Source organism: Cyanistes caeruleus, chromosome 8 (assembly GCF_971803275.1).
Source record: "Cyanistes caeruleus chromosome 8, bCyaCae1.hap1.1, whole genome shotgun sequence".
NCBI lineage: Eukaryota > Metazoa > Chordata > Aves > Passeriformes > Paridae > Cyanistes > Cyanistes caeruleus.
Window position 1 is genome coordinate 5,143,688 of NC_141708.1, and position 118,485 is coordinate 5,262,172.

The following is a 118,485-nucleotide window of genomic DNA, read 5'->3' on the forward strand; positions in this document are numbered from 1 at the left end:
CTGTCCGGGTTCTGTCCGGGTGCTGTCCGGGTGCTGTCCGGGTTCTGTCCGGGTTCTGTCCGGATGCTGTCCGGGTGCTGTCCGGGTTCTGTCCGGGTGCTGTCCGGGTGCTGTCCGGGTTCTGTCCGGGTTCTGTCCGGATGCTGTCCGGGTGCTGTCCGGGTTCTGTCCGGGTGCTGTCCGGGTTCTGTCCGGGTGCTGTCCGGGTGCTGTCCGGGTGCTGTCCGGATGCTGTCCGGGTGCTGTCCGGGTTCTGTCCGGGTTCTGTCCGGGTTCTGTCCGGATGCTGTCCGGGTGCTGTCCGGGTGCTGTCCGGGTTCTGTCCGGATGCTGTCCGGGTTCTGTCCGGATGCTGTCCGGGTTCTGTCCGGATGCTGTCCGGGTGCTGTCCGGGTTCTGTCCGGGTTCTGTCCCGGTGCTGTCCGGGTGCTGTCCGGGTTCTGTCCGGGTTCTGTCCGGATTCTGTCCGGGTGCTGTCCGGGTTCTGTCCGGGTGCTGTCCGGGTTCTGTCCGGGTTCTGTCCGGGTTCTGTCCGGGTGCTGTCCGGGTGCTGTCCGGGTGCTGTCCGGATGCTGTCCGGATGCTGTCCGGATGCTGTCCGGGTTCTGTCCGGGTGCTGTCCGGATGCTGTCCGGATGCTGTCCGGATGCTGTCCGGATGCTGTCCGGGTGCTGTCCGGGTTCTGTCCGGGTTCTGTCCCAGTGCTGTCCGGGTGCTGTCCGGGTGCTGTCCGGATGCTGTCCGGGTGCTGTCCGGGTTCTGTCCGGGTTCTGTCCCGGTGCTGTCCGGATGCTGTCCGGATGCTGTCCGGGTTCTGTCCGGATGCTGTCCGGGTTCTGTCCGGGTTCTGTCCGGGTTCTGTCCGGGTGCTGTCCGGGTTCTGTCCGGGTGCTGTCCGGGTGCTGTCCGGATGCTGTCCGGGTTCTGTCCGGATGCTGTCCGGGTTCTGTCCGGGTTCTGTCCGGGTTCTGTCCGGGTGCTGTCCGGGTGCTGTCCGGATGCTGTCCGGGTGCTGTCCCCGCCTAACGCGGGGAAGGGGCGCCATGTGAGAGCTTTGTCTGCCCCAAGCAGCGCTCCCCATCCTTCTCTGGAGGGCCGTGAACCCATCGGTGCGAGGGGCTGACATCCCAGGGCACCCCCGCTGGCTTGCGGCTCCGACCGTGGGCTGGCGCTCCGGTGTTCATCTCTGGCTCCTAATGAAGCCCCGCGCTTCGAAAAGATGGAGAAAAAAAAAAACCAAAAATAATAATAGATGGGGCCGGCGGGAGAGAGCATCACCTCCGCACACACAACAAATAACATCGGGTGTTCACAAGGCACTGAACCTCCGGCACGGTGTGCGGAGGGAACCACGCACCAGACTGCCCGTGCTGCCGCTGGGCTTGGCCCATTCTCCTCGTCTTTGCATAAAGGATTAACAGCGTTTGAACACGTTCTGCTGGATGTATTTAAGGCTTTTCACCTGTTCACACATCCATTTTAAACCCTTGTTAATGCAGATAACCCAGGGTGTTACTCCGGTATCCCTTGGCCAGATGCTGCATAATATGTGATATTATAGCCTAATGATGCCATTAGTTCAGTGCCTGCTCATTCCCAGAGATGAGTTTAGCTAAACATGCAGAGGTTGTGGTTATATGGGACCCCAAATTGCTGGGATGGGAGAAAGGCAGCAAAACAACCAATGACTTGGTTTACTCCTGTGATTCCTCCAATCCATCCACCATTCCTCTCAATGGCATTCTCTGAGCTGCCCAAATCCTTGTAATGTCTTACTCTACTTTTGCACAGAGTTCATTTAACTTCCTCCTGCTTTAACTTGCTAAGTATGGAGAGACTCCTGGACATCTTTAGTGTAAGGGAGTTTCAGCCTTAAGTCATGGAATGCAGCAAATTAATTCACATTTAAATGTATTTAATTATCTGCTTTCTTGGGGCGCTTGAAGGGGTATGTCCTTCAGGAAAGTGTTCATAACTATTAATGCTGCACATAGCTGCAAAACAGCCATCAGGACTGCAGCTGGAATCCAATCCACTTTAGTACATGATTATTGCTGGAGAATTAATGCCATAGAGGCTTTGTTAAACCTATCTGCCTAATATATGCACTGTGCATTAAAGGGAAGCCTTGAACTCTGAATTAACTACTAAGTAGTAAAACTTTTACCGACTGTGTTTTTGGAAGAACAGACACGTAAGATTCCGTACCAAACTCATCTACAGAGAAGTACACCAGTGCTAGATTTGTTGCAAGGAGAATGAGTGAAACCCAGAGAACTGGGGTGTGTGACTGGCACTGGAGAGAGCACTAAAAACGTTATTTGAAGGAGATCTTTCTCCCTTGCACATCTCATTTTGTTAATTTTCGGACAAACCTCAGTCAACTACTTCTAGTCTGGATTTTAAAAAATGTGGTTTGCTCTCAGGAAGCAAAGCTAAATTGTGAAACCTCCATATTAAACTGGTGGTGGTGGTAACCCTGGTGGATGTCACCTGCCTCTGAGGGCACTCAGTTGGTCTCCTGCTGTCAAATACTCGTACTTCCTCTGGTTTCTGCCCCCAGTGACTGAATGTGTACCTCCACTCCTGATAGGTGTGCACAGGAATAATCTTTGTTTTTATTAACAGGCAGAAATAGCTTCATATGTTATGTGAATCAAGCCAGCCATAAAACAAGGAGTTCTAGTTACAAATGAAACAAGATTTGCAGTGTTCTGGCTCTCCAAGATGTATCAGCTGAGGGTGATTTATGAAGCATAAATACTTCAGACTGATTTTTTTTTAAAACTAGACCCAGCTTGCAGCTGGCTGCTGAACAAAAACTTGCTTTGATTTTTAAACTGAATATGAGCTGTAGTGGTAAATAGCAAGAAAAAGATTTTAGGCTGCATTGTGGAATTAAGCTACAAGCCAGCAGCAGGTACAGCACAGCCACTACACCTCAGCACATTCTGACCCTGGGAACATCCCAGTTTTTTATTCATCCCATCCCTACATCAGGCACAGCAGGTGCCCTCAATGCTATTTATGTTTTTAAGAGTGACTGGAGAGGGGAGAGAACTGATCCCACCCCGATGGAGGCAGCTGTCGATCCTGTTAGGTGGCAAACTCGGGTTCTCAGTACTTTTCTCACAAAGATTTCTCTTTGAGCCACCTGCAGCCAACTTTCAGTCCTCAAAGAGATGTTCACAGCCAGAAAGAGCAGCACAGCTGACCTGGCTTTTCTGGAGATTACAGCCTTTTGCCAGGATGGGTGCATGCTTCTTACCCGCCTTGGGGTAAAATCTTGCAGCTCATGGTAAGGAGAGCTTAAAACAAACTTGATTTTCTATCAAAGCAGGTAAACTTCATCCTGCCAAAAGGCTGTGGAAAATAGCAAGCTTGCAGCAGAAGGGACGTGACCAAAAACAGGTGGTAGTAGCACCTGAAACTCTGAAACCAAGCAAGAGTCTCAACACATCACATAAAAGTAGAATAATTTTGTATGTTTTAAGAAGGATTCAAAGGATGTTGAGTAAAGTTTCTGTACATTTCATAGTTCTGACACAAAATCAGGAGCAGCTTGGCAGACAACTTTCATTTTGGAGTGATTTGTACTCAGATTTTTCACAGGACATAAAACTGGTGTGGGTTCAGATCTACTGAGATCAAATACAAACATGTCTGGATGAACAACATTTCCAGTTTTCCATTGCCTGAGTCCATAGACAATCAGATGCTTAGGCAAAAACTTCTGGCCAAAGAAACACTAAAATCCATCCTGCCATGACACCAGGGTAGCTTATTATTCTTTAGCAATTACAGTCCACTAAACAACCTACTTACTCTTTCAAAGTTATAAATGAAGGGCTATTTTAGCTCTTTCTTACATTGTCTTTATTTCTGTCAATATTTTTTATTTTCTTTTTACTTTTTACCTCTTCTTTTCCTCTCTGAGTATTTAGGTCACAATGGGGAAAAGCCCTTTTTTCCCTTCCTTTCCTGCATGCACATTCCCTGTGCTGCACACCCAGGTGCAGTGCACAGCCCTTGGCTGTAGATTCAGCTCTAGAGGAACCCCAGAGTCATGGAGGGTTTTGTTAAAAGAAAACAGAGTCAAAACTGAGATGATTTTATTTATTCTGTACATTTCCACACAGATGCATATGGAAATGGGAATTTCCCACTATTGATTTGGCTGCTATTCCACACACATTGCTGCTGGTCTCTTCCCTATTGGTTCTCTGATGGACAACAGAAACTTCAGGCAATAAAACTCCAAAGGAATTTAAAACCTCAATCAGTATGATGCAGCCATGCACATCTTAATTGCCCTGGATATCATATTTAAACCATTTATAAAAGCAAATCCTTAATGTTTCTGTTTAGTTACTGTGCTTGTGCCTGCAATTGGCTCCTGATTGTGCCTAATTAAACAGTTCTAAACATTAATGCATCAGTGAGTTTCATGGAGTGGTGTCAAATATTTCATCTGGGAGTTTTTTGGGGGTGAATGTATGTGCTTGGGGCCATCTGGTGGAGCAGAACTACAATGCACTGAAGGTGCTGCTGCCATCCCGGGGCAGACTCACCTGGCCATTCCTGGCATCCCAGACATCCCTGGCATCCCATCCCTGCAGAACAGCCAGCCCTGGGCTCTCCTCTCTCTGCTGCCCGTGGAATTTCTCTGCTGAGCCCTGACTTGTCTCCAAATGTGTCCTTTACAACTCTTCTAGACCAAGAATTGACATCTTTTCAGCCAGCACACCACTGCCTGTAATAATCAGTATCTTGGGGAAATTTGATTAGTCTAAACAATTAAATTCATGTATACATGAAACTGAGATAAATTATTTATGAGCCAATTGACATTTGCAGCACTGGTGCTGTTAGTACTCGATATACATTGTTATGGGGTTACAGTTGTAAAAGTATTCATGCTCCCATAATAAACTTGTGATAAATCCAAGTCTTTAACCTTTACAATATTTAATGCTCTTGTGCAGTGTTTAACAGGAGACTGTGACTTAAAGCAGACATCTGCTGTCTTTAATCTTGAGTAACGCTTCATGCCAAGATTGGCCTTATTGACTTCAATGAAATAGTTGTGTAATTACTTATTTTCTCTTTTTCTTTTTTCTTTTTTTTTTATTTTTTTTGTCTTCTAAATGTAGTAGAAACTTGCCAACCATTGCTGCAGCCATTTCAAATTGTTCTTGACTTGAAAGGGAGCATAATGATGCAGGATAATTAAACAGAAGAGGTAAAGGGAAGGACAAGCTCTACATGAGTGGAGGAAAACAAAATAAAATGGCCAATTGTTTTGGACAGGAGTGAGCTGCAAAACAAACAGTCCAGAGTTTGAACATGGCCTCATGGTTTAGGGCTGGTAACAATAAAGGACTGTTTGTTCATGTTTCCCTTGGATTCTTGGAAACCACTCGCCATTTCTCCTGGATTCTGTGCAATAAACAAACCAGAATTTTGAAGCTGCTCACAGCAGGAATTCATTCTAACCCAAATTTACTGGAAATAGCCCCAGGAAGGGTAAAGGAGGGGGAGACAGTGTATTAATACAATTTCAGGCTGCATTCCCCTTCAAGCATGCCATTTGTTGCTCTGCCCCAGGAATCTCACACGGTGACTGTGCAGGATGTGCGTCCCCAGCCCTGCAAGAACACTGAATTCTGGGGCTGTGCTCACTGCAGTGCTACCTGAGGGCTCTGAGAGCAATGTGCCAGGGCTTTCCCAGCAGGAATCACATCTTGTTGCTTTTCTGGGGGCTTCCTCAGCCACTCATCATGTCAGTGATTTGTAGGAGGAGAAAAACAGGATTTTCTGCTCGATGAGAATGAGAAAAGTTTCTAAGCTGTAGCTCTGAGCGACTGCAAAAGCGATTTTCTAACCCAGGAAACAACACCAGGGACCTAATTCCTCTCTAAGTTCTGATGCTGTGAGATTGGGTGCATTGTGGTAAAAGGAGCATTTTCCTTTTTTCCTCACATCAATTGCTGGCTGAAGTGCCTGGTCAATAACTGCAGAAGTGGAAGCACCCTTAGTTCCGTGGTTAATTGGGATACATTGATGATGTTTTGTCAGACCCATAGCACAGGTCAGAGGAGAGCTGAAATGTCCTGATTGGGAACAAATTTCCATGAATGCCACTGAAGGCAAATTAAAATTAGGCATGAACCCTGCTTGCTGTTTGGAACTGGGGTGGAAAAACTTTGTTTCCCAACTTGAACCCTGGAATTCATTCTCAGCTCTTACCAAGTCATAATTTATGTGCTTATTTAAATACCAAAGTAATTTCTGTCTGGCCCATCTAGCATGATGTGGGCTACTGTCAAATGAAGATACTTGGTTTAATTTGTGTCATTTTCAATATACAACAGAGGATATATTTTAGCAGTGCTCAAGAAGATGAAGGACAGAGAAAGCATTGAGGAGTATTAACTTCTGGATGCCTGGAAAATGCATTCACATTTTCATTACTTGCTGAAAGATAGGCTTGGTGCTTATTTTTGCACTGTGACAGCCTCATTTTCTTTGCCTTCTATATTATCTATATTTAAAAAATCAGCAGCTCTGCAACTTGAGTAGGCTAAGGAGCTGATTGAGTCTGTGTGTGTGTGTGTGTCACTGCTAATTTTGCATATTTTGCTGCAGCTCCTCAAAGTAAAGACTACTAATTAATTAGAGGGTGATTGAACCCCAGCTTACACCACCAAGCAGTCAGTGTTCCAAGCCAGTTTTATCATTAATGTTGCCTAGCAGGGGGAGTGTGCAGCATTCCTGCCATAATCCTACAATTTTGGACACCAGCAGCTCCCTGAGGTGACAAATCCAAATGCATTTCTCTAGGTGAGCCAGAGATTGCTGACCATATCTAAGTGGGAAATGATAACAGCTGTTGATAATGGTGAAATCCAATCTCAGGCAGCTGATTTAGATTAATTCCCCTGAGCTTGGTGCCATCAGCCTGGATGCTGGTCACTGGTTATGTCACCGATATTTAGGTTTCATTTTATGAGGCAACTTTGTCTTCTCTCAGAAGCAGAAATAAGGAATTTCTGTTACTGGGCAACTTCCCCTCAGAAAGCCAAAGGCAAATATTAAATATTTATTTGACTTTTTAAACACATTATGCAACTTTATGCGTTGATTTATAAATAGAGATAATTGAACAAACTCGAGCAAAATCAGCTCATGCATATTTTACTTTTTAAAACTGCAGACAGATTTTAATCAACTGGTTTTAAATAATGAGCTTTTATGCTGTTTGGGGATAGAAGGAAGCTGTTTAACATCACACTGCACCAACACTGCTGTGTGTAAATATTGAACTGCAAAACTACTTTTGGCAAAATTATGCTTTTCTGCTGGGCAAGTACCCACAAAAGGATCCTGTTGTGGGTTCAGCCACAAATGACATGGTTTTAAAAAGGATATCAACTCAAACTAAATGAAATTGTGCAATTCCTATAGAATTCCTTACTGACCAAAACTAGTTCTGTGCATTTATCAATGTGGGGTCACAAGGGCAATCATGATTAGCTAATTATTGTTGGGGTTTAGGGAAGAACTGAATAATAAAACAGACTTTCAGCCCTCAAATAAAACAGACTTTCTGTTGGAATTTCCTTTTAGTGGAAGGTTTGACATGTTCTGTGCCCTAATTTGTTCCAGAGGGAATATTTAACTCAACCTCAGTGGCAGTGGGCTACAAGAAAGCAGTAGGTTCTTACCAGAGTTGAGTTCAAGTCTCTTTAACTGGGTTGGCACTGAAATTACAAAGATATACATGAGCTAAAATGCTTTAAAATCTTCAGGAAGGCATTTAGTTAAGCACACTGAAAAGTAGGGAATAAAGCTCTTTTTTTAATTTCTATTTGGTTGACTTCCCTGATTATTCAGAGGTATACTTTTTTCCCATTTCCTACTGAATTTTTTATTTAAAAGAATAGTACAAATAAAAGAGAATTGCTACTTTTAGAGAAAGATGTGAGAAAACACAATATCTTCAACTGTCTATTTATACATTTTTTTTCTTGAATAATTCATCCTTCTTTGGTCCCCAGTGTAGTTAATGATAATTTTTAAATGTGGTGAGTAATCAGTTTTGCTAGATTTGTGTTGGATATGACAAAAAAGGCAAAATAAGAAATATATTAACACATCTGATTACTTTCTAAGTATTAAATTTTTTTAAATAATTATTTTTTAGGATCCTCAGTCTTCTAATTTTGTTTTCCAGTCTTGTAATTTTTGACTCTTAGAATTCATATCCTCATTCTTATTTTCTGCTAGTAAAAAATACTGAGTATTTTCTAAATAGTGGACATGAACTATTCATTATTTGTATATACCAAAATGGAAGGTTAACTTTAGGAAAATAATGAAAAAAATAACTTTCCTTTTTTAGGTGGTTCCAAAATTGTGGATCCCCATTTTTCCTGACAATCATTAAATGTGGACATGTTTTTTTTGGGAACTGGCATTCCATCCAAGTTTCCTCCACTCAGGTGGAATAAATTGAATTAATGCATCCTTGGAGCCAAATAAAAAGTTCATTTATGCTTAGTTTTCACCCTCTGTCAATTTTTTAAATCTCTTTTTTCATGTTTCTTCTGATTTTCCCCTTCTTCCTCAATCTACTTTGCTTTGTTTCTTCTTTCAAAGAGTCAATACCTTTCCCCAGCCCCATTTTCTTGCAGTGGATAATCAAAATGTATTTACTGGACTGCAGTTCAGGTCTTGTGGAGAAAGGGGATAAATTGCCAGCTGATGTTTCAATGCTGCTGTTAACATAGTTAATAGGAGTCATCCTCTTCATGCTCAAGCACTGGAATGGAGACAAGTTTACATTTACAGTGGTACAAAAATATCAAAGCAGTCTCCCATCAATACAATCCCAAAATAACCTCAATTTCTCATTACTTCTGAAGGAACTATGACTTGCCCTCATTTGTAATTTTCTGCAACTGTAGAGAGCATTTGAAAGGCTCTGCCTCTAATTCCTGCTAGAGGCAGGGAAAAAAGGAGTCCTTTAGATTTAGAGTTGCAAACAAAGGTTTTAGCAGTGGAGTGGAGAGGGCCACTTTTGAATAAGGGAATAATTTTTGATTTGTTTTAAAGCTGCTTTCAATCCATGGATTTGTGTTGAAAATTCCCATGAATACTTTCATCATCAGGTCCTTTAGATGCTGGCCCAGAAAAATTGTTTGGGTTTATGATTTCCTTGCTTTTGAAGGAAGCATCTGGGTATATCAGGAGGAAAACATCACGTGGTAAATTTGTTATGATGTGAGGGTATAGATATTTATTTTTAATGAAAAGCTGCAGTTTTTAACTGCAGTTTGACAAGCTGCTCATGGCACACCACTGAGTCATCAGTGGACTCTGAAATATCAAAATGTTTCCACCCATTAGTGCAGTTTTATGACACAACAATTGGAAATTTTAATTAGTGACTTTTTGAGAAGGGCACTAAGATCTGGGTTTACAAGGTTCAAATTTAAATGTACATAGATGGAGAGATAAAAGAAGCATGATCTCGTCTGACTTTAAACTGTGAAAATACAATGATGGAACTTTAAATATAGTGATGGAAAGATTTAACAAATATTGTAGAACAGGTACATCATTTTATAGCTATAAAAGGTACATTTTTTTTCATCTGTGAGTACTCACAGGTCAGGAGCACTGGATATTTGCTCAGAATTTTCCTTCCAGTAAATGAGGGCACAGTAGTTTTCTGCAATTGTATGAATTTCACAGACCTGGCAGAAAGAGAGGTTTGTAACTTTGGTTTACCAGGGATAATTTGAAGGGGAAGTTCTGTGCTGGAGGACTTAAATCTTCCAAAAAATTAAGAGTGTGCTGCCTGTTGTGGTAATGGTGATCCAAAACCATGGAGTCACAGAATCATTTAGGCTGGAAAAGATCAATGAGCCCAAAAATTAACCCAGCACTGCCAGGCCCACTCTTCACCCCTGTCTCAGTCTCAGGATGGAAAGGAGTCCAAGCACAAGTTCCTGCAGGGGAGAAATCCATATTTCCCAATTGTGGCACAGAGTTGCATCTCCTTTTGAATTTTCTGTGCCTTTCAAGGCAGCCAAAGAATCAGAGCAATATTAAACTTCTGTCAAGAGAATGGAAAAGTAAGGCCAAAGCTTCAGGAGTTTTCCTTCTTGACAATAAACGTATTACAGCAACTTATTTTGTATCTAGAGACGGCACATAAGGCTCAGGAAATGTATGAGCAGCCAGTCTGGTTGTTTAAAGTGTCTGAATCACTCTCTGAAGTGTAAAGTGCCTTGAATAAAGAAATGCCAACAGAAAAATACAAAGGAATCAAAATCAGGTATTTCTTCAAAAATCGTAGCTCTGTAGAGATGATAACGATACATGCAGATAAAAATGAGAGTGAGAGAGTGAAAAAGGCTTAAGTTCAGCTCCTGAGCTGTAACTGGATGTTTCCATTATGCTTTATAACTTTAATTGTGTCATCCAGCTCTGTTATGAAGCCCCTTCTGCATCAGTCTGATACTTTTGATGTTCAGGAGATTAAACAGAGACAAAACCAGTCCTGTGCACAGTGGGCAGCTGTGTTACCAACACCTTGCAGTATTTACATCTGTATTTTAAAATTTAGAATGCTTTCTTTACTCAAAATTGTTTTGTTTTTTTTCAAAACAGCTACAAGATGAAAGGTACAAAAAACCCCCAAAAAAAACTCTTTTCCCTTTGAAGAAAATATTGATTTCAAAGGCACAGAAATCACAGTCTAAACTGAGATGAAGATAACAACTCCTAACCAAAGCACCATGGCCTAACAACAGGAGTTCTTAGGAATCATTAAAAAATTGCATAAATATTAAAGAACATTAATATTACAGAATGTATCATATGCACTCCTTTGCATATATATTTATTGTGAAAATATTATCTCAAATTGTTGAATGAATCAAACCTTGTCATGTCATATGGGAAAGCTACAAATTATTTCATTTACTGTTATTTCCTGCAAGATATCTGTACTAAAATAACTGCCAGAGCAAACATTGTAATATGTGCTCTCAAAAACTTGCATTTCATATCACCCCTACTGGAACAAAGGCAGCAATGACATTCAGTGCTATTTCAAACCATAATTAAAATCATTTCAAATTAAAATTCTGTAATATAGGAAAAAAATCTGGGTTCTCTCCCCAATAACTGATGTGTCTTCAGAGTAAATTAAGTACCTTTAGTGGGAGTTGGGGGTAGTTCCAGACTTTGTCTAGGCTGGTTCTCTGGACTAAATGTCTGGGAGAGCACTCATTGGGTGAGATTTTAATTTAAAAGAAAAAGATCAATAGATGAGTATCCAGTTTATGGATTATTTGGGTTTTCCTGCCAGTTTCATCCAAATAAAACTCAGTTTCTGACACAATGACAGCATCAAAATGTGGCAAAGGGGAGGGAGCTGGAGGTTCTCTCACAAAGCTGGGTGTTAACCCAGCTTCAGGCACTGAGCAGTAAAACGTTCTGTGCCCACTCAGGCTCTTGGTTTGCCAAACCCCAGGGCAATTCATTGCTCCCCCAGGCTGCCCAGCAGATTTTCACTGCCTGGGCACATTTCACACCCTGGTGCTTTGCTGATTCCATCCACTTTTCCCACAAAAAGCAGGCAAGGGACCAGAGGTGATGGACAGTCCAACAGAGCTTGTTCATCTACTTCTACAATCTTCATCTACAACCATCTACTCCTCTAAATCCCTTTTCCTGTATTTATCTGTTGACCAAATGAGAGTATAAATGCTAAAATAGATGTCTGAGACAGCTGGAGTGATGATTTGAAGACTGTGGAGAACAAATGTTTTTCCTCATTTATATTTGGGCTTCCTATGCTTTGTTTTTAGAGTGCTTCAATTCTGAGAGCAGAACCCTTTACTAGTGGAGAGGAGCCAAGAAGCAGACCAGAAAATTGGGTATTTCAGTGTTTTATACAGGTTAATACCTATTTTCCACCTTACCTTAGGCAAACATCTTGGTTAGTCTGGCATTGTATCTGCACCAAAAACAGAATAACAAAAGAGGAAGGGGTTCTGAAGGATTTGTACAGATCCTGTTGATCATCTAGTTATTAAAACAAAAAATCCAAAATACCCCAGGAATGTTGGGCCAGAGACCTGTTTGAGAATGGCATAAACACCATCATTATCTCTTCTGCAAAAGGGAAAATCACACTTAAGTGCAGAGAGAGGTTAAAGTGACAGGTCAGAAGTGGCTCAGGAGACAAGAGGGAATCTTTCAGAGAGGTTTAGCTAAAGCCCTGGGATTTAGGGTCCAAATCCCTGGAAGAGGATGAGAGCAAATGCTGCTCTAATGAGCTCTAATGCCAATTATAAATGGCATCCTCTGCCTGGTCATGAAACTACATGTGGCAGGTGCAAGCATCACATGGGCTTTTTAAATCATCTGGATTTCTTCCACAGAGGGAAAAAAATACATCCCTATTACTTCTTTTTATGAGATCCACCTCTGGTGCCTTCTGCTTAATGATCAGTGAAGTATAGAACATCAGTCAGTGCAACAAAAAGGAGCACAAACAAGCCATGTTCCTTGGCTGATTTATTTCCTGTGTGGCTGCAGGAGGGAATGTAGGAAATGCCTCTTCCTTGCCCTGCTAGAAGCTGCAGATTACAGTAAACCCATTTTCAATATTTACTCAGTGCCTCCTGGCTCAGGGCTGTTGGTGTTTTCAGAGAAAAGCCTCTTGCATGTATTCATAACTTAATTCCTTACTGAGACCCCTCAGATCTGTGTCAATTAATGGGTTTTTAAGAGACTGATACAATTTTGAAACGATCTATTTGACTTTTCAAATAGGATTTTTTTTTAATACATTGAAAAATGTTTTCATTTCACATTCATGGGACTCAGGGAAAGCGAAGGAGAAAAGTTATGTAGGCTTTTTCTCCTCAGTGTTTCCATCTTTTAACATGTTTGAGAATGCACCAGCAAACAAAACAACCTACCTAAAGTGCTTTAACAGCTGCTAAAACTGTTCTTTGTCCTTTCCTGCACAAACTCGCACTCGTTTTGGAGATCTTTGTGAAAAAGCTCACATTTAACAGAAATTATGTCCCTTTCATGCTCTTTTACAAGTTGGATTTCAAAGGAAATTCTGTGGAGTCTCTTCCCATAGCAACTTCTGCTGCTTTATTAATTATATTTGGCCAAACTTACTCCATTCTTGTGCTACAGAAGTCCAGAGTAAAACCAGTCTTAAACCTTTATTCAGTTTGGGTTTTTTTGGTTTTTTTTTGCATTTCCATCCTGCAGCAGATCAGAGACTGTACAGCAGTTAATAAGCTAATAAATACAACATGAAAATTTGCCATGCACTCTATTTACCACTATTTATAAACCCTGTGACAAACAGCACTTAGAGAATAAAAATTAAATCAGTTGTTTTGTCTTATTTGGTGCTGACATGAAAAGGAACAGAACTGGTCCAGAAATTTTATGTCTATATTGGCAGCTCAGAGAAGAAATAGTGAAGAAATAATGGAGGAGGTCAGGTATAAAAAGAGCCTTTCTGAAAGGAATTCTTCATTTAAGCCCAGCTGACTTTCCTAGAAACTGGGACCTTAAACAAACCCTAGCCCTGAACATTTACCCACAAACCTGAATTCATCATGGTATTCATTTCACCTTAATTTTGCATTTCATATGTTGTGTAATTGAAGAGGTTCATTTGCACTCCCTTTGCAGTCAGTGTAGAAGAGCAACATCTTCAGAGAGGTGCAATCCTATCTTGGTCTATTCAGATTTTATGATGGGATCAATCTCTTTATCAGGTGTCCATATGTGGTGATATGGCTGAGTGTAATGCTATTCAGGAATACAAAAATACACCCAGATGAACAAAAGTTAATTAAAATATATTAAAACTTTAGTTCCCATGAGAATTAAAATACTTCCAAATTTTGTACTATTATTATTATTATTATTATTATTATTATTATTATTATTATTATTATTATTATTATTATTATTTCTCCTTTGCCTTCTTTTAAGCTAGTCTGACAACAATCATTAGGCTTAAAAATAATGCCTTTGTGAAACACATTTAAAAATATGCAGGTATTTTATTCAATCACCCACTTACATGTCTGTTTGATGCCACCCAGGCTCATGATCTTGGCACTGAGAGTGATGTTGCTTTTTCAAGAGGTACTTGAAACTGATTTACAATATCTTGATAGAGGATGCAGTCAAGCCTAGAGAATTGTGCTTTGTCACAGATTTTAGCAGATCCCAGATATTTTAAGCATACAGAGTTTAGTTCACAAATCACTGGGAATGATTCAATGTTACTGTAAAAGGAGGCAGAATTCCAAAAGAGAGCTAAAATTCCTTTTGAAGATTGCCATTTTTAACATCAGCCAATCTCTCCCGTGGCAGGGACACCATTTCAGTTTTAAATCTTAGGCAATCACTGCTCCTCATGAGTTGTTGCTCAGTTCACAGCCCTGATTTCTCACCAGGACCCCCAGCTTGGCCCAAATCAGGATAAACCTCTTCCTTTCAAAATCAATGCACCAGGCAGACTCTTCTTTGTTCCTCAATTGGAAGGGGTTATTTTGTGATCTTTAGTTAGGAAGGGAAAAAGAAATAAATATATGAGACTGCCCATCTCCTTGTCCCCTTCTCCAAGAGTTTCAACTCCCACTCTGTAATGCTCTGTAAATGATTCTTACGTTCTGAGTGGCAGTCATGCTGTCTTCAGAGGTTCCATTCTCCTCTGCCAAAGGCTAAAAATATGTCTGGCCACCAGTGCATCCAAGGTGATCCCATTCATATGTTGATGGTCCTTGAAAAGCCCTTCATTCCAACCTGGCCGTGCCTAAGAGTTACCTAATTCCTTTGGATTCTGCTTTTCCAGAATAGAATTTTTCCCTTAGTGCTGACAGCCTCAAAGCAAAAAGGTAAAATGAGTAAAATGAGCCAATGTTCAGAAAGATGAATGGGAAGGATGAACCATATCCATCTTTCATGAGAGTAATGCTAAAATTCACCCTCCTGGCCCACAGGATTATGTCCCACAAATTATGCTGCTGGTTTAAAAATAATGTTTTTGGGGTTTTTTTAACACAGAAGTTTGGATTCTTATGTTTTCACCACAGGCACCTTTTCTCACAAGTAGGGGTTATAGACCCTGCCCTGGAGTGCAGTGAGGGGTAGGGAAGCAAGAGAAAAGTAATTTATTTGGCTCGTGGAATATAAATTCCTGCAGCTTAATTCTCAGTATTTGACTTTTAACTAAAAGAGGGAATTTTCTGGTGAAATGTGAGAGGCTGCTGAGCATCCCCCCTCTGAAGGGGAGGCTCAGGGCCAGCTCCAGCACTGCCCAGTGGAGAGATGGCCCTTCCCACTGGGAGAGCTCCCAGCCCCTGCTGCAAACAGTCCCTGCACTTGGGAGCTCCCTGCTGCTCTGGCCTGCCTTGATCTCCAGCACTGCTGCTCCACAGCCACCCTCTCCCACCCTGACAAGCTTTTCATGCAGAAAACATCAGCTCCCCTGACCAAACACAAGAGCAGATCGTGTAGAAACGCAATTAAGGATAGAGCTCTGAAGATGCACTACGCCCATGACCAGCTACAGCCTCCCAGCTCTGATAAATCAGTGCAGAAACTGGAGCTAAAAAACTCTATAATGTTACCAGAATTACATATTGAACTGTCTGAGGGCTCCAAATGGGTTTTTGTCCTGCTCCTCACATATTGGCTTCCCCAGTAGCAGCTCAGATCTGCAATGTTGCGAAAATTGATAATTTTCCATACGTGAACTTCTGTTCATCCTTCCCCTGCCAGGGTGAGATTCTCTCAGAAAACACTGGGATCCCAGAAAAATGAAGGCAGGTCATGAATTATTGAAAACAAGTATTAATATCTACAGAATTAATAATACATGTTGAGGCAAAGTCTCATTACTTTTCAAACCTCTTTTTTTGTAACTTTGCTCATTGCATGCAAAATTATACCCACAGAAGATATTATCAACTAAATGTTATTATCAACTAAAGGTTGTTTCTTTCCATAAATCTAAATATTAACTGGCTTATTTATTTATTTATTTGTTTGTTTGTTCTCAGATACTTCAGATTGGATCCATGAGTTTCAATATTTGGCATGGATACCAGGAGAGGAATTTTGCTAAGGCATTAAATGATGCAGGTTTGGGTCAGCAGACAAAGAAACACGTATTTAGAACCATATATGCTGGCAGAGGAGAGCAGGGAAGAAGTTGCAATACATGAAAATGCATTTGGATCAGACTTTTCCCCTTCAAATTGCATCATAACCTCTGTTTTCAAGAACGTGCACAGCCTGGGAATTCTAAATTGCTCTTTCATACTCAGGTCCAAAGAAGGCCCCATGATGTGACCACCCCAGATCTGTGAGCCACAAGAAGACATTTTTAAAGCAAAGGCTCAAAAACCATCTCAGAAGACACCAAGGAGCCAATCCAAGCCTGCTCCGTTCCCAGAAGGGCCCATCCCATCCTTCCCCTTGATCCTGCTCCCATGCCTGGAGGTGTGGAACCACCCTGGAGTTATTACTGGTGGCTTGGAGCTTCATTTCACTATTCCAATGAAATCAAACCACCTCTGGAGGGTCCATTTCTGCTTTGATGGTTTGTGCAGAACTGTGTGGGTGCTGATGTTCTCTCAAAGAAGCAGGAGGGAAGCCTCAGCTGGAGAAGGTCAAGCAAGAAAACCCCTTGAGACAGATGAAACTGCGCCCTGAGAGTCCCAAAAATGCCTTTATTTGCAGAAGTAAAGCTTTGAAATGTTGTGCATGGCAATCTCATATGCACAGAAAATGTCAAACTAAATAATTTCTAAAGAACAAGAGGTTTTAACACAGAGATTAAAACATGATATCCTTCACTAAAGGAGTGGTCAAATACTCTGACCTGGATCACCTCACATCAGAGCCAGGTGTAAAACTCACAGCTGCATATGCAAATTCAGGAAGTATTTAAATTTTTATGTAGCTTGATTGCTGTTAAAAAATGTTATGAAAATGGGTAATATTTGATGGACATAAACTGAATTTGTTTGTGTAAACTCCTTGCAGAATAATCAAAATAAACAAATGCAAGGACCAATATCATTTCCTGAAATGCAGTGAAAAAATATAAATTATATTTCAAAGAAAATCTTTGCTTCCCAGCCTTAACTGTGCTGTGGACAGAGAAAAATACAATTCTTGCTGCAGCATGCTTGAAATTTCTGCAGTCTGAGAAAAGCTTTGAAATATCACTTTTGTGCTATCAAACAAAATGTTTAAAGTAAGCTTTCCTTGTTATTGTAAGCTCAAAATGCTTTGGTCCCTGTATGTCAGAACAAGCCAGCTTTGAGTTTACTTGATGGGGTTTTTTTTCAGTAGCTAAATTATAAATTGATAAAATCATTAAATTGTTTTCTGAGGTGTAATGGTGAACCTCAAAGAATAAATTCAGCACCGTGAAGTTCTAGGCTGCTCCACCTTTCTGTTGTTCAAATGAAAAAACATAAATTTATGGAGCCAGCTTAGCCCTCATTAACACCATCAGGGAGATACAAACAGTGCTTTAGGATAATACTAAAAATTAATTTAGAATAATACTAAATATTAATAATAATACTAAAAGTTAATCCCACAGCCAAAGATCACTGGTCAAATTCCAGGAGAATATTCTCTATTCTGCATATGGAGACACACAGGAGTAGAACCAGATATAATTTAACATAAATAAAGCAACTGGAGTTGTTTTTTTTTTAATTAACAAACTGCAGTTTAATAAAGATGTATAAAAGGCCTTATAACTTATAATTTGTATGTACAAATTAATATGGAATGTGGAATGCAGATTTAATCTGTTGCAATCAAAGAGCACAAAGCAATAAATGAGACCCAAAATCAGAAGGGACGAAATTTATTATTGAGATCAAATTGAAAGCATAACCCAACAAATCTGGCTACAGCTTTTCTGTATTGCCACACAACGTGTGCAGCACCCACAGAAAATGTATTTTTTAAGGTCATTTTAAAATAAAACCCTTTTGATTTCTTCAGCTGGGAACTCATTGACTGTTTTAACAGAGAGATGAAGAACTCCAGCATTATGTTTAGAGTAAACCAGGTCCTTGAAATGCATGACCTCTGATAATCTTGCCAGTATTTGCCTGTTCCTATTTTGAAAAACCTCTCTGTACCTTCTGATATAATTTTTCTTTGGTTCCAATTATTGATCCAGCTCTACAAAGATTTTCCTGTAACATACACTTGCACAATGGCTACAGATCTCCCTGAATCAAGATAAATGTTTTATAGAATCTGTTTCCAAGCTGAAAAGTCTTTTGAGAATTGGCAGAGTCTGGGACTTCATAGCAGGTAAGCAGGGCAGGAAAATCTCCAGCCACTGAAATCAGATTTGCATGTCTGGATTCTGCAGAATAAAAGCAAAGCACCTTAGAAAAGACAGCAAGTCCAGAGGTGCTACGATGTCTGTCTCCCATACAGGGATAATCTCAATAAAGATGGCTCATTTGAATTATTTTCTGCTTGGAATGACTGGCTGTAATTCGAGATCAGGTGTGCTGGACTCCAGGGGACAGTGATATATTGTATGCCTGTGAAGAGGGAGACAAACCTCTGTCCCTTCCCATCATACTCAGTTTCAGGTCTGCATATAAAGAGGGCAATAAATAAACAAAGCAGCCAGGAAAGAAGGGGCCACTTTACTGATATGCACAGCAGCTTTTCAGCATGGTGCCAGCAGGATAAATGCAAATTCTTGGGGTTTATTTCATGGGAATTAGGGGAATAGTTTCCCTCCAAGACAATATTTTGACAAGGCTCAGAATTCCCTTAGGATGATCCTTCAGGATCATTATCAGCAGGATTTGTGATTGTGTCCCCTGGTGATCTGTGCCTTCATGTCTGCAGGATCCCCAGGAATTGGGTGCCATCCCTGGGAGCTGAGCTGGTTCTATTGATCAGCTCAGTTATTTCCTCAGACCTCCCTGGCAATTCCTTCAGCTCTGCAGTTCCACTTTCCAAGCACCTTTGCCCCTTTGGGTCCCATCTAGTTCAGAGTTTATTGATTTGCTTTGTTTGGACTTAGCTCCTCACAGAGCAGACCAGATGTTCAAAAACCTCTCTTGATTTCCTGCTGACAAACACATGACTTCTTCCAGCCCAAATTTTCATTAATCTGGCAGTTCTTCTTGCCAGTTCTTCCTCTTCTTCACTTCAAGGACTCTCCATGTACTCCCTGCTTTTCTTCACAAACTGTCTAAGCATGATTTAATTTGAGGTTTGAGGGGAGTTTGTTTGGCACTTTTGATTTGATGATTCTAATATTTTTATCTGCAGTTTTGTCTTATCCCAGGCCCTTTTAGACATATTCCCACCCACAATGTGAATTTTAAGATTGGATTTTACTGCTGACTGTCCCATTTTCATCTCATTGTCTTCAACTTCATCCTTATGCTCTGCAACTCAGTAGAATCCTATGTTTAAATATGTGTCTTAATGCCCTTTGACACCTTGGGTAAATTTTACCACCTTTTTTTTCTTTTTTTTTTTTTTGTACTTCTCTTTTTTTGACTGGCTTGTCAGTACCACTACAGAGGCTGTCAGGACCCACACAAAGCATGTGCATTTTGTGAATTAATATTTATAAAGACAGGCAGTGGGATGTGATTTTCATGAGAAAGGTTTCATGCTAAACACAAAGTGTTTTTGTGTTAAATTGTTCATCAACAAAGAGCTAATGCATCAAGGAATGACCTTTACTTGTTCATCTATGCCATCAGTCTTAATTTAGCAACCCAGCAATGCCCTTAAACAGGATAATTATGAAGTTAAGCTCACACATAAATCTTCAGTGGAAAAATTAGGCATATGGGCTGAGGGATATTTTAGCTTTCAGTTTTCATTCCATGGCATTTTGTTAGCCTAGCAAGAAGAAACTGAGGAGCAGCTTTGTAAATTCAGGGGGCGTCATCCTGAGTCCTTCCTTGAATTCAAACCAAGGCCAAGAAATCTGGGACAGAAATACCTCACGTTATTTCCTTAATTTTGCAAAGATCTGAGTGCAGGTTTGGTGAGGTCTCATTGTCTGTTCTTGTGCTGTGGAGAGCCTGGCTCTGCAGAGTCACAGCAGGGTTTGAGTGACCTCAGCTCCCGTTTCCCAGCGCCTCCCTGGGATTCCTGCATCCATCCCTAATGAGAAAACTGATTTTGCTTCCCTACAGAAACACACCTGCCTGAGAAAGGGGGTCTAGAAGCAAATGAGGCTTCTTAAATGGCATATAAATGTTGTATGATTTGATGTTTCCTGCCCTGCAAGGATGAGACTGTCGCTTGGGAAGCAGCTCCTTGAATACACATTACACCTAAAAATGCACTCCACCAAGGGCATTGAGGATGGGTCAGAGCACAGGCCAGTGTCCAGGGAATCACTGCAAATGCAAACACTCTCAGCTGAGGAACTTGCACTCCCTCAATCCTTCTCAATTTCTCAGTATTTATTCAGTTCAGTGATTGCCATTCCCCTGTCTGTGCCTTTTCTTCTTGTCCAGCAGGATCAGCTCACCCTTTTGTGACCAGATTCAGTAAAACATTCCAGAGGTGGGGTTTCAATTACAGGTGCAGTATTTCTACACATGGATATTGCTGTAGCTCCTTTTTTCAGCTCCCTTTTCAGTGAGCTTGAAGAAGTTGGTTCTTAACTTTTAAACTCTGAGTTGGTTACAGAGCACTGGGGCAAGTGATTGTTTCAGAGTGACTCTGAGCTGATGCCTGCAAAATTGCTTTTCACAGCAGAAACTTTCTGTTTTCATCCCAGAAAAAGTGATACCCCCCCTTCCCCAGCTGAACCAGTAACACCAGTACAATCACCCTTCCACTGATTGCTGTGTTCCTGTAATCCTGTAAGGAACCACAAACACAAGAACCATTAACTCAGCCGTGCAAATTCCATCAGATTCTACAGAGAGCTTGTGCTCCATCTGCAAATGCAGCTGATTGTGCTGTCCTGCACAGATCTCCCCCTTTCAGACACCAGATTTAATCAGCAAAACTAAATTGCTCAGGAATTAGCTCTGCAGGGAAAGCTGGCTCAAAAATGGATCCATTCTATTGTTTCAGAGAGTTCATAAGAGTACAATTTTTCCCATCTCTCAGAGAGATATTAACTGTAATGGAACAGGCTCAGTCATTCATTTCTTTATAAGATGGGCAGGTTTATCACCAGGTGGGGTGGGTAAAGCAGGTGAGCTGTGCAATCTGTGAAGGGTCATCTATCAGAATGTGCTGGGTAACCTTCACAAGCGTGCTTAAATGCCTTTGATTAAGGGCTTTTCTTCTGTGGCTTGTGATAAATGCTGGAATATTGATTTCCATAAGCTTCTTGCTGAAGAGAACATATTCCTAAATGGGAATTGAGCAGTTGCTAAACAGAGAAAACTTCAAGCTTTCAGGAAAAAAAAAATTAAAAATTGCCCACAAGAGAGAAGCAAAGAGAATTAGTCGTAGCAATGTCATTGCTACAATGTCACAAGAAGGTTGTAAATGCCCTGAAGGAAAAAGGTATTTTTATTTTAAGATTACTAAATTAAGCAAAGGATGTAAGAGGAAAATGTCTTTAGTATTGAAGTCTGTGGCTTTCCTACAGCCCATAATATAAATAGGGACTCAGCCTGCTAAAAAAAGTTATCTGCTACAAGCATGACATTTCTTCCCTGTGATTTTGTGCAGCAAGTGTCTGTAGCATCATTTAATACATTAACAAGTTGTTTGCTGAAGATTCATACTCTTTAAAAGAGACCCCTCTAGGCATGTTTGGGAAAGTGCCACAATCTGATTGCTGCTTTCTCCTTTTACTCCAGAAACAGAGGGATCCTGAGTGCTGACAATCATTGCATTCAGAAGATAAACTGATTTAGTGAAACACAACAAAACACAGAGACACACTGAGATTGCAGAAAAACAAGGTACTGGGACCTGAAATAATGATTTAAAAATATCTACAAGACTTATATTCCCTTTCTTTGCTCAAACATCTGCATGTTGCTTTGATCTTTCTAATAGAAAACAGGGAATAAGTATTGATAGAAACACCAATATTTGCCATGAATCTAAATTTCAAAAGCAGACAGAAGAATTCTGTCATTATTTTCCATGCTCATGTTTATACTTAAGAGGTCTCAGTTACCCAGTTAGATATCAGAAGGAATAAGATGAAATTTAAGTGATCAATTCTCCACCAAAACCAAGGTTGGAGGAGTTTCAGAACCACTGCTGCTCTCCCAGCTGTGCAAAACCTTTTATTACTATTCCAACAGGTACACTTGGCTTAACTTCTCCTGTGTCATCCAGAAAACCAAGGTGAGATCTCACATGACACCAATCCCAAAATCAGAGTTTTGTTAAAGCCTCGTGCAGAGCCTGATCACACCAATGGAAAGATTTCTTTTGATTTTGATAAGTTTTGTATTTCATCTCCTGTGTATCCATACAGACATCTTGTCTTCCTCTTCTGGCAGGTGCTGGCTCAAGAAACAGCTTCAACATCACCACTCTTTAAATATCAGAGATATTATAATTGCTTTTCACAGTAAAAATTTTCTCTTTTCCCATTCCCACACAAGTTCCAAAATTTCAGGGTTATTCATTCCAAATAAACTCTTGACTGGATCTTTCTAGTACCAATTCCATTAAATCTCTCATTTCTTGTCATTACAATGCCTTTCTTTTTTATTCTCTGTTCATTATGTATATATTGTTTACAGGATAACACTTTAATCTTTCCTCCATTTTTAACAGCTCAGTCATGCTTATCCAGTACAAACTTGATTTAATTTCTTAGCAAGGTCCACAGGGAAATTGAAGAGGTGCTGTTCATTATCCTGTCTTGTAATTATGTTTCTAACTCTGCTTTCTAAAATAGCTCTGGTGGCCTCTGGATGCCTCTGGTTCTGGGACTGGTTTAAATCTGATCAGTGTCTCATTATCTGACATGTTTTAAACTGCTGAAAGAGATAAACTAACCTAACTTGGGCACTTCTCACTGTGTGTCCAGTAATTTGAAGTAGGAAAAGGTGTGAGGCAACACATTCAATGATGTATGAATTCCAGGCTGGATTTGGTTCCTTTGAACTTTGTGATATTATTGCTAGCTCTGAACAATCCCTGCAGGTTCATCCACTTTTAATAACACTGCTTAACTCCATGGCATCCATCACAAGGACAGTGTACCCTTGATTATATGGGTAAGGAATGAATTTTCTAATAACATTTGGAAGAGCTGATGACTGCCTGGCTAATTTTGTGGCATACGAGGGAGAGCGAGGTAATTTAGGTATTTTTTAAGGTATTTTAAGGTATTTTTATTTTTAGGTATTTTAAAGTATTTTTCTTTAAATGGTACAGATTTCCAGTCTTCCCTTTGAACATAACCCCTGGAAAAGGATTCTATTCCCCACTGAGGAGCAAATCCAACTTAGAAGAGTGCACCAGGGCACAATTTCCTGAAATCTGTAGAGCTGCATAAGGAGATGACAAGCATTAGAAATAAAACCCCTTTGCTGTAAGGAAGAGTTCATTGCTGCCCAGAGGACTTCAAACTACAGAAAAGGGATAAGAAAACTCTCAAGAGAAAGAAAATCTGTGACCTCCTGATCTTCTTTCTCCTGGGCTGATGCAGAATCCTCCTGGTCAATGCCACGAGGGCACTGAGAAATATTTCAGCCTGGCATCCCTCAAGCCTCCCCTTGTCATGACACAGAATAGATCACTGTCAATCTTTCTGTTCTTAAAAGAATTGTCTTTGCTCTCTAGATCTGGACAACCTGAGCAATGCTAAAAATGAGGCAGGAGGTAGGGGTTGGTCAGTCCTCACATTTGTCTTGAAGCAGTCATCAAAATTGGCATTTATTTGTCTCCCTTTGTGCTACTTGCTGTAATGGCAGATCCTCAGCCATCAGAAACTGGGCTGAAAACAATATTACATTCTGCCTCCAGGTAAATTTGTCCAGTTAATGCCACCTAGAAAAGAAATAGTGGCTCCTTAAATTACTGACTCCAGGCTTTGTACAAAATGCAGCTCCACAAGTAAACCTGAGTTTTGGTGCCTGCCAGGATTTGCAAAGACTGTCTTTGCAACAGGTAAGTGCTATCATCTCACTTATGTTTTCTCCTCTACCTCATCTGACCCAAACTCTCTGACATCAAGAAATTGTGGGTTGAAGACAAGAGTGAATTAGACATATTACAATTTTATTTTTTTTTTCCTACTGGAGCAATTCCACTGCATACCTGATTCAATCTGAATCTGAATTCAATCATCTATCTTTGAGATGCATCTCAGACTCAGATCTCTGCCTTGCCCTGAGAGCACTCCAACCTGTAGGCAGCAATATTAATTGTGGAAATCTTCATTTCATTCCAAATCAGTGAGTACTTAATTAAATTTACAAACCCCTGCAGTTATTTCAAAGTTCTCTGCAGTGATTTCCTATAACCCTCTGAGAGCATTCCCTGCAGTACCAGGAATGTGGTTTAAACCCTTTTTCACAGGAATTAGAGGAAGACTTTCTCTCATACCTCAAAGAAGTATTTTAAGAAACATGCCTCATAAAGCAAAGGCCCCTTTACACACTTTAATGAGTAAACTACACAGAAAAAAAAAATCCTTAAGCATTCACAATCATGAATGCTAAAAAAAATGAATGTTTACCACAGAAAACAATTCATTAAAAGCAAAGCATGACAAAGAGTAAAACACTAGGATGGAAGCAACAGAAATAAGGTGAAAATCCTGTCCAATCCCTCAAAACTTCTTGCCTGTGACTAGGGCTCACCAGATTTTTTTTCCCCTGGGACTGTCCTTATTCTCCTGTTCTTGGCAAAATCTACACTTATAATTTTGTCCTGATGTTATATATTTTAATTTAAAGCTAAGAGCACTACAGTGTGATAATATGATCCATTACTCAAGCACTTTTGGAAGGGTATAGTTACAAATCTACCAGCAGCAGTAGCTGCAATTTTTTCGTGTACAGTTTTGAGAGAACAATGAAGAATCTGCATGAACAGCTTCAAGGTGAAACAGTTCACCATCCTCGCTAGATTTTCACCTGTTACAGTTCAAAAGATTCTTGAAATTGAGAGAATTAAAAACTCATCCATCTGCCTATGAAAGGCTGACAGGAAATGATATTCTTCTAATTAAATAATTTTCATTCTGTATTAGAAGGCACCGTGCTATGCTAAGAACCACTCTCTAACCACTAAAAACAGAGGGTTTCTCCCCAAGTTTGAGCAGGAGTTTTTCCCCTTCCATGTGGAGTAAAGGGGTGCCAGGATGAGGTGCCTTAATAATTAATAATTAATTAATAAATAATAAAATAATAATTAATTAATAATTTCCACCCTGAGCAATGAAACCCCTTCATCAGAACTCCTGGCTTTGGGCAACACAGGGAGGAATCTGCTGACATTTGGAGAACAGCAAGAATTTCCTTTAACATTTTATATGTTTGTCAAACAAGTAATTAAGCTGGTTTGTAAATGTGCTGTAATAACAATAAATACTCAGTGGAAGGACTCAGGTAATGAGTGTTGGGCATTGCTGGGAATGGGCTGACTTGGTAAAACACAGTAATTTGTAGATTAAGTCTCTGGAATTCTCTCAGTGTTAAAGGACTGGCAGCTCTGGAATTTATTACCTCTCCTGAGAAAATGGAACAGTAGTCTTTATTCTCCTTTCACAGCACATTCCTGTGCTTCCTAGAAGGTAATCTAAATATTTCCATATACTCTAGGTAGTTCCTGTTGATTTATTGGGAGGTTAACACCTTTGATTGTGTTCTCAGAGATACATTCCTGAATATCTGATATGCTTGAATGCAACTTTAATTCACAGCTACATACATTTTGAAGAGAGACATTTTCAAAACAAGGGTCTAACTAACAAAGCTTGTTTGAGAAAACAGGGCAGGAGCCTGTGGCCTTTGCAGTCAGGGATTCAGAGCTGAATGAATGTAGATGCCTCTCTAAATAAAAGTGAATTTATCAAAACAAAACTATGGATAAAGCCCCTGAATAATTCTTGGTGTCTGGAAGAAAATCCAGCCTGGATATGATTTAGCAGACAGGGAAGAAAAGGGCTTCCTTTGAAACCAGTTGATTAAAAGCCTTTCATAACACGATAGAGAACTGAATTAATGAAATAATGCCTAAAGTGTGAGAGCTGTTAATGTTACTTTAAACAAAACCATCACATAAAATATTCATCAGCACACAGAAAATTAAAAGATAGCATCTAATTAATCTGTTTAGCCTCTAAATGACTAATTAATCTCATTAATATAGTCAACATTTTATGTTAGATAAGGGAAATTAATGGCAGTTGTGTCCCCTTCTGTGTTTAGGGACAGCTGTGAAGTCACAGGAAACAGATATTTTAAAATATCATCGTTTCCCTGTGTTTGGATATTTCTGAGATGTCTTCATGAAGAAGAAACCAAGAGCAGCAGTTGCCTGGAATTACAGGGAGTGAGCAGAGCTGCAGGACAGCACAGCTGTAACAAGCTCACTTTTCATATGGATTTATTACCTTATTATTGAGAGCTCTGCAGCCAAAGATACAGCTCAGAGCTTATAAAAGCAAACTGCTTTTCATACTTCCCTTCTCCTATATATTTAGCACTGATTCCTGACCTATTTTTCTGTCTGAACTTCAGCTGTGCTATGATTCCAAATGATTGAAGTCTTTCTGTATAGTCCAGTCAGGAAGGAGACCTGAGTTAGGGCTTAACAGTCCCCACAATGATGTAGGTTAGACTTGTTCCTGCTGCTGTTTCATGCTGATTAGAAGGGGAAAAAAAAATAGATCAGAGCTCCATTTGAAAATATTAAAATATTTTTTTAAAATATTTAAAATATTTTAAAATATTTAAATTCAATAAATTAATTTATTTAAAAAATTAAATTTATATTTAAAATATTCAAAATATTTAAAAATATTTTTTGGTAAGGAATTTAAAAGTCAGCCATAAAATGCAGAGGGTAGTGAAGCAATACATCATAAATCAGCTTAATGAGGTGCCAAAAATATGTATGTACCTTGTAAAGACAGCTACACCCAATGATTTCCTCTTTCAAAAGCAGCTGTGTACTGATATCATGGAAGAGAAGCTGTTGAATGTAAGGATGATGTGAAAACTGAATGCAGTATCAAACTTTAAATGCATTTTTACACATTAGCATTTTCACAAACTTTATTCCAGTTTCCCAGACACTGTGTCATTACAAGAGAAGGACTGCCTTGGGCAAGGAACTTCAGAGTTTTCATGATTTTTCAACATTTTTGAACTCCTGAAAGATGCTGATTTGGCAAAACAGAAAAGAAACGAAAAATTTCACAACTCAAAATACTTTGTTATTATTCTTGCCTTATAATTAACCCTGAAACTGCTTGGTGTTCACTATATGCCTTAAAAGAGCCCTTGTTTAAAGTTCAGATACTTTTTAATTCTGAGGAGATGGAAAAGAAGACAATTCTCTTAGGTGGAATCCAAAATTAATGCCAAAATTCGCCCTCCTTTACTATGGTTTAAATACACTCAGTCATTTCCTTCTCTCCAGAGATGTAAGGAATCCCCAACTTTGCCCTGGCTGGAATTCATCCCCACACAGCCTGGGAAGTGGTTTGGGTTCTTTGAATGTGCTACACCAGGAAAAAAAGCAAAAAGCAGAAATGTTGTTGTGTCCCTAAGAGTTAGAGGCTCAGGAAATAATCAATTTCCACCAAAATTGTGTTATTCTGCTTCAAAAATAAATATCTGTACAATTAAGGTGAGACATAACAACCCTTTCAATAAAAACAAAATTCCAAGCAAGAAATATTATCACTGTATTCAGTGGAGATATTAACTGACTGAATTAATCTATGAGTTAATGTGCTTTTTTTGGATCAAAGCCTTAGAAATTTTGACTGTCTCTTGTAGGAAGAAAACCTGGGTTAGCTAATGTACCATTGTTCTATTAAAAATACAGCCATTAAGACATTTAAATTAAATATGATTAGTCAGCTCTGATTTAAACCTCAGCATCTGTAGAGTTTTAATTGGAGTACAGTAAGTGAAACTCACATGAAACTTTTGTTAATGCTGCAGGGCTCAGTGGCCATAAGTGCCAAAACCCATGAAATCTCTCTCCATGTGCCAATTCTCCAGGAAACTAACCCAGGAACAAATTAAACAAATGAAATTGTCTCATTATTGATTTGTTACGTAGTTAAAATAAAATGGAACCCCTGTCATACCAGCAAATCTCTTCTCCTTTCCCCAGTAAGGGAATATTTTCTGCCTCTCTAAAATTGCTTCCATTCCAAAGGCTGAACTCAGGAAACTCTAACAAGGCCTAAAGAATCAAAGATGAAATATTTCTTAGAAAGCTCCATCTGTTATCAGTCTACAAGAGGACTTGTAATTTGTGAAAAGCACACAAGTGCTGTCTGGAGGGGGCTGCTCAAGCTCATCTGCTCCGTGTTTCCAAACACTCCCTGAAGGCTGAATTTCACTTTAATCTGGGAAGCAATCACTAAAGTATTCTTGGCTGCCCTTTAAAAGCAGTGATGCAGCAAGCTTGTGACAGAGAAAAACAGAGATTTATCTATTAACTACTCCTTGCAACCTGGCAGCTGCAGAGAGAAAAAAACACATGAGACAGAGCAACTAAGATATGTTATTTCTAGTGAGAGATTTTAAAGGAAAAAAAAGAGTTAATTTTTCAGATGGCATCAGATTTTCTGATGCCAACCAAGAACTTCCCAAGACAGGTGTCGTCAAAAGGAGAACAAATATTTTGAGGCAGTGGACTGAGATGGGCCAGGGTGGCAATAAATGAGTGGAATTAACTGATAAGGAAAAAAAATCCATGAAAACTTATAGAAAAATACTAAGAATTAGGGAGACAATTAGAACAAGGGCAACTTTTAAATAACTTTTCTCCTTGTGCAATGAGGCAGTGGCTAAACTAACTTGTTTTAAAGAAATTTTTTTTTCAAGACATCTTAAGCAGCAACTTCCCCAAGTTCCTAAAAGCAGGAATGTCTCAATGCTCATGAATACTCACAAATAATAGGAGCAGCCTAATACCATTGGGTTCATTGGTTTGGCAGATGAGAGAGAAAACACATTATCCAATGTAAACTTGTGTGAAACACAATTATTCAACTCTGACCAGGGAGGGGCTATTACAATAAAGCTTTTTAGCAGGGGTCTAAAACTGCAGCCAGAGCTAAAATCACTGTGCCACATCTGTCCCCCCAGGGATATCTATAAGTCTTACACTGACATTTACAATTTCATTAGCTTCACTGGCACAGATTAAGGTGGAAGAAAGGTTTCTTGGCATTTGGGCATAAAAAACACCGCACTGGAAACATCTCTGTGCAACTCTTAAATATTTCACTGCATCTATAAACACCTGAGAATGTTATAATCCTCCTGGCCGTGAACTAGGAGTGATTTAAACTTGACAGCACGAGCTGGTATCTCCTGTGTCCTTGTGTCCTGCCCAGCCCTTCTGGTGCCCAAGTGCAGCCAACAAAACCACTGTGGAACACTGAGATATTTGGGTTTTACTGCTTCCTCACCACTATAATAATGCTGACATTCATGTAATTACCTCTGTTTTCCTCTGGTGCAAGGGTACAGAACTGTGTGGAACAGACAGATAGGAAACCTCCAAATCAGGACACAATCCTTTCAAATTGAGGAGAAGTCTCACCATACACATTTTACCATGCACACTTTAGCAGCACCTTATAAATATTTATTGAGTTCATTAATGGACATAAAATATTTGAGCTTTAATTGTTTAAGGACATTAAAGCTTAATTTTAATAGAGGTCATATAACTTCTGAATTCCTAGTGTACGAGATTCAGACCTTTAAAACTTAATGGCAATGATGGGTTTTCCATCACGGGGTCAGAGGTGCTAACAAATGTAATTTTCCAGACCCATCTAAAATATCATTAATTCTGTCCTGTGCATATAAAACAATCTGAGTTGTCAGAGTCATGGTTTCTCTAACACAGGGCAAATCCTAGAGACTTTTATCTTCTGTTCCTCAAATAAACTCCTCAAGTTGACAAAAGCAATTAAACTGGAACAACATGAAGTCACATTGGGAAACTGTTGAAAATCACAAATGAGGTTAAATATTCCATCCTAGTAATGGTTTCACTAAACTCCCCTAAGCACTGTTCTGTTTTATTGTGCACCTTGGGGGACTCTGCCACTTTCCAAACCAAAAGCTATTTTGCCAAGTGTGTCATTTTGCATTTACAGAACTCCACTACTTGATTTAGCTGCAGTTTCTGCTCTTGAAAGTCATGGATTCTCTTCAATTTTTCCTGGGAAAATAGGTTTGCTGTGGTTTATTTCTTCAGCTGGAGTAGGTGGAAGAAATTCTGATGCATTTGCTCTATTTCATTTCTGCCACCAGTTGAAGGAACACATTCTCTGGCCACTTTGGAAAGCTTTTATTGCAGCTGGTTTGAGAAGTTTTACAGGTGCTGTTGCTTCAAGGATGTAGCTCCCACAAGAGTAAAACAATATATAGTTCTTTCTTCCTTTTGCAGTGCAAAGAGGGATGAAATTTAGCAAGCTCTTATTTTAGTCAAGAGTTTCATAAAGAAATCCTCCCAAAGGGATTCTCTCAACTTTAAAAGAAACCAACACGTCCATCATGTGATAGCTGTTTCCCACATTCTGCAGAATTCTGCAAACCCCTACTTTGACAGCCACATTTCCAAGATCACTTTGTGCTGTTATTGGAAAGCAGAGCTTGGTCTTCTTTCTAAGACAGATCCATTCATGTTCTTAGTGGCATTTTTACTGGAAAAATTCTTACTGAAATAAACTGTATCTTCTCAAAACCTTTCAAGATCTGTGGGTCTTTAAATAAACCCATGAAAATCTGAAAATTTAAATTGGTGATAAGAGAGATGGCTGTAATTGAAATTCAGCTGTGATAGAAATAGAGTTGGCACTAAGATTTATAATTCTGAAGGATGGCTATATATTAACACACTAATGTTAATTAGTCCATTACCAACTAAGTAATATACTGACATTAAAATAAAATTAGTAAAATAAATAGTGTCTGAATAAATGGAGGTGGTGGAGAAAACTCATGATCAGGCAGTATAATGCAAAGTCTGGCAGAGACCAGCTCTCTGGGGAAGGTTTCAGTGGAATGAAATGCACTGATCAGCAAAATATGGATTAGAAAGAATCCATGAAGAGCATCTGCTCCAACATTCCAGTAGAAATGGGGTTGTTGCAAAGAACAGGTGATGTTTGCAGTGGGATTGTCAATCCAGATCTTAAAAATCTCCATGGATGGGAGATTCCACAACACTCTTTGAAAATTTTTGTTTGGTACGTCAATGCCTCACTAGTGAAAGGGTTTTTGCGACATGCCCATTCTGAGCATCCCAAATTGCAGTTCAGGGCTGTTCTCCTGTGCTGTTCAACCACCCCAGGAGAGTTTGGCTCCATGGCCTCTGGCACTCCCTGTCAGGCACCTGAAGGTTGTTCTCAGCTCACAAAATCCCCTCCTCAGGTTCAGTGCTCAGCCTGCAGCCCTCAGCCGCACCCTCCCTGTTTTCCAGCAGGGCTCTATCGATGCTAAAGCTTCCTCACCCTACATTTTTGGTTCATCTCCACAAGGTCCTCATTGTCCCAGTCCTCAAGACCTCTCTGAATTTCCTCCCAGCCATTTGGCAATTATTCCTCCTGCTTTTTTCTATCTGTGACTCCCTGAACATAGAGCAATGCCTGGTTCTGCCCTCTGCACATCATTTCCCCTCGTCACCACTACAGGGAATTGTCTGGAGTCAGACTCCAAGTCCCATCTGCCAGGATGATCACAGCTGAGCCAAGGTTCCCTCTCTGCACCCAGCCTACAGGCACAGTAAATGCTGAGCCCAGGGACAGACAGCACTGAGTGACAGTTTCAGAACATTTTGTTAAAAGTTTTTTAGTACTAAAGGTAGATACTGCATAATTAAAAGTGATGTTGAATTTTCAGGGAATTCTTTCCTTTTCTTCATATAACTAATTTAAATTGCAATCAAACTTTAAAAACCATAAGATCTCAGTTTCAGTGTTTTCTAGGTGAATCAATTTAATTTTCAGTTTAAAGCCTATGTTATATTCTAGAAACTGACAAAACAAAGAGTCAAAATATAGATGTGTCTGTTTAGTTTAAAATCTATTTCTTGCTTTTTTAAAGGAAAACTATTATCCCCAAACTGGTGATCCCACTACACATATAAATGCAGCCCTGACCCAGAATTGAAAGCCTATCAGGGTACACTTCAAGATTCTAGGAGATGTCTAAGACACTACAGAAGTCTTTTGTAACCACCCTCCTCTGCCTCTTGTTCCATCCTCTTTCTGTGTGTGTGATTTCTGCACGTCTGAAAGAGGCTGATACAAGTCAGTGGTGTGATGGAGATTGTTCCTCTTAGCTGTAACAACCTCTCTCTCTGTTTTCAAAAGGTTTCCTGAATGTTTTAACTGGTCCTGTAGAGATTTTTGCATTTGTGTCCATCTCACACACTGCACAAGGATTCCAGGGCAGTTAACCCTTGGGAGGACACGAATCCTCAGGGAGGTGAAAAAGCAAAAGCAGTGGCTGAGCTGAGGCACTGGAGCTGCCAGACCCCAGATTCCACAGATAAACATTTTTATTTCTGCACACAGTTGTGCCACAACTGTGCCTGTTTTAGAACAAGGTAAATCTCATCCCCCTTGCAGATGGCCCTGCAGCAGCTTTGCCTTCCACACTGAAGGGCCAGTGTAATTCAGAGTGAAGCCTGGCTGACAGATAAGAAATAAAGCAAGACAGATACCATCCTGAAAAGTAACAACCATGATTACTTTAATGGAGCATTTAAAATGAAAATAAATAAAAAAAAAGTCTTCAGTCTTTACTATAATTGAGCTACTTCAGTAAATGTATTCAGGGGTTGAATTTAATTTAACTCTTAAGATTTGGCTGCATTTGGAAGTTTACCAAAATATCCAGTCAAGAATAATTACCAGGCTAGGCTCTCTAATTGAGATTTAAAATGTCTTTTTCCTATTTAGTATAACCTATGCTGGAATTATGCCTGAAGAGCTGTTTTGGAAGGATTCTGAGAGTAGATAAATCTTTACAATTATGAAAGAGCCACATAATGTAATATGCAAGGACCAGGCAAAGATCATCCATCCCAAAAAAGAAATTTCAAAGTTCTGCTAGAGTCAAATATGATTTGTGATTTAAAAGAAAAAACTGAGATGTGGCATCTCACATGTCTCTGGTCTCTAAAGAAGCTCTTAAAGCCTATCAGTTTTTATTTAACTAAATTCACAAGATTTTACTAATACTTGGTAAATGCCTTAAGATGACTGGGCTTTCACTTTGTCTGCAATTGCAGTCATTGAATTTGGCTGCTAAAGTTTATCTCTTGGAATGTGTTAAATACCTTAAAATATTACTATGTTTTATACTGAGAACACACATCCGTGTGACATTTATAGACCATTTTTCCATGACTAGGGCAGTGCTGTGTCAGTGGAAAAAAAAAAATTAAGATAAAGTAGAACCTATCCCTCAAAATCTCCTGGAGACAGAATATCAGTGCAGGAGAAGCAAGTGCAGGACCCAGAAAATAATGCTAAATATCTAAATAATGGCTAAATATTGGCAAAGCAACTGAGGGGAGCAGTTTGGGAGCATTTTAGACCTGTATTACTCATACAGATCTTCTGTTCTTGCCTGAGAACACCAAGGGAAAGTGAGAAACAACAACAGCAGAATGGGAGAGCCAAAACACTGGGAACAGTCCTCCACACCAGTGGATTTAACAGGAACCCAGGTGCTGTTTTAGGAAAGAAGGGTGTAATCTGTAAATCTGTAAATATTTTGATTGCTCTGTCACTCCTGCTAATTTGATTGACATTTTAGTGGGTTTGGGGAGTTCTATAAAACAGGGAGGAGGTGTAGCAGGATTACATCTGCATGGTCACTCCATCAGCTTAGGGCAGTGACCTGTGCCAGTTTTAGCAAATTGTGTCCTCTCAAATACACTTTACATCCCACTGTACACACAGCTGAGTTTGGGGCTCTGCAGGAGACTGACCCAGCCTTACAGGAAGGCAACCAGGAGGAATTCTGGGTGCACATGTCCCTTTTTATGGATAATTCAAGACTGAAGGAGTTTAATGTATAAAAGGTCTATCTTGGAAAGAGGAGTGACACTAACAAAGGCCAAGAAGGTGCTGCCACTTTCTTCTTGCAGGCCTCTAAAGCTCTGAAGTAAAAAGCACCCCATTTCCTTATTATTCTACATATGTTTTCCTTTTCCCTCTGGGGAAATCAAGCCCTGGTGAACAGCCAGAATGAGAAACAGAAGTTTTCTAGAAACTGTGGGACTAATTTCCTGCAGCTGGGTTTCTGCTAAAAATTACCAACCCCAAAATGCTGCCCCATCTACAAACTGGATGTGAGCAGCTCAGTTCATCCCAAAACACATTGCATTACTGCACTGCTACATCTCTGACACATCTCTAGCTCTAGATAAGCCTTGGCTGCCTATTTATTTATTTTATTTTTGTCATACTTCAATGAAACTATGCAGGAGCAATCCCAACCACGCAAAGGAATATTCTCAGCTCGTATAAATCAGGGTTATTTCACAAAAGGCAATGAACTGAAGCTGGTTTATGTCTCTTGCAGCTGTAGATCAAAACAGTATTAGCGTGAAACCTGCTGCATGGAGCTATTTAGAATTATTTGTGAAGTGCCTAATCCCCAGAAGCTCCTTTTCTGGTTATTAATCACAATGTACTCGTTATCCTGATCTGCTAATAGAGCTGCTGGGTAAAGATGGCAATCCTAGTACAGAATTCTGCCTTGTCTTTTCATGTTGTATATTGTTTTATTAGTTAGCTTCATGGCAATTTTAGTGAAGTCAAGCAAACCCCACCTTAATGTTGTATCAACACAGGAAGTGTTGGAAATCCTGTGACCCATGAGATTTTAATAAACCATTGCTTGCATATCTGAAATGTGTGACTGGAGACTTTTCACTGATCACCACTTGTTTTGGCCACTCTAACATTCACTCAAGAAAGTTCACTCGAGAAAGTTCAAGTTTTTTCAGCTTTCCCCTTTTTAAAAATCTAGATAGTCTTGGGAATGAGATCAGAAAATTCTGGTTGTTCTTGGAGTTAATCCAAGATATAAAATAAAGATATAAAATTCCAGATCACCACAAACTGCAGTGATGGTTATGGCAGCTGATTGAGAAATAATCAGAAGAAGTAACTTTGCAGACTACATTGCTGACAGAACTTGACCCTTGAATTTCAGTGTCAGCACAAGATTTTGTGAGTGCAATCACTGCCAGGCAAAGCCACTCTCAGTGCTGGAAAAGGACATTTATTCTCTGGCTCATGAAGACATTTCTGTGTGAAGTCCCAACATCTTTTATCTTTCTCCCACAATGAGAGTTGGAATATTTGAAATGTCTTCCCTCTAAATGGGGTGTTCCTTTCAAGTAACCTGGACTTGTATTTCTTTGCCTGTTTCATCTTTCCTTACAGGCCAACAAGGAATTTATTAGCCTATTTCCATCTCTTCTGCCAGAATCCTAAAAACATTTATTGAGGAGATAAACTGATCATCTTGTTCAGTCCTTTTCTTTCCAGCACTGCCTGTTCCTGGTTCCTCACAGCCACTTGGGACTTTATAAAATGTGTACTACATCCTATTGCACACAAGTTACAGCACAGTTTCACAAATGATACCGCATCAACTGCTACAGCAAAAAAATAAAGTTCCATTTACTACAATTCCTTCAATTTTTTTATTATCAACATTGATATCAAGTAAAAAATGAGATGATTCTAACCATTGACTTTTTGCAGCCTTATCTAACATCTTTCTCTCCCATTTTACATCTCTACTTGAGCCATTTCTCTTCTACAAATCTGTTTCCAAATATTCTTTTTCCATCTAATTCAAACCAAATGACTGTTTTGGGCCTAATCACTTCTCCCTCAATTTCTTTAATAATGTTTGGACTTCATTTTGTTTTTTTAAGCTTCCTGTTTCAATATGCACTCCTAAGCATAATAAAGAAGCGTAATAAAATATTTTCTCTTCTTAATTCAAAGTCCTGCTCCAGGCTCCTAATTTCAGAATATTAGGATGGAAAATATCCAGAACTCCTGCTTCTCTGCAAGTAAACAGAAATTTCTAGAGCCTGAGGGTAGCCAAAGTGATACAATTTTGTTTATACAGTCTCAATTACCCTTAAATCTACATCTTGCATCTTATTTCTTTTTTCTTTTGAATCTTCTATTTGATCAAACACTTGATTATTTTTGATGGATACTGTAAATAGTTTCATGACATCAGATGAAGATGTGATTGATACCGCCAGCATGAGATGAATCATCACAGACTGAATTTCATGACTTTTTAGTGAAAATAAACTATTTTTACCTTATTCCCTCAACAAGTAAGGCATAACAAGTGCAGTTGTGTTATTATTATAATTTAGAAAAAAGCCTGATTAAAAGAAAGCTTGTGTTCTTGTTAGCAAGATGAATATTGAAAAACCACAGTGCAAGTTGCAGGGATCTCCCTCTATTTTGTGTGAGGACAGGTCAGTGAGGTGTTGAACTAAAACCTATTAATCCATCTGTAGTTCATATTTTTTTCATCCCTCTATTTTATTTAGCCTGGTTATATATCAATATATTTATATAAATATGTATAAAAATCAGAATGAGCTGGGATCTTCCTTAATATAAGTGATTTTGGGGACTGTACTCAAATCTGATTGGAGTGAGTTCTTCATAATTTATTTTCCCCAGGATATTTTCTGATTATTTCCTTCTCCCCATGTGCTCAATGCCATTAAAACCTCACAGTCACCAGCCCTACAGAGCTTTAAGGCCCCTGACACATCTGTATATGGCCCAAAAATCTGAATTGAAAATGAGCCTACACAATACCCAAATACATCCTATTTGTTGAAAAAATATTCTATTCTTCTCTCATAGCCTCCAGTCTTGACTATGGATTAAGTGACATAGAGGAATGTTTCATATACACCACATTTTTTGGATGCATGTGAAGGGGATTAACCAGAGGAAGCATTATTGTGAACCCAACTCATTTAAGGCAAGGTTAAATGTATTTGTTTCCATCTGCTTTGCTGGCAGAAAGGCTTCATGGCAGCTAAGCCAGGAAAAGTCACAGAGCAATCATCATAAAAATCTCACTGGTACTAACAAGGGTGAGGAGTTTCACTGGACTGAAAATATTCTGGTACCTTTCACACTATATAATGCCACTGCTTCAACAAAGAATCAAGGGGTGGGGTTTTTTTGTTTTTATTTTCCCAAAATAAATACCTTAATTGCCTTAATTTATTTTAGAAATGAAAAACATGCATCTGAACAGTCCCATTTGCAACATCCAGTACTCAATTTAAATTACTTTTCAAGGATGAAGCTTTCCATTTTATGCATGCCAAGAGACACCATTAAAATCACAGGAGCTGCCTACGTTCATGGGGAGCTGTAGGAGTCCAGCACAGAATATTTTTGTCTCATTTGCTGGCCCCCAGGAAGGTGATTAGCTCTGAGAACAAGCACAGTGTAACTGCAAAAGTGCATTTCTTTATTCCCTGGTCTTCACCATCCTGCCTGTCATGGAAATGCCTTGGCAGTGATTGTCACTCAGGCTGGGCTGTGCAGTCAGAAGGGACCCCAGAAAAGGTCAAAGCTTTGACCTTGGCACCACAGTCTGAGAGAATTATTAGGAAAAAAATCCATCTGCTGATCACTAATTAACTTGGAGTGACTGCTGCTGTCCTCACTTCTGCACGCAGCCAGCGTGCTCGATATTTAAATGCATTTTCCTGGAAATATCATTTATCTGTTGTCTGTGACACCAGGCTGGATCACATCCTAAAGGATCTGACAGCTGCGAGGCAGAAACTCCAGAAATGCAGTGTAAGGGCTGTGAATGAGAGTCTGAGAAAGAAAAACCATGTTAACTGCAGAGTTTGGCTGCTAAAATCTGTGTCAGAACTTCCAGATTCCTGTACTGAACACACTCAGAACTCACTGGTGCTTCTCATTCCTCAGACAACAAGAATTTGGTTCACTGCTGCTTTGCCCTGGGGGTTCTGTTCCCTGGGGCATTCACAATTGTCTCAGCACTCACAGCATTTTCACTAGGTTTTTTTTTCTCTTTTGTGTGAAAACCAATAAAAATGAGATATTTCATGAACAATTATTTTAAAAATTCTCTTTCCTGGGAAATCAGGTGCCTTCCTAATTGCAAGCAAGTTTTTTACAGGACAAAAAGAAGTGTTAAGCAGCTCTAAGGGAGGTGCTTTCTCACAGTAACATATCCCCATCTGCTTATTTCACATCATTTGGTGTCTGTTTAGCCATGGCACAATTTAAGAGGCCTTATTGTCCTATTCTCAATTGGTTTGCTGGCCAATAAACCCAAAATGCCAAAAAACATCTTGGAATCTGGCAGTGCTTATCAGTTTATGTTTGAATTTTACAACTGAAAAACTGAAATAAATTACCTGATCATCTGAGCCCACTATTTCAGTGCTAATGTCAAGAGAGATGGCAAAAATGGGCCAATAACTCATTTTTAAGGTGTTGAAGTTTCAAGAACAAAAAAAAATTCCTCCAGATCTGTGACTTCTTACAGACCTTTGTAATATTCACAATGTAATCAAACTGAAAAGCAGAATGTTATAAACACTGTGCCATATTTTGAGTTTTCAAGGCTGTGCACCCATCCTGTCTTTTATAAAGTACATTTCTTCCCACATCTACCACACTTACTGATTTTACAGCCATGTCCACAAGCCCCCATCTAGAAAGAGCTGGATAACGACCCAGTTCTGCTCTTGACTGAAACTTTAAAGCTGGTCCTTTTTTGGTTATTTCTGAGTTTCTGTTTGATGTTGTCAGCTCCTATTTGAGGTTTTGTTTGATGTTATTGGGTTAGTTTGAGTGTGTTGTAAGTAAATTTTGCTGGGTGGCACAATCTGCCCTAGAAATATCAATAATGTAATAGCTGCAGCGAAAATCAGCACGTTATTCTTGCAGTACTTATAAAGTAGAAACAAGTGATTTTTGTGTGCTTTGGCTAAATGTAAATTAAAGAGAAAAGCACCCTTTTATTTACAATAACATGTAAAAGAACAGACCACGTGCTGAGAAGTTCAGCTGTAGAAAGGGATGTGCACATATGCAAAAACCTAGGCAGGGACATTGAGTGTTTTTCTGACTGGATGTATTCCCTAGGAAATAGATATATCTAATTTTTGTTATTATTATTATTTTTTTGGGGTGGGATGGTTAATATTGGCATTAAATTTAAATACTGTTTAACCTCACGGGGTGCCTTTGCTTGGCTCTGTGCCCTTCCACAGCAGGAGATCAACCTCACTGCAATAAATATTTATCATTTCCAGTCAAACTGAGGAATTCCAGCCACAGAGCTGTGCAAAGCACTGTAGGGACAAAGAGAGACAGTCCTAGGTAATACTGTAAGCAAACAGGTAAAAAGTGGGAGTAGGAACAGTGTAAAAGATCTAAAATGATTTATCCATTATGCAGAAAGTTAAGGAACTCTGCTGAGTAAGATGCAGATTGTCTGACTCTCATTTTTGGCCTCTGACAACCACCTGCTGCTTTTCCCAAAGCCACAATCTCTCTGCTTGTTCACCAGTTTAACTTCACATCCATGGATTACAGAAACTCCATCTCCCTTCTGTGGAACCATGCACTGCTACACTTCAGAGATGTGAAAATAACTGCAGCAAATAGAAAGTTAAATCACTTCTAAGAACAGGCCTGTCTGAGATTCTGAGGACATAATGGAGTCCCCCCAGATTTATGCCAGCTGAGGGTGTTACCACACAGCGTTTCAGATGTTGAAATTGTGTATAATGCCAGATCATTTGAACAAAGAATTCACAAGTTTAACTTTCATGCACTTTAGCTACCAGAAAGTCACAATTCCCTCATCATTCTATTGCTGAATTTCACTTGCCTTAGATATAGAAAATCTTCCTAATCTCTATCACTGTTCAGACGTGACATAGAAAATGTGAAATTAGAGTTTTCATTTTCCCTGTAGGATGTGAGATCCCAGAAATCTTAGAGTAAGAGATGAAGATGATGGCATCCTTAAGCTGCTAAGACAGACTTTGCTCACATCAGTCCCTTAAGGACTCTAACCTGATATGTGGGTCAGAGGAAATAAATTTTTTACATCTCTCATTTGCACAGAAAATATTTATACCAGTAAATAATTAATTGCGTGCGATCCTCCTGGCAATTTTCATTATTAAATTAGTTATTAAATTATATCCCATGTCTTGGCAAATAGCAAACAATTAACCAAGGGAAAGTCAAATTTCAGTCTGAAGAACTTGGGGTTTTTTTAAGTCACCACCAGAAGAGCTCCAAAGTAACAGAACCCATCAAAACCCATCAAAACATAGTCAGAACCCATCAAAATAGTTTTGTTGGAGGAAGGTGTCTCCAGGTAGTCCCAATTTGGCTGCACATCTCACTGCTGCTGGTACCAACATTATCTCTGCTGTTATACTAACTATCAGCTTTGTTATGCTAAACAATCACTTTATTTTGGTAATGCAGGCATAATTATGGATTAATTAGCTCAGACTTAATTGCACCTCAGGGAAAAACAAACCGAGAGCACACTGACAAACAAGCATGATTGAAACTGGAGAGTTACAGGAATTTGCTAATAATTGCACAGATTGACTTCCACGACTGCTGATGTTTTTACATTAAAAAAGCAATTTTCTGCCATTTCTTCTGATTTCCTGTGTCTGTCTTTCTGAGAGGAAGAGTAAGGAATTTAAGGAATCCTTAAAAAATGATAAATTCTTGTGAGTTGCTATATTTGATTCAAACCTAAGAAGAGGGTCTAGCTGTGGATCTGAACCCAGGTTTCAGTTCTAGAGACTGGTTCCAGTTTATCTCTCTGCACACTAGTTTGGTAGATATCAACTTATTCTAAGAATCACCTATTACAAAATCCACCTCTGAGCTGCTTCCTGTTGCTAACAAGTGGCAAAACTTTTCTCAGTGAAAGAATTCTGTCACATTTTGAAGCTTGTTACAACTCAGTGCAGTCCCTCCTTCCTGCCCCACCTGCTTCCTTCTTCCCCTCCACAGACTTTAAGCCAATGCTTAATTCTTTAAGGTAAACTTTCAAACAAGCAAAAGGAAAATAAATTACCTGCTATGAATACACTGAGACTTTTCAGTGCTTTTTATTTTGTTGGGTTTTTTTTTACCACAACATAAACTAATTGCTCCACAGCCCAATTGCCCAGAGCCTTCCACCTTGTGAAAACTCAGTTATTAAGTGATTCAGTTGTCAGAAGGATTTAATCTCTAATCAGTCTTTGCAATCAGATCCTGCAGGCTGCCAGACAAAGGCTGGGGTTTAATTCACTGCATCTGGCCTTGCTGTGTGTGTGCAGCAGATGCAGCACACGGGGAGAGAACAAAGCTCCATCTGGGACACCCTCCTGCACCCCCAGCTCTGCTGCTGCTCCCTGAGCAAACCCCAGCTTGGTCTCATTCTGCTCTCCCAAATGCTGCTCCCACTGTTGCCCTAATTAGTAGATGGGCTTGTTATTAACTTAGATTTCATATGATTTTAACTCTTCTGGACACCTATACAAAGGAATTGTGTAATTTTTCCAGCCAAAGTATAACATTCTATTTGAAAAGCCTTTAACTTTTCATTTATGCTGCCTCTATGTTTTCAGTATTGGTCACTACCTGTCAGTAAACATCATCATATCCCCCCACACACACATTTTATAACATGGACAGGACTATTTCAGCACCCAGCTCTGGGCATTCTGACTTGTCTGCCGTTATGAAGTTCATAAGAAAGCATTTTAAATCAAGAACACATGCTTTACCCTGGCTCTAATATGAATTGGTGTTTCTTCTTCACATTCTTCAATTCAATTGGCCTATATCAATTAAATTTCTCTCTCCTGATCCTACAGCTTGCTCTTGAAGTTAATCCCTTAAATCCCTTTCTTTGAATAGTAGAACATCTGAGTCCACAAAAGAATCTGAAGGCAAACATGGAGCTGAAACCAAAGAACTTGCACGGCTCTGTGCCACATTTCCTTAGCTCAGATATTCTTAGAAATGGGTCAGGGTGCAAACATTATGAAGAGCATTCTTTGGAATGCAGTCATATGAAGGGTTTAGATTTTATGTAAAACTGGTTTTAGCTTATTTAAACTAAAAAAAAAAAAATAGAAAACAAAAGTCAATAATAGTACAAACAAACTAAAGAAACCAACCAAAAAAATAGCGCTGAATATGCAGAGAACCTGAGGAGATCAGAAGTATAAATTGTCTTTGCATCAGATTTATCAAAATTGCTGCTTCTCCAAGACCAGAGGCATCCATAAGGTGGGTGTGATTCTACTGGCAATTTATTGTTCCTTTCACTTTGAATTGTTTTAATATAACCTATAGCCCTAATTCAGATGCAGTTCGTAGTCACCATGATGATGATGAACTGTACAAGTGTCAAGCTACTTTAAAAACTGAATCTGGTTTAGTTTCAATGAGTAGGATATCTGTTCTGTTCCTAAATCAGATTCAGTTTTGCATGAGGTGGTTGCCTATTATCAAGGTTTGAGATATATATATATAAAAAATATATATTTCCAACTCAGTGTCTATACTCAAAATTCAAGCAAAACTATATATTTGGTTTTTGACTTATTTCTACAAAAATGTGTTTACATCTTTGCAATAAGAGCAACTTCAGGAACACCCATGATTTACTACGCTGTGAGAAAAAAACAGACAAAAAATATTGCGTCAGAAAATCAAAAAATAGCTGAAAAAGTTTAAATCAGGGGAAAACAGATCAAAAAGACTATACCAGCTGTTTTAAAAGAGAACAGCTAAAAGTGCTTTAAAACCTAAAGGTTTCACTGCGATTTAGCATCTGTTTGAAATTCACTGTAAAAAGCAGTGAAACTTCCACAAATTTTACTCAACATCAGATACAAGTACACAAGGACATGTAATTGCAACCACAGCTGATGGTCTGTAGAAATGAAAGGAACAAATCATGTACCTCATCTCCTCAGAGACACTGAGAAAATAAAGTACTTTTGCTCCCAGACTTCAGGGTTAGCTATGATCTACTTGCCCATCCTAAAGGATATCTGGCACTCTCTCCTCACAGGTGAAGCTCTTTTCTACAGAGAGAAAAACATTTGTTGAAATTTCCATTATTTCTGCTGATTGAACTTATGTCAGGACAAAGGAAATTAATTTAATCTTTGATTTGAAATTAATTTAGTACTTTCAGATTTAGAGGAAAGAGATCCATAAGGCTGTAAGTGGCAATTCATGCTGTTTCCTTGTGCTTTCTCACACCTCTGCTACAGCTTAATCTGAGCTTCTCTCTGAGGTTTCTCTTCTTTAATAAGCATCCTTGACATCCAATCTGGTCTGGGGTGTGATTTGAATAACAACCTTCAGGATGGGCACCTATGGCCCCACTGAGCTGTGAAATGAATCAGACACAGGTAACAGCTTTCCTGTCATCCTGGCATGAATCAAAAACCGAGCCCCAGCTGCTGACAGACATAATTTATCCTTGAGGATTTGGAGGAAGAATGCTGGTGAGCACCCAGCTTTCCCTCAGGAACCACAGCTGTGCTGCCTCAGATATCAAACTTCCCTTCCAGGAGGCTGCTGCAGGAAAGGAGGGAAGGGATGTTGGTGTTTAAACTTCTGGGAGGTGGGAAAATTTGCTGCTCATTATAACAACTGCTGGCAAGAGGTAGATTTCTGTCTGGATTGGAATGGCTGGGTGCCAAATGTTGTGATGGTGATTCCTGCAGCCTGATGGGCTGGGATTCACTCGGGCATTAGGAACAACAAACTGGCAGAGTTACAGAGAATAAGCTCAAAACCACATCCACATGAACAGCAAAGCCTCAAGAACTCTTGCCTGCTGCTTAACCCTGTGCTTCCTTAATTCTAACTTTTCAAAAAAGCAAATTTGAAGGATTCCCCAAAGCTTACACCTTTATTGCCTGTGGATGGATCATTTTCCTCTGGCTTGCCTCTTCTTCACCCATTTTTTTCCTAAATCTTTTGAATCCTCATGCTTTGAGTCACTATGAGATGAAGAATAAAATTGTTTCAGAGAGAATAGAGAGCAAGGTGAGAAAAAAGGTGGGCTGCATGGTGCATTTATGGACCCATGGAAACGTGAAATGAGTCACTGTTCATGGAACTGAGTGATCATAAAGGGCTGAAATAAAATGAAGAGGAGGAAAAGCAGTTGAAAACATTAGTGTGTTAACTGAAATCTGTTAAAAAGCTACTTTAAAGTAATTAACAATGACTACAGGACCAGTAACACTGTGTCATACTGTAACTTTTGAAAATTTCCCCCCACATGAGTACAGTCATTATATGATCATAATCTTGTAAGGAAATCACCACCAGCAAAATTCCCAGAGGAACCTAAAATCACTGCCAGCTAACAGCATTCAGGCTGCTGTTGGCAAAAGTATAAATTGGATGCAGGGAATGAGGATGATTTCAGCTTCACCTTTCAACAAGTTCACGGTGATCCCTTACATTGTCTCAATTTCTGTTTATGAATGTTTGCTGCTGTTCTTTAATAATCTCCAACATACACTGCTTTGGGGTTTTTGAGCAATTTCCAGAGCTCAGTTATATTTACAGGCTGCATTTACACAGCTCTGGGGGACAAAACTCAAGCATTAATCGTTTTTAATCTTTGAAATCTCCTCCTTCAGGAATTTTGACTAATGCATTTCATGCAAACTGTTCCTTGCTTAACCAGCTTCAGATGTTAACTTCTTTTTTTTAATAAAGAGGGACTTCAATAACACCCACTGAAAGCACAACATTCCCCACTTTTGTCTGTAAGGATGTGGACTCTGCTGAGGAAGGAGCTGGCACAGAGAATCACTGGGTCAGGAATAATGAGTATCTAACCTTGTGAATGTCAGCAGAAACCATCAGAAGAAAAATTGTAACCTTTAGACTGAATTTAGATTTCTAGAACAATTTAGGGGGAAAGAAAGCCAATTTGTTTTAGTTTTGTTTTAAATAATAGACAACCAGGACTGGACAGATTCAATATGGTGATTTAGCTCCAATTTTCTTAATTAAAAAGTCATTAATGGACACTAATCCTGTACCACTCATCTCCCCACAGCTGGGCTCTGAGACACAGGGATTTAAATACTCAAATCATGGTAAATTTGCTGTATCTGGAGAGAACCTAGAACACACTGAGCTGCTGGGAAATCCTTTGTGTTTTCCTGGGTAAAAATCACTTTATTTTTCACTTGCAGAAAAAATTTAAAGCCTTGAAACTCAGTCCCAGCAGTGCAGGTCATTCCAGATTTTAAAAGCCTCCAACACTTTTGCAAGGCATCTCCTGTATTATTAATGCCATCCATCTTTCAGATATTCATGGCTACAGTGGCAGTTTCTTTCCATGACACTTTTTTATATCCTATACATTTTATATATCCCATACATTTTATGTATCCTCTCATTCTACATGAGAGATAAGGAGCTGCAACTCAGCTGGGTGTTTATACAGAATATATAAGATATTTAGGATATTCAGATCACCTTTTTTTCCCTAATGCTGATGAACCAGGAGGACCAAAGGGTTCAGTGGGGTTTTTAAGGCTCCTGCATTCAACCCACACTCACACAGGCAAGGAAGAAGTTTGATCCAAGCTTCCAAATGGGTCAGCAAGGCCACAGGGAGAAGTGATCTGTGCTCAGTGAAACACCAGTGGATGGCTCATGACATGGAATGAGAAGGGAATCAGGCATCACATTGGTACATTTATGGAATAGGAAGGGAATCAGACATGCCCCTGATATTTTTGTTGAATATTTAGGAAATCAGAGACCCCCCTGACATTTCTGTGTCATCCTGGGGTAATGTAGCCCTAAGGACATGCCCCCAATCCACTAAACAGCTGTGCCAGACTAAATGGTTGTAATTTGCTTTGATCTTTCCAGCTCATTGATATCCAAAAACTTCAAGGATGACAGAATTAAGGTGAATTCTTTTGCACTTGTTCCATGAGAGTCTGAGGCAGAGCATCCCTCCTTCCACGCAGCTCACCAGGCAGATAACAAATCAAGTTATGTCCCTTAGACTTGAACACAGAAGAGCACACAGAGCACATGGAGCAGGCAAAAACAGAGTTTTGACACTTCTGCCTCCCAAACAGAACCATTTAAAACTTCCAAAACAGCCAGACAAAAGACATGGAAGCAGCAATTACAATTAGTGTTAACCTCCATCCATCAGTCACTTCCTGTCCTGACTTGACTTCCCATGGGCATAAGTAGTAAAGTCCATTTCTCCAGAAAGAAAAAAAATCTAGAAAATAGGAGGACAAAGATGAAATCTTATATATAGCTGGCTCAAATCCATCAAGATACTTAATGAGACTTTTTTTATATTCTTTGACTCCCCCATCCTTACAATGAACTGCTTAATAAAGCACCTGGGATCAGCTTCCAGGCACAATCTGTACTCAGATTTTATCCAGATTGATGTGTTTACTCAGCACACTGAGCTAATTAGAACTTAACTTGCCTAATTTCCTCTTCAGAAGCAAATCTGACTTCTTGAAAGGCATTTTAGAGCCTAGTAAAGATTTTCAGTATTTTAGTTGGTTAAAAAAAGCAACTGTCCTATGTAAATGATGTTCCTCTGTGATACATAATGAATACAGTGGTGTTCCCTGTAATAAACCACCCAGGTCTATAAACTGAATGTTGCTGAAATGAATTATTTTCTAATTTCAAATTCTTAAATCAAACTCTAGTATGTCTCCAAACACAGGCTGTCTTATACAGATTTTAGCATACATCAGTATATTTAAATATCAGAGCAAGTCCTGTTACAAATGCCTTTCCATCTGTCATGGTTTCTGCTGAAAGGTGGAATATTAATAAATGACAAACCAACCTCAAAAATGTTTCTAAAACACACAACATCTCAAAAGGGCATTATCAGGATTTATTTAGAGATTCAGTGACAAGACAAAGCAGGAACTCACTGTGTTTCCTAAGCACTGAGTTTTATTTCCCCTGGGGATGCTTGGGAATGGCTTCAGTGTTCCAAGCCTGGTAAAAACCTCAGGATATTCTGCATTTCCACCCTGCATGGGCAGTGCTTTGTGAGCTGCCAATAACAGCTACAGGGACTCAAACTCCAAGTTCTTTGGTCTCTGGTGTGTCCCAGGCTCAGTGGCACTCGGGTGCCCAGCACACCTATTGCCCAAATCCTACTTCCTGCAGCAAATTTACTGTGCTAACAAAGGAATGTGCCAAGAAACACCAGGAAAAGATGAGCTGAGGTTCTTAATCCCAAAGTCCATTAGTGTTCCAGTCCAAGGATCAGCATCAACATTAACCCCTCTCGCAGCTGGGCATCAGATGTTGAGCAATTCAGAAATGCTCCACTACCCCACACCCATATTTCACTTTCTTAAACTGATAGAGAAGTGCATTTAAGGCAGTATCTATGATTTTTATCCCCAAGGGTTTTGCATTTTTTTTTTATTCCAAAGAATTTTACATGAGAATTTTCATTTTTCATCTGTAGCTTTGTAAAGCTGACATTCTGGAGATGTTTGCAAAATAGCTACTTGAAAGCCACTCAAAACTCACACTGTCATATACTTTCTGACATTAATCTCATTTAAAAGGGAAAAAAAATCCATTTCAACTTCAAAAAACTCTTTTCATGTGGGAAATATGCAGGGTTTGGGAATATTTTGTGGCTCACAAGGCCCAATCCTAAGCTCCTAATGAAATATAGAGAGAGCTTGAGCCATTCTTCATTCCTTTTGGAAAGTTTTCCTCATATGCACTGATTTAGAAGGTGAGTCACCAGCTAAACTCCCTAGCAGAGCTAAATTTCCTTGATTCCTCACACCTGCAAAGGCTGTGTTTGTCCATGTGCATGAGCCCTGTCCAAACATCTTTATCTCACCTGGCCCTCTCCTCATGCAGACAAGGGATTAAACCCTTCCCCAGGGGACTCAGTGGTGCTCAGACACATTTCTGTGTCTCACACACATCCAGCATTTATTCTGCTTTTATTCTGAGCATGGACAGACTGGGCACCAGTACCTGCTGCTAAAACTCACTCATCTCATGCCAAGAGATTTGACAGCTTTTGGTGCTGCTTTTCCTTCATGTTTTCAGGTATGGTTCAGCCAAGTCTCAGAGCATTTGTTAAATCAAGCATTTACTCCCATTCAGGCTCTCTCCCTGCTTATCTTCAGTAGTTTTCTACTATGGTGTTGCAGATCTTCTCAGTTCTTTATTCACAGCCCCACAGAACAACAAAACAGATATTGACAGAAATCTCTACTGCTGACATATGTGTTTTCCACTTTGCTAATTGCAAAAAAGCAGCATTTTAGCTCTGCAGAGCTGAAGTGGTGCTTTAGCTATTGATTTCTATCCAAAACACTCCCCTGGATTTCTCACCAGAGCCCAATCTTCCCAAACAACATGTAATTACGTGTTGCAGACAACACCCCTCCAGTATGGCTCCAAGTGAAATCTGGTTTTGTGAGAAATCCCATACAAAATCCTATCTCTGAATTAAAAAAAAATAAAATAGATAATTTCACACATAACCATCTTTTTCTAAGCATTCCCATATTTATTCAAACTCCCTGTATTTGCCTGTTACTTTGAAAAAGAAAAGTACATGAAGGGATGCAGCAAAAGCATTGGCCTAATTTGATTTCTTGGTTTAGACCAGAGAAATGTTACAGAGTTCAGTGGAATTGATTTTAAAGAATGTCACTATAGGAAGAAAGCACAGGTATGTTTTATTAGAGCCTCTGAGCTCCTAGACACACAGCAGTATTAATAACAGGGTAAAGTGATCTGTGAGATTAATTTGCAGGAGAAATTTGAAGAAAATCTATGGGAAGTGTACAACCAAGTCCACACGCTAAAAACAGTCATGATTTTCAAGCTGGGAAGTTAAGGACGCTTCAAGAGCTTGTTTTTAGGGAATGGCATAATAACTTCATAAATAACCAAGAGAATATACATTACTACTGTGATTTTTATTCTCAATAAGTGCAAAGATAAAACCAAACTGCAAGAGGCCAGAAGTAAGGTAACAGACATCAGGAAACTGCTTAAAACCCTTAAAACTTTCTGAAACTAGATATGCACTGTTGGATAAAACTCAGTACTGTTTAGGGGTAAAAGAAATAAAAAGGAATTAACTTGTTTGGGGAACAAGAACACATCTTTTAGCTGGATTTAGCATGGCAGATCTGAAATAAACTTCTAGATGTGCCCTGATGAACAACTACAAGGGCACAGGAAAAATGTGCTTTACCTGCTCATTGCAAAGACACTGCCTTTAAAAACATGGCCCAAACTTCTTCTCTCAAAGTTGTTGTAGCAGTTCAAGACAGAGCTGAAAACAGATGATAAAGAGCACGTTGGCACTGCAGAAGAGTAACAAACCCACAAACTGCAGGAACATTATTTTGACTATATACTGCCAAAAGTTCACTGGCTTTCTGCTGTCAAGAAGTGTTGTAATGATTCCATTTTCACTTTATCCTTGTCTCATTAAAATGAATACTGAAAAGACTCACTGCCTAAACTCCCCTGGATCTTGGTCACTCTCTCTATTGTTGCTACCCACTAAATGTACAAATTCATTAGCATCATTTCAGCAATAAATAACAGAATCACCACAGAATCCCAGAATGGTTTGGGCTGGAAGGGACCTTAAAGCCCACCTAGTGCCACCCCAACCATGGCAGGGACACCTTCCCCTGCCCCAGGCTGCTCTCACCCCTGTCCAACCCAGCCTTGGGCACTGCCAGGGATCCAGGGGCAGCCCCAGCTGCTCTGGGCACCTGTGCCAGGGCCTGCCCACCCTCACAGGAAACAATTCCTGCCCAATATCCCATCTAACCCTTCATGTCTATCATCCAGTCCAAGGTCCTGGTCATTTTCCAGGGACTTCACACACCTGCACTCCAGGAACTTGTCCCTAGAAGATTCCAGCACGTTATGATCTCTTTGCTGCTTAGCTGTTGCACACTGAGCTTTTCCCTGTTGCAGAGCTGACAGGGAGTATTCAGTGCCAAAGATGTCCCATAAATAAGATGGACTGTGTGAGTGCCATCAGTGCATCCTGCAGGCATAGTCAGCACGGCTGCTGCACACAGGCTCACACACAAGAGGCTCTCCAGGTAGATTTTACTGCTGTTAGGTGTGACAAATGCTCCAGCCCTGAGCAGGAGGTGCTTACCAGCCTGACACTATCAGGAGAGCCCTGGATCACATTCAGCACTCAATTCTATATTTCATGATAAACTGTTTTTCTTTCATTTTCTGGCTTAACATTACTGGCAATGGTTCAAATACAAAAATATTCTCAGAAACTCCAACAAACATAATTTTAACAGAATAAATACAATGATCATCTTTGTTAATGACTGTTTTTCTCTGACTCCAAAGATTCAAATGTGATCTGCTATTGAAACAGTTTTTTGCTCTGCCAGCACAGCTTTTGTTTCATCTTCCTGGCTCCAAAAACTCCAAGGTTCATTGCAACACAAATCTTCTCACAGGCAGAGCTTGAGAGGTCCCCTCAAGATTTTCTGGCTGGCAGAGCCACAGCATTTGCCAGGATGCTCAGGGCTGCCTCCCAGCCTCCTTTTTATTTACAAGGGATTCCTCTCTTTCAATATAGTTGTTCTGTGTTTCATTTGCTTCAGCTCTCATCTCTCCCCCAAAACTCTTCAAAAACAAATTTATACATGCATGTGTATGTATTTTCTTGTGTAAGGCTTATATATGAACAGGCTTTGAGCAGCCTCGTCTGGTGGAAGGTTCCTTGGCCATGGCAGAAGGGTTGGAACTCAGGGGATTTAAGGTTCATTCCAGCCCAAACCACACAGTATTTCCATGATAGATGTGTGAACATTACATAGCATATTATATAATGCCAGAATGCAGAGGTACATAAACCTGACATGACCAAATTTCAACACCAAAACATACCTAGGCCTGTGTATGTTGCTGCACAGGATTTCTATACCAAATTCTACCAATCATTTTTTGGTCTTTTCAATCACTTTTGCTAAAATATTGCCTTAAGGAAGAAAACTTTCAAGCATATTTTTTTTTGCCATATGAATTGTCCTCGAGCCCATTTGCTCTTCTTTCAAATCTGCCCACTCTCCCAGTATAAAAAAGAATAGCACTGGCATTTAGGATTTATTTCACAGTGAGCTCCCTGACTTTCCTGCTCAGGGAAGGTGCAGCCTTTCACAAAAATCTTCTGGAATTCTGCATCTAGGTCCCAGCACCAGTTTCAAGGTGTAAAGGAAGTCCTTATTCATCAGTCCTGAACAGTTTAGACATGCATACACTTAGACAGCAGTGTGTAGAAGTAAAGAAGTAAAAGTATAACAGAAAGGAAAAAAAAAAAAAAAGTGCAAACTAAATTTGGAAACCAAAAGCTTTTTTGGAAATTTTGGAAAATAAAATCCAGACTAGTCAGGAGCTCAGATATGTGCACCAGCAGAATATGCAACAGGCCAGTGTGGGTTCAAACAGGTGTGTGACAGAGGCAGATTTATTTCCTCCCCTGTAAACCCACAGTTTCTCTGAAAGAAAATAAGATCTTGGGTTTTTTTTCCTCTGAAAAAAAAAAAAAAATCTGTAGATAGGGATCTACATATTATGGAGCAAACTAGGATTAAAATCTCTGTTTGAAACAGTCTTTCTGAACCAATTCTCTCTTTCAGTATCTCTTTCAGTGACAGAAAGTGTTTAAATTATTATGATAGTAAAGCAATGCTAGACAGAAGAAACATCTGCTCCTGTTGGCACACTTCACTGCAAGTGCGCTCTGGGATGAGTTTTTGGCACTGGGGATAGAGAGGAGCATTTGTCTTTTCAGTGAGTAGAAGCTGGCCATTTTCTGCCACTTTTCACAACACTGTTAGTCCTGTACTGCTGCATTTCCTTTCTTCCCACTGGCAAATAAACCAGGGAATTGCTTACTCACGGGCAGTGGGGTAAGGGTTGGCTTCATTAATGCGCCAAGGGTACAGGTGGATTTCACACATGATGAAAACCAGGGGATCTTCAGCTCTTTCCTGCTCCTTTATTCATAAGGATTATAGACAGCAAAGCAGCAGCATGCTGCAGTTAGCAGGAAAGCTTCATTCCTGCAGACACACACAGTTCTGAGACAGAGCAGCAGCGGGGCTCTGTAGTCTGCTCCCACTGCAAAGTGGAAAGTAAATTAAAAGCTTGAGTACTCTTCTTCCCCAAGGCATTCCCTGCAGCTGAGAACAAAAGAAAATCTCATCTTTCTTGACATGAGGTAGAACCTTTTTTTAAAAAGAGAAAAAGATCTTATTTTACTCCACCTTTCCCCTCAGTGGACTTTGCTGTCTTGGACATTAAACACAGCTCTGACTCGCAGCCTCCCTGCCCAGCTCGCCATGGGCTGCTGCTGTGCACACAAGGAGGGAAGAGAGGGAACAGAGGTGAGAAAACCTCTGTGCTTCAGTCAGCAGAGCTGGTGCTGTTCTGTAGTGCCCGAGGGAGAGCCTGGAGTGAGCCAGAGCTGAGACTTGCAGGGTTCACGGCTCAGCCTGAACACGAGTCTCATCCGCGCCTGCTGTGAAATGTTACCGAGACTCAGCACGATCATCTCCTCACTTTGGGGTTTTTGGGTCAGAGTTGAAACGTTTCTCATTTGATGACTTCTGAAACTGGAATCCTGCTTTCTATGTGAATGTCTGTTGAAATTCCTGTCTCAGCTGAGGTCTGGGTAACTTTTTGGTGCCTACGTGAACAGTGTTCCCAAAGTGATGTTACCGATTTGCAGACATTTCACTATCCAGGTTTTCATTTAATCCTTGAGACTGAAACAATTGGCCTCAACCCATCAATCCAGCCTGTCCAGATCCCTCTGCAGAGCCTTCCTGCCCTCCAGCAGATCCACCCACCTTGGTGCTGTCTGTGAACATCCCAACCCTGAGTGCAAAAGCAGGGAGCAACAGGTGGGAATCGGTTCAGGAAAAGCTGACCAGCCTGATATTTTTCACCAAGGAATGTGATGGAATAAGATGATCCTCTGTGTAGGACAAAATTTCCAGTGGAGGGCATTTGAGGATAAATATGCTGTGAAAAACACCAGGGCCTGTTTGGCTGGGGGTGGGAAGGCTAATGGGGTACAGCTGCTCAGCACAGATCTCTCACCTTACTCGAGAGACAACTTTGTGCCTTCAGAGGGGAGCAAAGAGAATTTCTTGCTTCTTAAATTCTCTGAGCAATACTTAAAGGACAGAATATACAGAACATTGCTGAGCCTAGGGAACGACTTAGGTCACTTGAAATTTAGAGCTTCTGAAGTGTGCTAAGTTATAGCAGCTGCTGCAGAGCCTTTTTCTCAGCAAAGAATGCCCAAGTGCCTGGTATTCCTCATCCACTGGTACCTGTTCTGCACTTCTTTCTTCCCTTTCTATTCCTCATCCTCTCTCCTCTTCTCCTTGTTGTCCTGGAGATTCTGGATGTCCCTGTGCAGGGATCTGGCAGGAGCCATTGTAGAAGCAAAGAATGCCCCAGGGCCCTGATGTGCTGGGAGTTTCAGATTAGAATTTTGGGATAAGATGCAGCCCCCTTGCCACAAGGGACTCTGTCTCATCCTAACCACTCAATGCAGTGATTCCTCCCAGGCAAAGGATCTGTTGCAGTTCTGTTCTCTGAATATGTATTTCTGAAAAATCCTGTCATAGCCAGAGCTCGGTGTGTTTGCTGAGTGTTTCCTCTGCTGTAAAACACTTATTTGCACATTTCATGGGTTAGGTCTAGAACAAACACCTTGAGAGATGAAAGAGCATCACCAGAACAATATACTTGCTGCCACCTACAGAAAGCAAGCTGAGACTAACAATGAGACTGGAAGCACTGAGACAGAAAATAACTCAGGGCTAAGGACAGAAACCTTCAGAACACTGGCAATATCAGAGGCCAACTTGGATAAAATATTAAGAAATAAGTGATTGGCTTGAGATTAAAAAAAACCAACAAAACTCACAGTAGCCCAGGTCTAAAGAGTTATGAAAATTCATAGGATGGAGCTGGCCACACTGTAAGATGTTTCCTTTGTAAAGAGCAGCTGTATCATACTGGGAAGGAATTTTCAGTAATGAAATCCTCATGGCTGCTTCAAAGGACGTTAAAAGTTATTTTAAACCACATAGAGATGTTTGTTCATTTAAACACAGCTTGGTTTCCTAAATTCAGATGGATTTGCAAGATACATATTGTGTATTCAATGCAGCACAGCGCTGTTAAGGATCTTTGAGAAAAATGGGAGATTAGCAGCAGCTTTTCAGTGGAGAAAAAAATAGGCACTACAAAAACGTCCATAAAATCAAATAAACAGCAGAAGATTTTAAAATACAGAGCACATACACTTATGTGTTTACAGGAGATACAGCTCGAAAGAAAACACTGAAGAGGCGTGAGGAGTCAAAAAACAAGCAAGTGAAGATGAAGTATGATGTCTCTCTGATTTTTATAAATATCTGCAAGACATCAGTACAGACAATGATGGACAAAGAATCCAAAAGGAATTTTTACAAACAACTCACTCTGAAACATGAGGAAATTTGAAGTCACATTAACGGACTTGAGCTGATCAAAACCAAACAGAAATTGGAATAAAGGTCCAAGGAGAAAATATCAACAGAAATTTCAAATGAAACAGTGAAGTAAATTTGAAGTTATTTATAATGGGTCGTAAGAACAGTGGTGGACAGGGACACATGTTAGATTTGACACATGTCAAAGAGGAAATGTGGATTTTTTTCCTAGGTGTTCAGCTATGAGTTTTGTGCAGAACATCCATCATTCATCTCACAAACAGTTTAGATCCTATATTTTTTCTAGAGCTGACAGAAACTTTTCCAATAAGTGATTTTCTCACCAAAATATCATTTTTTTTAATGCAGCATGAGTGTTATACAAATACTGAAACCACAACATATTTTTGTTGATCAGAAAAATCCTCAGGAGGATTTTTCTGATCTAAGATAGAATTTCCTATCAGAACAAGCTGTGAATAAAAATAGTTCCATAGTAAATTTTAGAAAAGAAACACCTTGCTGAGTGTTTTGGATAAACAGCACTTTAAATGAAAAATGGGGGATATTAATTATAATTACCAGTGAATAAGAAAACTCCTCATTATCTACTGATAAGAAATAGTCTGTAACCAGCTTTCACTGGAACCTCAAAACATGGTTTAACAAATCTGTAGCTTCAAACTTTTCTTCCTGCAGGAAAGAGCTCCATTCCAATAACAAAGTACTGACTAGAATGTGAGCCCATCACCCACAAGATACACTTAGATCAGAAAGCTGTTATTCTTCTGATCTTTAATAGGTTTTATCAGCATTTTATAGTTTAAAAGAATTGATTTTCTTTGCATTACATTTTTAATAAATACATTTTATGGCAATACCTAGTCAATGCACCAGCTGAAAGATCCACAGATCACAGAGATAAGCACGCTTGAAGCAATCAACTGCCTCCTCTCACAGACTAGAACCACCTTTCATCATTTTAATTCCTGAGAATTTCAAAGAACCTCCATGAGAAAATGTCCTTAAAAAAGGAGCTTTTGAACTCCCCCTTGTACCAGAATAATTTTCCAGGCAGAGCCCCAGCTGATGTCAGACACCACCTGCACCTGGGTGCTTGAAACTGCCAGGCCCAGGAGGAAAAGGGTTTAAATTAATTAATTTCTAGACTTTAAAAGGAAGACATAATGGTGAAACTGTGGCAAAATATCAGCAGAATTACTTTTTTCCTCCAGATATCCCAGACTGGCAGTATTTTTATTTTGTTCCAGATCTCCACAACGCCTCTGCAGACCACTGCAATACCAATTCTCATACACACTCCTGCTGAGCTGACTCAGGAATCAAATGTCCATTTTCTGAAACCCAGAACCATCACAGAAAGAGCAATGGAGGCAAGATGTGGAAGCAACAACATAAACTCATCAAATCATTTTTAGAGTACTACAGAGCTGTGCTGAGTAGCACGAACACAGCCAGAGTCATCCCCTAGGAACAGAAAAAAGGTTTCTGAGGCGCAAAAGCATCAAATTTCTGTTTTCCAATAGAAATAAGGGCAAATCTGTTTTCAAAGAGATGAGGTTTTGTCTATTTTCTTCTCCAATACAAGTCTTGTCTTGTCCTTGCTTTGATCTGTTCATTGTAACAAAGAGTGAGCACCACTAAACAGCGTTGTAAAAACAGGTGAAATAACAGCTAGAAAGATGAATTCTGTGTAATGCCAAGATAGCTGATTATTCAGGGGAAAGTAGGCTACAGAATTCACCCATTCTGAGTGCTCCATTAATTCAGAGTACCTGACCTGGTGATCTCTTGTTAACAGTTAAAAGGACACAAAAAACGTGAAATCCTTTTCCTGAGGAAGCCAATCAAGCTCAACTGATCAAGTAGCCAAAATCAGCGCTGGCAAATGTGATGGAACACAAAAACTCATCCTCTTCTGTCCTTAGAAAGGTAACATGGCATAACTGAACTTGGCTGAAACCAATCATTCCAATTTAAGGAACCAGGGTCAAAAAACCCCCACCAACATCTCAGTAACATTGTCCTGTGCTTTGTTTGGCTGGTGCTGCTTAACCCTTGACAATCATTTTTAATTTAGAAAATTCCCAGATCCCCTTTTCACCTGTTGATCTCACTGAGTCTGTTGTCTTCTCCTTTTTTGTATTCTTTGAATTACGTTAACAGCAAAAATCATTATATTATTGCTCTCTACCCCAGCTGGGGTCAACACAGAGAGAAGGAAACACAATTCCAAACACATAAATCTGCTGCCCACTAAATTTCTCCATTATTATCACCCTATTCCTTGCTATAATTTCTTCATTATTTCTGCTATCCTTTTCCCTCAACATCAGGAAATATTAGGTGCAGCTTTTTCCCCATTTCTCTTCCTAATATTGAAAGTCATATCTTTTTTGATAATGTAGTAAATCTAAAGCAAAAATTATGTCCCCTTTAGGGCAAACATGACAGCTTGCTGTTCACAGAACCGAGTAAAAGTTAGTACCCATCAATCAGTTTTCTGAAAACTGAGAGTCTTTTTATCAAAACTATACAGCTGCAGTTTCTGAGAAATAAAACAATGAATAATATTATGGCACTAATTAAAGCACTTGGAAATGAGGGCAGAGACAAAAAAGAGTTTCTTTGGCCCTTAGGTTGTCCATATAAACATACAGACTATGGAAGTCAAACTCCTTAGTCATCAGATTTTACTCCCTATTTTTCCTGTGAAAAGGAAAAGTCTGTGAAAAGTCTGGTTGCAGACAATCACAATAAATGAATCTAAAGATAAACTATCCCAAAGCAATGAGCACAGTTCTTACAAACAGAAATTTTAGAAAGTATTTTCTTCTGTTTTGAGAGCTGAGAAAGATCACAGGGTCACGTTATAATCATAGGAATAAGGTTCCCAACCCTAAATGAGCTCCTTATGGAATGCAAGTACAAAGCAATAAAATACTTTTTTTAATTTTTGGTATCATTAATAGTTTCAATTTGTATTTTACACAATCATCCAACAAAGGCTTGTCCACTGAGAGATAGCTAAAAAAATAGTTCATCTAAAGAAATAAACCAAGATTAAAAAAAAAGTTGATAAAGGTGGATTTGCTTCAGTGACCCTGGAATTTCACACTGAGAGACCACATTTTATGCCAAGGGCTTAGGTTAGTCATAAAGAAAGTGTGAGTTTTGTTTGGAAGACATTTTTTTAAAGCAAATTGTATTTATCTGATCCCTCTCAGTTGACTGAAAATCTATGAATAGAGACATTTATTTTGCTGAATACAGGAGGTTTAGGAAACATGATTTTCTTGTTTGAGATTCCAACCACACTTTTCATCAAAAAATTCCCTAAAAAATAAATTCCATCTGTAGATTTTCTCCCAAGGCCATAACAAATTAAGTTTCTTACTATTCCTCTGCTTGCTCTCCGGTTTTATTTTTACTTCCCTGGTTTTTCTCCTCTAACCACTGACACCTCTTCCATACAGTGATGGAAGTGAGGGGTGGGAAGGCAAGTGGAGATTGCAAAACTATTAAATTCCAATCCCAGCATTTACATGATGACAATCCCTTGGCCTTTTTCATCTTTGACCCATTTAATTGTTCATTACTTTCAAACAAGTGACAGATATCCAGTATGTGCATCAGCTTTAAGGAGATTTGTGGTTGCCAATAGATCAAAAAATATACATTCTGGAGGCCACCTAACTCTGGTTTAATATATTAAAAAAAAAAAAAAGATTTATATGGCATTTAGGGTAACCCTATGAAATACAGTAGGAATGATGAGACTTTGCCTAGATACCACCAGATTATGACAATAACAAGCCAGCAGGATGTAATAAGAACAAGTTAGCAGGAATAAGTAACTGCAACACTCACTGAGCAGCAATGTGAAATTTGTCACAGTGGTGATTATTTATATTGCAGCATCAAAGTAGCAGCACTATGATTAAAGTCCTGTTACAGAATTCGGTTTTAATAAGAGCTTTAACCTTTAGCTTGTTGGAAAAAAACACCATTAGAATGGCAAGAAGTCAGAATAAGAAGTCTGAGTGGTATTTTAAACTATGTTTTTATGGTGGCTGGATGAAAAATTTATTAAGACATCAAGCATTAAATCTTGTAAAATATTTTTAGGGTTTTCACTGTGTTTGTTAAAAATAGTTTAGTGCAAGGAAATCAAGAGCATTTTGACCATCAAATCAAGGCCAGTCGAGATCAGCAGTCAAAGTTTGGCTCCATGGAAGTTTTCCCCTGCAGCATTAGTTATACATCACTGTGTTTCCTGTCTTGCATTTTAGTCTCATATTCAGTGTCACAAACCATCATTATAATTTCAGGGATATCAGCTGTGTTAAGATAAAATGATTTCACAAATGTGTGGAATATTGTGGCAGCCCTGTCAGTGAAATTGCTACCTAGGAACAGAAGGGTGATGTGAAAGGTGAATTAAAAAGAGCAAATGCTGGAATGCACCTTCTAAAGAGGAAAATAAAGCACTGCTGGTCCCTCTACAGGCAATACAGACAGGAAGGTGTGCACAAATATTTCCTTTTTAGCTTTTATTTCTACACCTTTAGGCATAGAAATGTTTGGGGGTTTTTTTATTTATTTTATTACATAGTAACATCACACACTAATATTAATGTCATTAAATAGACCTTTGCTAGTTAATTGTAATTTGGGCTACCACATCCACAGTCCAATCAAATAACCTTGGAAAATGTAATATTGCAGTGATATGGGTGGAAGCTATAAGGAAACTGTGGAAATGGTGGAAATTTTGAAATGTTGCAGGGTCCCAGTTTCAGCCCACGTGGGATTGAGAGCTATTCTGCTTTTTGCACAACTTTCCTTCAATGTCCTTCATGATTAACAAAAGGGCCTCTGCAGCTGGTGTCTCTCAGCAGAGAAAAGAGACTCAAATCTCTTTGAATAAAGAGAAGAATAGCTTCTCTCTATTAAATATAGTCCAGAAACAGGAGTAGGTGTTAAGGAGGAGAACACTGTGACATTGTGACATTCAATAGCACCACACTGAATTGAGGCAGCATGATGAGACACAGCCCACAGACACTGGTCACTGCCACTCTCAGAAATGACAGTGGGAAAAGATTTCCAAGATGTATTTTCATCTCTCACACTCAATAGAGAACAGTGATCTTGACTCCCACATACCTGACACAGTGCTGGGCGATGATTTGAAGAGAAAAGAATGAAATATTATCTCACTTTGAGAAAACAGAATTACTTTTGAAAATGTCATGGTTTGCAGCAACTATACATTGATTTCTTTATTACCATTAAACCATGCCTCCACATTTTGTAAATCAAATTAAAAGCACCACAGTGGAAATTGCTTTTCACCACTCCTAATCATTTCAGACCCTGGGTCAAATAAAATAATTTTTCAACAAACTTTTCATTAGACCTTATTATGCTTTACTATAGCTTTTGCTTCTGTGGTGCTTCACATCCTTTTCTCAAAATAAGAAAAAAAGGGAGTTATCATAAAACAAATGTGGATTTTGTGGTCAAAGTGCTGGGGAGAGCCCAGGGAATTACACTGACTTGGGAAAAGGCAAGATGAAAACAATCTCTCTGCTGGTCAAGCAGGGTTCTTGCCCTTTCCTTTCTCTGTAACAAGAGCTCATTAACTGCTTGTTTTTAATCACCCCTGCAGCACCTTTGCTGCTCTGTTTCTTGTCACATCACCAGGGCTTGGGTGATGCAGCAGATCCAGGACCCTGGAGCTCGAATAGCGAGCTGGGACTTCCAGGGACTGTGACATTCACATAATTTTCCCAGTTTCAATTAGTTTTTGATCTAATGCAGTTGTTTCAGGGTCTGTTTGGAAAACTGAAGGAGTGGAAACAGGTTCAATGGGGTTTCAGTAAAAGGCTGCAAGCTCTGTTAGGGACATTTCCAGTGGCATAATGAGCTGCTCTGAGCTGTCTGCTCTGGCTGGCCCTGTGAGTGATCTGTGAGCATCAGCTTTTTATCATTCTCCTGAAACCCATTTGTAAATCCTCCTTTTTCTTAGTCGTGGTTCTATTTGCCAGTAACTCACCCTCCTTAATGGAACAAGGTGACTTTTAGGGATATTAGAAAGAGATTTGTTTAAAACTTTAGAAATAAAGCACAGAAGCTGGGTATCCATTCTTCCCTTTAGAGCATGCTTAGATAAACAGGGCCCAGAAGTCAACAGGATAATTATAACCCACTTTGATAGATTATGGGTGGAGAACATTAATCACTGGTTAATCTTGGCAGATATGACACAACCTTACCACATCACAAACTTAAAATCTTAGTGCAGTACGTACAGCAAAGCATTTACAAACCTACACCAGAAGACAAAAGAAAGGAAGAAAAGAAAAAAGATCACAAATTTATTTCCAACTTCAGACGAGTAAAAGGTCTTGTATTCTCATTTGGTTTGAATATAACTTGTAATAACAATAAATGTTTCATGCCAGGGGCAATAGACTTACACAGCACTTGCTGTAGTATCTCTCATTTCTTTCCTCTTGACCCATGCTCATATTTGCAAGGCAGATACTTCAGGGACTACCCATGTCTGCAAGCTATAAAATGATGTCAGGTTTGCAGCCAACATCCATCTTCCTTAAAAATGCTCACTATTCTTCAGCAATATTCCCAATTACTAACTCAGGGCAAAGCTTTACAGCATTTTGGTTGCATTGTGGAACAGAGCTGTAAAATTATTTCCCTAAGAGGATTCATTCCCATTAGTGGTGTATTTACTGTTGCCACCACATGCAATCAAATCACCATTTATATAAACCTTCCCTTGCAAATCAAGTGTTTGTATTCAGCAGCCCTCAAGCTGTGGCTGCTGTCACTGTGAAAATAACAAAATAGGAAATTCTCCTGGGATGCTGGCTCCTGGAGTGGGTCCAGTGGTGGGCTACAAAGATGCTGAGCCTGGAAATTCTCTGTTATTTGGATGAGGATATAGAGAATGACACTACAGATTCACATCTGTGCAGACACATCCACCTCTTGGCAGCTCCATCCAAATTTGTCCTGCTTCAGGATCTGCTCATTTGGTCTCTAAAACAATTAACCATTCTTTACTAGATTAAAAACAAAGGGTTGCTTTGTACCCTGTCCAGTAAAAAAACAAAACTACCTTGCAGGAAACTGTGCAGATACTGAAATTACATCTAAAGAAGAAGATTAAAAGCATCTGAAATTTAAAAAAAATCCCCATTTTGTCTCATACAGCTTTTCAACATTGCTTTCCAAGATATCACATTTTACAGCCAGCCAGTATTACTTTATTTATATCCTATTACAAATGGCATTCAATTTTAAACATCTGCAAGGTGTTAAGCATCCTCAGTAAATTTCTGAGTAAGCTCAACTCCCACCAGCTACAGATGGAGAGGAGGGGGCTGAGAAGTACATTGCAGGAGTCATTCTTGAGTACATTTAAATTTAATTCCATTTTGAGAGGTGTTGTGTTTTGGGGCCACCAAATCACTCTCCACTTTTAGAAGGCTGACTCTTACAGCAGCTAAAAGCTACACTTCAGCCTCTCCTCAAGGTCTGTACTTCTCAGTACTTTGTATTTCGTTCAGAAAGTCCTAAGTATAAAAGCCACCATAAAATCAACAAAACCAGCACAAAGCTTTTATTTTTATTTTCTTCTTTTTTTTCTTTCCCTCTGGGTTTGACTCAAAAGCTCCCAGCTTTTGGAATTTGATGACAACTTGCACCAGTGGGTGAATTATACATGGGTGATGTGGATAATTCAGATTTATGCAGGACATTGGTTGTTTCTCACTACAACTCATTGCTTGTGCTTTCCATTGGCTGAATAGCAATGTGCTCCTGCTGGATTAGGTTAGGGGTTGAAGACAAATAAATAAATTTTCAAGATACAGACTCTTGTTGAATGTATCCTTGAAAATTTCTGGGAGATATGTCTCACATAGGGACCTGTAGAGTTTAGTAGTACTGAATTACAGGAAGAATTTCTGTACAACCTGAAAAATAAAGTAAAAAAATTCACATTTTCCATTAACTCTGTTTAAGCAGATAGGGCTAGGCCAGTCTAAGACTAAAGTAACAATATTAGCACTTTGAGCAGCTTTAGGAAAACATGTTTGTACTTGACACAACTGAATAGACTGACAACTTTGTGAGCCACTGCATACCATAAACTACAACTATAATATTCCTCTCTGGAGATTTTAGCAATTTATGAAGTTAAAATATCATAGCAGAAGCTTCAAGATGCACTCCACAGTGCCAAGCACATCCCAGTCCTGATCCCTGCCTGGGGAAGAAGGTTGTGCTCATTAAGAAGATCATAGAACATGAGAATCTATCTTGTAAGGTTTGTAAACAACTCCATGAGTTATCCTCAAGTCAGAATCTTTCTAGAGATCAAAGGAGCTCAAGATATCAAAGCTCCTGCTACACAAGGGAGGTTTAGAATATAATCGACATTCTGAGCAGCAACACAAAGGCTCAGGAGCCAAAATGCACCTTCCCAGCTCTCCAACTGCTTGGGATAAATTTTGTCTCAGCAATTATTGAGCAGAAGAGATCTGGGATCAGTTAGTGTTTGTTTGGGGTTTTTTCCAAAGAGTTCAGGGTTTTTTATCCAAAGAGTTATATTTTCCAAAGTGTTACATTTTCCCAAGTGTTATATTTTCCAAAGAATTATATTTTCTCACTAAAGAGAAAACAACATGATTTCAGAAAAAGGTGTACATAAAAAAACCACCCTTCATTAACATCTTGATTAGAATACCAGTAATGTACAATTAACCACTTTTAAATTTATAACTGTTATGCATTTTTTTGAGGTTGTAATTGCACCTCAGAATCCAAAGCAGCTTAAATAAGCGTTGCACCTACATTGTTAAGTAAAACAAAAAATCCCCTGGTTATAAATCTCAAGATATAAATAAAATATGTTTGATATAGATGATAGTCTAGTCAGATATAGTATAATTAAGTCAAGTTATCTCAGCAGGACCTCTGAAGGCTTTAGCATGGTTTGAGGGCATGGGTTTGTTCTCTATAAAGGCAATCAAAACTCACATTTGGGAGAGGTCTTTAGAGAACCCAGTGGGATTTTATGCTGTTGTACTTCATGTTATTAACCTTTTACCAGAACGTTGCAAAAATATTTCATCAAAAATTTTAAAAAAATATATATAAAATATTCTAAACAACAAAACCCAGAAAATCCCCATCTGAGAGCTGACTAAATTCTTTCTGAGGTTGTATCTGCACTGCAGGCTCTATCCATCAGCAGTAGCTCCAAGATAATGACTTTGAGATCCTGAAAACCCAAAGCCCATGAGAACAGGAGGCATAAACCATCAGGAAAACCCACGCTTCAAGGCAATACTTGGGGAAAAAAAACCCCTCAGCACATAGCCAGTGATTTAATAATATTATTTCTCTGTTAGAATGATGGTAAAACCTTCAAACTGCACAGGAGATCATAGCCAGTGTTTTCTAGCAAACACACAGTGTGCCTTTGCTCCAAGGGGCTTAAACTCAGATGTAGAGACAGAAAGAAGAGAATAAAGGGGTATGTTTTCACTTTAATGATGCAGAATTGAGGCACTGGGAGCTCATGCACTGCCTGGGTATCACACAGATCTCTCTGCACTGATACCTTCGTGCCCCAGAGCTCCAGCCAAGCTCCCTCTTCTTTAAAGACATCATTTGCAGGAGCTCCAGGACTGTACCAGCAATGTTCCCTCAATAAACAGCAAAGAATAGGCACAGATGAAGGTGTGAGTAGTTTACACCATGTATTTTAATAACCTGGTTTGAAAGACTCTAATTAGGCTAATTCAGCTAATTAGCCTCCAAGAATCACAGGGGATTACAAGACTATTTCACAACACTAAATAATGCTAAACATTACACAATTACCTAAGTTATTATTTTTTTTTTTAAATACAACTTCCTTAGCATGTGCAGGATGGAAAAATGAATAATGGCCAGCTCTAGCACGTGGCTCATTGAATCTTGGGCTGAGTTCTAATTATTTTTCAAAAAGAAATGTCAGTTGTAACACTACTTGTTAATTTAGCCACTGAAGTGATGTATTAAGAACAACATCTCTGGGCACAATGACAGTAATTTGTAATAAAGGCTCAGCACAGCTCACCAAGGAAATCTTAAATATGGTGAAACAAAGTCACTCTGTAAAGATTTTTGCGGGCTTACTTCTTTTGGATGTTCCTTCCTTGAGCAACTGATGGTTATTCTGCACTGAGATAATTACAAAAATCACACTGTGAAAAGAGCAGTGTCAGTTTGTGGCAAATTCTGTGGAAAAACTTTTAATTTATTTTTAAAATGTCATTGTTGTGTTTCTGAAGCATTCACCTTCTGTTGAATGTCCTTTCATAACCATAAAACTCCTCAGTGTCCACTTTCTTCTCAGTTTAAAACAAATGTGTTGATGTTTTATCTATCTGCAAACTCATAAAATATTCATATATCAATCCATATCCTATCTACCTGCCAAAATAAAGGCCAGGCTATATTTCAATATATTTTTTCTGTTCAGCTGGTGCATTTCTCTCAGTCCACTAATTGAAATAGTTTTGATTTCTCTGAATCACTCTTTGGTTTAGAGAGGAATTTTATTTGCCTCAGATTTTGAGCTCTTTTCCCTCACATCGACCATTCTGAGGATTTCATTCTTCAGTGGTTTCTAGGATGGCTTTTGTGTTTATACAAAAATATTCCAGCACTCTAGAGCTCGCCAAAATTATCACATGTGAAGGTGTGTGATCACTGCCCCAGGTTGTGATGACAAGTAAAGCACTCCTTTAGCTGAAACATCCTTCTCCTGCACCCACGGTGTGTTACATGAGTGAACCTTCCAAATGTCCCAGCTTCGCTGCCAACACCAGATCTTCTCCCTTCTCACTCTGAAACCAGCCCAGCTCCCCCAGGCTCCATTCCAGTCACAGAGAATCAGCACCTGATCTCCTCCTCCCTGGTCTTTCAGCTTCTAATGACTTGCTGTTCATTGCTTTAAAGTCAAATTTTCTAGTAACAGAGAGCTTTTCTCAGTTTGAGAACCCCCAAAGTATTAAAGGAGTTAAAAAAACATTTAAAAGCACAATTAAAGGCAAAGCAATGAATTATGAGCTCTGCCCCAACTTCAAATGATGAGGCAATAAACCCTAGAGTCATAGGCCACAAATTTACATATCACCCCTAAATTAAATTTTCTTTAAAATTAAATTTCTGCAAGACCTCTTCTGACCAACAAGGATTGTCAGAATTTTAAGCATGATGTGTGATATACCCTCACACAGAGCTGAAGGACAAATTTGAAAAGAAGGTTCATCTAGAGCAGATCCCAGTCAAAAACCCCCAGAATTAAAGAAGTGTGGTTCCTGCCACCTCTGTTAACTCAAGTCTCCAACTGATAAAGAGAGGCCCAGGTTGGTAATAAATGCAGGAGCTATTTGCCTATAATATCTGACAGGATTCATTTTAGTCCCCCTTTTTTTTATAGCAGACACTTATCAACTGTCCAATTATCTTAATGCCAAGTCATAAAAATTAAGAAAAAAAATCAGAGAAGCCAAAAAAATACAACATGGCAACGATGATTAGAAAAGCACTTCATTTGCAGGAGGTACTTTGACACCCACAAAAAGAGCAGTGACACCAGAAGCAGCAAGAACCTCATTAGTCACTAAAAAGTTTTGCACAAAAAGCCAAAGTCATCACGAAACAACAGAGCATCCTGGTGGAATGAGGCTGGCCCTGGGTTTTTCATCATTCAAGTTGTTTCCTGTGCCATATGGTCAAAAATGAGACATTTCTAAACTGACTAATTATTGAGAAGTGGAGAGAGCTGTCTGGCCTTATACAGAGAGCATCCTCCAGGTCCCCTCTCACAAAGGGGTTTCAGTAATAAAATCAATCTTTTGTTTGTTTGTAGCAAAACCTTTTTCCAATCATTTTTCTCACAGACTCAGGCATGTAAAACCTACCCCTCTTGTCCCACTCTTGGAAGTAGCAAGGAAAAGGAAGAGATAATTATTGTGATTCCTTTATTTTAACCCTGGGGGTGCTGGTAAGCAGTGTAATGAGGAGAAACAGCTTTACAGAGATTTGAAAAAGGTTGAGAAGGGGTTTAAAAGACCAGTTAATTGCTTATAGAGCTGTGAACATCACCTGAGACTGAATTTAGTTGTTAAGACTGCAGGGATGCAAAGGGAGCTGGAAGCTGCAGCTGCTGAGGTTGTCCATGGTCCATAACATGTTCATCACCATTGGGATGGCCCAGGAAAGTGGGTTTGTGTGAAACATGGAGCTGCTTGTATGGGCACCATGCAATCACAGACTTGCACATTTTTCAGAAAAATAGGAAAAGCAAGGAGAGAAGTGCAGAAATGTCCTGTTACTAAAGCAGCCACAGAAAAACACCAGAAATCTTTATTTTTGGCAACATTTTCATGTTAGAGATAAGCCCCTGTTTCTACCTTGGATCACTCCTGTTCATGGGGAAGGACAGAAACTCCATTTCCTTGGTTTCTTCCCTTGAGCCAAGATGAGCTCCAAGCACTTGGAAATGGATATTTTACAAAATAAAAGAGCTGTAATGCCTCAGTGTCAGCCCCAGAAGGTCAAAGCCTCCCTGCCTGCATCTCACACTTGCCCTTCCACAAATGTTTCTCACAGGGAAGCCAGCTGAGAGCCCTCATTCTGCCTTCTTTCATCTGCCCAAGGAGGCAAAGGTCACCCCTCTTCCAAATGAATTGTCACTTTTAAGGCAACCTTGTGATCATTTCCTTCAAACAGTGGAGACCAGCTCAGCACTGAGTGCAGCCAGAGCCCCTCCTGAAGGGTTGGGCAGCTGGGGATGGATTTTGGTTCCCTGCTGCATTCACAGGTTTGTGAGCAGCCCCCCAGGAGAGGAGATTGTGTCATGTCTGCACTTCTGGCATCCCAAACAAACCCCACAGATTTCACACAGCTCCAAGGTCAGGAGTTCTGACTTTAAAAGGGCTGAGTTTCGAAGTATCTACTGAGGTTTAACTCAGAATTTTGGGGTTGTCCACTTTGGGTGTCACAATGCAGTATCACAAGTGTGTTCATGCCAAAAACTCACATTCACGTGCTTGAAAATTCACATATATGAAAATTAGGTGACTCTATACGGTCAAAATTCACAATATCTGCATTCAGCTTCAGTCATTAGGATGACTACAGCACCTGACAGTCTGAATACAATGGCTAATAATCTGAAATTCAGTTGCATTCCAGAAGAAAAGCCACAAGCCAGATTTGATATTGGCCTGCAATGACAGAGAAAAGACAAAACAGGTACACCAACTGTTGAATATATTTTTTAAAAAAAATCACAAGGGAATGAGCAATAGCCTGCATGATTGACTCGAAAATTTCCAACAGCCTTTCTGGGTTTTCCACCAAAATAAAACAAGTGCTCTAAATCACTCATCTTTATTATGTGACAAGAATTGTAACAGATTTAAAATATAATACAATTCTGGTAGCCAATTTTTTTTTTTCCAAATGTATACCTGTATTCAGCTGAAAGTATTATATTTAAGTCAAATATTCCTTTATGAGCAGCAGATTGGGGATATATGGCAACAAACACACATTTCTCTATATTACCTTATTTTAATGTCAACACCATGCACACAGCAGAATTAGAGTTCCAAAATCACATGGAATGAAGTAAATATTTGTTATTAATCTCATTGCCCTCAAAGTACATGGAATTTCTTTTTATGATTCTTATATAATCAATTCAGTCCAATATGGTGAAAATGTAAAAATGCCAAATCCAATGTAATAAACAATACTGTGACCTCGGGTTAGTCAGTAGCTGCAACACACGGTTGTGTTTTGGAACATAACTGAGCTGAACCCACACATTTCTCTTTTTAGCATGTGTGATTCCATCAAATATGCTCAAAGCTCGATTTCTGGTGGTGCTCTGTACTGGCAGCTATAAAAACTAATGACTGTACTGCAGGGTGGAACATTTGGGTCACTTACACCAGCAGAAATCAAGAATAATTTTGCCATGGTGCCTGTGCACCTTCACGTTGAAATCTCTGCTGGCAATTTCTGGGAGGAAAAAAACAAATCCAAAGCAGGACTGGATGGCTGGGAGACACATGGAATTTATACTGTAGCTTCTTTTAGTAATGACATTCATTAACCATTCCAACAAATGAGCAAGAAATATGATACAGGGACCTTTCTGAAATTTCCTATTAGGTCCATAAGGCTTTTCTGCTTTCAAAGATCCCTCTGGCCTGGCCAGAACAACATCACCACCTTTTTGTTGCCAGATTTTCCAGGCACAACATAAAATCAGTATATTGCTATATTTCTTTTTTATGGGGAGAATCAACTAGCTTGTTCCAACTTTTTTCCCTGAAAAATATGGTTTGAAAAGGTTTTCCATCTTTTGCATTATGTCACTGAATTTTAAGGACTTATTCAAATTCCCTGTACTGCGTTGTGTTTACATGTTCGTGACAATGAAAATTAGCAAAATAGCAAAATCAAAGTTCAGAATTTCTAGGGGTTACTTAGAAACATTGTTAATATCAGAGAGGTTATTCTGCTCTTGTCTCTCTCTATAAAAACCACAAGCATGCAGATCAATGTGGGTATAACACTGATATTTTAAAATGTCAAGCCACTTTAAATCGGTCTCTTTGTTTATAAGCAACTTCTCCAAGCCCCATAAACGAGTCAGCTCCCAGTGCCAGCTCCAGCTTCACAGAGTGAGAGCAGAATTCATAAAATTGCTCTGCCAAATCATCAGGGCTTGTCCAACACTCAGGTTTGCAGGCATGGAGCATCACTGGGAGCAGAGACTTGGAGGCAAAACACCTGCTCTCTGCAGTTGTCATTTTTATATCTCTGGACAAAAGATCTTCCAGCAAAGTGCTCCTGATGAAAAGCTGGAAGCACTCAGCATTTTTGTCACATCTAGAGGTGCACAGGGAAAGGGCTGTAGGCATTCCCAGCTGTCCCAATCTAATTAACTTGGCCTCCAGGCAAGAACAAATCCTAGCAGTTTCTTTCTGTGTGAACATTGGAACATTTATCCAGACCTCATCCAAAGTGAGGTGATGTTCTTCCACAATGGACACCGGATCAGTCTTTATTGAAAATCTCTCTAGGTGGGTAGCATTTTACAAAACCTTTTAATTCCCTTGATTTTTGTACTAAATCCCAAATAAGGCATTAGCCAATAATTTATTACCAATGCACTATTGATAGAGATCTTTTCAGATATACAACACATCAATAATGCCTATATATTAAAAATATATTTATTTTTATATATAAATATGTCTATAAGATATATATATCTGCACCTGCTTATATATATGCTTATATATAAGCATATATATTTAAAACTATACCAGTCTTTATTGAATTTGAATTTAATATCTAATAAATAATAATAAACAATATCACTTTACTGAAGCATGTAGGGTTTTGGCTGGGATTTATTATTATTATTATTGCTGTTAAAGCAGCAAGGAGAAGTAAATTTAATTTAGGAACAGAGCACTGAAAAATGTGCTCATCCTAACAGGTAACAGTGATCTCATAAAATCATTTTTGTTGGCTAAGACCCTTAACATCATAGAGTCCAAGATTTTAAGCTATTAAAACTGGAGCTGTAGTTTTTCCAAGCTGCTAGAATTTAAAACTTTCTGACCAGATTCTTCTAGATATTCTACGAGTACAGGGTGCAATGTGTAATATCAAATTTATTTATTTGGTTCTATTTTGTGGTCTGTGGGGTTCCTTATTTGGCAGAGTGGTAATATCCACTGCAATATCCCTAAAACCACCCTACAAGTGTAAAGTAGGAAAATAAAGGAATTACAATCTGCAGTTCAATCCCAATAAGAACCCCAGAGTACAGAACACCTGTAAGGAACAAAACAGCAATTCTATAAAATGGCTTTTATTCAAGCATAACTGTAAACATCAACTTTTCTTTGTCTATGGTAGACCACTATCAATAATTGCTCTATTTTACAGACCTACAGTCCTCCCTAAATCTCTGTTTTTCAGCATCTCTTTCTTTCCTGATGGGTGTCAGGGGAGCTTTCACGGGTCTGCAATGGCTCTCTGCAAATGTGACACTTTCTTGTCACACGTGCAGGTGGCCACTCACTGAAACACAATTATTATGTGCATTTTCATTCATTTTGGTGGTGCTGTTAGGGAAGAAATGTAGCATTTTCTAATGGAATGGATAATCACCTCTTGGCCTTTCTGCAGTAATGAGAAACAGTGGAATTTCCAAATGTGCCCAGAGTGATTTCTCCAAGGGAAAAAAATAAAATCAAGCAGTATTTAACATCTGCCAAATCTCCCATTTTTATACAACTTACAACAACCTGACAGAAATCAATACTCTCTATATGTTCTCTTAATTATTATCCTTTGACATGCAGCTGATTAATAAGGAGTGCTAGGGAGGGTGAAGTGAAATCACTGCCTCCTTCCCTAACAAAAAATTATTTGCCAGTGATTTTTACATAGGAAAAGAACCCAGTTCTGTGTTACAATAGTATTCTGCTTGATCATCCTTGAAGACCAAATTTCCCTGACTCACAGACACAAGGAAAACTTCCTGCATGACTTCCTCCTTCAAAAGGCACAGCATAAGACAACATTGATTTTTCTTAATCAACTAGGCTTGCAGGTGGGACTATAGAAGATACACAGAAAGTGGATTTAAGAAGGCTTACATTAATTAATTTTGAAGCATTTCAGTGAAATATATATAATTTCCCACTATTCCCACTCTGCCTTTTCTACTGTCAGGATCTAGACTTGCAGAAAACATCTGCAACACTGCAATATTTTAGAAGAGGTAGCTTGGAAATAAAGGGTGAAGTGGAAAAGAGGACCCAGCTCATCCCCAGCCCTGCTGTGTTTCATTCTTCTCAAGCTGAGTTATTTACCCCTGATTTAACAGCAGGAATTCAGAGAGGCTTCACTCCTTGTCCAAATACTCTGCCAGGGTAAAAGGACTATGAACTGCTCCTACATCTTCATCCCTCCCACTCTCTGAAGGGATCTCCATCACACAACTGCCTGACTAAAAGCTGCCTCTCTTCTCCATGAGGACTGCAAGAGAACAAAAAGATCATGCATAAAAAAAAATAAAATTTCAATCATAGAAAGTGTGTTGGAAGGCTTTGTAAAACAAACTCACTCAGCAATTATCACCCTCATTGATTTGTCCGTCATCTTTTAAAAAAAAAGTCAATTAATTTAGCAATTTGTGCCATATTGAAAAGCCTGATTAAAACTTAAAGGGCAATTATTGCTTTTCTAGCTCTCAGAGAAATAATGCTAATGCAATTTCATCCAAAACAGGAGTTCAGTGAATAGGACTGTGCTACTGAAAACAAAATTGAGGCTCTGCTGCAGCTCTGCTGAAGTAATAAGGATCACTAAAAAGAAAGAGAAAACCCTGTAGTCCAAATGATCTCTAAAAATACCATTTCATGCTTTTTGTTAGGAATGAACAAAAACTCTAATCTAGAAAGCAGTTTATATAGCTAATACCAGTTCTCTTGCCCTAGCAAACAAACACGAATTTAAGTGATAAAGCCAGTAAGGTTTAATGTAGGAATTCAAAAGAGATTAAGCACATTTATCACATGCAGGTAACTAACACATAGAATATGAGCCATCAAGTCAGAAAATAATGCCCTGAAACATAAAATAGAGCAAGGAAATTCATCTCATTATAGCAGTTCTGCTCCTCTAGACTGCAGATTTCTGCATTTCTCCATTCTCTCATTCCACACGAGGCCCAGAGTGTAACAAAACCCACTCACTTTTCAAGCAGGTTTAAATTTACTGGTCTCAGCAAGGACTGCATTCTCTGCTGAAAACCAGTGGCACGACATAAGCACTAAAGGTCCCAAAATCTCATTATGTCAGATCAATGAAGTGGTTTTTCACCCAGATATTCACACTGTGGCTTCCTGTATCCCTATTGATCAAATTCCTTCAACTGAATAATGCACTATTAATCTTTGGGGGCATTTTGACTTCTTCTGAAGAGTGCATATTTGAAGTGAAAGCAGGAAGACTTAAATGAATGTCAGAATCTTCCGGTTTCAAAGTGCCTTTACAAAACACACAATTATATTACAATATAATTGTGAAAAAAAGTGATTTTTCTGTCTCCCAGCAGCATCCCAAGGGCAGCACTGCAGGGACAGCAAGAAGCTGCTGATAAGGAGCAGCTGACAAGGTTTCTTTCAAATCTTGAAAGAAGCCTACCTGTAGCTTTCCTCACAGGAGAAATCATGAGCTAACCTAGAAAATATATATATATATAACATCATGACCAACCCTACAAGCAGCTTTAAACCACTTCAAAAATAAATAACTTACATTAAATATAACAAAGTAGTCGGAAATTCAAGAATTAGAAGGTGGTATGAGGAATTAGGAAACAAGCAAAAAATACTCAGTCATGCTCAAGGCTCTGTTAGCTGAAGAAAAAACTACAATATGAATTTTAGAAATTTTTAGAAATTAGGGAAATTGCACTCATATTTTTTACAATTAACAGATTTTGAAAAATCTTAATCAAATTTTCCTGTGCCAAAACCAGGTTCAGTCAACCTCAAGCTAAAAAAAAAAATAACCCTTCTGTTTAAAATTACCAGATATAAGTAATTGCACAATGTTATGAAACCTCTTTCAGCCCTTTTTCCATGCTGTCCTGGAAGGTTTTGGTCCAGCCACCCCAATTCTCTGTGGCCATGTCCCATCCATCCTTTTTCTCTGTATCTGGGTCCCACCTCCCTCAGTCTCTGCTCTGGTTTAGCACTCAGCTCACTCAATATAAATAAAATAAAATAAATCAAACAAAATAAATGTCAAAACCAAAAGAAACACTGAGAGTAAAAATTGGAAAATTAAATATTTTCACTTTTTTTTCTACAGGACAATTTATTCGTGTCACTCCCATGGGTTGCTCAGTTGAATAAATTGCTCCTGCCCAATGGAGAAGGAGATGATTACTACAAAAACCCAAACAAACCATGAAATCTGTGGTAGCAGCAATCATTAATTTTGAAAGAAGTTATTAAAATATGCCAGTAACATATTTATATTCTCAGCAATATTTCACTGACAAGGGACTCAATTCAGGAATGGGCACAGCTTCAGCAAAACTCTTCTAAATATTACTTTTTGTCACGCTTAAGTGGAGGCTTTATTAAATAAAATTTCAGTAACTTTCTATTTGAAGTTACACTGTGAAATTCACTCAAGGAACTTCATTACCATACTTCTTGTATTTTTTATTTTGCTTCTTGATATACTCAGCTTGTAAAACATTAAATAATCAGAAAGTCAGATCTTCTTCACCTCATTTTTCCCACATTCAAGATGGAGCACTATCACCCCATCTAATTACATTTTTTAAGGAATATGCTTTACAGTAAAAGGTAGCTCTTAAATGATTTAGAAATTCTTAACTTGCAAAGTGGGGTCTTTTCACTTTTTATCTGACTGTAATAAAGTGAATGCTGATTTTTCAGGGAAAATAAAGAGAAATGTCACTTCTCTCAGGTAAGTACAAGCTGGTTCAGTGCCAGCCTAATTCAAAACAAGGTAGAAACATTGTCTTTCATGCTGTAGCCTGACTTGTCCTCTCTACATGCCCAGCTGAGGATCACCTTTCTTCACCTACTGAACTGGGACACTTTTTGTAGTTCAAGAGATAAAGGAAAACACAGTTTTAACATTTAAAATGAGCTCTAATTAACTCAGCCTGCCTTCATGTTAATGAGTGCCCTGTAGGTCAAACATCACTCAATCGTGGCATTCATTAATTCACCTCACAATTAATTGCATGAAGCAGTTTCCATTTCTGCTCTCATAGAGCTTCACTTTGCAAAAGAAGTTGATTCATCTGTGGGTGCTGTGCACGTGTTTGGAAACACAAATCAGCAAATACCTGAATTAACCTCACTACTGCAGCTGCCCTTAGGCTCTTGCCAAATCAATCCTATACTGAATATTCCCTCCAATGAAACAGATAAGTGAGATGAGGAAAAAAAATTAAATTATTCTCCTTTTTTTTTTCCTGATAAAGACCAAATAGAGGGACTGGCAGCAATTATCTACAAATAATAGCAACACATGGAGATCAGTGGGTGTAACTGACTGTGTCACTAGTTGGGGTGTTAGGGCACGGGTTGGACTCGATGATCTTGGAGGTCTCTTCCATCCTAGTCATTCTGTTGAATTCTGTTGAACTCAGCCTAACACAAATCATGGCAATTAAACCTGTTGGAAAACCAAATGATCTGCTACACAAATTCTAGGACCTCCTGCTTGATAAATAAACTAAACCAATAGCAATCCTGTGATGGATTAGCAATTCCCACTCGCCTTTTCCCAGCACTTCACAGGCAGTAATTGGCTCTGACACAGTTCATCACCCTCATTGTTACAGCAGCAGCCACCCTGCCTTCCTAAAAGGAACCAGGAGCACCACCGAGCTCTGCAATTAATTGTGGCAATTAATCACAAAACTCATCACCTCCATAAGAGCTTTCACCTCCACAGTGCCTTGTAAACATGCACCAAACACAAGTCCAGGGTGAAGGAGCAATGATGATTATCCTGTGTTTACAGCTCAGGGAGCTCTGCCAGGCAGAGCCTGCACAGGACAATTCCTCCTCTCCATCCTCAGCACATCCTGCACCTCTCCTCCTTCAGCCCTCCTCTTGCTGGGGTCTCTTCACTCCTACATTAAACATTCATGGCAAATCTGCTGTAATTTTTCAAAATTTGGATGTTTTCCCCCCAGTTTTAACACTTAAGGAAATGAGTGAGTAGCTGTCTGTAGAATCAGGGAATAGTTTGGGTTTGAAGGGACCTGCAAGGTCTGCTTGTCCAACCCCCAACGTGGGCAGGGACATCTTCAACCAGAGCAGGTTGCTCCAAGCCCCATCCAACCTTGACATTTCCAGGAATCTCAACAGGCAGGTTATTTCCTGCATTTTTAGGGTTTTCCCTACACAGACAGGTCTGCTGGGCTGTCCTTCTACCACTCCCCAGAAAATGGAAATAGAAAAGAATCAGCTTTTGAGTTCCCACTAAATGTTTCCCTTTTATCCCTTGATTCCAAAATAGAAAATACCAAAAATCAATCAAACAAAACAAAGCTACAAGCAACCAACCAAACAAAGAACCAAAGAAAATCAATTAAAAACAAAAAAATGCATAAAAGCAAAAGCATTAATCCTTAAACAAAATGAAAGAGCTGCACTGGAAATGTCCTGCTGACTTCAGCTTGTTCCTGTGACCTGCCCATGCTCTGCAGGTGCACACACTTGCAAACCAGACATATGGCACAGGTAGAAACTTTTGGCTTATTAATTACCTTGCAGTAATTAATTAATATTTTCATCTCAAGCTGCTGACTTGCATTTCTCTGCTTAAGAGAGGTCAAAAGATTCAGAGATTGGGGAAGTGATTCTGTCCCAGACCAGCTGCCTTGCTGGACATTCACAGCCCTACAGCCTTTAGGCAGCAATTGCTCACCTCCAAGGCTTGCAAAGAGAAAGCTCTCAAGATCTGCTACTGGACAGCTCAATGTTTTTTATGTTCAATTCTAAGTGCAGAAATTCAATGTGAATTTAATGGAATAAAAATTCTATCAACCTCCTTGTCAGAACTCTCTCTGCTTTCTCAAATAAAATCCCATCCAAAGTTTGGCTCCTCCATGCTGCATTGAAACCAGCTCAGCTTTCCTCCCATTCTTATGTGCAACATCATAAAACAATTCAGGCAAAGTAGAGAACTAAATATTTTGGGAAAAGAGCTGTTTGGTACAAAAGAATATGGGGTTTCTCCTTAGCACAAACACTAAATTTAATTGTAGGAATTGCCAGAAAACGTGGAACAGGGGATACAGAAATTGATAGCAACTAGGAAATTTTAAAAGGCAGAGGAGTAAAGGGGAAAAAAGCAATAATATTTTTGATATTTTTGTGTGGTGGAAATCAACAAGAAATCACATTTCATGAGCAGACAGTGCCAGGTGCTCCTGTGTGAAATGGAAAACGGAGGATGAAGAAATGCACACAAAAAATTACCTTTGCTGGGGCAAATGTGAAAACTCAGACATGTCTGGGCTAAGCATTGCCATGGAATTGAACTGAAACAGAGCTTTTCATGGATAAAATGTGTTTCACACTGGGGTCTGCACTGGGGTGTGCTGCTGTGCACATTGTGCCCCTGCAGCTGGGGAGGAATCACGGCCCAGACTGGAACCACTGGCTGGAAAGGAGCTCTGCATCCCTGATGGAGCCACCAGCTAGAAAAGCTGTTGAGCAAACATGCAATAATAATAAAAAGTAGTTCATTTGACATCTGATGCTCCAGGAGCCTAAAACAAGGTCTAGAAAATGGAATTCTTTCTTTTTGGCTCTGTAAGGAATAAAAAGTGAGCAACTCTGCCAGAGCAAAGAGTTTGTGCACACCTTGCACATTAAACTTAGGATAAAACCCTTGTGCACACCTTGCACATTAAACTTAGGATAAAACCCTATCAATGAGGTTTCTTACCCTCATTTTTTATCAACCTGTGCATCAAATTACAGCTGATCAAACAAAGCCCTGTAGATAAACGGCTTAATAAGTCCTTAATCATAATTAAGAAAGCCTTAAAATCCCTAGAAGAAGGTCTCAAGGGATTTAAATAACAAAATGATAGTGAACATCACAAAATGTACATAGCAGCTTACAGATATATTCATGTCTTCCAGGATTTTTAGTTTAATGGCCTGCATATCTAGATTGAGAGATAAACATTGATATTAAATGACCAGAAACTTTAATTCAACTCCCAAAACTTAAAGAATGCTTCACAGGGAATTAGTTTGGAGGATCTGGTCCCCATTTAAAATTCTCATTAAAGAGAACAAATTAGAAATACTAAAACTGGTGGTAACAGAGGAGATTCAGAGATTTAATTCTGCTCCAGCACTTTAACATGACCCCTTCAGGGGACAAAGTACTCCTTAGGGCAGAAGGACATAAATAATACAATTTGCAGTACATATTTATATAGGAACCTCAGTGGCTATGGGATCTAAACCTCTTTGTGGGGCTGGAGTGCTAAAATGAAGGGCAGAGCTAAAAGTCTCTCCTGGTGGGTTTGTTACACAGTCTGTGAGAATTAAAGGTGTTCTCTGGATTGCAGAAGGTCTCCAGGCCATCACTCTCCCTGTGAGCTCAGAGTGGGAAGCACTGACACAGCTCCTGGGCAGAGTTTGGGGTCTGACAGGACTCAGAGGCACACCAGGATCAGGTGGAATCAGAGATATCTTGGGACTGCTGTGGCTGCTTGCCAGCTCACAGCATCTGTGGAGGTGTGAAAAAGGAACAGCCATGTGAAACTGATCCACTGCTGTATCAAATGAGTAGTAGCAAGGGGTTTATACTGAAATAAATGAAAGGGATTTTATTTCTATCCGTGACAAACTTCAGAGAGCACATTTTTGTATCTAAACTTCTTCACTCACTCATTTAATTTTATTTTTTTCAGTGGAGGGAATGGTGATCCTTCCTCTTAAGGTCCTCCAGGAATTAAAAAGCAAACACAAAACTGCAGCTATACATCCTCTTCCCTTGCTGCTACTGGCATTCTGTAGAATCTTTAGAAAAATTCCAAACTCTTTATTATATTTCTTGCTGGCTTTATCAGCAACAGTAACGGGTTTTTTTTTCCCTCCAGAACTGCATGTATGTTGTGTATGAAGAACAGGTAAGAGAGATATTAATTTATTTCCAGTTACTCAATTATAAGGTATTAAAAGGTCATTTTTACTTTATTGTTACTTATTTTCAGCATTTTTCAGATAATAATGTATATAAGGAAGCAAGAAGGAAGCAGGCAAAAGTTTCTGGACTTTCTGGAGGAAATTAAAGCTACTGCAGAAAATAAGATATTCATCAAGAAATATTGGGACATTTTTATTACTATTATTAGTGTTCTTGTTATTATTGCTACCATTACAAAATTCTAATATAGTTACAACAAAATGCAATTTTTTCACAGTTTTTTTTTGTAGTAGAAGTAACATTTAGTAATGCTAACCCATCAGGTAATGCCACCAGCCATATTCAATGTCAGATCATTTAAAGTTTAACTTGTGACACCAGTAGATTAATTATTTCAATGAAATATCTTCTATTTCTTGTTCATTCTGCATCACAGCAGCAAGTCAGAACTTGGCAAATCAACGTTATGGGTACTTATAGTGCAAAACCAAAGAAAGAAAGAAAACCTCTTGTAGAAGCACATCTTAGATGAAAGAAAATAACCACTACAACAAATCAAAGAAAAATTCTGATATGGAGATCCAGTCTGTAAAATATTCCCTGATGCTGAGAAAAAACAGTCCCAGTGGAAGTAAAATTAATGAATTTAAAATTAACCTCTTTGGTCTAGAGGCTGAGCTCAAACAGGCTGCCCAGATCCTCAGAAATCATTCATCTGACAGCCTGTGCTTGAATTTTCCACCTTGGTAACCTTCCACACAATTCACTTGGACTGAAAAACCAGACAAAACCCTTATCACACAGAATGGTTTTCCTGCAGGAAGGTGGGCTTGGGATGGCTTTTCCCTGCCATCACTACCAATTCCCATCCAAAGCCTTGGCTGTGACAGGATCCCAGTTCCTAATTCACAGTTAGAAATCCTCTTACATTTCTCTCCAACACTTCAAAAAACCAGCTTAGCAATGAAAGAGCAATTATGTAATTCCACATAACTACACCCTGTTCTTCTGAGTGTATTTAGGAGCTTGCATTTCTACCCTAAGTACCAAACCAGTCTAATTCAAGGAATCCATTACTCTAATCCCAGCTCTAAGAAGCTTTCCATGAACAATTTGCTTGTTCCCAGCCATTGCTGCAAGCCCACCAATATTCTAATTATGAATTTCATTTCTTTTGGTCGTGCTACCCAAGCTGTCCAATGCTATTTAATAGGCACTTTCATTGATTTAAGTTTTTGGGTTTAGCATGAGATTTTTTTCCAAACAACTTTTCTATAAAAGCCACAATTCATAACTGCTCCCTGAGCCAGATGTATAATTTGTTTGAATTCTGAGAGAAATGAGAACTTTATTTCTGTTCCTGAATTCTTATCTTTCCAGATCATGAGAGCCAATCTGCTTTTCCACTCTAATTGATTCCCCATAAAATTCCTATTAGTTATGCTGAGTAGTAACCACTTATAAGCTAATGGAATTGGGCAACTTAATTACAAAACCATTTTAAATAATCATCTACATCTGTCTATTGCAGCATTCCACGTTGCTGTGGCTTGCATCATCATAATGCTGAACATAAAATCATTCACTTGCAATATTGCACTGGGGTCTAAACTCTTTTCTTTTGGAAACAGGAAAATTGAAAGCTCTGGAGTTCTCCCACAGTTGTGAAGGACACAGACCAACCTTTCTCACCCTGCCCAGTGAGATGGTTTTTGCCAAGGGTTTGAGGATCCTGCAGGTTTCAGGTGACAGAAATCCCTCCAAGGGCTGGGGGCACTTTTGTCAGAAGCCACCACAGCTTCACATCAGCAAACATTTGGCAAAAGCCAAGGAGGAGTAGCACTGCCCATGACAGGATCTTCCCAGGACCAGGAGAAAGAGCCCAGCTCAAATCATGGCAACAAGTGAATCAATGAATCTATTAGCTCTTTCAAAATCTAATTTTGCAAAACTTTATCAGAGGAAGTCCTTCAGGAAAACAATCTGATGGGCAAATTCATACACCAAAGGCTAAAGTCTGCACAAGCTGGCCAAAATTTCAGATTATGCCAACCAGTTCCAGAAGAACAGGGAATAACATCAGCAGACACCAAACAAGGATGCAAGTCTTCCTGTGCAAAAAATGCCGATACTGATAAAGAAATTAATTATTAATGGTTAATTTGGTGTTGCCTGCACTGACACCAGAGTTATATTTTCTATAAATTATATTTTCAGATTCAATTACTCTGTATGTACCCAATTCATTTACAGATGGGATGTAAGATTTCACTGACTACCTGCATGGCACAGGTGCCTGATGTTCCTCTTGACAAGTGATAATCTAATTCTATATCCTGCATATGCAACTTTTCTGTGCATCCACACGCTGGAACAACACCTCATCACGCTCCAGATATATCTGCAAAGAAAGGTTGCAGCCCAAATTAGAGAACAAATTGAGGGAAACTAGGGCATTCCTCCTCCTTTCTCTTCTTCTAACAAAGAAATACAGGTTAATTGTAAGCATGGAACCTCACATTTCAACTGATTTTCTCCTGGAAAATATAATTGTAATTCATTAAACACTTTTTCACAGAGGTTATCATTACCTAATCACATCCTTCTATGTACAGCCTTATACAACAAAGGTAACACTTTTAAATATGAAAGATTTCTCAAATTTAAACTATTTAATTATGTCTATCATTATACTTAAATATCATTACCTTTAAAAGGTAACACTTTTAAATATGAAAGATTTCTCAAATTTAAACCATTTACTTATGTCTAACATTATACTTAAAGTGGATTCAAACCCCATTCACTTTTATTTGTGGAAAGAATTCTGATGGTGCTGCATGAAACAGGTATAAATTAATTTGTGTTTAAGCTCACATTCTCAATTTGATTCATGTGAGTATTTTGCTCATTTACAGATTCAGTCCCCATGACTACATTTCTTACATCAATAAGGTGAAACTGTTTCTTAGTCCAGCTTTTTAGCATTCTGAGTATTTTTAAAATCTTAGCTGTATATAACCTGCTGACCTTTAAGAAGTCAAGTATTTAGCTTTATTTAATCAAAGTTGTTCCTTGAGAACACATAAATCCTAAATCCATTGAAACTGGAATTTCAGGAGAAAAAAATTGGGCAGTTTGTTGTGTTGTCAGACCCATTTGTCAACAGTTGTATTTTAAGATAACCTTTTCCTATAAAAAGCAAATTGGGTGAAAATTACCTTTCAAGAAATATCCAACACAAAAATAATTGCTTTGAATGCTAAAAGCTTTTAAATACCATGCCAGTGCCATAACCAACAAAAGAATTTGAATCAATGGCACATTAAATAATTTTGCATAAATAATTAAAATTTCAATCCTTTCAAATCCTTGCACTTAACTGGAATTAGGGAAGTATTGTATCAATCTTCATATCCACAAATCAGGAGTGCAGCTTTTCAAGGAGTTTTATTTTCCTGTCATCTGTGAGGATCAAGGGTTCAGTTTCTACTTTGAAACAGTCTTTAATAGCAACAGCAATCCCCAGTGTCAAACTTTTGAATTATTAACTTCATGGTTTTTGGGGTTTTTTTATGATGGAGAAAAAAGAGAGGGGAGAAATGGAAAAACAATTAATCCCCCACTCTTTAGTAGGGTTTAAAACTACATATTTCCCTCAAATCATTCAGTAATAGAAATGACTAAGATAAATACACCAAAAATAGCTATTCTAGGTCAAAATAGCTTTGTCCATTGAGTCAGCTGGGATGAGAAGCTGAGGAAGTCCATGATGAGTGTACTGGAGGAGCTTGAGCTGAACTGTGCTTGCTCCACCTGCATCTCTTACTTAATTAGAAAGTAAATATGCAAAGGGCTCTGAATCAGCTAAAAATTGTCACAAATCACTCATTTCCATGCACAGATATATACATTTTTGACATATTTCTATTTCTCTTCAGTTAACAGACAAAGCTGCTGTGTTTTTCTACATCACCTTTGGAGCACAAACCAGGATTAATGAAGTGAGGCAGGAATTTCTCTGAGCCTTCAGGTAGAGTCAGGAGAAAAGCTTCAGTTTGAATTCCAAAGGGTATTCACCTCCTAGAGAAGTGCCTTTAACATCTGCCACAAGGTTTGTAGAAAGAGACAGAAAATGTCACTCATTCAAGCATTAAATTTTGACCTTCCCTAGAGGAGAGAGCAGCTTGGCTCAGGAGCCAAAGACTCCTCCCAAGTCTCCAGTGCTCAACATTTGGGTTGAAAGTGGGACCTTCACATCCCCAACATGCAGATTCCCAAAGGAGATGAATATTCAGAGCACACCAACAATTCCCCTGCAGGACAGCAGGAGGGGCAGGGGTAAACTGAGGTAAAATCTATCTGGACAAACATAAGCAAGTCAAGTTTGGTGCCCTATGGCTTCCAGGTCAGAGCCAGATACTCTTCCCAAGCTGGAAGGGCAAAACCAGTGCAGGAAAATCTGCTTCAACCATTACCTGGGTTGAATTAACCCTTAACATCCTACCCATACACCACACATACACTGAATTTCAGGACTCCCGTCAGAGCTACTCCCTCACGCCCCAGCACAACAATAACTGCAAATTGCACAGCTCAGACAGCCAGAGCTGCAGCCTGGTTGCCCCTGCAACAAGTTGATTTTATACATCTGCAGTGCACTAAACATAATTATCTGGTAATTTTCCTAAATGAAAAAATGAATTTAAATTACTGAAGCACAGAATGACTTCTGCACACCAGCTTGCAAAGGCCGAGCCTGCCACATCTAGAAAACAGCAGTGCTTTGTTCTAATTATGCCTAAAGTAGATGATACAATTTCAGAAATAAGCTTTTTTTTTCCTGGTAAGGCCAAAGAAATGGCTTCATAATGTTTGTGGAACTTATTTTCTCCATTTTCAATTGCAGTGAAGCCAGAATTTAAACAAATAAGCATTCCTTTGAGAATGCACAGAGCAGACCTCAATTCCACACACATTATATTCTGTTTCTTTATTCATATAGATAATTCTATCAAAGCCATGAAACTGATCCCAGGAACACACCACAGATCAGATCTTAACTTGAGCTGACAAGGTGGTGACCAGTTAAAGGCTGGACTCAGTTTTCTTAGAGGTCCTTTCCAACCTAAATGATTTTGTGATTTTGTAATTTTCACTCATTAATAACATATAAAGATACATATGCTACAGTTAAATGGAAGCCATATCCTGATTTACAAGTAGCAAATGCAATTAATACTTAAAGGAGCTAAAATGCCTCAGCCTTGTGCTGCAAATGTTCCCATTTATTCTGATCCCATACAGGAGTCAGAGAGGAGAGTGAAGAGGCTGATTATCTGTGGTGACACCACCCTGTCCTGCTGCACAGTGAGGACAGATTGAGTAGCAGCAGATCCATGAGAGAAATGTTCAGAGTTAATCAGGATTGATTCACTATTGACCCATCCAAAACACAGCTCAGCCCCTACGCAGCAGAGCACGATGTCACGGATGAACCAGGTGTAATAAGGCAGCCATTGACAGATTTATAACAGTAAATGAAGCATGAGCAAAGAATTGAGTCCACTGATCTATATAAAAAAGCCACTTTTATTTTGTAGAAATAGTGATTTAATTCACTTTATGTAAACTGCAAAGGAACAAGGATGATCAGTTTAACATATGCATTTTATGATTTGTATGATTTAACAGAATGTTTATGCATTTGTAAGGTTAGGTCTAAAAACTGGAAATTTAACATACTTGTGCCTTGTAGCTATTTTTCAATCCTTTTGGTTTTTCAGTTGTTTCTTTGAAGCATGCTGACTTTACATGGGTAAGTAATTGCTTTACAAATTAGTGAACAGAATTAAAATCTACTCTGAACATTGGATGAGTTACTCAGCATTCAGACTTTGAGAGTGTGTCAGGGGAATTTACTTCTTGGGGACACTGCCAACATCACAGCTAAATGGATGGGTTATCCTTTCATATTTTGGAATGCAGTCAGGAACCAGGGGGTCCCTGTGGCAGAATATGTCTGGAGCAAGAGCAAAATGATCTTGGTGTGTGAGTGTGGAATCAGCTGATCCACCCTGCAGTATTGACCCTTCAGCCCTTGGCTCCTCAAGCCAACACACAGATGAGCCCAAAGGATAAGGGGGATCAATCTAGAATATCACATTAAAATTTCAGGTGGGAAATGGAGCTAAATGCCACCTTAGGACTAAATCTTGGGGAGATCGACCACATCCACACAATCCTGCCCTAAAACTGTGTGCAATTCATCTTCTTTAACACCACAGATATAGGAAGTCTTGTGTAAGCCCTGGAAAACTAAACTAGGGACCTAAATTTAGAATTAACTCTTAAAAATAAACAAAAAAAATTGATTATGTAAATATTGGGAGAAATTTGAAGCACCAGCCTGTTTTAGGACAGCACAAAGTCACCATACCTGTCTCTACACTTGATTATAATTGTGAGCTTCTCTTTCCTTGTTAGAAAAGTGGATATTTTTTCTTTCAAAAGCTGAGCCTGGCTGTCATGTGCTCAGACCAGAGCAGTGTCAGCACAGCACTCACCCAGCTGCTGGGGAAAGGCTGGAAAGTCTGGTTTCCCCCCAGATCAGATGTGAATTCTCTTTTCCAAAGGCTAAACGTGAGGAAAAACAAGGCTTTAAGAGACTTCACATGAAAAGATTTGGCTTCAAAGACAACTCCAAGCAAAGGAAACGTTTCAGTTTCAGTGGTGCTGCTGGAAGTTCATGCTTTGGTTTTGGTCAGGGTTAAATATCTGTTAAAAATAATTTACACTGATTTCTGGGGGGCAGAAATACAGTAGAGACAGGTGTGGGGAGCTGTTGTGGGTTTAGGTTTCCTCCTTTGCCTCTTCTCCCTGTGATCAGCATCATACAATTCCAGATTTATGGGTTTTAGCATCAGCCCCAGGACAGGACTTTGCTCCATTTCTTTTAATTTTAAAGCTTTTAGGTTTCTGCTCCAGATTTAGGTTTGTTTTGGTTTGTGAGTTTTTTTGCTAATAATTCACATTCTTCATTCCTCAAACATTCAATGAAACTCCTTTGGCACTTTTCACTGTGATTAATCTCACCTGCTAGCTCTTTCTTTTTAACATAATCCATTAGGTTTGCATAATTTCTTGTTCCAGACCTGGATTTATTCAGAAGGTTGCATTTTTAAGTGAATTTTCAATTACCATTTTGTTTTCTGGTTAACAAAATGATTGCTGCTGGCAGCCTCAAGAGATCCAGCCAAGAAAAGCAGTTAGACAGAAATGTGGGGTTTCTTGATTAGCAAATCTCACTGGCTTCCCCAAAACAGCATCTTTTATGCTGATCTTACATCTGTTTGAATATGAATTATCTATTTCTTCTATTCTTATTTCTCAAATTTTAAAGCCAGAAGAGCCTGCCTGCTGCTTTCTCTGATGCATCCAATGAAAATGGCATGTGAAAAATTAAAAATAAACAGAAATGTCATGCTGTTATACTTTGATACTTGGTTCATCTATTCCCTAGGAAATTGAAATCTTTTCTTAATAGCAAGCAGAAGCAATTGTAGTTTCTTGTTTTCTTACAATCAGCTTTTAATTTGTTGAAAAAGAGATGGGGTTTATAGGAAAATGATCAACATTAGTGGAAAACATTTTTAATTTTTTTTTAAGGGACTACACTGGATTTCACTTTCATTATCACTTGAATTTCTGGGTTCCTTTTAGCCCCACATTCACTCAGCCCATTTTCTTTTTTCATTGGGTTAAGACAAAACTACAGAATCATCATTATATCCTGTTCTTAATTAGCTACCAGAGCAGTCTCACACCTTTTCACCCATATGGAATGAACACTTTCCTGTCTATGCATCTGCAGGTGTCCAAAAACAGCCACGGGAGGCAAATCAGAGCAAAGCACTCCATGGCTCCTAAACTGAAAATGTTCCTTTAGGAAAAACCACAGAAGCCCTTCCAGGGAGGAATTCTGATCCATCTTTCCTCCTCCAGGATTTTTCCTCCTAGAGTCTGGATTTATTTCCAAATTCCATATTTTTATTTATTCCAGTTCTTGTCATTAGATCACTGCTACTTTCTGATTTTTTTATTTTTTATTTTTTTTTGGCAGAGTTGCTGTTAACCAACCTCAGCTCTCCAAATAGCCAGGATTTTCCCTAATTCCATTAATTGAATGTTTATTTGCTCTGTTTCTTCAACACTGAGTTGTCTTTCTCTTCTAGGCAGTGTCTCTCTGATAGACATCCTATAAATCAATGGATCATCCTTTGGTAACTGTGATGTGGATGGAATTATCTCCACTTTCCTGAACATCACAAGCCCATTCCTTTAGAGCTGGTTGGGACACAGCTGTGACCAGCTCCCTCTTTTTTGTGTGTTTGTTTTTTACTGTTTTTTCTAATAAGCATTGGTAAATACATTATTTCATACCCTACTCTATAATTCTTAGTACTTCTCCTGTTCCATTTAATGCTTATTTTATTATTCATATGCTCTGTCACATCTGACAGTGTCTCAAACACGTATAAGGAGATATTTTTGGGATACCATTCTGTGACTATCATGATACAATTATTACACATCTTTTTGCAGTGAAAACAAATAATTCAGGATCTATGGCTGTTTAATCTAGAGATGAAAAGGCTAAAAGAGACATCACAAAGTTCTTGAGTGTGTTAAATCATGCTGTAAAGAAAACCAGGGCAATATTCTTCCTGTATTTATAATGAACAAGCATTTCTGTTAAAAGCACAGGAAAATTGTTTGTTTTTTTAAAAAAATATTAACATTAGCATAGGACATGTCTAGTCTATCCAAAAGGTAAATACTTTTCTCCAAAACACTTATTGTCTTTATCTTTCATGAATATGGAGAGCTACCAACAGAAGCAGGAGGTCTCACTGTATAGGGAAACTGGAATGAGAGAAAAACATTGTTCTTCACTTTGATTTTTTCCTTTTTTTCCCTTTTGCATGAGGTATCACTTTCACTCCCACTCAGAAGTTTCATTTTTCTGTAGAATACATTAACTGATTTTTGTAAGGAAGTTAAATGCATGACTTTGGTCTGATTGGATAATAAAGTCAGTGAGAGATTGCACAGGTATAAAAACTAACCAGCATCAGTAGCTATGATGGTCAATGTAATGATAAATAAAACAGTTATATTAAATGTTTAATTTAACTTCTCACAAAGGCTTGATTTAGTAACACACTGCAGGCCAAGCTCCCCCTTCTATTTTTAATTTATATGAAGAAAGAGTTGGGGTGAGCATTTCTATTTGCTGGCTTTATTCCTGCACCTCTAGGACAGTGGATCAATCCTCTGCACTCGGTGATGGAGCTGCTCCAGGGACTGTTTAAAACCATGGATGAGGCTGCTCTGGGGTGTGGGTGCTCTGGGGAGCTGCTCCAGCTCACTTTCTCACCTCTGAGGGGAATATTGTGCCCCAGCACCTCCAGAGCTCCTTGGAAATTCCTGGCACAAATTCTTCAGGATGCCTGATCCTACACACAACAAGACAAATAAATCTCCCCTTTGCCTTTTTCATGTTTTACTAGTGAGATTGCTTATAAGGGAGTCTACAACTTCTTGACTAATAACTAACCAATCCACTGTGCTGGCACAGAAAGGGCAAGGAAGAAAATGAAGGAATCTTCATAAAATGTAAATTAAGAAATCTTTAATTCACACAGGCTGCCTAAGAGACAATGAGAACTGTATGATTGGGTGGACTGTGCCAAACTCACTTTTCCCTGAGCACAGAGAGCCTTGGAGGCATCAACATGGACCAGACTGAGCCATCTGCTGGCAGTTTGGTCTTCAGAATACTGATTTTTATTTCTTTAGCTAAATAAGCTTTAGAATTACTGGTTTTTTTAGTAAGGACATGACAGATTCCAACCTCAGGAAAACTACAAAAAAAATAGTAGAGAACTTTCACAAAAGAAGAAAACTACTCACACAGCTTTCAACAGGGAAACATTTCAAGTAACCATGTTTGTCACACAATTATTTTTTAAGACCTGTCTCAAAGCATGAGCACTCTGAATGAGTCCTAATGAGCAGTGCTCTGATTCTGGTTAAGCAACTCTAATGACCTTTCTTTATTATTCTATATTTTATATTATTATCTCTAAAGCCCTTTCTTTATTTGCAGAGTTGAACCAGAGCTTGATGTAGAATTTTTCATAAGCTTGGAGTTTTCTGATGTATCATTTCTCAGAGCCAACCTTTTACTTTCTTCAATCCAACTTTTTATCTTCTTCAGAACAGTAGAAAATTAGAGTGATACCAATCTTCTAAAGGGCCAGGCCCACATCTTGAGCAAGAGGCAAACCCTGCTGTGAATGCCAGCAGCAAAAAAAAAACTTGAGAAATTGTCAGCTGTTGTCTCAAGCTCCTCAAGGAGTTGCAAACTACCATTATACACAGTTGATAGATACCTCTGCAGGAGTCACCTATCATGAAGTCCACATTAAAGACTTATTTATGTCCTTAACAGGAGAAGTCTTGCTGATCTGAGTGTCTTTAAATGAAGGATTAATTGCCTCTCCCTTGAATATCTGATTTTGTTCCATCAGTCTGATTACATCAGATTCCCTGGTCTACAGCACAAAACTTCATTACAGCTCAACCCCTGCAAGCAGCTCTATTACCATAAGAGCAAAGCCAGCTGTGATTGCAATGGAGCACCATTACTCAAGGTGATTTTTGCTCTCTCACTTCATCCCTCATGTTTGCTCACCTCTGGGGTTTACACTCTCTCAAACAGGGTTTTAATCTTCCAGGACAGGGAGTGTGAGCAGCAGTCAACCCACATAACATCAGGTAATGTGTCTGCAGAAAAGGGGATCAGTCCTTGTCTTGTGCCTGATCACTCGTTTATTAAATGTGGGAACTGGGCTCTTTCCCAGATCACACCAGAAAAAGAAGAGTTTTCTGTAAAAGAAGTGCTCCAAAAGCCCAGCACCTGCCTACTCACTGCACAGTCCACTAAATTCAGCAAAAAAAAGTGTTAAATGTATCCTGAGCTACAAACCACCTGTCAGCAAGCCTGTTCCATGAAATTCTGTTTCTCCCTCTAATTTCTGATGAAATATTTAATGGAAATGCATTTTAAATAAGTGGAAATACGTTTAAAGATGTTCTGTGCCATCCCTGGAAGTGTCCAAGGCCAGGTTGGATGGGCCTTTGAGGAATGTGGGATGGTGGAAAGTGTCCCTGCCTGTGGCAGGGGGTTGGAAGGAGAGGATCTTTAAGGTTCCTCCCAAACCAAACCATTCCATGGTCCTATGATATTATCAAATTTCTGCTTCTCACAGCTCCAGTTCCCTTCACAATAAACCTATTCAAGTTCAGCAGAAGGTACAAGAAACTAAGGAGATCCTCCCCTTGCTTTCCAGGTAAATGAAATTACATTTATTGCTGTGGACACGCCCAAAATCTGTTCATTCTAGACCATTTATCCAAAATTGAGCCAAAAGTAACACATTTCTGTAAAAACCTTTCACTGTGGAGAATCAGTGTTCCTAACAGTTAATTTTGAACTGAACACCCCAAAAGGAGTGGTTTTCAGTGCCAGAATCTTGCCTTAACCCGACCACTCTTTTAAAAGCAAGTCCTAAAGGACATAAAGATGGAAAGGAGGAAAAGAAGAACACTTATGCATTTTTGAAGTACAAATTGTACAATTCAACCTCCAGTGCCCTGCCTGGAGTGAGGGGCAGTGAAAGGGACTGATTGGCAGAGGCAGTGGCTGAAATCCAGCATCTGCCCCACAGCAGGGCCCCAGGACACCACTGCTCAATCCTTTCTTAGCTCCCTGTGAGCATGATCAGGAAGAATAGCAGGAACAATTGCTGAGAGCCACATGAAAAGAGTGCCAGAAAATACACTGCAGCTCCTTGAAGAGCCCTCCAGAAAGGCTGGGATTAGATACAGCTCAGTTGTTCCCTCTCAGGCACGTCCTTCAGCCCCTCTGAGCTTCCCAAAATCACGGTGCCTGGTCAGCCTGGACATTCAAAGGCTGATTGCCATAATTTCAAGCTCTTTATTAAAGATACACAAAAGGATATCTCACTAAAAAGCAGTCTGGTTTTTTTTTAAAAAATCACACTTTCTTCATCCAAAAAAAGATAAAAAATTATATGATGCCACGCTTTCCCTGCTCCCTTCTCATTTTTTTTCTGAAAAACTGGAAAGGGAAGAATGCGATAAAAAAAATACAGACTAAAAACAAAATTGACATACCTGATCCAAAACATTCACAAGTAAATAGCTCTTTCACAAATTCCATGAATAATGCCTTCAATTTTTTCCTCTTTTGTTAATGAAAATACAATTTAAAGGTTTGCTGTAACCAGCAGTTTTTAGGAGCTAAGACTACACCCTATACACATACTTCCTACCCACACCCAAAATGTGATAAATGCTTTGCTAAAGTACTAAAAATACTTTGCATTTTTTTAAAATGACTTCCTGCTTTTCCAAAGATTTTCACACACTCCCCCCCCCAGTCCCAACACCGTTTGAAATGGTTCTGTTTTATTTTTGGAAATACAGCACTACAAAGCACCCTACAGTGATATCTCTATCCAGATCCTAATGAAGAGTCATCCATAAAACAGATTACTGAGAAGTGGCTATAAAGCCATTAAAATCAGACAGGAAGACTGTAGTAGTTAATGTGTAGATAATTTATCTTCAGTAATAAGCAGGGAGGTGCAAACATAAACCTGACAAGTATCAGACAACATAAAAAGTAGCAGGAGCCTCTAAGAAGGAGCAAAAGGAGGAAGATCCTCCAGAAAAAATAAAATGGCCTTTTTTTTAATCTCAAGAGTAATATTTGCATCTTTCTACACTTCCCTATTAATAGCAGAAATGTAAAAGGTCAAAAAGGAGAGGAAAAAAAATAAATCAGCTGAGATCTGGAATGGCTTGGATGCAGCCAAGCTAAGCAGGCTTGGAACTTTCACCCTGGGGTAGCGAGGCTCAGGGGAGATACAGCAAAAGGATGCAAAAAAAGGAGGAAAAATCCAGAATTCCAAAGAGAACGGGGCTGGTTGTGCACAGCCTATTCAGTATAAGAACTGGGGACATCAAATTAAGGTTCACAAGTAAAGAGAGGGAGTTTGCCATTAAAACCATTGGTTGTATCAAAAATTGCACATGAGGGAACAGACAGAACTGGCTGAGGATTGCTAAACACACACAAATATCTGCTGGGGGGCTCTGGGGGCTGCCTCGGAGCCTGGAGACATTTGGAGTGCTGGGATTCAGCCTGTCTCTGTCCTGGACACCTGGGAGCTGATGATCCCTGCATGTCCAGCCTATTTCCCTGCTCTTGGGCAGTTTATAAACATCCAGATATATCTGGATATTCAGATTTTATCTTAATTTGCACTGAAATAGAGCAGAACAAAGAGGCTGAGTGCTTTTGAGAACTTCATCCCAAATTCTGACAAGAACAACAATCCTAATGACTGATGCCATGTCTTTATCAAAGTATTTGATGTAGGGAACTTTTTAGAGTAAATACCTGCAATATTTTGCTTTGAGTTCCCACTGGTAACTATGATCTAGATAATGGTAAGAAAAGGATATTTTGCTCTTGAAGCATTTATCTCTCCCCAGACAAATTCCTCTTCCTCCTCTGGGGGACCTAAAGCAACCTGAAATGTGTTTTTTTTATTTTTATAAATACAGAGAGCTAAACGTTATGCAAGAGAAGATCTACACTTTATCTTGGCTGGCAAACCAATGTGTTTATTTATTCTGTCTACCCACTTACACAGGAGTCCTCTCAAGCCCAGAAAATTGCTGTCCTAAGGCAGACTAGATCTGCACAGCCATGGAAAGAAAGACAAAGAGCCACAGCTCCAATTAAAAAATAAATTTTAAAAAATCAAATTTAAAGAAACAAAATAATATACAACCACCTACACTGTCAGCACCCTCCCTGCTGCAGGGGCACAGAACCTCTGAACTCAGAACTCTTTCCCCAATTTGGGCAGAAAGGAATTCTTCTCCTAGACATCCCTGAAAATTCTTTGTGCTAAGTAACTACATTGAGCTTAAAATATTTGATACTAATATCTATATTATGATATTACAGAATGTTTAAAGGATTGACTACAAAGCCAGTTTGGTATGGTCAAGCCTAAACTTCTTTTTCAGCTAACAAAATATTAGACAAAAAATAAAGAAAGAATAGGGGGTAAAAAAATAATATTTTGGAGATTTTCCATCTTTCTAGAAGGTGATTTTGTTCTTTTGTTTATTCATTGATCTCCCCTCCTGCTGCATGGGATTTATTGTACGTGCTGTACCCCTTGTTCCACAATGACAGAATTAATGACTGCATTGAAAAAAATCTTTATGTAAACAGAAAGATAATTGTAAACTACAACAGGAATAATTCTGGGTAATATTTGTGGCTGAACTTCTACCTTTAGAGGGAAAGTGAATGACACCTCACACTTAAGCTCCTCACTATCACACCTACCCTGGTTTACAGCATTTGAGGACCTGCCTCACAAAAAAAGCAGCTCCACTAAGAACCATCAAATTTCAGATTACTTAGATTAAAATAAAATAGCTAAGCTGAAGATCAATTTGAGAAGAAAAAAAAATTAAAAAAAAATCAAAAGAGATGTGAAAATAAAAACCAAGTCAATTGTGTTATATTTTTAACAGATACTTTCTGAATCTAGTCACTTCTCTAATAAAAGTTGTCATTGGGAGAGAAACTTTAGAATTTTTAAAAGCAAAAGTAGGGCAAGTCCTAGGAAAGCAGTCAACAGCTGTGCAATTTGGTCCCATTTCTATTTCACTGCCTATCAGCCTCTAAGCTAAATTCTATGAGTTTATTAAAAAATATGAGACAATACAACAAAGAGGATATTTAGAGAGAGGTTTTAAAAAGCACAATAAAGTAACTGATGACATTTACAAGGGCACTGAAAAATTATGAAACCTTAGGAAAAATACATAAAGATATTTGTCTGAGCCTGTAAAATATAGATGATTGAGGCTAAAACTACAGCCTAGACAGAGAACACAATGTGATACTGAAGGAAAAACAGTTTAAAAAGGTTTTACCCAGACATGCATGGTACAAGCCAGTGGCTGTCTTTAGCCACTTTAACTGGTTAAAATGTTTTTTTTTATGTTTCCTGCTCTTCTTTCCAGAGGGAAATTCAGCCTGTTTAGTACTACCCTGGGTGTGCATGAAAACTTATTTTGTTGTCTCATCACCTATCTCTTTAGGGATTACCTGGATTTTATGCAGTGACACAAAACACAGCTGATTATCATGGTACAAAACCTCACCTTCTGTTTTTTGAGCTGCTCAGAGATGGGGGCCCTTCTCACACCAGCATTGTCACCATGGAAAAACAATGCTAGCAAGAGGAGGAGACATCCTGCAGGTCTTTTCCAAACCAAATGAGCCCCTGATTCCAGGACTTGCTGGAAGAGCCAAGCCAAGGGTGCTGTCCTTGCCAGGAGGTGAAAATAGGAACCATTTCTGCACGTGGTGGAGGGGGAGCAGAAAAGGGGGAAATGCCCTCAGGCAGAGTAAGAGGATTTACTGGTGGTCCCCAGCACTGAACATGTGCTGAGAATAATCTTCCTTCCATTTAATACAACAATACTTCACCTCAATTTTTTTATATTAAATATTTAGGTACCAAAGTAAGACACCAGTGAAGAAGCAAATGCAAATATCTCAAGGTGGCTGAGGAGCACAGGAGTGGGAAATGTATTGTTAAGTAAGTTTTAAGCAGTGTCATCCCTCTTCCTTCCACTACTCAAATATTGGGTTTTCTTTGGATTTGAGCATTAGGCACAAGAGATTTGGTAAAAATCTGTGGGTCATAAACCAGGGGGGAAAATAAAAACCTGTCTCTTTTAAGCCCAAGGAGATGAGCAGTTGAGATCATCAATGGCTCTTGAACAGGTACACCCATTATGTTTTATTGTACAAAATAACTTGAAAGTTGTATTCTCTGGTCCAGTGGGGGGCACAGAGTGATAATAATTTCAAAACTCATTTTCCCTTAGATGTGTTATGTAGTCCTTGTGGATATGTAACTCCTGGAGTGCCAAAATGTTGGGTTCAGATGAGATTCCAGCACAGAGCAGGCCAATACCACAAGGAAGGGGCCAGGTCTGGTTTTCACCTCTCCTGTTGGTGCTTCACAGTTGAGTTGCTCCTGCTGGAAACTCTCCAGAACTCTGCAAAGAAACTCCCACTACTCTGCATATGTTGGGTAATTACGAACTGCAGAGAGTAATTACTGAAAATGTATTACACTTCCAGGGTTTGAGGAATCAGTGGCTGCAGGAAAAAAAATGCCTTTTTGAACTCAGTTGCTGTTTGTTTCCACAATGAGCCATATGTTGTTGGCAGTGTGCAAAGCTTTGTGCCCAAGATATACGATTTTAACTATGGGCAGCCTCTGGAAAACAGCACTAATAAACGTGTCACAGTGAAGTACTCTGTAGAAATGACCATTTATAATATTGTGGCACACTCTATTCTTCCTGCATCAACCATCTTCTTCTTGTATTTTCACATTTATTAAGTGCAAAAAGAAGTCAGAGGAAGCTTCTTCCCAGGAGCTGTTCCAGCCTGGTCTTGTGTGGAAAATTATTCACATGGAGCTGGTACTGGGAACAGCTGAGAAACTTCTGCATGATCCATAGCAGAAGTTTCTGCAAGTCTTGTGGCAGTTGTTGTTGCTTTATTTAATCCATGGAATAGTTTTCCTGCTCCTGATCTCAGCAAAGCTTCCCTTTGAGGATGTCCTTGCCTTGCTGAATTTTGCTGTTCTAGCACGGTCCCTGCCACAGTTACAAGAGAAGCCATAAATAAATGGATTTAGGCTGGATCACAGATCCTGATCACCGTCTCTGTGTGTCCTGGGTAGAGGTGCCCTCAGTCTGGTGCTCTGTTGCTTACACATGAACAACCCCAGAGCTGTAAAACACCCCTGTCCAACCAAATTAAAGTGCTTATAAACCAAACACCTCTGAGATATACTGACAAATTCACCTTTGCCATTGCAGTAACACAGACATCAATATTTTGGTTATGTGTAACAACAACTGAGAGCATGGCACAAGGCACCCACTACACAACAGGGAATATTTATTTCCTTAAAATTTTATTATAGAGATAATGGGATCAGACTCTTCATTGGCCTTTAAACCCTGGAATGCTAAGCAGAGCTGATAATGAATAAAACCAGCAATATTTTCATGCACGTGGTGTGCTTACAGTTGTGGAGCATTGTTCTTATTAATAATTAAATCTTGCTCAGCCAAGCAACAATTATTTAAATGCTTGACATTCAAGCTCCATAAACACTTGCATGGCAATTGCCTGGAACAGGTATCCTGAGTGCTACAACTCTCACCTTCCTCTGTTGTACAGTTTCAGAATGTCAAGAGAGAAGCCCAGAGGAGGCATAAATAAAATGGAAAAAAGGAAATCTGTTAATAGCAGTGGGTCAGGGATGCTCTATCTGAACATAAAGTCAAAAGGAGAGCAAACAGAGCAAAGCAGCTCCTGGCCATGGCTACAGAATCCATCTTATTGCTGAGCTCCTACCAGAACATTGGCTCTGGAAGGAGTTTGGTTTTCACCAGGCTCTGTGAAATACAGAGTTCAAATTTCATATCTCCCTAAGCCTGGAGAGTGTCCAGACCCAGGCACGACCCCTCTGTGACCAGCAGAGACATCAGACCTGGAGACCCAGGAGAGGGAAAAGACAAAGCAAGACTGAATCCTGGGAACAGAACAAAGGCAGGTGACAGAGCTGGGAAATACTTCATTTCTCTGTGAACCAGAGACAGAAATAAATTTAGGTACACTGCTAGTCACTGTTAAACCAACATGCCCTAGTGGAAAACCTGGAATTTTGTTGAGACCTTAAAAAAAGTATATAACATGCATGGCTTTAAAATATTCCTTAAGCTATTCCCAAAGGTTTAAAATATATTTCCCAATACAGAAATGCACAGCTGTCACTGTAAGTTTGAGTGATGTATGCTGAAGTGTAGAGGTCCGAGTAGTTCTCTGATTCCTCAGAATCTAAGAATTACTATTTGTTGTAACCTTCCAGTAAATTACAATGCAAAGAATTTTGGTGGAATAGAAAGGGATTTTTGTAACTACTATACACAATGGTAGGATATTTAGTAGGATTGCTAAATAACAATAGCATGTTTCAGTTGTTTTTGCATCAACTTTCAACGCAAAAAGAAAAAAGTCCACTTAAATTAGCATGAGGAAATATGGTTATGATTTAATTAGCACAGCACCAAGTACTCACTAAAGTTTGTGTGCCCTAATAAAGTAGATCAAAGAGGGGAGATGAAGGCAGTTGAAGTATATTACCAAAACTTGCAGGGATGTTTAACAAACAAACAACACCAACATGTCAAAAAAACCCCAAATACCAACTGGTTTCATGCTGTCCACAGCATTTGTGGAAGTCAGAAAGGGCCCTGTGAGGTTTAACAAAAGAACAGTTCAAAACTCTGGGCTGCCTTTCAAGTGAAGTAAAGTGCAAAATGAAGTAAAACACCTTTTGTGATAAGCCCATCAGTTTTCTGCCCCAGGAGGGCAGTAAGAGATGCACAACTTGCTCCCACATTTGTTTGCTCCAGGTGCTGCCCTTGAGCTCTGCTCCCCTGCCAGCAGCGCTTCAGGGACACCAACACTCAGCTCCCACACACACACACAGAGCTCATGGTCTTGCTTTGTTATCTCTAATTAACAGTTAGCATTTTCCTCTCACCCTGCTCCTTTCCTTTCAATCCATTTTTGCAGTGAAATGAGACTTTTGACATCCTGCTTCATCTTCCCTAAACCTTACTTACAGATTTTGGAGAGATGGCAGGATTTCAAGCTAGGATGTGTTAAAGGTCTGGCAAGAGCAATTAAGTCTTTAAATAAGGCTATTTTAAGTACATATAGATAGATTTGGCATTGCCCCAGCTAAGACAATTAATACTGTATAAAAAGCTGAAATGCTGAAGTTTTCTGCTGTCAAATTCCCACCTCAGTGCTTTCAAAAGGATTTGTGTTCAGCCCATCTGAAAACTCCAGTGTTTAGACCAAATTTTTTGTGAACTGGTAACACACAGGTTTTGGGAGAAAGTTTATCCTCAGAGGCCATTACACAGACTTTTTCCAGTGGGAACTGAGGAAATAATAGTTATTGCTGTGGATGCTGTAATTCTAGTTATGAGATACAGTGCAGCGATGCTGCAGGGTAAAGCCTGACAGAGCAATAAAGCAAAATGAGTCCATTATCCCAAGAAAAAAATCCCTAATTCCACCCAGGTTCTAAACCAGTATTGTCACCATCAACAGCCTCAGGATTTATGCAGACAATTCCATCTCCAAAGTCCTTCATGCACATTAAAGCAGCCAACACTCACAGAGCTCCTGTGAGCAAGAACAGGAGCCATCACTCCATCCCAAAGATGTTAAGGAGTTTTTTCCCAGGCTCAGCTGCTGGCTGACTCAATGCTGGCTCTATTTACACAGAGGGGTCATGCTACAATGTCACCCCACAGTCATAATCCCCTTTTTGTCACGTTTCATGGCACAGCCCCCCGCACACACCACAGGCTGAACCAAAAACTCCCTCCCCAAGAGCTTTTTCTACAGGTCCTTCTGTACCACTGACAGGGAAAAGCGCCTCCCACACCCCACAAACCTGCACCAACAGCAGTAACAATGCTGTGTGAGCGAGGGAAGAGCTCCATCCCCACCTTGAGAGCCCCTAGCCAGGGTTTCATTGCCATTGCTCCTGGCTCAGGCTGGCAGCAAAGGAGAAGATGGAACATTTGTCTCTGAACAACTGTGGTGAGCAGAGCTGTGGGCCACAGGCACACAGAGCCTGCCCCTTCCTACCTGGACCACCAGCACCCATGGGAGCTGACCTGCAGGTGGATTATGTGTGCCCTGTATGCACATGGGCTGCCTGGAAAATATAAGAAGGTGAGTCTGGGGTTTTTTTTATGGCTTTCTCTTCAGGCACAGCCAATGCCAGCAGAAATGCAGTCCTTATTTCAGGATCAGAGCTCAGACCACATCAACCTCCACAGTCCCACACCCGTGGCAGGCTGTAGGGTCCTGCCTCTGCTCCTTTCAAAGCAGTAAGTCCTTGATCCCTGCTCCTTTTTGTACCAGGATCATTTGTGTGTGTCCTTGGGCAAGCTGTGAAACAGAGGCTTGGAAGTCCTTCCCTTAAAGTGTGACTCCAAAACCAAGTGTCCGTGCCCTGGTAGCTCCACCTGCCCTCTCCAGCTCATGGAGACAGGTCTGGTGGTGTTCACACAGCACTGCAAGCACAGCATGTCACACCAGCTCTGTAAGAAGCACATTCCTCAAACCTTCCTTCCCAGGGCCCTGTACTTGCACTTGGGGAACACAGCACTAATGATGTAGGCTTCAAGGTGACAAGGTCAGGCAGAGAGAACAGGCTTGCCTCTAATTTGAAGTTTCAAGGGGTTTCAAGTCTCATTACAACCCAAGTTAAAATGGTTATCTTCATCTTCCCCCCTTCTTCCCAGCTTTTCTCTGTGGTGGGTTGACCTTGGCTGGCTGCTGGTTGCCATCAAGCTGCTCCATCACTCCCCTCCTCAGCCAGCCAGAGAAAATAAGATGGAAAAGAAACAAAAAAATAACTTCATGAGTCAAGACAAAGGCAGATTAACACAGCAAAACCAGAGGATCAGAGGAAAACAAAAGCTCTATTTTCTACTCCCCAGCAGCAGGCAATGTCTGGCCAGTTCCCAGGAAGGGGGGCTGCAGTACCTGCAGCCATGGCTCCAGAAGATAAATGTTGTAACAATGAGCACACACACACTCCCCTTCCCTTAGCTCCACTGCTGAGCACACATCCTGTGAGCAGGTAGAGCCCTTCAGTCAGCTTGGCTCAGCTGTCCTGTGTCCCCTCCCAGGGTTTCTGTCCACCCCCAAGTGAGGAATGCTGGAGACAGAGCCTTGACACTCTGCTCCAAAACACTGGAGTGTTCTCAGCACCTTCTGAGCTCCCTGTGCACTGTGAGGGGAAATGACCTCCCTCTCAGGCAGAGCCAGCGCATTCTGCTCAGCCAAAACCCCATCCAGATCCCCAGGATGAGATAACGAGATAAGCACCAAGCCTCTCCCAAGGTTTGTCAAGATTTTTGTCTTGAAAGCAGAGTCCTGCCCTGGATTTGAAGCTTTATTTGAGATCACAATGCCTCAAAACAAAAACATTTCAAATTCAAACAGGCATTTGAGGCTGAAATTTGGCTTTGTCAGAAGAATTCTGAGCAGGTCCCCTCAGGACACAGTGCTGCCTCGTTTCTCCCTTCCTTCCAATTCACTTTATTCCTCCACATCCTTTAATTCTTCAATTGTTCTGCTCTGGGGCAGGAAAAGAGCATCTCAAGGCTGATTCTTTCCTTTCTTTTACACTGATTCTTTTCTTTTACATTGTGCAACCATACCTACAGCAGCTTCAGGACCTTGTAAGATTGAAATAATAATTAACAAGACTGAAACTATAACTAACAGAAAGAGCTAAACACCAAAACAAGAGGCAGGAAGGATGAATGTTCAGCACTCCCTTTTTCTAGCCTACAGACAAACAGATTGATTTTTGGGATTCACCCTCATATATTTCAAACAGAAACTTCATTAGTATGAGACATTGATCTAGCAGCCCAAGATGTCTCTATTGTTTAAATTCTGCTGGCTGAGCCACCTGGGTGTAAAAGCTTATTTCAAAGCTCCAAACTCAGAGGGAAGTCAATATATTGCTTTGCTTCTATAATTTCATAGGAGCTTGTGCACTCAAGACAAAAAAAAAAGTTAAGCCTAAAATAGTCACAATGGGCTGCAAAGTATTAAACCTTTCCAAATTCAGGACAGGAGGGTTAGAACTTCAAGGATCTTTAAAAGTTCCTTGAAACCCAAACCATTCTCTGATGATTTATCTCAGGTGTTCCCATGAAGAACACTGACATTTTCTGCCTAACTAAAATGAAAAACTCTATGTATTAATTGAAGAATTTGCTGCAAACTCAGCTGACTTCCTAAACACCCTCACATAACAATCCTTTTGGGATTCTAGTGAGCATCCTACAGCTGGTTTTTATAAGGATTATCTGACTAAGAAGGCATATTCCAGAAAGAAAATTGCTAAGTCTGCTTTGGATTTTAATACCTGCCACAACTGATGCCCTGCTGTGATTATTCAGAAAGCCCTATGCCATGAAATAGATAAAACAACACATAATTACAATTTTTGTTTTGTCTGAAATAAAGCTCCCCTCCAATCCCCCTGATGTAATCCAATTCTTTTCCCTTGCAGCTTCTGTTTTCTACCCAAATAACCAGATTAATCATCTTCCTTCAAACTTAAAAAACATTATGAAAATCATCAAAAAGCAGAACCCAAGAAATTTTCCTGCTGGCATTTCATTCTCAAGATAAATTTAGCAAGTCACAATGTGAAAACCAAATCCATTCTGCCAAGCTTTGTGAAATGGGCTGCACAAAATATGCAGCAACAAACCAGAATCACTGCAAATATTTATACATGTATTCTTCAGAAAAATGCAGTGTAGCTCCCAATTTCACCCACATTCATTAAACTTTTTCAACTGATGACAACTGGAGAAGAAATTAAACTAAAATATGGCTTAAACTGAAATCAGGCAGTACCCTGACCCAGTATAGTCCACAAAAAAACTCTCTAGTTAAGAATATTGTGGTTTGGAAAGTTTTTATTAACCCAAGAAGAAGCTTCAGTCTTAAATTAATACAGACTTTTGTTTTCCCTCTGCACCAGGCCAAAACAGAATAAATTTATGAACTTAATCTCTTTACTTACTAACAACAGCAACACGAAAACAGGAAAAGTTATCAGAAACTCTAAGCTTTATTCGTGTTGGTTTCAATCGGTCAGGATTGAAAGGGAAATTAATTATGTTTTTTTCCTTCTGGTTACATTTTTGTTTGGGGATTTTTTTTTAGCAGCCCAAGCAGTGTAAACACTGCTGTGTCTTTTCTGGAGAGCAGGGTGTGCTTGTCTCAAAGGATGGTTGAAGATGAGCAGCATCTAAACCTCCATGCTGAGCAAATAGCACACCAGGAAGAAATGGAGAATTCAGGACATTAATATTCATCCATTAAATATGGGTGGAAGGGGTATCAAAATTAGCCTCTTACCTGTGGGTCAGGTTTGAGGCACTTGGCAGCACAATTTGGGAAGCACACACTGCTGTTGCTTGGTGGAGACACAGAGACCTTCTGTCTCTCCCAGAGCCCATCTGGCATCTCCCACAAGCCCTGAATTCACTTACCCAGCACAAACAAGTGAATAAGCCCTGTGTGTTTAATACTTCACAGAATTTCATCTTAAAGGGAGCTGGGAGGGAAAAAAAAATAGGGAGGAAGGAATCAGTCTGACTATTTGTACAACAGACTATACACTGTTCCTCTTGGTCAGGGCTAATTCCATGCACCAATATCATTATTTGCATGCTTTGCTGATTGGCATTGGGAGAGAGACATTATCTCATACAAACTGAAAACAAGTAAATGAATATGGGTATTTTATCACTATAAAATAGAATACATTCAAGTGGTTTATCCAGATGAATACTATTATTCTGTCAGTCCCACCTCAGTGACTAAATATTGTTATTTGGGAAGAAATACACACACAGCTTGGTCAACATGCCAGGATCCCTTTAAAAGAAAAAAAGCTAGATTTTATTTTTTTTTCCCTCCCTTGTCTTTGAGTGGTAAGCAAATGAGCTGTGAATTCAGCTGCAGAAATAAACCTTGCTAATATATGAGGTCACCTAATTTGAGGATGCATTTAGTCAGAGGTGTCTGGCAGTCAGATCAGTGACTTGATGCCCTTCTCACTCAATATTTAGGAGTGTTGAGACACAATGTGTCATTAAAGGCCCGTTTCTAAATGCCATGATAGCTGTATCACCAGACTAAGGAACAAATTTACTTATTTATTAAAGTCTTCAGCTGCTCAAACCAGATTGTTCTGTGAGAATCTTCATTTTGGTTTAAGGAATGAAAATTTCAGTCTTGGGACTCAAGAACAGCTTGTCTGAGGGGTTGTGCTCCTTTACAAGATTAAATCATCTTCCAGGATGCTAGATTAACACTTTACTAACCCTTCTGTGAGCCCTCTGGCATCTCTCAGCATCACCCAGAGGCATGGGATTTACACTCACTATTTGGCTTTAATGTTTGGGTTTTTCACTTTACTGGCATGAGATTGTTCCATGCAGTTTTGTACAAGATTCTTCTTAAAACATAAGTGCAGTGATCTTATTCCAGCTGTTCCTCATGTTAACCATCATAAAGAACTGGGTAAAGCCAAGTTATTATGCCCATATAAGTGTAAAGAGTAATTCAAGTAGAAGATCTTGTTAGGTAGGAAAAAACCAGGGTTTTTAACACGACAAAAAAAATAATTTAAAAAACCAAGAAACATATATTGAACTGCATAATGAGTAGTTTGGGTCAGGTTAGCAAAATTTTTATCACATACCATGCAAAAGGCAGCTTAGCTGAGGTACTTTGCAAGTCTGAGGCAGTTTCATAGGTAAAATAACTCATTGCTCCTGTATTATAACTGATCTGTGCTCATAGCTGATTTCTTTGTACCATCATAAAATTTCCTCTTGACTTATTCACATAACACCATCAGTAAGTGATTACACTTAAAACTTCAGAGAAAGAACATTCAACATCATAGCCAAAGCTCCTCTATGATATTTAATTGTTATTTGCTATGCAACATCAACTATAATTTGAGTCATCATCATTCTTCTTTAACGAGGAGACAATTTACTGACAGCAAATGAGCTGGGACTAACATGTTTGTAGTGCATATATCCAAGTCATCAATACTGTTTCCTATGGTATAGAAAAAAAAACCAGCCAAAATTAATTATTGGACTGTTATAATTCTCAGTACAGTGGGTATATGATAGAAGTCAGAATGCAAAGTGTTGGGCACAGCATGGCACTGGCAGCACTCCTGGCTCTGCTGTCACTGTTTATCTGAGGCCAGTGTGAATATAATGAACCCCAGCCCTCCTACACCCCCTGGAAGAGGCCAGAGATCCTCAACAGGCTCAGATTTTCCCATTCTGCATTGGGCCACACGACTCTTATCACTTGGTTTCTGGAGTTTTTTGTTCTTTTCTCTTAACTTTAAAATAAAAAAAACAGCTTTAAGGAGCTGAAGCTCTAAATCTCACATTTCATGGAGAGCTGGGCAAGTTTATGCTCCAAATCTCCTGAGAAATCCCAGGCTATATATCATATGACTTGGTTTCCACAGCTCTGCTTTCCTTTCTGTTGCTTGAGCCCATCCTTCCCTGGACTTTCTGATCCAGTTAAGGGGGGCTCAAGGAAAAGCTCCATGGAGTGGAGCTCTGCAGGGCAAGTGGGCAAAGCTGGTGGACCCCAGGTTCTGGGCAGGGTCTGCAGGGCTCCTACACCAAGGGAAGCAGGCTGGAGAACCAAATGTGACCACGATCACATCTGATAAGAGCAGGGCACAGCTCAGCATCCCTCCGTGCCCAGGTGGGTGAGTTCACAGGGCACAAGGATGTCACAGCCCCTGTCCTGGTGCTCCAGGCTGCTCATTTCCCACAACAAAAGCTCTTTGGCTGGGAGAAGCAGAGGCTTTGGGACACCACATGTGCTGCCTGCACCTGGGGCCAGGCCACCACAGGTTGCATGAAGGTTCCAGTGCCACCAATTTCTGGCTCTGTCACTTCCCATCAGATTTTATCTAACACAGTTTGCCTGTGTTGTCTACAAATCTGAAGCCCCTTGGGGCAGATATTTTTTCTGATTGCCTGTTTGTACTGGCAGAGGCCTCAGCTGGATTCTCCAGAGCCTGAAATCATAATTCCAGGGCTGCCTTTTTATGGGGTTTTTTTCCTCTTTTTCTTAAAATCAGTGAGCATTTCAGAACATGAATCTGGAAATCTACATATTGCTTTATTGCAAAAGTGTTTATGTTTTTAATCCTTCCTTCTCGCTGTATAATGAAATTACAAAGCAGGAATCTTTCATAATAAAATTTAATGTAGATATGCCTGGAAAATGAAATCAGAAGGCAGCAAGTGATGGGTAAAGCTGCCATCAATCACTGCAGGCAGACTGCTCCCCTCGACAGCAGTCAGACACTGAGGTAGGAAATTCAGTAATTTGATAACAGCTGCAGTAGAAAAGCAGGAAGAAGCATTATGATGCTGTTCTCTACACATTCAGCATCAGGTCTGACCTGCACATCACGAGCCATGGTTACAGCAGAAACTGCACTGAAGTCACCAAGCTGCAGCTGCTTATTTAGGGCTGAATTGATCTTGTTCTTATTTCCACTGCCTGAAGACAGTAACTCAGAGCCTTTCTGTCCCTCCTTCCTTCCACACCCCCCAAAAATATCCCAGCACAACCAGATGGAGTTTCCCCCACCTTATTCCTGATGAACTGACTTCTCAAGGGTCAGTTTTCTCCACTGACTATAGAGATGCCTTACATTAGAAATTTGATTTTAGAACTGGTGTTTCAGACAGAGAAGCTCCCTCCAAACCTTAACTTTATTTAAGTCTTAAATGGATAAAATACTTTTATGGAATTCAAGCTACAGTGCTTGAATACACACAACATTTCACCTCCTCAGCAAGAGGGTTGAGGTGCCCTCCTCTCCCCTGCTCCACCAGGGGCATCTGAAAAAGCTCTTTCTCCAGCAGAAGTCTTGGGTCAGAACAAAAACCCTGCCTTTTCATAAATTTACATTCAATAACTCTCACATAAGATTGCCTGCACATTTTTTAGAGACTGGGAGATGTGAAATGTAGCAAACATTGTGCCCTAATTTCTCTGGTTGTCTTCAAACACAAAACCAAAACCTGCACGAAAGCTTCAGAGCCTTCTTTCATTAATGGAAGAGAAAGAAAAGATTATTCATTCCAGCCCCAAGTTTGGGATCTATAAAAAACAAAACAATAGTCATAAATCATGGTTTAGACAGACAAGATTCTTGTTGGAGTTTCCAGTTCTGTTTGCAGGTTGTGGGGGCTCCTAATTGATATTTTTATATTTTAAAGCCTAATTGATATTTTTATGACAAGCCAAAGCAAACTATAGCATAAAATACAATAAAATTAAGCACAAATTATTTGAAGGCAAACTCCAACTCTAGTGTTTTTTATTCCAATTTACCCTAGTGAATAATGGCAAAGCCTACTAAAAGACAGCCCCAGAAAAGCTTCCAAAGGCCTTCATGAATAATCTTGTCAACCAGAAATATTCAAAAATCTAAGTATGAAACTAAAGAAATATTTTGCTGCCATTTCTTGTGAATTCAGACAGCTGAACCTTATTTTATGGAAAGATAAAGTACTCATAAAACATATCTCACATCTTCAGACAAAAAAAGTCAGTCATAAGTTATGATTACACTTTTTTTCTCTCCAAGGATCTCTGCAACTCTGATTTTCAGACTTCTTTCTTTCAGTGAAAGAGAGAAAAATATATTGGGAAAGCACTAGGTTTTTGGAAGAGAAAAACAGATTTTATTGGCAGTAAGAAAACACCACTAAGGTCATAGGTAATCTCCTAAGAGAGCACTCCTGAAGCTTTAAGTCAGCAAATGCAAAAGAAAAAATACTCTTGTGGAAAAAAAGGTGTCCTGGACTGGGTCCTTCTAGTCCATTTAGGGCCATCAGTCACCACCTGCCAACAGGGGCAGCACCAATCCATTGGAGCATCTTTTCTGATCCAGGAATGCAAAGAGCACCTCATGGATTGTTGGAACAACATTTAGAAGTAGATTCCAGTTTAAAAAACAAAGGCTGTATTAAAGAGATATTATTCCTCACTAAAGGGAGAAAAACCCACTATGTTTTTTCTGATATAAATCAATAGGAAACTGGGAAGTTCAGTGGTGTAAACTGAACTTTTTTTTTAAAAAAAAACAAACCAACAAAACAATAAACCAGTGGACAGCAACTCAGCCACTCCATAAATAAATCTTACAGACCTGATTTCAGCAGAAGCCAAGTTAAAAAAATACAACTAGAAATATATTACAGGAAATTTTGCTTGACAGAGGAAGTGAATTTGCATTTTACAGCTGTTTATGTATATTTGTGATACATTTAATATGCTATGACCTTCAGAAGTAATAAAATTTTAGTTTTCATTCCATCAGAAACTATTTGGCATGCTGCAGGTTGCTGAGGCAGGCCATCACTCCAAACTGGGAAGCAATAAACTTGTCAGACTTATTTCCCTGAAGCACCCTGACTCCTGGCTGACACTTGGAACAGTCCTAAGTAATTATAATTGCTCCATAAAAACAAGACTTCGGCAAGGGCAACTTTTTAACACAGTATTCTCTTAATGGCTTGGCAGAAATACATGATTTTCCCTTAACTGCTTGGAGATAACTCACCTGATTTCACCTAAAGATTGCTAGTTTCTCTATTATAAAGTTTGCAACACAAGGAACAATATTTCTGCTCACTTTTGCAAATCAAAATACAGGGGAAAATTGCCATTGCTATAAATCCATGAACAACAATAAGGCTTGGCTGACAAGTGAAAAAACAGCATTGCAAGTAGTGTTTCATTATAAATAACTTATTTTTTTTAAAATTGGTTTTGTAACTTCTTGGCCTAGAGCAGTGCTGTTAAATTGCATGTGATTTAAATCACAATCCTCTGGAATTTGTTGGATATTGATCTCCAGGTCACACAGGTTTTCCACAGTGGGTGTTAAAGGCAGTGCCTTTCCAGTACAGAGCAGGGGCAGCAGAGAAGTTGATCACATTTATCAGAACAAGGCACAAGTGGTGGCTGAGCACAGCAGACTGAAGGCACAAATTATTTCCTAAATTTGCTTTATTTATAGGGATTCCCTAGATAGGAAAACTTTTTCTACCCTTTCTCCACAAGATGCTGGGTGCAGCACACGAGACAAGTGCTGAGTCTAGGAACCATCTGGCTGGCTCAACAATGTAAAAAGACATTGATAAACTAGCCAGGGATAGGGTAACCAACTGTTTTGCTGGAAATTCCCCAAGAAAACACGTAACTAACTCAGTCTGCTCATCCCATCAGGCTCCTGAGTCCCACAGTGGGAGCTGAAATGTCTCCCTGATAACTCAGCAGCATGTTCCAAAGTGTGGCAATTATGCTTCCCACCCAGTTATTTGGTTATTTACATCTATTTGTGCAAAAACCACAGCAAAAAAAACTGAGACGCAAGCTGTGGTTCGTGTTGTTTCAGCAGACAGCTGAGCCTTTAGTTTGTACCACTTTTACCAACTAGATTACTTTTAAATTCAAAATCCTTTCAACAGCTTCTCTTTAAAAGAATGGACAGTATTTCCTGCAGGAGCTGATTTTCTTCCCCCACCCCCCAAAAGCATCATCACATCCTTGCCAGCTCTAACTTAATCAAGGAGATAACAGGGAATTAGATATTTCTGTCATTATGGAGAGGCTTTCTCTCTTTTACCCAGGTGAAATTTATCTTCAGTTTCTAACAACACACTCCCAGTTTTTTAAGCTATAACCAGACACACTACACCCAACAATTGGTGCTTCATACAACAATCCTGCATGTTCTGAACCAGACAGATAAATTTCACATACACACTCCATGTTGAAATACTTTCAGGGTCATAAGGCAAGAAATAAATTGTAAGAGTCTCAAAAAAATAAACACTCTAAGGGCTCAGCAAGCCCAATTGTGGCTGCTGGTATTGTGCTGCTTCCTCCATTGAGTAACCCTGAGAAGTGCATCTCTCCCCACCACTTACCAAAGATGATTTTGAGTGTATAAAAAGTGGAGGCAAAAGCACTCACCAATAGGTCACTTTGTGGCCTCAGGGGTTCCATCCTCAGAGCATTAAACTTTGTCCCAGCTCAGTATTCACTCATCCAGCTCTTCAAAGGAGTCAGGTTTCTCTCACAAGCCATCACCACTGCCTGGAGGGCAAGGCCCAGAGGCAGAAGGAGGATCTGAAGGGGGGAAAAGCAGAAGGGATAAGAGGAAAACCAGGAAACTCTGCAGACAACCAGGATAAGTTTGAGGTGGCACTGCTGGCTCCATCCATCCAAGCTCTGAGGAGAGGCAGCCACAGTCTGATGTTCTGCTGTGTTCATTTGAGAGTGATTTTAAGGGCTTGGCTTAAGAGGCAAATCCTCAGACATTTCAGGCTGTGGGAAATTCCCAAAACCTGCAGTTGGCATTGAGCTAAGTGCTAAAAGCTTCCTTACTCCAACTTAGAGATGCAGCCTCTTGAGCTGTGTAACCACACTTGGTAACCCAGAGGGTCTGCAGGACACCACTCCCTCTGAGAAGGCATCCTTCCATCTCTGGAGCACTTCCCCAGACTCCACATTTTGTAATTTTTCCACATTTTATAAGGAAGAGCTCATATACAGGGTAGAGGAAATTAAAGGCATGCAAGTTTATCAGAGGTCAGGCTCAATGAAATTAACATTTAGTTTTAATACAGTCATTTGAGAAAACAGGAACTGGATACAAAAAAAATAAGAGCCAAGGGATTCATGATGTTGAAGATAAGTAAGGGCTTTTTTCCCAAAGAGGATGAGAGAAACATTCCCTCAGCTGGAAGAGCTAGAGAGGAAAGGTTCTGACATTTTGGGAGTGTTTTTACCAGAATCTGATTCATTTGAGATAGACTTCTTGATCTACAGGACACAGAGGGACACAAGTAACTTCACACCTGCTAGTCCTCCTGGGACTCCAACCACAGATTTCATTCACCTACTTAAAAAATAATTACATACCCTGAAATTAAAAAAAAATACATTTCACTATTCCTAAAATAAATGTCTTGATCAGCTGAATAAGGTATTTGTTTACTAACTGATATTGGGAATCTTTAATCCATCAGCATTTTGTTTCCTTCTGTAACTGGTATGTTTTTCTACAGCAGAAAAAAAGCAGCTTATTGCTTTGGAAAGGCAACTTTGATTATTATCATCATTGCAAAAGAATTTTCCTGCCTGTGACTGGACCATGTCCCTAGATCTTGAAAGCTTGTGAATGTAGGAGCACAGTCCATGTGTATAAATATATATATTGCTTGCACTGATTTCTGTTATAAAATGAACTTCTTTGAAAATCACATATCATAGATTCTGTGCTGTACATTGTGAAATTTTCCACAAGGTTCATGTACAGTCTCTCTGGAAATCTTGGGTCATTTAATAAAGACTAAATACTCACAGCTGCTCCTCATAAAATGAGTTTTCTGACCCTTCTCCAGCTTCATCACCCCTCTCTGGACAGCTCCAGCTTTCAGATAAGTCTGAAAAAACATCCCCCTAAAACTAAACACCCCCTCTTAAAAAATAACAAGTATCTCTATTTAAATAAATAAAACAACCCCTGAAGCATCAGTTGTATATTTCTGGTTAGTCAGAGAGCACAGCCTGAATTTCATGCTCCCTTCTGTCAAATTTATGCCCACTGACAAAGCTCCAGGCATGGCACAAAACCTTCCCCCCCGCAAAGTTAATCCATAAACATTCCTTTAAACAAAGCTTCAACCCTCCAAGCAAGTTTTCTCTGATCAGAGCTTTGTATCAGGCAGGCACAGCATTTCTGATCCTCCATCACTGATTGAAAAGCCAGGTTTATCATATCATCAAGCCACAGCTCAGCCTGCTGCTAAGCCTTCCCACCATGCAGCTGTCTGAAGTCTGGCTGATGATAAAACATGGTGTGAGCTCCAATTTTTACCTCTTTGATCCCCATTTTGTCCAGAAATCTATTTTCAGCACTAAAATGCTCCCATCTCAGATGTGAGCTGCCTAAATAAGGCAGTAGATGGATCTGCAACCATTTTCAGATCTTTTGTTTTTTCCCCTCATGACCAGGCACATGAAATTTTTAAATAGGAAAGCAGCAGTGATTGTTTTGTTCCAGGAGTTTCTTATACATTTGAATTTCCCAGAGGTCTGATGGATTACAGCAGGTGCCAAGAGGAGGTTGAATAGTTTTATTCCCATAATCCACATTCATTCTTTTGTCAAATTTACATTGGCAGCATTCCCCTGGTACATTGTCTGGCCCCTAGGTTAATATTGCAGACATCATTTCTCCAAAAGTCTAAACTTCTTGTTATAGCAACTTTTGCTTTATTGCACTTAGAGGAGAAGGTGGAAACTGTTACTCTGTCAGGATTACTCCCTGAACCTCGGGCACAGGCTGCCCAGAGAGGTGGCAGATGCTGCATCCCTGGAAGTGCCTGAGGCCGGGTCAGACAGGACCCTGAGGGACCTGGTCTAGATGAAAATGCCCCTGCTCATTGCAGGGGGGCTGGATGAGGTGACCTTTAAAGGTCCCTTTAAACCAAGCTATTTTATGACACTAACTCACTGAGCTGGAGACACTCCTGATACCTCTCACAGCTTGGAATGCTCTCACCCTTTCACAACCCTGTTGGGACAAAATTTATTCTCCTCTGAGCCCAGGCAGGACTGCAGATCCTAGAAGGCACTCCCTGTGTTCCATTTTAATCAATCCATGTACAACTGCTTCTATTTCAGACACAAACTGTGTATTCAGTCTTTTTCCACACTGACAAAGGTACCCCAGTGGCAATCATGACTTCCTCGGGTGCCCGAGGCAAGTAAATCAGAGGAGCACATTTCCATCAGCAAAGCAAACAGCAGACAACATTAACTAATCACTACAAACACATTTTCTCTTTGTCTGTCTGCTGAATTCTCTCATACAGCCCCTATGCCCATGTACAACCCTTCCAAGACTGCTGACCTTCCAGCTCTTGTGACACATGAGGTGCCCTTCCTTCAGCAGGAACTCTCCATTGCTCCAAGATTGGCATTGGAAAACTGATAAATGGCTTTTCACTGGGCAGGGAGTGAATGATGAGAGGGAAAAATGAAAGCACAGCCCCAAAAGCACCTCAGAAGCTACAGATCCCCTCATCTCCTGGAGAATCCATTGAACTGCAGTACAAACTTCTCTACACCTGTGACTTACCAAGAATCCATTGCTAATGTTGAGTTATCAGCAAGTAATTAAGCTGCATATCTCTGCATGGGGGTTTCTTAATTAATCCTGGAAACTAGTCTGTGGTATAAACCCCCCTCATTTTAAACACTCAGGTGAGCTCTTCACAGCCAGGCTGTCATTTGGCTTGAAGTCAGTTAAGAGTGAGTATTTGAAGTGCTGAATGTCATATTGACACTGCCTGATTGATTTTCCTCAGCAAGAGAAGGACAAAAGGAGGAGAAAAAACAAAGCCATGCTTCAGAGGCCACTGGAGATCAAAACCACAGATGTTTGGGGATTCCCTTCTCTTTTGCAGGCAGAGTCCTGAATTACAGCTCTTTCTTTGCTCTCAGGTGAGAGCAGCATCCCAGAACATCCCCAAGGAGAAACTGCACCACTCTGGTCTCTTGCTGCCTCCTGAAAGGAGAGAAGGATGTGCTGAAGTACATAGTTTAAAGCCTCTCACATGAGTTTGTTATTCAGGACCTGGGCTGTGCAATCTCAGCAGAGCTGCATTGAAAAAGAACCTTTGGAAAAATCACACTGCCAACTAAACACCTGTACAGACAAAGGGAGATTGGAGTCATTGCAGGGAAATTGTGCATAAATGCCATGGAGATTGGAGCAATATGTTTCTATTTGCATGTGTGTACTTTATTTTTTGAAACAAGACTCTACAGGGCAGAACAAATGTATCATGCACTGAAGCCAGCTCAAAAACTGTCAGCAATTAGTTTTCTTCAATAGACATTATGCTTTTTCTGTAACAATAAAGCCCTGTGACTATTCTGCCTCCCTGCAGATTGCAGTGCAGCTCATCTGTAAACTCCCCAAAGCATCAGGAGGTATGGCTGTGCATGGTATTGCAATTAGGATGTGGAATGTTCTGAATGGCTGAGTCTACCTTCAGCCATCTGGAGTCCCTCCTTTATTAAATTATTTCTAGTGTTTATAGAGTCTCCTGCTAAGTAATTTAAGGGATAAAGTAAATTTGTCCCATGTTCAAAAAACTGTCACTTTTCAATTTAGTGGCAACCTAAAAGACAACAAAGTAATAATTATATCGAGTATATTGATATAAAAATGCGAGGCTATTAAGTTAAACACCCAAAACACACCACCCACTGAACAGGAGCTTAAACTTCTGATGACTGTGTTGGCTGTAGAGAAAGGAGATGATGCAGTTTTGTCCACATTAGGAAGGAGTTCTAAGGCAGAGCTGGGCACAAAGCAAGGTCCAGAGAAGAGCAGAACTGCCACCCCACCCTCCCTTATCACACACAGTCTGTAGATACAGAGGACACTGAACCCTGAAGGAGGAATGAACCAGCTGTGCCCATTTCCACAAGCACAATGAGATCACAAAGCTGCAGAGGCCTCGAGACCCACCCAATACCTGTGGATTTAAAGCTGCAAACACCAGTACCCCAAATAAAGCATTGAGATATTGCATACCTGGGGCTGCTGTTTCCCCAAAGGTCTGTAGGATTGGGGTTGGAGCAGCTGATAAACCAGAAACAGGTGTAGGGGGTTTAGGGGGGGTTGTAATTGTTGTATGATATTTTTCTTTATTTCTTTTTAATAGAAGCTTGAATTGCATTTAATCAGAGAAAGGGTGATGCACATAATTACACCACAGCATGGATGTGCCATTATGGGCTATTTTTTTTTTTTCCTTTTAATTTCAGTCAGTGATTTGAAGCATTAATAACCTCCCTAATTTTTTCCTAACTAATGTAAGCACAGATGCTAATCTTACTGACATAAGCAGCTCCTCTCATTGCTGTTTTCCAGGGACTAAACCAAGTTCAGCAAATTCATTAGACTCTGCAAGGGAACTGATGAATCTGTCTGTGAACATTTTATCATTTCAAACTTCACACAGCTTCTACCACTAAACCCTGCCTGAGCCAGGGTCCAAACTGGCCTGGTCATTTCTTACTTGGACAGTTGATACTCTCATGGAGGATGATATTCCTCTGAAGAATTTAATTTCAAACCTCCAGAAATGTGTTTACCAATAACTATCCAATTCTAAAGTACAATTAATTGCACTTTAAATTATCAATTACTTTAATTTAAATTATCAAGTACTTTTAATTATCAATCAGTTGCCATAAAACCTAGGACCACCTGGACTAGATCCAGTCAAGTTGCCTGCACAGAAGTGTATCACTACACACTCTCTAAAGAATTTAGAGAGTGTATTCTGCATTAAATTTTAATTTCCTCTTAATGAAACTAAACTTGCACATTACAGCAAACATCCCAAGACTAGCCCCTTATTAAATTCTTTTCATATTTGTACACCTCGAGAAAAATAGAATTTTATTGAGAACTGCCTCACACTCTCCACTGGTAAGCTACAAGGATTGAGATAACATTACTAAAAGGATTTCAAAAGCTTTTAATAGAAAGTAATTTAATAGTGGATAGGTGTGAGAATTAAAACAATCTACTAATTGCACAATTTATCTTGCAGTGCCTCTGGCAGGGAGGAAGAACATCTGTAAGTAAAAATAATTAGATCTGTTTTTCAATGTAAGAGACCAGAGTGAAATGTTTGGATACTCTCCTAGCAGAATTCCAGGCTTAATTCTCCCTAAAACCACAAGCACATTACCTTGCAAAGGCAAAAGAGGCATTTGGGAAGGGAAAAGGATGTTTGCAGGCTATTGTTTATTTTTTCCAGATGGAATTAAAAGAAAACTCTCCCAACCCTTTATGGGGCTGCTTGAAAAAAATACTTCTAACATATTTCTGCCCTCAAATTTAATTTATATTTTGGACTTACTCATGGGTTTTTATGTGCCTTCTTGAGGAAATACTGACACCTAAATACTCCTAATGCTAGCTTTATTTCAACTTAACACTATGAAAGATGCCCAAATACAAACAGGTGATTGGAAAAAAAAAGAACAAATACATTGATCACTATTCAGACTTCTGTACAAAACCAGAACAACCTAAAGAACACCCCTGAAAGACACAATCTTGTGGAAGGCTGAATCAGAGGCAATACATCTAAGAATTCCAGAAGAACAGGATTAGACCTATGAGAATTCTGATAAGTTACTTTTATCTTTTATTTCCTACAGATACAATCACACAACATTATAGTCACAGACACTTAAACACAGTAGTTACAGAGCAATCACTCTTCACCACCCATTTATGAGTAGTTTAGGTACCAGAGATCACAATTGTAGTTTCGTCAGGGTATTTTTTAGGTAAAACTAAAGAAAGTTAAGCAGAGATCGAAGCAGTTCTTCAGAAATAGAAAAAAATGTTAGTTCAGAAGTGCCATAGGTGTTGTTCCAGTTGTACCAGGCAGATTTGTCTTGCAGTGCTGCATGGTGCAGAGGAGCTGCTAGTTTATGTTAAAGCTGCCACTGCAGAACACAGAATCCTTTCCCAATCCCCTCAAACCCACCCCCCTTCCACCACCAACCTGGAACTTACCATTGACCAACAGCCAATGCACACCCCAAAAATACTATCTGCATTACATTAGACTGATTTCATCAGCATCAGAGATTCTTCTCTTCAGTCTTTTTTATCCTTAACCACATTTACCCATTGTGGCAAATGTCAGACCTCCTTCACTCACTTCCAGGCTTGTCTGAGCAACCCTCTACATCCCCACTGCAGCATCCCAGGAGCTACAACAGCACTCAGCTGGCTTTGATCTCTGCTGTGAGCACAGCCAGGGCTGAACAAGCTGCATCATGAGCCTTTGTAGCCACACAAGGCTGCAGAGATTGGGATTGATCCAACTGCTCCTCCTCCACAGGTGTCCAGAGCTCTGTGGTGCAGCAGCCACCTCTCGCTGTGCCCCACAGAAAACACAGCAAAAACAAGCAAACAGCTTCTCAAAAGCTCAAACAGAAGGGCAAGCCAGGTGTATTAGGTTCCTCTTTTCACCCACTGCCATGATGTGTTATACAATTATCTTCTTTCTATGCACAGCATAAAAGTAATATCTAGATTTTCTCCTGGCTTGCTGAGTACTAAGGAAAGCTGCACTGGCATGAGCAATGTGCTTCAAACCAAATTAAAAAGTGCAGTCTAAGGATGAACAGCTCATTAAAAGACCAGTGTTTGCTACACCCAAAAAAAAAGAGCCTAGAATGAGATTTTTCTTATCAACCACATGGCACAGAGCTGGAACTGCGTGATCTTTCAAGTCCCTTCCAACACAAACCATTCTCTGACTCTGTAATAGGGGAGGAATGGGCAGCAATGGGAGGGAAGAGATGGTTTCTAGGCTGGTTTTGTGTCAGCAGTGGCTGCACAGCCCCAGTCCCACCCACAGGTGTGAGAGCATCACCTTGCCCTTACATCTGTGCCTTGTTTTCATTTGCACAAGTTATAACCAGATGAGACACAATCATCGTGTTCTCTTGAGCACCAAGACACAAATGATGTCTGCAAGGCACCAGCAGAGTTTCAGAGGAGAGGCTTCATTGTCAGGAAAAGGTGACAGAACCCTGGGGGAGATGTGCTCCAAAGCAGCCCTGGTGTGTCAGCCCCTTGGGGAGGTTCTTAGAGAGCCCCACAAAGAAATTCATCACCCTCCCATCTCATACCACCTTCTTTACCTCAATGCAATGCATTAAGGGCAGTAGAAAAAGCAAGGAATGGCTCTGACAAGTGCTCCCTTTCAAGCTCTGTCAGCCTGGGGAAGCAGGCAGTGTTTCCCACAGGCTGTACAACCCACCAAACACCCAACATTTACCTGCCAGGCTGTAAGCAGGTGCAAAGGCAGGGCAGCAAGCTGGGAAGAGAACCTGGAGCAGCTGGAATCCAGCAGCCCAGCTGGGCAGGCTGTGGGATGAACACTGCACACAGTGAGAGCCCAGCTACCCCTGGGGGACAGCACGGTGTAAAAAACAGAGCAAGGGGCAGAAAAACCAGAGTTCAGAGGCTTCCACTCTCACCTGTGACCCCAGGCACCTGAGGTACACAGGGCCATCCCACTCCTGGTAATTGTAAATGATTTTAAAATCATAGAGGATTCAGGGAGTTAGAAAGAAAGTAAGGCTTGGCAAGGCCTGGGAAAAGTGTTAAAAGCCCTGGGAAATGTTAGGCTTTGTGCTTGTTAAGAGCATGTGAAACTGCACCTGTGTGGTCAGTATATGATAAATGGTACAATTGTTAGATGTGATTACATATAATTATTGTTTAAAGAATCCTGAGGAACAATGTTAGGGGTTTGGGAGATCACAAGAAATCCATGCTTGGGTAAAACCAATGCATCCAATAGAACAATGTAAGTTTAATAATTAATATGTAAGTTATATAACAATGGAGAATAAAACATGTTCAGCTCAAAACCAAGGCGGGTCAGATTTGGGTATGTGCACCCCTGACACCCAGAGCTCTTAATAAAGCACCTTCATATAATCATTCCATAATTATGTGTTCCTGAACGCTAACACTGGGGCTGGACTGAGCACCAGCCATTCCATCCCATTTATTGCCCCAGCCACAAATAGAGAACAATTTTTACTTCAGTTTTTAACTTGTCTGTTCCTTCTCAAACCCCTCACAAAGGGAAGCAAGTGGTGAGCCTGAGTTTTCTGAACCAGCTCAGCCCCTCAGAGCGAGAGGAAAGCAAAGAAACAGTGGGGGAAATGGCAAAGCAAAATCCACAGAGATCTAAACAACACCTTCATTTCAGCTGCAAACCCAGCCCTGCTTGGCCACAAAGAAAGAGCCCAGCACCTGTAACTGCAGAGTTATTCCCACTTTCCTAAGACAGCAGCAAATTTAAATGTATTTATATCCAATTTATTGTGCAGAGTCACAAACCCAAACCCAGCCAGGCCACCAGCCTGCACACAGCCCATCCCAGGGGCTGGCAGCAGCAGCCCAACAAATGCTCTGACAACACAGCCAAGACAGAAAATGCCCAACCAACTCCCTCAAAGTGCTTAAAAAAAACAGATTTCTTTCATAAAATTGAAAATATTTACAGGTAAGAGCAACACTGACCTCTTAGCTGAGCCCTTCGACCTTCCTGCTCCTTCCATGCATATAGCCACCCCTCTCCTTGCCTAAAAGACTTTTATATCAAGTGTTGGGGCTCAGGGATGGATAATTACTGATTTCTGGTTTTACCTTGCCAGCAATCAGGCACACCAGATAAGCACCAGCTGAGATGGGGATGGTCTCAGAGTTTGTGTGGTGTTTTTTTATTACTGTGATTTGGATTTTGTTTTTGGAATTGGAAGATCCTGTCAGATACCTCATCCCTTATAATTACAGGTTCTGTATGTTTAAATCAAGTTCACTAAATTTACCATGCTGTTTCCTCTCAGAAATACTGGCCTTTACAGTGGAAAAGAAACTCCTAAACTCTGATGCCCCAAACTGAATGATGACTGCACTGCACTGAGGCAGCAGCACCACTTTTTCACTTCATGAAATTCTAACGTTTTGCTCTATTTTGACCAATAAATAGGCGAACTATTGCTTAAAATAATAACTATTCACAGAGTTGTTGCTAACACACATTAATGCTTTCTAAAAC

The 118,485-nt window shown here is 39.7% G+C and overlaps 1 long non-coding RNA gene across 2 annotated transcripts; it reads right to left on the reverse strand.

Moving 5' to 3' along the window:
• Positions 1-7,855: 7,855 nt before the first annotated feature.
• On the reverse strand, positions 7,856-118,041 carry LOC111930995 (uncharacterized). Of its 2 annotated transcripts, XR_015290234.1 has the most exons (5): positions 117,948-118,041; positions 108,764-108,919; positions 49,632-49,712; positions 9,673-9,761; positions 7,856-8,824 (listed from the first exon to the last, which is right to left on the reverse strand). It is a non-coding gene; the product is annotated as an uncharacterized LOC111930995 (long non-coding RNA). The 2 variants fall into 2 exon arrangements; XR_015290235.1 differs by lacking the exons at positions 7,856-8,824; positions 9,673-9,761; positions 49,632-49,712 and adding an exon at positions 78,829-81,208.
• Between the last annotated feature and the right edge of the window lie 444 nt (positions 118,042-118,485).